General features: G+C 33.7%; 5 protein-coding genes across 7 annotated transcripts; 4 read left to right on the top strand and 1 right to left on the bottom strand.

Moving 5' to 3' along the window:
• The first annotated feature begins 11,169 nt into the window (after nucleotides 1-11,169).
• On the top strand, nucleotides 11,170-13,284 carry LOC137931975 (actin, cytoplasmic A3a). 2 transcript variants are annotated; one of them, XM_068775495.1, is made up of 3 exons: nucleotides 11,170-11,273; nucleotides 11,796-12,156; nucleotides 12,243-13,284. In XM_068775495.1, the coding sequence occupies exons 2-3, from the start codon at nucleotides 11,807-11,809 to the stop codon at nucleotides 13,021-13,023; spliced, it is 1,131 nt and encodes a 376-aa protein (XP_068631596.1). In that variant the 5' UTR covers nucleotides 11,170-11,273; nucleotides 11,796-11,806; the 3' UTR covers nucleotides 13,024-13,284. The 2 variants fall into 2 exon arrangements, with proteins under 2 accessions (XP_068631596.1, XP_068631597.1); XM_068775496.1 differs by lacking the exon at nucleotides 11,170-11,273 and adding an exon at nucleotides 11,504-11,520.
• A 10,618-nt stretch (nucleotides 13,285-23,902) lies between these two features.
• On the top strand, nucleotides 23,903-26,640 carry LOC137931959 (actin-5C). 2 transcript variants are annotated; one of them, XM_068775467.1, is made up of 3 exons: nucleotides 23,903-23,980; nucleotides 25,113-25,473; nucleotides 25,559-26,640. In XM_068775467.1, the coding sequence occupies exons 2-3, from the start codon at nucleotides 25,124-25,126 to the stop codon at nucleotides 26,337-26,339; spliced, it is 1,131 nt and encodes a 376-aa protein (XP_068631568.1). In that variant the 5' UTR covers nucleotides 23,903-23,980; nucleotides 25,113-25,123; the 3' UTR covers nucleotides 26,340-26,640. The 2 variants fall into 2 exon arrangements, with proteins under 2 accessions (XP_068631568.1, XP_068631567.1); XM_068775466.1 differs by lacking the exon at nucleotides 23,903-23,980 and adding an exon at nucleotides 24,494-24,602.
• A 1,079-nt stretch (nucleotides 26,641-27,719) lies between these two features.
• On the bottom strand, nucleotides 27,720-66,296 carry LOC137932059 (klaroid protein-like). The gene is made up of 12 exons (XM_068775618.1): nucleotides 65,777-66,296; nucleotides 59,160-59,346; nucleotides 49,743-49,855; nucleotides 45,628-45,783; nucleotides 40,021-40,228; nucleotides 39,188-39,377; nucleotides 37,908-38,014; nucleotides 37,042-37,168; nucleotides 33,149-33,748; nucleotides 32,087-32,257; nucleotides 31,028-31,140; nucleotides 27,720-29,860 (listed from the first exon to the last, which is right to left on the bottom strand). The coding sequence occupies exons 1-12, from the start codon at nucleotides 65,932-65,934 to the stop codon at nucleotides 29,582-29,584; spliced, it is 2,409 nt and encodes an 802-aa protein (XP_068631719.1). The 5' UTR covers nucleotides 65,935-66,296; the 3' UTR covers nucleotides 27,720-29,581.
• A 582-nt stretch (nucleotides 66,297-66,878) lies between these two features.
• On the top strand, nucleotides 66,879-88,130 carry FANCI (Fanconi anemia complementation group I). Its single transcript, XM_068775933.1, has 25 exons — nucleotides 66,879-67,039; nucleotides 67,126-67,233; nucleotides 67,358-67,530; nucleotides 68,065-68,232; nucleotides 69,034-69,144; nucleotides 70,397-70,527; nucleotides 71,092-71,291; nucleotides 71,972-72,099; nucleotides 73,131-73,345; nucleotides 74,056-74,260; nucleotides 74,971-75,144; nucleotides 75,424-75,527; nucleotides 76,377-76,534; nucleotides 76,749-76,928; nucleotides 77,775-77,963; nucleotides 78,815-79,026; nucleotides 80,466-80,642; nucleotides 81,226-81,353; nucleotides 82,535-82,731; nucleotides 83,209-83,364; nucleotides 83,983-84,181; nucleotides 85,315-85,504; nucleotides 86,610-86,808; nucleotides 87,167-87,284; nucleotides 88,021-88,130. The coding sequence occupies exons 1-25, from the start codon at nucleotides 66,941-66,943 to the stop codon at nucleotides 88,128-88,130; spliced, it is 4,029 nt and encodes a 1,342-aa protein (XP_068632034.1). The 5' UTR covers nucleotides 66,879-66,940.
• Nucleotides 88,131-118,145: 30,015 nt separating this feature from the next.
• LOC137932492 (uncharacterized) lies at nucleotides 118,146-119,757 on the top strand. Its single transcript, XM_068776126.1, has 3 exons — nucleotides 118,146-118,203; nucleotides 118,821-118,997; nucleotides 119,623-119,757. Exons 2-3 carry the CDS (start codon nucleotides 118,834-118,836, stop codon nucleotides 119,726-119,728), a joined length of 270 nt encoding a protein of 89 aa, XP_068632227.1. The 5' UTR covers nucleotides 118,146-118,203; nucleotides 118,821-118,833; the 3' UTR covers nucleotides 119,729-119,757.
• The last annotated feature ends 19,817 nt before the right edge of the window (nucleotides 119,758-139,574 follow it).

Genomic DNA, 139,574 nt, shown 5'->3' with positions numbered 1-139,574 from the left:
AAATAGTACTTTTACCTGCATAAAAAGCCACCACCAATGTTCGTTGTAATATTTCGCTTCTGCTAAAGCATACACGTCAGAATTTTTATGCATTCTCTTTTTATCCTTTTGTAACTAATGTATACAATAGATTTTTTCCGTGATATTACAGAAACCCAAGACCATTATTTATTTATATATGTCTCCTACCTTCATTTTATAACAATAATATAAGCTTCATATATAAGGAAATTTACCAGGTCAAGATAAAAAGTTATAGTTTCTCAATATGGAAGTTTCATTATGTATATTATATGTTTTATATGTGTATATCTTCCAACAGCCAATAGCAATCTGAACTAAACTTGGCATACCCACTTTAATTAATTAAATAATACTTCTTAATTTTTATTTACCGTTTGGTTCTTAACGAAATTTTAATTGTATTAGACAAAGATCACTCACGGTTATGACAAAATTTAAAATATATAACAATTTAATTGTACAGGATGATTGACTATAGGTGTTAAAGCTTTAAAGGGATTAATGTATAACTTTTTTGTCAGCAAAAAGCTTTAAAAATTGTACACCTGTTTTAAAACATCCTGTGTGTAAAGTGATCACTTTGAAATATGTTACGTTAATATGTTTTATTCTATTGGAATTCTACAGGTCAATAACTTCTAGCATTCATTTATCCGAATTTAGAAAACGCTGTTTCTTACTTTATTATCATTATGTTATTTATCATTAATAAAAACCAATGATACTAATACTAATGAGTGTACCTATACACCAATCGACAGCAAATGAGCTATACATTCATCACTTCATAGCTTTAACACCTATAACTACACACGCTGTATATTGTGAAACTACCTGAAGAAACGTACAAAATTAACGGTAGTGCTCAAGGTAAAAGTATAAAAAAATAGTAATCTACGTTCGTCCCGTAATGAGTCGTATCAGTTCTAACAAGCATGAGAATTAAACGTCCAACTCAAAAACTAACGTCCGTAAACACGTTATAATTACCGTGCGTCGCTTTCACACCGCCACATGTCTATTAAAAATACAGCAGACTCGATCGTAATGAACCCACGCGTTGGGTTCACTGACACAGTGATGTATTGGGATGCTGAAAAAAGTTTCTAGCCTTCTCCATTGTACAAAGAGTTTAATATCTTAGAATACATTAAATATTTTCAAATAGCTGGCCTAACGGAAATCTTCATGCATTTTACGTTACTATGATAAAAGCTTCTATAATATATATTCTTCTTGAATTGACGATCATGATTTATAAATTTTATTAGACTTATTATAAAAAAATATTAAATTTATTTAGGTATGTGTAATTTTTGGTATAATCTGTGGTGATTACGGATGACAAATTTCATTACAAATAATTGAAGAATTTGTACTTAGAGGTTATGAAAAACAATGTGCTGCGATGTTATTTATTGTAAAGATATCAAAAAGGAACAAGGAAACAAAAACATTTGATGTCGTTTGTACTGAGAACAATAATAATAATACAATTTTTATTTGGTTTAATTAATTTGTTGACCGTTAGAGTTTAAATTATCTTTGTAAAAAAAAATTAGTCTAGTCTGCCAAAATGTAAAAGTAACGAACCACGTTACCAATTCGTGTAATTCTTTTAAATTATCTTCTTTAAAGCACTAGAAAGGTTCTTATGGACTAAAAAAACTTGCTAGGAAAATATGTCATTTTAGGATGAAACATGTAGAGTTCGTTCGAGTGTCAAAGATTGACAATAGCGTATCAAAGATTAGACGTTTTAAAAAAATAAATATGTCATTTTAGGATGAAACGAATCAAAATGTCACATAAAGCATTGCAGTGAAAATTGAATTGAAATATTATTAGTGCTTCAGTGTACATAATAGTAAACTTATTTTAGTAAGTAACTAACGTTTATTATTAATTAAAAAAACATTGCGATCACTCTAAAACACGTGCAGGCTAACAATTTTTGTCAGAAAGAAGTCTGTCGAAGCAGTTATAAAGTTTGCCTTCATATCGATCATTCGTAAGTCATCACGTAAGTCAATTTGTTATCGTAATATTATCAGACAAATATTTAGGATCTGACGTAACTTCTTAATTTACGCAACTACGTCAACGATGTTGGTGTTCGTGATAGCAGATGGTAGGCAGAATACTGGAGTTGCATGATTAGCGAGAATGTTACATAATATATTATAGCTAAAGTGTAGATTACGTTGTACTTTAATATTGCCACTTTTTTTAATTACAACGTTGTTTTCCATTACATTTTTTTAGTGGCACGAACCGTGCGGCGACTTTTGTCATGTTTTTGAAAATGATAACAACAATATCTAAACACTTATCATTCGAATTAAGATATGCATTATGATTATTAACAATGAACAATCATAGTGATTAGTGTTCCACTCCAATAAATTAAGTTAAAATAAGATATTCTATTTTTGGCAATGATTCTGATGAGGTTTTTAATTATTTATACTCTGTGAAAACGAATATTCATTTATCGATTGTTATTATTATACATGATACTCAGCTAGAGCTTTTTGGATTTTTTTAACAATTTATAAACCCGAAGTAATATCTAATTATCGTTTTTTTTTAATTAAATACATAGTCATAGGTTATACATATATTTATCATTAAATATTACTCAATTTAAACACAATATTTAATCACTACGACAGCAATATTGAAACGATCGAGTGCCAGTGTAACGTTATTTCACAAATTGCATTTTGGTGAATAAGCCCAGAAATTAACCTACTTAGATCGCTTTCTTTTTATCATAAGATTGTGACTCATCTGGGCGTGTTTCCTTGAGTTATGGATAATCCTTGAAAGCAAATACAACGCTTTAGTACAAATAAATGGCTATTTTTATTTGACTTGGTTTATTTTGCCACACAAGAGACATTTGCAGATTCTGTGTGTTAGAGGTGAGGGCGCTGAGGGCTATTAGCCTTAACCTGTCAACTGCCTATGGACATATCTGTCCGAACGCCCCGGATGCGTACGGGTCAGATCTGCCCGTAAATAAAGTAAGCTACATTATATCGAATCACCTTAAAAATAAAGTTTAAAATCGTTTGCTCTGAATACAGACCACAGTATCATAAACAATAACATTTCATTTATCACTTAATAATAATCGTTCCCGATACTGACAGTCGCGTGTTGCGGTAAACGAAGGGTTAAATCTCCTTTAAGGTAGTGAAACTTGAAGGCTCCCTAGAAAGCCTTAGCTTATGCCGCTACATATTACAATTCCAATGATGTTCAGGAGACTGAGCTATTAGATTGCATAGGCAGACACTCCATCGAGGGACCATGTTGAAACGCCACCTCGAAGACACCAGAGCTCAGGTTATCACTCCTCGATAACTCCCACTTAACACTTCGACTTAAGGATGCCCGAGAAAGCCGAACTTCATCTTAGTTGGTTGCCTTTGCCCCTGGTTAACATTACAACTACTTCGAAAGCGTTAACGCTGGGAGATGTTGCAGAATAAATTCTAGCAACGCTTCTATCTGGATATGGAAGTGGGTGCACATGATTAATTAGGGGGGCTTTGACACTACTGCTCAGATAAATGTGTTTCATCAAATACCTTTACTACTAAACATCAGAAGAAAACGTAAACAGATTTGTATACTAAAAGCGTCATCAATTTTGATGAAGATAACCAAAATTGTCTTAATAATTGCATAAGCCCAGCAATATTGACTTTACTATACCGTTTAAGACGAAGATAATCAAATTATTTATAATTGAGCACTTAATAAATTGAAACGCAGCAATGGTATGTAAATATAATTCTAAAGAATAAGGAAAATAAATAATATTCCAATGGACGTGTCGACGACCGAGTGAGAAATAAAAATGATTCAGTTTCCGGTTGCGCTGCTTTTCCTGTAAACATGTGTTAGTCGTCATGTTTTATGTTACAAATAACAGACAGACAGACTAAAGTTTGTACTATTATTTGAATTTACTTGACTGTACTAGACTATATATTCGGAAAGCTAACAGTGATAGCGACGTATTTAAAGGCACCACGCACCATTTACATGTTGTCGCTCATATGTGGGTAATACTAAAAGTAATTACAATTCCAAAAATTATATAATTAAAAAATAGACACTTAATTTAAATATTGATTCCATTGTTCTATCTATTGTCGCATCCTGTAAAACCACTGAAAAGCAGAGGGCCCATTCTTCTTTGAGACATTCAGAAGTATTTTCTGCGCCTTTGCACCCGCGGAATATCTGCAAATGCCACTGGAGCAGCAGCACACTGCAAGTCAGCTAACAAAAAATGGATGCATCCTTTATTTAATTTTGAAAACCGGACGAAATTCTCTTTACAGACTTTTGTTATCTAGTTACAGAGTCTTTCTAATATAAAATCGTGACTAGACATGAATCTGTAGATGTCATTAGCCCAGTAACAACTGTTGCTAGTTACAACGCTCTCGAAATGGAACCGAGTAATACGCTTGCGTACTAATATTGGCGACAGAAGCAAAGGCGTGGCGGTGCTATTTACCCAGACAGACTATATAGAAAAGAGTATATACTTAAAAACAGATGGTAACAGAAATTTTTAAATTGGATTCATTTCATTTCAAATAAAGAAGCATGACAATGAAAGAAAAGGTAACCAAAAGAACAGGCACATAAATGAAAATCTAACTTAAATAAAATTTTTAATATATTAAATTAATAAATTACTAATTACAGAGTGTTCTATAAGTCAACCTTAAACCGAAAGTGGGTAATCGGAAGCTAGAATTTTGTTTTTCACTACGGCCAGTTATAGTTAAAAGAAATAACTACTAGTATATCGATTTGCTAAAATTGCTATTGATTTTTTTAAATCATGCTGTAGCAGTATGATTTTTTATCTGTCGTTTACAGAATAATTACGGTGAATGTGAAAATTGATTACAAAATCAAGGATTTATAAATGTAGTCAAAGAAATAACATGACAGTGTACCTAGCAATTATTTGTTTGATAATTTTAAAAATATATAACATAGATATATCAAGAAAATTGTACCTTGTAAAACAGTACAGTAACGTTACATCCATTATAATGTCAGAATTCCTTTCCTTTCTAGTTTAGAATAAAAAAGTTAGCAGAGAGAGCTCAACATGATCCAACGCTTAAAATCATCTGAAGCATGATGCGGCTTGATGGAATGCGTTCAAGTAACCGAGACAGATGTATGAAGAATTTAATATAACTTGATTATGATCTAGTCCAGAACAAGAGCAGTAATTTTTAACGAAGCTGATTCGTAATTTGCAAAAATTTTCTAAATATTCTTATCAAAAAGCGTATCGTTTATTTAATTCTACTTAATTCTTTTTAATTTTTAAAAATGATAGATCGGTATTCATAAAAAAATTAACGGACGATTAGTAATAAATTACATATATCTGATATTGTTTGATAAGCCGCACCCATAATGGCTCGATAACGCATACAAGTAAATTTGCGATATTATTTACGATACCATTCACTTTTAAAGCATTGATGCTTTGTTTTTGAAAAGGTATTTATAATATAATAGCTATAGGTTTTAAAATTCTTAATATTATAATATGTTATTGGTATTTAAATTTCTTAAGCTTGTTTCTTACGCCCAATATATATTTAAAAACATACTATTTATACACCAAAATTTAAATTCTTTTATACGTTGTATAATAATGACAGACACATGGTTCATAACTCCTAAATTTCGTCTTAAAAATAACCAAATCTTTCACGGGTCTGGTAAAATTCCTCGAGATGTATGACCTTCCATTTCTTAGTTTTAAATCTAAAATTAATAAAAGTTTATTATTAAATAAATCTTACTCAAGAAATTCTAGTTAAATGAAATACGTAGAACTTGGTTTGTTGACTTATTTACATGGTGATGTTATAATGATACATTAAGTATTACTTAAAAAAAAAAAACAGCAACTGTTGAATTTCTGTGCCGGTGGTAGATAACTTTTTATAACAATCGATGATTCAAAAAGTGCTTGTAAATGCCTGCATAAATAAAGATAATTTGACTTCTTTTTTAATATTTGAGAGTTAGATGAACGTAACTTACATTGTTGCGTAGTATCTGTGTGTTCGATGTTCTTTATTTGAATGAGTAATAAAGGGATACGCGTAAGGCGATTTTCGTCACCAATTTCAAAGATGACTCATGTACAAATGTAGTTGCGATGACTAATAACGGACCTTTATGGCCAGTGTTCACATAGAAAACATTGGACTTGTTTTTATATTAAATCGAGACTTATAATTATAGACACAATATTAATATATTATTGTGGTTAATTTGAAATATATAAATTTTTTTTTCATATTTTTAAAAGCCAAAAAAATTTTCTGATTTATAAATAAAACATGTCAATTTAATCAAATTAAATTTTGATGAAGGATAGTGGAAAACTATGTCAAAAAATGTTCGTTTTTGTTATTAAATATAAGAACAAGATACATGATAAGTATACCAAGACATAGCGGTATTATAAGAATATATAAAATAAATAAAAAGATAGCTCATAAAAACGTTTAGTCTGAATTTATTATAATAACGGTAAATCTGAATTTTAAATGATCAGCAAGGATAGCAAACTCGCCCGCAGTTTTTAAACGCGATTTTATTCGTTTTCGCATCGAAATTATATATATCGAGATATTTTAATGAACTGTCGAATAATTTTTCCTTATAAAATTTGCATGTCCGGTACTCCTGTACTATAATGGAGTTTAGAAGAGTTAGCGTTGTGTAGCATCATTCTGATACATATTTATATGATACTGATTTGTTTGGTAGCATTAACAATTGCCAAAGAACTAATTTAAATTATTAACGCTCAAGGGTTACTTAGAAACTTCGACTTGGGCTCTTACATAGTTATTTCACTGGATTGGGACTTTTAAATAGCTTGAGTGAACGCTCCATGGATACTCCTTTTGGTGAAAGGACATCGAAGAAGAATTTCGGCATGGACTGTCTCTCAAAACGTTTAATATTCACATTCGAGAATGCGCAAGAGTAAAGCTTGGTACGATAAAATTCAAGGTACGGCGGAATACATCTTTTATTAACTTGAATTTGAACCATTTCTGATGATAAATACCTCAGACCCGAGCAGACCAAGCGAATGAAACTCAGCGGAACGAACTATGTAAACATTTTTTGGCAATAATTTAAAATTACTTATTTAATATAAAATCATACCCAGTGTTGTATAATCTATTATTTACAGTGTAGTATAATCTATTATTTACAGTGTAGTAACCCCCAGCACACCAACGTTATTTGACATTTCTCTTACATTTAGCAATGAATGCTCATCATGCTCGAAGCAGAACCTAAGGTGCGTAAAATTTGTTTTTGTTGCTTTCCTGGCAATAACAGTAATGTTTTTGTGGACACAATATGGTTCATACACATATTGTGAAGTAACAGGAAATATTTTGTTTTTTTTTTTGGTTTTTTCTCTTACAGGATCGATTCTTATTATTTGTATTGTAAGACTAAACTATAATAGTACAGCATTTCAGACTTACATGATGTTTGGAAATATTTGGATACGTTTTTACTGTAACAGTGCCGTTTTACTTTGCATTTTATTAATACATATGTACTTTCTTTTCGAGTTGTAGTCGTGTGAAAGAGCCTTAAGGCGTGAAGTATGAGTCAAACGCACGACTCACCCCATGCGACGCTGCATTGCACAGGGGGCGAATAAAATCGATACTCTCAGACAAGAGCGGGCTTTATATAAACATTCTACATGTATACAGAATGTATTAATTTGGGTTCGCGGAGGGAGTCCGACATATTGATTTATTATGTCTGCCACCCAAAATGATTACTTTATCTGTGGTCATATTAAAATGGTGCATTCGAGTTTATCTACTACGCTAAAAAATATTAAATTCGATATTTCCAAATTTCAAGTATAAAAACTGTAATTATTGATTTATTACTTTAAGAGCTTATAAATAAATTGAACGGAAAGAGTTTCTAATACAAGTTAAGTAAGTTCTACAAAGTAATGTAATATCACACTTATTAAATTATTTAAAAAAATAAGTAGAGTAATTAGAAAAAAGTATATATATCTGAAAATATCATAACCTCAAACTCCATAACAATTAAATCCAATGAATTGCAATAATTTTGGTATCCCTAGTATTTTCGTAAGTTTTTATTGCGGTCATAAACTTACAAATATTCGAAGCTCCCACCGACATTACGGTTTATCAACCCTATGTACGAGTATATTTTCTTCTGCTTGAGTTTGAACTTTTCTCCAATCTAGAGAAAGTAGTAAAAGTAGAATTGCTGATTTAAGAAAATATAAAATGTAAATGGAAAAATACTATTGTTTCTTTTTATTTTTTTAAGTAATCACTTCATATATTTATTTATTGGCTAGTTCAATTATCCCGTTGTTAATCATCCCACCGTCATCCCGTAGTTAGTTGTTATTCGGATATCTCATAACAGTTTCTTTAACAATCTTTCTTGAAGACATTTTGAGTTTCAATAAATAACAGCAAATTGGTCGTAGTTCTAAATTCAATTTTAATTTTTTATCTCCGTACAAGTACTGCTAATGACCGTTGAAGTAGGAGGCTAGAGCCAAGCGTATTTCTTTCAGCAACATTACTGCATACCATTATCATCATCATTTTAACTATAGGGCTTCCATAGATAGACATAGGCTTCCCTCAAAGACTTTCAAGAGGAACGGTTGCGGTATACACTCCAGAATCATAAGACCCCAGCAACCATTTATTCTGCGCGCTATGTGGCCTGCCGACTACCATTTCAAGTCGTCAATTCCCTGAGCTATGATAACTACTTTTGATTGTCTACGAATCTCCCCTTTCCTGATTCGTTCTCTTTGAGAAATCCCAAGCATCACTTTCTCTCGTTGTGAGTCAGCTCATTGAGAGGCTGTAAGTCGTAATAAGGCTAATGTATAACGCAGTCATCAATTTGGAGTCATATTTTGAGACCTTAGAAAATTTATGACAATTATTCCGACTCGTAATAAAGTACAGTGTAAAAGATTCAAAGGGGTGAATGTACAGCTTATTTATCAGCAGATAACTTTGAAGCCTTTACGCCTATTTCCAATCACACTGTAGTGATAGTCTGAAATATTTAACATTTATTTAGTTGTTTTTTTTTAATGTGACTGGCTAGTAACATTTGGCTGTACAAAGTCAACACGTAAATATAGAAAACAATATCTATTTTTTATTAAAATTTATTTTTATTTACATATTTAATAATTCATTTAAATATTAACTAATTTAATAGTAATCCGAAATAACAGCAAAAGAGACACGATTACCCCTTTAAGTTTTTACACCTATAAACAATCACCCTGTGTAGATTTAAATGTCTTAAAACATTTTTAACGTCTTTGTAGTTTTGAAGGAAGATGATTTAGACCGTAATAACTAATTAGTTTAAAACTGCGAACTCATAGAGAAAGCACTGAGAAATTGCGGTGAAATGAATTCCAAACGCCTCCTATCACTGGCAAGAGAATACCGTTCACACTTTAATAAGACGTCATTTATACAGTTATAGCGTAGAAAATAAAGTGAATGTGTATGTTTGTTCTGTTACCCGCATAATTCTCGTTTTTTTTTTTTTTATGGTAGAACTACTCTAATTTATTGCTCTAAGCCGTGTAATGTTTGCGCTTCTGAAAGCCTTTAATAAAATAGAGAATATCTTTTGTTATTGTTTTTTATTATCTAAAGGTTAAGTTAAAATCAGATAAATCTAATTGATCAGGTAAACACAATAAGTTTTCATTGATCTAATTAATACGGTACTCCCATAACAATTTATTTATTTCAAGTAGGCACGGCAACAGCAATACATGCATGCATACACACGCATATCATTCATAGGCATACTTTACAACTGAACAAATCAGAAAACAATATTAAAATGCTCTCTAAAAATAGGAAAGAATTTCTTGTATTTTAAATTAAATATAGTCAGGATTTTATATTCTCGTTACAGTGATATTGTACAAAAAAAAAAAACGATGAATCTACACATGGTTATTATAGTAAAATAACATCATTATGCAAGATATGGATCGACTTATTACCTAATAATAATTACTACAACATTGTATCAAAAAACTGTATACACGACCGCAGTTAAATATATGTTTTTGTGACACACTTTTAGAACACATCTTTATAAATTTAAATTCAAATTCTCAAATTCTTTATTCAAATTAGGATCAAATCACTTATTAATGTCACGACGAGTCTACCACCTGTTCGAATGAAAGATGCTTCTAAGCTGAGAAGAACAGGCCAAAGAAACTCAGCTGGATTATGTATTTTTAAAAGAATAAAAAACTGCATATTTAATTAACAATAAAATAGCCAAACAAATTCCCCAGGAGTGCTATCTGTTGTCATTTACAATGTATAAAAGCACAAAAACGTTCAATGACAATTCTTTTTAATCTATGAAATTTCTGCAAATTCTCTGTGATTCTTCGGCAAAAGCGCGTATCTTGCCTATATAAATATTTAAACTAGATGAACTCCTGCCTTATCAACCGCTACATTTCTCAAAATAAGTCTCCAGTCACAAAAATGAATACAGTTCAGAAAGATTTATTTAGCTTTCAAGGTCGTATACATTAATTAATTGCTTTTCGTTGTAATAATAGTCCTTATTTTTTATACTCTGTATTAAGTTTATAGGAGGATTTAAAAAAAATATATTTTTAATCTGTTAGCCCGAAAATTTAATGACGATATTTGATCGATTGAAAACAACACTTCATTGTATGTATTTGGAGTCATTAGTTTGAGTAATCAGTACGTGGTATTTATGAAAATAAGAATTACTAGTAAGTACGTCCATATTACGTGGCCTCTCCGCATTGCGAGCGCAAGTGTAAGTCGGCCGCTTACATTGATAAGACGGTATTATCAACGTTTATCAAGGCATCACCTTATCATATCATAAGCATGTGAACACAGCACCTTTACCATATATGGTTATGAAATTTAAGCCGACCGAGTAATGGTGGGGGTTTTAATACATTCGATAGTACGTGAAATCTGATAAGACGCGTTTTATATACTTTATCCTCACGTACAGTTCCTCATTTCGTGTTGAGTGCTGGACGTAGCAGGCGGTCGTACTAGTTCTTATATTTATATTTTATATAATAAGTAAGTTTTACCTGTTTTGTAATAAAAATTAAATAGGGAAATTAATTAAAATAAAATCAATAGCAGTGTTGGAAAGTTTTTGCAACAATACGGTATCTAATTGTGATATTCACGGTGTTTACGTGATTCGGAACGGTTATGTAACGATTATTTAGTGAAGTGGAACATTTCTTTTTGCGGTTGCTTTGTTAGTCGCCCCGTACTTTTGTTCTTCAATTACATCTGTTTACAAAACAGTGGAAATATTGTATGAACGTTGTATTTATGTGCGAAAGGTTTACGATCTTCAACTGAAATACTTTTTTAATAAACTAAAATGATTAATCCTTAAATATGTCGGTTTTTTTAACAATGATAAGTTTTTTATTTTGAGCCAGAAAACATTATCTTTGAATATATTGGTCTGCGTATATGTATTTCAGTTATCTTCATGATAAGATAGTATGAAAAAGTTAGCCAAATTAATAGCAGTTAGTAAATTGTGATAAGTGGTTGGTACATCATAAATTATATTATTTTCAGACTAATTCACAATGTGCGACGAGGAAGTTGCCGCGTTGGTCGTGGACAATGGTTCCGGAATGTGCAAGGCTGGATTCGCGGGCGACGATGCGCCGCGCGCCGTATTCCCGTCGATTGTGGGCCGTCCTCGTCACCAGGGCGTCATGGTCGGCATGGGACAGAAGGACTCCTACGTAGGCGACGAGGCGCAGAGCAAGAGAGGCATCCTTACGCTCAAGTACCCCATCGAGCACGGCATCGTCACCAACTGGGATGACATGGAGAAGATCTGGCACCACACCTTCTACAATGAACTGCGTGTCGCGCCCGAGGAACACCCCGTGCTGCTCACAGAAGCTCCCCTCAACCCTAAGGCTAACAGGTAGGTCGACATCATGTCCCCGACGAAGTATTGATGCCATGTGGCCCCTTCTGATGAACTCTTTTGACCTTAAACTTCACTTGCAGAGAGAAGATGACACAGATCATGTTCGAGACCTTCAACACACCAGCCATGTACGTGGCCATCCAGGCTGTACTATCGCTGTACGCGTCCGGTCGTACCACCGGTATCGTGCTGGATTCCGGCGACGGTGTCTCCCACACGGTACCTATCTACGAAGGGTACGCCTTACCCCACGCCATCCTTCGTCTGGACTTGGCTGGTCGTGACCTTACCGACTATTTGATGAAGATCCTCACAGAGCGTGGTTACTCCTTCACCACCACCGCCGAGCGAGAAATCGTTCGTGATATCAAGGAGAAGCTCTGCTACGTAGCCCTCGACTTCGAGCAGGAAATGGCCACAGCTGCTTCCAGCAGCTCCCTCGAGAAGTCCTACGAACTTCCCGACGGACAGGTCATCACCATCGGAAACGAAAGATTCCGTTGCCCAGAAGCTCTCTTCCAACCCTCATTCCTGGGTATGGAAGCTAACGGAATCCACGAGACAACCTACAACTCGATCATGAAGTGCGACGTGGACATCCGTAAGGACTTGTACGCCAACACCGTACTGTCCGGCGGTACCACCATGTACCCGGGCATCGCTGACCGTATGCAGAAGGAGATCACCGCACTCGCTCCTTCCACCATGAAGATCAAGATTATCGCGCCCCCGGAGAGGAAGTACTCCGTATGGATCGGCGGGTCCATCCTCGCGTCACTGTCGACCTTCCAACAGATGTGGATCTCGAAGCAGGAGTACGACGAGTCCGGCCCCTCAATCGTGCACAGGAAGTGCTTCTAATTTCTAAATGCCAAGTGAGACTATTCCTAATTTATGATGCCCTACACCGAGATCTCGACCCGGAGGCTCAAGCTACGCTTGTAATGTGTTGTATAAGTGAAGTATTTAACTAGGTTGTAAGGTATCGTAATATGCATATTACGTAAATTGAAACGGATCGTTATTGCTTCCGTTGTTGACAAATGATTTTTATTAATTTATTGAATGTTACTAACCTTTAACATTTTTAATAAAAGAAAAAAAATTATGTACCGGTATAAATATGGAGTTTTCTTGTCGAATGCAGATTCCGTTTCATTGCCGCTTTCGAATGAGAGCCGATACCGTTTTAGCCGGACTGACACACAAACGAAGCACAAATCTCCGCATATTTTAACACGGAGTGTTTCTAAAGCGTGGCCGTGGATCGTGTCTTTTTTAATATCTTAATTATTCTTATACGGTAAGGTCTTTCAAAAGTAGGGCAGTGAGATAGAAGAATAAACATAAATCCTTGACGCCTAAATTTTGACTTTAAAAAGGTAACAAATCTTTCATCACTGTCCGAGTGCACGCATATCATAAAGTTCCACGACCAACTACGACAACGAAAATAAAGGTTATACCTTCCTTTTCTTAGTTCTAATTTTAAAATCAAAAGTATATTAAAATAAATCGTGTTAAAGCATTCGAAAGTTTGGTTAGTTTACCATTTACCTGTTTGATTCCGCTCCGTGAACTCAGTACCGATGAAACTGTAAAAGCCTTAGCGCTAACAACATTAACATTTTCAGAAACAATGCAATACACCTGGTTGATATTATAATATATCAACATCAAAAATTGTAAAATTTCTTTTAAAAAGAAGTTGTTGAGTTTCCGGCCTGCTCTTCTCAGCAGATCAAAATTACGAGTTGGTAATAGGTTACTTCTTATGATGTTAAAATTTTCGATGATTCAAAAGTCAATTTAAATGCCTACGAGGATAAATATTTTTTGAATTTGAATATCTGAGAAGTAAAAACAGGTCAGAATGACACATCGGTATAAAAAAACTACATTTTTATGATGGTATTGACATAACTAAAACTTTTATTGATAAGAATTTTAATAACTTATGTTACACAACATAATCATATGACTCTTCTTAAGAAACAAGCATGAATCATATCTTGCGGGTATTGACTGGTTGTCTTCTCAGTTTAGGTAAATACTGCTGTGATAATATCGATATATATCTTTTGACGTAATGTTATTTTATTAAACTTTTAAGATCAATTAGCAACAAAACACGGATGTGATATAGAGATTACTGCAAATGCTCACATTACGAGATAATAAATAGTTCAATCGAAGTATAATATATATAAAAAAATATATTTATGAACACAAATAATTGCGCGTTGTTAAGAATCTAACTTAAATATGTTGCATCTCAAAAAAGGTTTATAACCGTTAATATAAAAATACAATGTAAGAATATGTTTGTTATAAATAATATCACATCAAATGTAGACCTTCACTTCGCAGAACTCGAAACAGTGAATTTTTAAACAATGACGTGGCAAGTAAATCCCGCCTTGAATGCCATTTTGGAAAAAAATCTTCAAATACAATAAGAAGGCGATTTATTAGAGTAAACTATATATTTGAGATAAATTTGCATTAAATAGTCCATGTGCGATAGACAACCCAATATTTACTTTTTTACGTCACATCTCATAGAGATTACTGTCAACGTATTTTTTAAACGCGAGGTTAAGACTGATTTATTATCTGTGGCTGTAAGAACTATGTTCTTTTTATAGTCAAAAAAAATTTGCAGTCCAAGTACCAAGTATGTCAAAAACAAAATTTATTTTTCAACTTTTTTTTTAATAAATGTACAATTTACTTTAGAACACCTGTTAAAACTTGTTCAATAATTATACATTATCAACAATTGTTTAATTATAGTACAATTTATGCAATTAGTCACACGCAAGTGATATTACTTTTAATATTTATTTTCTTATAATAATTCTTATTTTCAATTAATCCTATAATTTAATACAGGTATAAGTGCATATATTGATACTTGAAAAGAAACAGTGGATTCACTGTATCCTTCAGATACAAAGTAATTACGAGTACGTCAATTAATAGTTAGTATGTAAACCATAAAGATAATTCAATTAAATCTAAATTTTACGCTAAACGTTGTAAATTTAGAACAAATAAAGGAAAACGATTTCATTTTCCTCCTGAATTTATTGTTCAACGCGTCTATTGTTTTTCCTGTACACATTTAATGTTATATAAATTAATTATTATTTATCAAAATACCAAAAGTAGCAAATCAATTATTTATTAACATGCTAAGAAATAATCTCTGAACATATTTTTAGAGAATTAAACGACGTAACAAGTAAGATGGTTGTCTAAAGTGACAGTAAACTTGGATTAATGAGGTCCAAAATCCGGTAAATATCCAATGAATAATAATCAGAAAATAGCCTCCGTTACCGCGGTGGTAAGGCCGTCTCAAATACCCTTACATTGTTGAAGACGTATAGACTGATAACCCATGTCTAAAACTCCTCTTTTTCAAGGACCTTGCACCTAATATATGAGTATTTCACATCATTATCTCCTGATAATGAATATTTATAGTTTACTTATGACTCAAAAATTATTGATTAACTCTCCCAATAAATCATAAAAGATACCGGAATAAAAAATCCATGGGAGTAAACTTATATCGTAACTATAGTGTTAATATACCATAAATTCCCCTGTAAACTTATTCATCCAATTCTACGCTCTATTAATTATTAATTAAATAGTTTCTAGCTCATTTGTCCATAAATTATGATTTTTTTAAATAAAATGTTATATGTTGTGTATAGACAAAATCTACTTTTTAATTCACATTCAGAAAAAGAAAGCACAGAATAATCCGCCAGATTTTTTCATTGTCGAGGTAGCAGTACGCATTTGTTTTCAAGCAAAACATTACGTAGTATTCCCGTTGTTACGGACTTGTATAGTACTAGCAACACCATGTTTTCACATTGAATGCATTTAATATCGCTAATGGATGTTCCTCAGTTATGCGCAGTAAGGGCCCTATTGAAGGCACAACAGAAAGGCAATATCACAGACATTTCCGCGGAAAAAACATCATGATTATTGTCTTTGGCTCTTTAAAATAGGTGTTTTGTAACATTAATTTAAAAAAAAAGTTTAAATGTTTCGTAACAAAAATAAGGAAAGAAAAAGAATAACGAATTAAGTTTTAAAATATAACGACTTTTATTCATTCTTGTTCACGCCGAACATTTGGAAATATCGTACTTTCTCCGTAAGCATATGAATGGGTCTAATTATGAATATTGCAGTGCAATATAGACTGTAGAATTTTTACGGCTGAGATCATATGAAATTTCTCCTTTTGCCAAAAGTTGTTTTAGAAATTTAATTGTATTAAGATAAGCTAGTAACAAAAAAATCTTAATATTAATGAAATTGATATTTCTCCCGCTTTCTTATTGTCAGTTATCTCTTGTAGAAAATATATATATTTGAAAATCATATTTGTAGTCATAAAACGTAGAACAGTTCAGAATAGTCTTTATTATATCTAATTGTTTTAGTAATTTAGTACATTTTTTGATATTTTTTTTTCAGGAGACGCTTATTCTCGGAAGTTCTAAGTTCATAATTATTTATACTTCCTTTCCATAAGGTCGCCAGCTGTTTTGAGGAAATAATGAAATTTAATATTTTTTTATTATTTAGAACCATAAAGTCTTTGAAAATAAACTAAAATTTAATCATATTATCCGATTCTAAGAAATACAAAAAAAATTGTAAAGCTGATTGTTCAAAATAACTTTTTAAAATTTTTGAATTTTTATTATTGCTAGAAATCTTTGAAAAAAAACTTTGTTTAAAAATTGTAATAACCTGTACCGCAAATTAAACTCTAAAGTTTTCAGTATCCAAACATGCCAAATAAAAATAGGTATAAGTGGTTATTTATACGCGGCCTGGACTAGGAATACGGGAGTTTTATAATTAGTAATAGACCACACCCACTTCGTCTGTCTTCCGTCTGCTTGCTCCACGTTACGTCACGTTCGCATTGCATCGATGCTATTTTCGTTTTGTAAATAGGTCGAGCGAAAACGTATAATCTGTATCATCAAAACAAACGATAAACACGTCAGTTAACACGTAACTCCTTACTGAGGTTGTTTAATTTATTAACATTATAAAACCTTTATTTACATAAAACATGTAATGCATTTCTGTTACGTTTATTATTTTTAATCTGTTATGTAATGAGTATAATTGGTGAATGCTGTGTTTACTTTTAATTATGTATTCTTTTTTCTTCTTAAATGTCTTTATATATGTCTATGTGAGTCTATATATATCTATGTGATTGAGTGTAGACAAAAAAAATAAAAAACAAACTTTAAAAATGAATTGTCTTTTTTCTTTTTTTCCAGTATTTACTTCACGATTCGGAATAAAACCATTAACTAAATGTTTAAATTACGTAAGAAACAAAATTTTGTGTAATTCTTAAAACGTGAATACAAATTGCATAATTAAATTTAAATTAATTTGAGAGAATTATTTAAATTATAACTAATTCAGTTAAAATTTTATCAACATTAAATTTAGCAGAGGTCAAAGAAATAGAGAATATAGCAAATTTCAATCTTATTACATGAACTTAATTTATAAAAAGGAACATTTTGGCCCTTTGAGAAATTTTTACGACAAAAATTTGTCCAATTACTTTGTTCTGAAAAAAATGTTTTAACACCTTGGTCGATAATATTCTAAAAAAGAATTATTTTTTTAGCTTTTTCCATAACCTTTACCGCCTGTTCATAGCTACGTGAGCATAACTGAAAGAGATTATAGGATTAAAGCCGAGGTCCTTTCTATGGCCTAGTAATGCACTATAAGTAAATAATATAGATGTTTATTAAACATTACTATATATTATATAGCTATAATGCAAGATTTGTAGATATAGAGTTTTTTGGAGAAAATATATACTAATATATATCATACATACTTAATGATTGTTTTGCCCTAGGCATACCAATTTAGAAATAAATTTATATAGATGTATACAAGTATACTTATAAATGAAATATCTTTTAATGTCGAATATTATTTTATTAAGCCCTTTTAATGGAATCAGGCGTTATTTTGCGGAAGTCTACCTTAAGTAAGAACAAGTACCACCGTTAAATCCCTCAACACGTGTTTCACCTTTCTCAGCGGGCTGGCGGGCGGTGCATTTTGTTGCACGACTACCACTGCATTTGCGGAAGTGGCTAAATATTGGTCCTTTTCTTATTTATTTATCCCCTTCAAAAAGAATAACATCAATCTAATATCTATCTCGCTAACTATAGCATTATTTGTGGGTAAAATTATTTTATTGATATACAGACCAAAAATATTAACACTAATTAAATTTGAAATGTTTCTAATGCATACAGCATATTTTTAACTTCCAGAGTTTATCTCTATTTTTTTAAATATTTCTCACTTACATAGCAGTATCTTTAAATAAATATTCGGATAATAGATGAGTTAAAATGTCGAAATCTCTATCGAAGTCGATTATTACTTAACGAAATTTAAATAAGTTTTATTTCCAAACCACATCAGAAATATAAAAAACCTTATTGTTCAACAAAACACTTATTACACAGCCAGTCTCATAGAATAAATTATGTTGAAATAACATTCTGGACTGGTGTGCAGTGTCAGACAGCTAAAAATATGACGATTAAAACAAAACGACAGCGATCTTTTAGTTACTAGATGCTCTTTATAAAATTTTCGGTGATAGACCATTCTTTAGTATTTTTAGCTTTGACTTTGCAATATAAATTTAACATTACAGACTGATTAGTTTTGTATGTATAACTTCTTTGGCAGCAAAATGCTTTAAAACTTTTATATCTACTTCCAATTACCCTGTATGAAGTACTCTGCAATAATTTATTTTTTTCTATTCAAATGTGATAATCCTGTAACTTCTGGCAATATCGTCTTCAGGGATAGATAGTGAACAACAATTAATTTTAATATGCATTAATATATATTTTGAAAACGCCTTTCTATTCATATGTTATTGTTAAATATTATTTCTGAAACCATTGATTATTAAATAAGGCCATAAATTAAATTTTCCAAACCATAAATTGAATGACTGCAAATGGACTATACATTTAACCCCTTTAAACCAGCCGCCCTGTAGTTACATGTTTATATACAATTTTCAATGAGTATATAGGACTAATTTATCTGTATTTTTATCTTTAACTTTGCATTATAAATCTAACTTATATAAATGATGAATAAAACGATTTGAGATTCTACAAACACGTCCCGCGACGTCGTATAGAATATACGTTGTCTATGTTCACGAGCGGCCACCCTAGCGACGCGAGACGGGTTGGCGAGGGTCAAGGGCGTCGGCGCGGGCGAGCGGTCGATTCCCCTCTCCCTCACAAGTCCCCTCTATCGTGTGTCTATCCCCACACCTACTCCACAGACGCGCTGCGCCAAAATGTGCCTGCATTTTTTTCTCTTCACTCTGCGCTATTTTGAGTCTCAGGTTAATGTTGATTTTATGGCCGACTCTTCTTAGGAGATCAACATTCCATCATGATAAGTTACTACTTATAATATTAAAATAGTTGAAATCTTGTCTTTTATATTAACTAATTGATATCTCTTTCTCTTCTTCGATGAGTCCTTTAACTGAATCAATATCGGAGATAGACAAACTGTTTTAGTGCCAGCGCTCTTTTTTCATATGTTCCTTCATTTTTGAAGATATCGGTCCTGAATAGATCTCATTCTAAATGTTGCCATTTTTACCTTATCATAAGAATGTTGGGTTGGTGGTCGTAGTTGATCACTGTACCTAGTTGTTGATAGGATAATAACTAAAAATTTTATTTTCTTACCCTCAAAACTCAACATTATATGAGAAACTAACATTGTAGTTTTTTTCAGAGAAACTGGTAAAAGGCTATCACGTCAAAACAACCATGTTTTATAAATTGATTTATTGTTTAGGATTTTAAATTGGCCGATATGAATCAGCCTATAACATTTAAACACATATTTTCGTAATTACAAGTATCAGAAAGTTTATAATAATGTTTACATTAGTGTCAAATGCAACCTTCCATCAATCATAATTGCCCACTGTTTTTACAACACGCAATAAAAGTAAACAAGTTACAAAAAAGTAACAAGAGCTTGTTTAAAAATGCAGTTGTCTGTTTTTTATCGACTCGCCAAGGGCAAAAGAATACAATGCATCAACGTCTCGACTACAAAATAAATGTTATGGCAAGTGTCGTCAAGGCGTCGCCGTGTCGCTAAGGTTTACCATAGATAATGCACATATCAATGACTCAGTCCAAGAGCTTGATATGTATTCTGTTGCCGAATACATTTTACAATACAATAGCCTTTATTATAATTCTACAAGCTTGTATAGTTTCCTCCGCTGACTCATTGCTTTATGTGTAATCTATCGCTTTTAAAACGGAAGGGTGTATTCTATAATTAGCCGTTTCGAAAATATTATAAAATCTTTTTTCGTAAATCTTTATTATTTTTATGCAAACTTTTGCCAAATGCTACGCTTCAACATATGCTTTTTTGCCTTTTTAAAAAATTAAAAAGAGGTATTTCATCTTGTGACTCACGTATAAACTTGTGTCATAATTGGAAAATTTAAAAAAAATCGTGTGTAAAATGTTAAGAATAATTTCTTATTTGTTAATTAACGAGTAAACACATATTTCAATCATATGACTGAAATATGTGTTCACTATCCACGAACTACATAGTTCAGGGGTTTCAATAATGGTCACATGAACGCCTTGGGGTCAAAAATGGTTTGCGAGGTGACGACATCAACGAAAATTGATATCGCCGACGATGTACTAACTAATTGTTCTTTTTTGTAACTGTTAAGATACTGTATAAGCTATATTACTTGTACAAAATTGTTATTAGAATTACTAATATTTTAGTAAAAAGTATAACAGTTGGCGTTCACGGGTGGATCATGTGGAACACTTCACTTCTTATCAAGAAGAGTCACGCAGCCTTACTCCACTAACTCCTTTCCCAGCCTACCCGTGGTGAAACTTGTAACGTCAAGTGACTTATAACGGAAATCGGTAACCAACTCCTTTGGTACCACAAAGTCACTCAGTCCAAATATCGGGTACTGGTTGAAAAATACTCCTATCACTTTGAAATCATCATTGCGATGCAGAAGGCAAGTAGTAAATCTGTGCAGTTCACGCTGAACGAAATTACTGTCATAGACAAAAATTGGAATAGACTGAATGAACCATTACTCGAATAAACGGGTTTCTGATGATCCAAAAAAACACAATTTTATCATGGCAGGCAATTAAATAGAGAAAGACCTAATAGTAGATAGGTGATTCGGTCAGAATCCAATTAGAAAAATTACAGCGTTTATGTCGCAAAGGATACGACAAAAATTACAAATCTATTTGCCAGGATATTGAAGATCACGAGCAAGAGGTCATTTTTCTACAGGTGAAGAGTATAACTGAAGAGATCATGCCTAAAAGCTGGGCGATTGAAGATAGTCAAGGAAAACTTCTAACAGAAATTGATCTTGTTGTTGATGTGGCAAAAATACTTCGAATACCTGTACAAAGACTTCAAAAGTACAGCCATATCATCAATCCAGGTGAGAGAGAAATACTAAAAGTTGGAAATAACTAAATCTGAAAGCTAAGGATGTCCTATAAAGGATAAAAACTCAGTTGTAAGGGACACTACTTGCAGAAGAATTAAGAATTTTAGGATATAAATGTATTAAATTCTTATTAAATCAGCTTTGGACGACAATGGTGTGAGCTAAATATTAGAAAGATTCACTCTAATACTGCTGCATAAATAGGATTTTACAAAATCATGTGCAAATTATCGGAGTTTGGCGAGCAAGTACGTGGTGGAAGTGATCGCGCCCAAATACGAAAACCAGGTAACTTCGACGAACTGGTATTTATAGAAAAGTAGAAGGTAAAACGCCTTGTGGAAGATCGCCTACACGATGGTTAAATAAAGTGAACTCAATAACAGGATTCCCTACGACCCTGAGGAAAGCTTGGTGTGGAAAGAGCATGTCATTGAATCCATTTAGTCGTTTCAAAGCGTACGCGATGGTTTTGGTTGATTACTAGCTAAATTCACATTTATTTTTTAATTATAGAATCAAAGGTACATCATGAAATAAACAAAGCAAATTTATGACGTTTAGCTCAAGATCAAACTATCCATTTTTCCAATACATGTGAATTTGTTTTTACTAAAAATACCCTCTTACTCGTTAGGTAAATGCTAGGTAGGTAGTTACATTATCCTTTCAGACAATTATTTATTATTACACATTCACAGATTTTTTTTTGATTTTCAAATAAGATTGGATCATCAACAATATCATCATCTTTTTTTTTTCATTCAAATCATCCCATTTTTCACTATTATTTACATAGCTAGCTTTTGATCTAATCTGTCCTTGACCTCCCACTGCGACCATAACATTAAGAATTGGAGGTCGGCGTAGTTTGTGGGTCCACGAGCCATCTATACTGAGGGTTATTTTGAGTCATAGCCGTAGTACGCATGCGCCAGTCAATCTATGAGTCAGACAATGCATGACTCGTCCCAGAGACAATTCCAGTTCAATCGTTAAATATCCGATAAATATAAATGCCTTGAGCTCTTATTCACATAATAGGAAGTATTACACACGCATAAACAATTATATTGACTTAAAAATGATTCGGTGTTTCCATCGGACGAGAGCGCTAGAAAATAAAAATATTTATTTTTTACAAACATTTTGCTAGATCCTAACCAAATTTATGCTATTGCAATAAGCTTATCTTATAAAATCAAATTCTCGAGTTCGGAATTAAACTCCAACCGTTATCTAGAAGCAATGAATTTTCGAAAGTCTGTTAAATAAATTATGTATTGTTCGGAGATTTGAGAGCCGGGTTTTTTTCTTGACTTGCATATCAATCCTTACATCGGTATAATAAAAATTTTCAAGTACCCTCAAAAGATCAGAATTTAGCACAGACATTTCTACCCACACATTAAATATGCATTTTATGTTTAAATAAAAAAAAACGTAAAGATTAAAGTTTTTAATTTTAAATACAAATTGTACCATACACCAGGTACATCTACAAACGGTAAAAGACGCGGCGAACCTACAACATAACCAATTCCAAGTATGCAAGTCTCACGTGATTACAATCAACTGCAGATAAGGAATGCGACAAATCTGTTACCCGCATAAAATAAAAAGTACGATAGATTGATCAATGTCCACGTAAGAGAGCGTTATCCATAATTTGTTTAAACAATACAACCTTGTTACAAACGAAAGATGAAATTGAATGAATCGTTGGAATACTAGAAAATAATACAGACGAAACTTTACTTATTTGTATATGTGTGAGTGCGCTACGTACGTACAGTGACCGATGTGGAGCTAGCCAATCAGAACTCAGGATTTCCCTATGCCCATATATGGTAAAACCGACGGTTGCGGCGAGTGGGGAGGTTGGACGAGTCGATTATATTATTCAGTAATGAAAAAAGCATTCTAATTTTAAAGGGCTAAGAATTGTATGACATACGTCAACAAAAGCCGTTAGTAGTAATATTTGGTAACTTCATTTTGAATTATCGATTTATAGCTTTTGTGAAATTTTAAAATTATTATCACCCACAGGGGGTCTGTTGGGCGAGTCGATTGTTTCGCGGCGTGCGGCGTTGAAGCAGATCGACCTCCGCAAATCGAGCGAGCGACAGCTACACAACCAGTCGGCATTTCATTTCGTTACAGAAGTATTGTTTTCTGTTATTAATACTATCAGTAAGTTCATTCAATAAATCTTTAGTAAAATATTAAAGCGACATTGCAAATTATATCATTTACTAAACGTTTCAATTTTGTCGTTTTTAAGCAGAAATTATCAGTCTTCATTGTGTAACCCAAAGAGGTATTGATTTTCTTTGAACGGATGCTCTGATTAATTTTTATAGTACTTATGTCGAGAATGCGTTATATATATAAAAAAAATCTATGTTTTATTGATAAATTTTGTAAAATAAATTAATGTGCCGAGGTGCGCAAATGCTGCTTGTCGAGCATCAGAGAGCTTAATATGAGTGAGTCTAAGCCGCCCCGGGATCTCGTTATCAAGTAGCACGCTATCGACGGCAAGAGGGCGAGGGTCGGGGGCCGCGGAGGGGACGCGCAGGCTCCCTGCGGCGCAATACCATATATGGTCACGAACACTCACGAATTCTGTGATTGGTGGAGAGCTTGCCGCGTCTGCGGGTAGGGGAGCCCCGATAACCGGCCTCATATATACTCAGCGTGCCTCGACCGCCGACATTCCACAAAGTGTGCTCGAGTTGAGGCGTTGTGCAGCAGAATCGAGGCTGTGCAATAACGATATTTATTTATATTTAATAGGACTATTTAATTAAAAGTAAGTCGTCGTTGCAATGTGCTATTCTTTGTGATGGTGAATTTTTGTGGATGTGATAAGGCGAATAGTGTAATAAGTGTGTGCGGTCAGTGACATGGGGCTAGGTCGAAGCGGGGTCGGTCGCACGCTGGCCCGGGACGCCGGTTGCGGTAGGGCGTGGTCCCGGTTCGCGTCTAGCTCGCCGTTGAAACTTCTAACCTTTGAAGTTCAATATAATCTCATTATTAAATTAACAGTAGTTCTTTTCACATGGCCAGGCCACCTTATAAATTTTGATGTCTGACACGCCACGTCCCCACGCCTCGTGACTTCTAGTTAGACCCGGCCATATTTGGTTTCAATTTGCGACTTCGCCCACTTAGCATGTCACTGTAAGGAAGCTTGCTCACCCACTACATTTCCAATTCGAATTCTCGTACAGCCAAGTATTCTTCTACGTGGACAATTTAGTCGATCATTTCTCATTGTTAATGAGATATTTACTCTACTAATTTCTTGCATTTATTTCAGACTAATTCACAATGTGCGACGAGGAAGTTGCCGCGTTGGTCGTGGACAATGGTTCCGGAATGTGCAAGGCTGGATTCGCGGGCGACGATGCGCCGCGCGCCGTATTCCCCTCGATTGTGGGCCGTCCTCGTCACCAGGGCGTCATGGTCGGCATGGGACAGAAGGACTCCTACGTAGGCGACGAGGCGCAGAGCAAGAGAGGCATCCTTACGCTCAAGTACCCCATCGAGCACGGCATCGTCACCAACTGGGATGACATGGAGAAGATCTGGCACCACACCTTCTACAATGAACTGCGTGTCGCGCCCGAGGAACACCCCGTGCTGCTCACGGAGGCTCCCCTGAACCCCAAGGCTAACAGGTAGGTCGTCATCACGTCCGTCGTTATAGTAATGCCATGTGGCCCTCTTCCGACGATCTCCGCTGACCTTAAACTTCGCTTGCAGAGAGAAGATGACGCAGATCATGTTCGAGACCTTCAACACACCAGCCATGTACGTGGCCATCCAGGCTGTGCTATCGCTGTACGCGTCCGGTCGTACCACCGGTATCGTGCTGGATTCCGGCGACGGTGTCTCCCACACGGTACCCATCTACGAAGGGTACGCCTTACCCCACGCCATCCTCCGTCTGGACTTGGCCGGTCGTGACCTCACCGACTATCTGATGAAGATCCTCACAGAGCGTGGTTATTCCTTCACCACCACCGCCGAGCGAGAAATCGTTCGTGATATCAAGGAGAAACTCTGCTACGTGGCCCTCGACTTCGAGCAGGAAATGGCCACAGCTGCTTCCAGCAGCTCCCTCGAGAAGTCCTACGAACTTCCCGACGGACAGGTCATCACCATCGGAAACGAAAGATTCCGTTGCCCAGAAGCTCTCTTCCAACCTTCGTTCCTGGGTATGGAAGCTTGTGGCATCCATGAGACAACCTACAACTCGATCATGAAGTGCGACGTGGACATCCGTAAGGACTTGTACGCCAACACCGTACTGTCTGGCGGTACCACCATGTACCCGGGCATCGCTGACCGTATGCAGAAGGAGATCACCGCACTCGCTCCTTCCACCATGAAGATCAAGATTATCGCGCCCCCGGAGAGGAAGTACTCCGTATGGATCGGCGGGTCCATCCTCGCGTCCCTGTCGACCTTCCAACAGATGTGGATCTCGAAGCAGGAGTATGACGAGTCTGGTCCCTCGATTGTGCACAGGAAGTGCTTCTAAGCGTGTCGCGCCACCACGGTAGCCCGCGGCCGGCTGCTCAACTCAGGCTTGTAATCTCCGTTAATTTAATTGTACGTAAGATATTATATGTAATTAAATCGTAATTGTGACGGCAGGACGGTGCGCGTCGCCGCGGGCGCGCCTCGACCGCCGGCCTCGGTACTGCACTCGCCAAAGGATCTTTTTGTAATCTCATGAATGATGATTGTATGTGCTGAAACGGATAAGACTACTTTCTTACTAGGTCATTTATAAATTAAAAAAGATAATGAAAATACACAAAAAAAATCCGTAAAATTAACCTGACGTTTTATTTACCCTCTCATGCATTATTGTTTAGTCTCTTAAGTTCAACGTACGCCATTGACCCACGTACGAAAATAGTACCCACATGGACTTGGAAACAAGCCGAAACGTAACGTAAACTAATAATATCGTCCCAAGAGTGCATTGGGAATCCACAAGTTTGTTGGGACAAAATGTTAAGTAAACATTGTAGTATCCTCTAGTTTTTATTCAATGAAATAGCCAAGTCAGATTTGGAATGCATTAGAAAATCGCACTATGAATTCATTGTGACTAACGGTAAAATGAAAAGTAAATTTTTGCTAGATGAAATTCCGTTTCTAAAATTATACGATTTTTACCTAAATATGCCAGTTAAGTGAGTGATGTGTATTTTGGCGTCTACAATAATAGATTGTGACTTTCGGTTAATTGGTTCGTTTTCAGACGTTCTAAAACGATATTCTTGCGAATTCATTTAATGGATATATTACAGGTTAGCTGTTTTTATGTCATTAAATAACGGAACGTCGAGTGGCGAATTTTAAGTAGTGGTGCACCCTGCTGAAAGTATTAATAATAGCAACTGTTACAGTTTCGTCGAGTTGAGCGCAGATGAAGTACTGTTGAATCATTTTTAACTCGCATAAATCGTCAATAAAAAGCCGAAAGTCGAGACAACTTTCTTTGTCAGAGAAAGTATTCTTACGCCCTGGCCAACTATCTCCGTCTACAAGCCGTCGGCGTATTGGACCTTATGTTTAAACTGCTAAGATGTTATATTTTCAGTCTTTAATAACTAAGCATATAGTTCGAAACACATTTTGTATTTTGAAATCTAGTTAAATATTTTTCAGTGTAGTATTGTATATCAATTCATTATTATAAGCTGTATTTAAGGGCGTTCATTAATATTGCCTATACAATATAGGTAATATTCAATTATTGGATAGAAGTTAAAAAATATCTATTTCACTTGTGTAGATAGATAATAAATCGAAGCGATAGATTCAATTATAGTATATATTTATTTTGGTGGTTTAAGTGTTAAAGGTAATAAATTAGTTTATGGCAAAGACAAACGAAAATATTTTGATAAAATTTATTGGAGACATCACAAACATCATCGCGCAAGTTAAGCCGATATTAAAATGTGTTAGTTAAAACCTTATTGTTCATTGTCGACCTATAAAATGACCTTAAAATTATATTATTTAAAAACAAGGAAAACAGCGTTCAAAACAGCCTGCTGCTCAAAATAGTTCATGATTTCATTACCCATACATTGATTTTGTTTACCTTTATGGCTTCAATTTGACACATAATATTTGATGTTTCTGTATTTAAAACTATATACACTTGACCTTTATTATAACTAGTTTATTTCAAAAGTGCATTCATGCATCGCATTTTATTAATAGCGCATGAATTAAATTTATAAACTTTAGTACAAAAGTAAATAATTTAACAATTGTTTATAGTCGCTACAGGTATGTCATTTCACTCAAACTTAGTACAACAGATACACGGTTAGTTACTGGTAACTTGGATTATATATATAAAATTGTAATTGGACGTTTTGTAGAAAAGTTGTATAGATAAAATATCGATAACTTATAAAGCTGCCGGGTGTCAGTCTCTGACAAATTTGCAATAAAATTTATTTTTTGTAAATATTTATATTACCGGCTTGTATATATAATTTATCTGTTATATGTTAGAAAAAGTATGATAATCTTATACAACATTTTATACTAATGTTAAGATGAAAACGAAATAATTATGAAGAGAGGATATGAAAGAAAAGTTGTTGCGTTTACGAAAATCGCAGGTGTAAATTAGGTTAAAGCAATATTTATTTACAACTAATACGATCTCAAGTTAGCCGCGTTGGGATCTTGCTACAGACTAAGTTAGTGTGAGACTGTATGTGAACAAAAAAACGCTTATTCTAAATTGGCATAAAATTTATTAACCTATATGGACTAGCTCCTCACTAAAATTACTAAAGTAAGCCTAGCCGGGGACTCGCACAGGGTACTCAGATCACGCTTATCATAAATTATACAACATTTCTCATCGAATTTACCCACCCGTCTGTGTGGTAGACTTTACTGAAACATTACATAATTATATGCAAACATTTGAATTTATACGCATCCATAAAACGATTGGAACGTCACGTTTACTAATCGTGACCGACGTTCAGACGTGACTAAACACGATGACGAGTTATATGTGATAATCGTTTTGTGTATATTAATATATAAATTCATCATTGATATAAGAGCCATGGTTAAAATAAATTTAATGTATTAATAAATATTCATTATAATTAATTGTACTTACAAGAATGTTAAAATATTAAATATATATATATTAATAATTTGTATAATTTAATAATTATTGACGAAACCAGGTTACTGAACCCTGCGCGAATTAAGAAAACATTTACGACGATTTTCTTTAAATAAACTTAAGTTATTACAATTCAAACCTTCATTATCATTGAAAATTTAAAACAGGATAAAAACTACAAAATAAAAATAAATACAGATAAAAAAATATTCAAAACTAAGCGTATTTCCATCGGCTTGTGCAGTTTACATCGAGATTAACCAAGACGATTACATTACTATAATCAGGTCATAGTTTTAAACAGGTTGCATATCATCTCTTAATAAACTTCGAGACATAATAACAACAATAGTTTTGTACTTAAAACCTGACATAACTTACTTAACTACGCTGAGTAAGGCCACAGAAACATCTTACAGCTAAAGTGTTTTAAGGAATGGTCACTCCAATATTAATGACACACATAATGGACGTACATCGACGATTGTTAGTTTAAAAGTTTGGTCAATATATAAGTCGCCGTAGTCACACGGGTCAATGTTCGTAAGAGTTCGAAATTCAAATTTTAAAGTTCATGCGGGTAATCGTTTTTGTTAGTATTAGGATTCACTGTCGATGAGACTGTCTTCGGTAGCGCGTCGGATGTCGGACAGTGGGTTGCCGTGTACACGGAAACGGTACACGCACGTGTACGTGGGGTTGCCATGATTGCTCTCCACTCTCAGCTCGATAATGTCGTATGCGACCGGGTACTCGACGCCGCCAATGTTGGTCGTCTTCGGATATTTCACAGGGAAGTACTGGATTGCAGTTCCGTTGGCGTCGTACATATAGTCGCCGAACAGGTGAGGCTCCGGATCTAGTTCTCCGTGCAGGCCCTTAAATGATTCAACATTAGTACAAGCACAATATTTTTTCTTACATGAGAACACACAGATTAGAATTATTAGGTATGGATTTTGCTAAAAGGTATTTTAATCTATTTCAGAGTATATTCATGACCAAGATGTTTAATGTTTTTCTTGTTAAAACAGTTATAAAAAAATGACAAACTTTGCATAGTTTGTTGTTAGTTCTTAATAGGTAGTTACGATCTAATCTAAACTAAGTTTTAAACTGACAATAAAAAATTACTGAAATGATCTCTGAAAGTTTGACTTGGAACATATGACATGTAATGGTTTGTAGAGCTTTTGAGTATATGATATAAGCTGTTAATATAATTATGTAAATAATAATAATATAAGTATCAATTTAGGTCCGTTGATAAAATCACTTATACAAGAGATGACAGAGACTAACAAAATGTGACAATCACAACAAAAAACAACAAATTGTTAAGATACTTATTTTTTGATTATACAAATCTCAATATACTTAAGAAATCCTTAGATATTTGAAAAATAAAGAAATTGTTTATTTATTTGAATTTCTTGATAAATTAAAAAATATGTTTTTTTAATTAATAATTAACATGAAAGGAAGTCGGAGTTCTTGTTGTTCCTGTTCGGAAGTTCAGCTTTTGGAGTGTAACATCTATAGAAGGAGTTTTACATGGTTCCTACTATGGTCACAAATATGTTTAGAAAAGTAAAATATCAGGTGACATATTTTATGAAAGATTTCTTTCTATTTATAATTTTTTTAAATATATTAATATATACAAACACATGCCAATGCTCAATGAATCAAAATAAAGAAACTGTACAGGCTTTTGTAGAGTAAGTTGAATTACTTTTGGTCCAGACTATCACTGCTGTGCAAATTGCCTTTGCAAATTCCAAAGATTTGAGATGACAGGGCGCAGAAGGCGCCTAGTCTAAAGCCTCTTTTAAGATAGCAAAGCTACTTCCTACTATTTTATTGGACTGAATTGAATTGGTGACACAACAATGTTATGTAATGGTTGTTTTTAGATTTTTTCGCTTAACACAACCCAAGATAGAATTGATTTTTATGTCAATACTAACCCTGAGATGATTGAAAACGATTAGGAAATGATTAAAATAAAAAACAAATAAGCGAATATATGTTGGCTGTCTTACAAAAACCGAGAAGTTCTTAGGCGCCGACTCGATCTTCCCATCCACAGCCAGCAGTCGCGACATGTGCTCCAGGGAGAAACCAGTCACTTCGATAATTGCATACGTTCTAATAACTGAAACAATAAATCAATTGTTAACTAGATATGCAGACGTGACGAAATTATGACGATGCGACCAATAATGCTCAATCTAGATCGATATATCTTAGTTCTACTATTTGGTGACAAAACAGGCTACTCGGAGTTTGTCGTTCAATCTCTTTTGCATCAATTATTCTTATAAAACAATTCTGGATGGTTCTATAGAATAAAAGTTATCACTTATTATTGGGAATACTTTCTAAGAAAAAGTAAGGACTCTTATCCTATTTATTTTATTTTAAAATTATAGGGAAGCTTTATAGCCTAAAAATAAATAATAAAAATTAAAACTCAAATAGGCTATAGGTTTACTGATAACATGAAGGCATGTTATTAAATATATAAGCATGTACTTACAAAAATAATAGGTATAAAAAATTTTCAGAATTTAATGAGACAATAAAAAATAGACTCTAAAATATAAAACAAATTAAAACAGATATCTATATGATTACATACAATTCATGTTTAAAATCGTGTTTTTAACTTGTTTAGTGTGGATCAAAAATATTTCACACATTTTAATCCTTTCTTCTAAATTACTAGTGTAAAGTAAATCAGTCTAAATGACATGAAACATCATTGAATTTACTTGCACTACATAGATTTGCCAATTCTGTCAAATTGTATTACATAGCTGCCCAAGCCGAGATTTCCCAGGAAGTCCTCGAACTTCTTTGTCTGAGGGGTTTTGGAATACGTGCCCTCAGCGTCCTACCCTCTCGCACCCACGGAATCTACATATGCCACTTGAGTAGTGTAAGTCAGATAAAAAATATAAATTTAAAGAATGCATCAATTAGAATATGTATATTAGAATTGATTCTGCAATCTGATTGTAAACATTCTTTATTCCCATGGTCGATGAGGCTTAACATAGTGAGAAGAAAAGTTGTTCTGATGGCAGTTGCTGACTCACCAAGATAACCAGGGAAGGCCTGGAATGCCCAGCACTCGGCGGGCATGGCGCCCGGCGTCAGCGCGTAACGCGGCGAGGTGTAAACCCACCACACCGGCAGTCCCAATACAGAGTACTGCTTTGTCTTGATCTGGTACAGTTCCGTGCACTTTGTTGATATCACTTGGCCGCCTGCATTCAGATATAAATTTAAAATTAGTTTATTTTACTAGGCGATTTTAATTAAAACATCATTTGTAGCTGTGAATTAACTTAAAGTTGATAGATCTTTGATAATGACAATATAAATCTCGTTTTAAGATGTTAGTGAGGTGATAGGTATCTTCCTCTGGAAACATTTCTATGGTTAGCATAGCGGCTTTGAATATTTCAGCAAAATATAATGCTCTGCTAATGAAATTACTGGCACAATAAATTCCAATGGCTGTCGGTTGACTTTAAAATATTAAGACGATATAGAAATAATTCAAAATATATTTGTAGTAATTTTGATGACTTTTAAGTCAAAAAATGTTTTTAAAATTCCGATTTTTACTACATATTAAAATGACTTATTGTTATCTTTCTGTAGACTTTTTTTATTATATTTCTGTAGATTTATTAGAATATTAGATATTTTAATAGATTAGATTGTATTGCCACAAATTATTACACTGTCTCATTCCAATAGAAAAATACAAATGAATGTAACATACTTCAGAGTAATTGAAAGTAGATATAAAAGCTTTAAAGCTCTTTGCTGACAAATGAGTTATACATCCACCCCTTTATTTACTTTATCTGCATTTAGCTACATCTATAACCAATCACCCTGTATAAACATTATTCTTGTTATCTATTAAGTATCAAGATCTTTATTAGAAGATCACTGATAGAAACCTATTATTTAATATTAAATGTTATATTGCATTAACATTTATTTTTAAACATTAACCTTTAAAGGTTGTATTCGCACAATCTTTGATCAATGCATTATGACTTTTAGCCTATCATCATAAAAATAACTATAAAATATTACCTGATGGATAGTTTATTTCTTATAATAAATAAAAAAAAACTTACCCGCAGACTCCAGTGCATAATCTACAAGTCCTGTCTTATCTGCATCATAAACATCTAACATTCCAGCGACAATCTTTTTTATCTCCATCACATTCAAGTCAACTCCACTTGGCCGCTCCATATCATTTACATACTCTTGTACTTTCTTCAATATTATTTCCAGCTGTTTCCTCTCGGTTGTAGAAAGGTATTCCTGAACAATTCCTCTTATAGTATCCTCAGACATTTCTGGCTTCCAAGAGTTGATTAATCTTTCATGTATCTCATGGCTCATTCTATCCATCTCTGTGTTTGATATGTAGTGTTTGTCCAAATAAGCTTTTAATCTTTCAGCTAATGCCTCACTGTTGTCCTTCGTACTCAATACACTCACGAGGTTTTGTTGTAAATGTCTTATTGAGTACTGTTCGATTTTGGTCTCCAGCTTGTCCAAATTGGATATTTTTTGGTCGACCGACTTCAGTTTTGTGTCGACGTTAACCGCCCAGGTTTCTAGAGCCGCGACGCGTTTAGTCAAGTCGGCGTCATTAAGTATAACAGGCGCGGAGTACGTGTCTACTAAAGCTGGCTGATCTGTAGTTGTCTCCCTGTAGTTGTAATCTGAAAAATATAATAAATTACTTTTAAACTTTTTGAGATATTACTCTGTCCTTCCCATGTGTTAAATGATTAAAGAATCGTATAACGAACTGTGAACGCAGAGCAGGGAAGGACAGAGTATTTATAAGACATAATATACGAATAATAACTCACCTAAAAGTGCGTGCCACAGTACGTCCACTTTGTATAGGTGATGTTCTCTACCTCTATCCTTCCCTGAACTCACAAATCTCGCACACAGGGAAGAACTCGGGAAAATAGGAAAAAGGGAAACGAAAGAGACATGTTTTATACAATTTGTAATTAATCAATACCCAGTATTATAAGCAACATAAATAATAAAATTATTACATTAAACAATTTTACAAGCTGTATTATTAACATGAAGAAACAATTAAACAAATCACCAGATATATATATAAAAGGGGGGACCATTTAACAATTAATTGGGTTACCATTAAAATTGTGACAAACATTATGACTTAATTTAACTAAAATTATAAATTAATTGAAAAAAATAACAAATTTTATAAATAAATATTAGTAAGAGATGACAGTTTTATGACTAGTGTTAATGTTTTTAATTGTACATAATTGTAAATTTTTAAATTAAAATTTGTTATAAAAATAACTAAACAAACGCGTCATGCTTTATTAGGTACATTGTTCATAATGACTAATTAAAAAAAATAAAGCTCTAAAATTTTAAAGTATTTTTTCAATGGCACATCCAAAAAATATTATCATTACACTTTGCTCAACAAAGTAAACTGTTTAGTAAAGTTCACAGGTATTTTTAAATGAGTAAATTAAAAATTACATTTCAATTTAAAATCAATATAAAAATATATTATACAATATTAAATCAGAAACAAATATAAATAGTTAAAAAAATAAATATAGTATATATAGTTTGTATTTCTACTTATCTTTACACAACCTATAATATAAATTCTATGCACTATATCACTGGACAGAGATAATACCAAAAACTACAGAACTTATGTCATTGGTTATTTAAGATGTGTTTACATTTGTGTTACACATTACAGTGAATGTCTGTTAAGGAAAAAAGTACTACTAGTGTTGTTTCATTGCCTAAAAATTATTATTGATAATGAAGGAAGTCTAGAAACAATCAATTGGGTTATATCTGATTTTCGGATAACCTTTAGAAAAAAAAAATTAACCTTTTAAAGTATCGATATGTAAACGCATCTTTACATTTTATTACAGTTGTTAATTAACAAAAGTGGAACTTAAAAAAAAATTAGTATATTATCTCTGTCTGGTGTAAACACTCAAATCTGTTTATGTTTGTTGAATAGGGATCACAAAAATCCCAAAAGATATTTCACGAGTAAGAATAAGAATCGCCAATAAGTGTCTTTAACCCTTTAGTTTAGTAGTAGTACCGAAATAAGTAGAATTTGTAATACGTAGTATGTATATTGTAGTATGTAATTTGACAATTTGCGAACTTTCTTGTGGTAAACTGAGTCAAAAAAGCTTTTTGTGACTTGTAGATACTATTTTGTTTAGAAACTTTGACTTTTTAGTAACCATGTAGTTGGAGATCAGTTTTTGCGAAGAGAGAAAAGAGAAGCATGTCTCGTTAGATACAAGAATGTAATAATTAACATTATTCATAATTTCGTTAATAATGTTTAGATTTGATCAAAAATGTCTATACCGCACAAAAACTGATTTGAGTGTACAATAGTAAAACTTAAGACATTAGAATTGAATATTGACAACAAAATTGAACTCTTATATTTAATAAAGTAATTATATTAAGATGTTAAAATATATAAAGATAATAACACAGGAGGATGATCACCTGATGGTAAGTAAAGTGGTCTGCTCATTAGTGTAACGGTTCAGGATCTAGTTCCTGAATTCATCATCATGTGACATGAGATGGATAAAGTCTCTCTTTCGTACAGTTCATTACATTTAAGACAGAAGTAAGGAAATTGTCTCTGGACATTAATCAAGAGGCTTCCTTAAGTAAATATTTCAAAGGAATGAAGTTATTCACAGACAAGCTTAAATATTTATAATTAAGTACAACAAACATAACAATGGGATACACTTTATAAAAATAAAATATTAATTATTATTCCCTATTTAAATTTATGAAAAATATAATTTATTTATTACTAACAATCATTGTTTTTTTTTAAACGCCAACCCTACGTCTCCAGTTACAAAATGACAATCATCCGACAAATCCGCGCCAAAACCGACGGATTTCTTCATAGCAGCTTCCCGCCACAACTGATAGATAATCTGATGCATCTGTCATCCTATTCTGCACTATGTCCTTGTATTCTCTATAAGTTTTTGTAACTTGCGGCAGATTCTCAGACACGTCTGGCATATCTGGTAATGTAATATTAATCTCTGGCAGCGTCAGATTAATGTGCGAAAACGGATTGAAATCGGACAGTGAAATTTTTGGTACCACCGGCAAAGATAATTTTGGAAAATCCACATAAAACTCTGTTAAATCTAATTGAAAATCTGTAAAGTTTGGCATAGCCAGATGCTCGTAGTTCTTGTATGTGTAGTTCACTGAAAGAAATTATTAAGATATTTTCATTAACCTAAACAGTGCAATTTTTTTTACAAAGGTGTAATTGAAGAATGATTTTTTTTACTATTGAATATATAACAATACATAATTCACTTCTTTCGGGAGGTAGTTGTGATTTGCAATAAAATGTATTTAAAATTAGATAACAATTAATTTTCATTTCTACTGTAATTGAAAAGTAATATAATAGTCAACTTCATGAAATATGATTAAGATCAATATTTCAAAATCATTTTTACGCTTTATATACAACTATAACAACAGGACTACACTCTTATTTATTATTACCATTGTCTATGAAACTGTTTAGTAACTAAATAAAATGGTTATGTTGAATTTAAAGATATACTTAAATTTCGATGGGGAATAAAATAATTTGTTTAGACTTCCATATGAAAGTATGTCGCCTTTATACTTCCATACATAATTGTACTCTATATGTATGTTTTTAATATATACTGCAGTAAAGTTGAGAAATATTATTATGAGTAAGTTAACACACTTAATAATTACTGAACAAATGTATTAAGTAATTGAATTTCCCTGTAATCCAGTTTTAATAAACCAACTGAATATAGTTTTACCTTTAAAGCTTTTTTATTACTATAGCACTTTATCACCGAACACAATGTTGCAATAAAATATCTATCCATTAACCATCTCAAGTTATTTCAATGAAAAAAAATATACTTACATCCATAACCCATAATCGGTAGTAGAAGAAGCAGTAGCCAAGGCCATTTGCGGGATTTAGAGGCAGACATCGCTTGATAATTCCGTGTTTTATACTTTTCATTTTCACCAACGTGATTAGGCGTTATCTGAAACATTTATTTATATATTATAAAGAACAGTAGTTATTTAAAGTTATCATATTCTTAGCAATGAAATTTGGGCTATAATCGCACGAAAAAGTTTTAAAACATGAACAAGTTATTCCAATAATTCATCATTATCAATTTCACTATCAGTTTCAGAGTTTCTAATCTTAATAAAAACATTTTAATTAATAAGCTTTTTGTTTTCAGAGACAGTCTGACATTTTGCTAAAAAACAATGATTTTTGTTGTTATGTTTGACCAAAATATGATTATATATTTATATATATTATTGACCATTTTCTGGTATTATCTCTATCTTCTCATTTTGGTTGTGGCAAATATTTACTATAAAAATGTACCATACAGAATTTTGGTTTACAAAATTTTGCACGATCTAGAGACAGTCCACAAGTCACATCAAATAAGAAATCATCACTGTTTAATACCATATAAAAATGCATGTGGTGATGGAAGTTAGAATTCTCTTTCAAAACAAAACTGACTTCCTCCCCATTTTGTTAGTTTTATTGTTCAAGTTTTATGTTTTGCTTGGTGAGAGTCAAATAAGATGTGATTATAACTATGCAGTACCTTGTTCGTTTATTATTAAGTCAACAGACCATATTATATCAGGAATTACTATAAGAACTTTAATGCTACTGTTAAAAATAGAAATTTAATTGTTAATTTACGTTCATAATCAGGTTTTCAATTGCAGATATGTTAAAAGTTTCCTTACAGTTTCAGTGACGGTGGTAACGGTGGTTGTGACGACAGACTTCATTATAGAGTAAATCAGGTAAAAAAGTGCGCTTAGAACAGACGCCGTTCTTGACAGGATGCTAGCTGTAAAGTGGAAATGGTCATTAATTATTAGCATACTATCATCGTCATCATATCAACTGGTAGACTTCCACTGCAAGGCATAAACCTTCTACAAAGACACGCTGACCGGTGTCTCCTTCCACGACCTTAGCTATGTCGGTCTACCTAGTGGGTGACCTACCCACGTTGTGTCTACCGACTCGTGGATGACTCGAAAACCTTTTGGCCTTTCGGTGGTTACGTTAGATTAATATTTTTAAGGTTATTTGAAGATGCTGGATACAGGCCGCTACCAATTGGTCAGTTGGATATCGATTGGGGAATTCTATGTCCAGCAGTCGACGTTCTATGGTTCGAATAATAACAAAGTGGATTAGTTTTTGCTTCTACATTATGTAAATTGCCTTTACATTTGAATTCAAGAAGTAATGGGCAAAACTAAAAATGTAGTGATTTTTTTTCAAATTTAACAGTCATTTTCACTTAGGCAAAATGAATTCAACAAAACAAGTAAAAATGCTTGTAATGCCGTTTTCCAGATGATTCTTCAGCAACTATAAGAGAAGACATCGCCATAAACTGGCAGATATAACAGAATGTATATAAATCAGTGATCATAAATTCCAAACACGAAAGTTTTATTTAGGGTGATGAGTGGTAGGTATAAAAGCTTGAAAGGGATAAATGTATTGCTCATTTGTCACCAAAAAGCTTTAATGCTTTTGCACTGACAGTACAAAGCCTGCAAATATGGATAGTAAAGAAAAATTAGTTTTAATATACAGTAATCAATAGTCTTTAAATGGCTTTTATCTTACTTTATTATTAGAACAATATTAAATATAATTGAAACTATTGATTTTTGGATAGGCTGTGTGATACATTAATTGTGTTATATATATATATATATATACATACATATATATATATATATATATATCTTGCACACTTGCTGTAACAATTAATGTGTATATATATACACACATTAATTGTTACAGCAAGTGTGCTATGAATTTACCCCATTAAAGCTTTTATACCTAAAATTAATCGACCTGTGTGGTACAGGCCTCCGTTATTTCAAAAACTGATGTAATTTTTTTGGGTTTTCTTTGAGGTTCACTGATATAAACACCATTTTTTTTTGGAAATTTAGAAAGAAAACAGTTCACTAAAGGATAGAGATTGATTTGATACCTTTAGGTGGTCTCCGCTCAGTGTAAGGGTATCTATGTGAAGGTCCAACAATCTTTCTATATGCATTGCTGGTGGTGGTGGTTATGCTGGTGATCATGGAGATGAGTAGTTGTGTGATCCACCAGCGTTTATTCGGGATGTGAGATACATTGCGGTCATAGTGCATTTCATCATCTGAACTTTCTATTCCCTGAAAAAAGTTTAACCAATTATATAATAATATACAATGTCAAGTTTTATTAACATTTACTACAATAATTTTGGATTTATTTATTTTAAAAAGTAATGAGTGAATGCTCAGCTACTACTATTGATAATGTTAAGAATTTTTCTCTATCCTGTGTATTTTTTTATTGATTTATGTAAAAGGTTGTGAGATCAGCAGTTCATTACTGTTCTTTTAGGGTTGCCAAACATTACATGTATCTATGCAGTGTTGTGCAGGATTTTCATGTAATAAAAAGGAAAAAAAAAAAACTAATGTAAAACTGCCGTTAAAAGAGTAACTACCTAGATTATTTCCAGATTTTTCTAGGTCATTCCGAACCTGGCAGTAGTATATGGGGAAAATTGGGTATAATACTATGTATAAATATATATATTATACCGATGTGTTGTTTTTTCGAAGGTGCTCCACAATCATTTCAAAGTAAGGTAAACGACCTCTGCAAAATATAGGTATCCCCAAAAGATCGCTAAAATGTCCGGTCTTGCGCTGCTTGAATCCAGAGACTATCCGCGACTTGAACTATGTCGACGTTCCAATTAGAGGGGGGCCTACCCATGGCGCTTGTACCGAGGTGAATGACACGGTTGAAATACATTGCACTCACCGTATACCGTTTCCGTACGGCCGCCGTGGTCCAAGCAGCAGTGGAGGCGACGCGTTCGCTAAAATCCGTGACGTCAGTATTGGGGCCTTGCACTCTGAACTGCGCCAGGGAACGTCTGGACATGTTCGGCACGGCCACCTGTCCCGGGGCGAGCTCCACCCGATCTCGGGACATGCGGGAGTACGTGTAGTCTGTTTTCGGGTACTTGCTAAAAACACGAATGTATATTATAGAATGAGTTGTTTATTTCAAACGAATTTTTAATTAATGTTACAGCTTAAGAATGAAGTTTATTAACTAATGCAATAAATAAATTTGTTAATTATATTAAAATTGTCTCAGGTTGTTAAGGGTTCTTTTTCTGATTATTTTTAGTCGAAGGACTCCACTATAAGCTCAGTTTGATACAATTTCTGCCAATTCGGATTTCTTTTGCATTCATCTTGTGATGAACAAAGTGATAAATAGTTGAAAATGTTATGATTGAATGGAACACTAAATATTTTATCATTAATGAATTATGCAAACATCAAATCTATTATACATTTAAAAATAAGAATAAAACCAAAATGAAAATCCTGTCTAGCAGTAACCATTGTTATTTTATTAGAGTCGCTAATAGCTATCAATAACAAAGATATATCACGCAATGAATACATCAGAAAAACAATTACGGCCTTCCACAGATCATAGAGTTATTTACAAATATATAAAAAAAAATTATTAGCTAAAACATTTCTCGCAAATGCAACGTTAGATTAAGTTAGACAAAATATAAAAATCAAGTTGCAAAATTCCAGCGATTAATAGATATTTAGAAAAAGATTGCATATGAACGAAATGAACATCTGCATAGTCTCGTAACATGCATACAAAATGAAGTAATATAAAATGTTCTATATAATATATACAAGTGCAATAACAAGTTAAGAGTTGCGAAAGGAGTTACAATATCTCAATAGGTAACATTCCGCTAAGCGAGTGTAGTGTACACTTGATACTTCTCAGCTCACGATTTCACTAAACCACAGGCCTACACACAATGTAACCATCACATAACCATATTGTATTAGATATGTTACCGTGAACAATCTTTATTAAGATATTCCATTTATGTTTTTGACATAAAATTAAAAAAATATATAAACAGTATATGAAAACACAGATAAAAGCGAGTGTGGGATAAAAATATTAGAACTGTACTAAGCGTCCTGTCCGGTGAGCCAGTTGACATTTGCAGCGCCGAGGTTCAAATTTAGAACAGCTCGAATACGTTTTTGGTTTTCGTTTAACTGTATATTATACAGTTTTATTGGCTATAGGTGTCAAAATCTTTAAGGGCTGTAACACATTTGTCAGCAAAATCCTTTTAAACTAATTCCAATCACCTGTATAAAGTAACTACTGAGAAATATGTACAATTAATTTATTTTTTCCATTGAAATGCAATACCCCAATAACTTTTGGCAGTATAGTCTACAGGCACAGATAGTAAATTAATTTTATTATGAAGCAATCAGAATTTTTTTTTAAAGGCTTTATATCATATAGAGTATAATATTAATGACAGCTAATAAGACACGTTCAAATTTTTATATAGTAATATATTAATTGGGTGATTAAACCGCGCTCCGTTGATATCAAGAATAATAATATAAACTAATAAAGTGTAAGAAGTGCTTGCACTGACTAATATTTAAAATAACATAAAAACATTTAATATAACACCATTGTAATTAATAAGTTAAAATGACCTATACTGTAAATTGTTAACAAGAACAAACTGAAAATATTTTGTGTATATCTTTTTTAAGTTGTCTCATTATAATTTTTAGATTTCTAATTAATACGATAATATGCCATTTTTGAAATATTATTTCCTTTTTAAGCCTTTCGTTACACTTTTTCCAATTTTTATTTCCTTTGTACTGTATTAAGTACAATGGAAGTTATTGTTTAAAAGTCACAATATTAGATTAAAAAAGGTAAATAACGTAAAATAATTATACAATAGAATTTAGTGTACCTAATTCAAAACAAGTTAAGAGTTTTAATTTTTTTTAAATAACTCCGCATACCTTAACGTTAAAACTTCTTCAACCATCTCCACCTTCTCAACTTTTATCACGTCCATGTTTATAAAGAATTCGTCAAAAATTAAATACGATAAATCAAAAAAAATAAACAAAGCTCAATATTATTTCATTATATTCACAACATGTCGATAGATTCTTAATTACAATTGAACGTCAGTGACAATTCATCCAGCTGATTTTTAGAGAGTGAATACCCACACATAGCTAAGTTGTTGTTTTTTAAAACGTTCGACTACCTTCCTAGTAAATCATCTCCTTTGGTATTTTTTTCAAAACAAGGTTTTAAAACTTTAAAGGGAGTAGAATAGCTGTATAACTCAACATAACGAGATTACTTCACAAGACTTATGTTAGCGTTATTAAAAAATAAATAATTTTGTATCACGAACTTTTTAAATATGACAACACTGTACGGACGGTATAAATGTTGTCCATGTTTTTGTTAATTCTGGTTACGGAGAAGCGAGGAATAGTAATGATAACTATGAACTGGCATTGAGTATAAATTAAAATATATTCAATACAACATCGATGATATCGATAATAAGTCGTAACTCAATCGAGTTAAAATCATATCGATATGGAACATTTTTGCAATTAAACACAAAATATTTGAATAATTTTATAAAAAAGTGTACAATTAACACGCTCTGTGTTACGGCAATTTTTAGGGATATTCCATTGAGGCCGCGTGGAGCGTGTATGTGGGTCATACACGCTCCACGCGGCCTTTAAAAATTGAAAAAAAGTCCTAAGACGTATGTTTTACACTTTTTCTATACTGCAAAACTATAATTCCCAGAAAAAGTTATACACTTTAATATGCATTACGTACTCACATACGTGATGTGAAGTTGTCGACCTTACAATTCATTTTTTAAGAATCCTTTGTTTTTCAATGATAACTGCAAAGGGTCTGGACGGAAAGTGCAACGGGAGTCGTATACGCCCCACATGGAACGTGTTAAGCAGAATCATGGCTGATAGATTTTCAGAATGATTATTTTTTTTTATAGTCTTATACAATCGCTTAGTTAGAGACGAGCACTCGTAATGGATATTAATATCGGTAGTAAAAATTACAACCATCTGCATATGGTCAACAAGCCATTATAAAGTCTTACGATGGATCACAAGGCCGTCTACAAACTTTACATTCGTAATGTATTAGGACTGGAATGTGCAATTGTATGATAAACGTAGTCGATTTTTTAAACAGCACACAAACACACTACGACTTCTCCAGACAAGTTGGTTAATTGATCATTAATTAAAGTATAACACAAAATAAATTGATTTCACTTTAAGTAAGTTACAGGTAGGTTGAGTGACATTATCTGCTGTTTTTGTGACATGTGACATAGTCAAGGTCGTAGGATACGGGTAGCGCAGGACCGCAAAATATACAACAAAGTAAATATTGTTAAAAGTAAATAAGCGAGCTCTTACCAATCGCTTATAAACCTTTTATTATTGTTCGGCTTTGTGTAATAATTTTTTTCATTTGCAAAAAAGACATTTCTATATTTTCTATACTATCTTATACTATATAATACACAAAGTATTTACTGGCATAAATGAGCTATGCTAGTCCAGCGCTTAAAGACAGTTTAAATCAAGGGATACAATCCAATATTATTCACACTGTGTGCATTAATTATATAGGATTGCCATTGCTCAAAAATAAGTTTTTATACTGCGATCGCCAACCCGTCTGCCAAGCGAGGCTATTTGAAGCCTTGAAGTGGACCTCTAAGGGCTGAGACGACATCGATTTCGAATAATTTTCTAATAAACATCGCGTCAATTCTGAGCCATATTAAATTTCCTATTGATCCATGACCATTGGGAAATAATTATGTAAATATAAATTTCGTTAGAGGTTTAAAGGGAAATAATACTGACTTGATTATTTAACTTTTCGTTATACAAAATAATGGGTTATTGGCCTAAAAGCATTAAAGCGGTGAATTTATTGCTCATTTGAGTGCAATTTTTCCTTTACACTTCTTTTTCCAGTCACCTTGTTATTAAATTATCACTCTGAAATTGCGCATTTTTTTTTGCGGTTGGAATGCGACAGACCAATAATTTCTGGCAAGACAAAGTCTGCAATGATAAATATATAACAATACATTTTAATATATTGTAAATGTGTAAATACTTATTTTGATATCACTTCGACTATCGATATTTAGATAAGGTGTACCATACATTAAATAACAGCAAATGGGCTATACATTTACCCCTCTAAAGCTTTTACACCTATAACCAATCACCCTGTATACACATTTTGCTCAGAGTTATGTACAAAATAACCGTATATTTTATTAGTGCACTTTTTATATTGTATTTGCTTTGAATATTAATAAAGTCCATTGTTACATTTATATTAGAAGTAGAAGTCGTGGGATTATAAATTATAATTGTAATTTATACATATCCTTGTTTATTATTGCCACAGAAATAGGAGTTCATTCAAGGGCACTCAAATGACGGCACGTAAAGGCTGTACGAGTTTTTTGTAATCTCGCTTTATTATTGTCAGTTTAACTGCATTAGCAAGTCAATTACTATGCAAAACACTAGTCGATTGTTTCAAAAGTTCAAAAATAAATGAGACCGAACACGAACTGGAGTGAGGTCAGCGAAAAGTCTCAATAAACTTAATTTACGATCTATTTATATACATTTTTCATACTTAATCTAGTTGTACTATGCTTTTTTTAATCTTTATAACGGGTACATTGAAGAGACAATTACATTTTTTGTATTACACGATGAACAAATGATTGGGGCGTTAAGTTTCGGGAATGTAGACCATGAACTGGCAAAAACAGTAAGGAGCGTCATCTCACAAGGATGGACAGATGACCTTGAGACGGTCGGAAATTTATTGGGGAGGTCTATATTCAGCAGTGGATGGGCTCATGACATTTAAGTAAGGATTATTTTACATTATACATAATAATCAACCACCAGCACAGAACGCTGATTTGTTGAGAAAAGCCGGCTAGAAACTCAAAAGTTGCGCTTTTTTAAATCAAATTTAATAATTTATTATTTGTTCATTATAATATCAATCATGTAAATGTGTCAATGAACCAACTTTCACACATTTCGAACAACTAAAAACTCTTTAATGCTATAATAAAATTTATTTAATTATAAACTTTTATTTTTAAATTAAAAATTACGAAATGGAATGTATGAGATACCTTGTGGATTAATATTCTATGGATATGGATTAACTTCAAAAACTGTCATTGTCATAGTCAAGGTTGCGGGATGTCGTTGGATGCAGGCAGTGCAAGACCGATCTTCATGACGATCTTTGGAGAAGGACTATGCCTTGCAGTGAGAGTCTATCGGCTGACATTATTATGATGATTGATACTGTAAATTTTCTTCCTCTTACTACTAAAAGAGAATACGAAAGAAAGGGGGGATGAGAAAGAGAGAAAAAGACGAAGAGAGCGGGTAGTAAGACAGTAGTTAGTAGATAACTTACTTCCAGTACTCGCCAGCCATCTTGTAGAGTCTGTATGGCAGATGTTCAGAACTGCGTTCGCGTTCCAGAAGCACGCTGGCGTCTGCAAGCGCTTGCTCGGCGAACGAACTGTCTGTGGAGCATGCACTGTACGCGGGGCTGCCGTAGCGCGTGGACCTGTACAGATAGTTACGAAAATATTACATTGACTTTCATATAGTCATCATAATTTAAGATCGTACTTTGGTTAATGAACACTGTATTATATAACATCGCCTCTGTTCATAACAACGAAAAGAAAAACCGGAAAAACCTAGTGGGGTCTTACGGTTTTGGCAAGTCAAATCCGACTAAGCTAATATAAATTGGATAATGTCATATACTTCAAATGTTTACACGATAGACAAGTCTGATTTAGGTGCAGTTCACTAATTTCTTTAAGATTAACTTCTTCCATATCAAAAACACATATAATTACTTAGAAAAGACAAGGCTGAGTTAACCAAAACGTGTCATTGCTAATCTGCTCTAGAATAAAATTACGGTCCGCGGTTTATTCTAAGCTTTTCTCTACTTCTCCACAACTATTACACCTTCCGAAGCAGAGTAGATTCAAAAATAGAATAGAATTAAAAAAGAGTTGAAGATTAATAGAAGAAAATAGACTTCGTTAAAAGTTCCAAAAGCCGCAAGTCATTTATAATACCTTTACTGGCAGAGAACTATTGTATAAAGTTTATAATAAGTTTTTCATTGGATTGTTTTTTTTACAATATTTGATTTAATTTCTAGTTTTTTCCTATATTTATGTCTAATCTTCTGGTACACTAGGTTCCCCTTATTACAAACATTTAATCTATTATTTGCAAAATCAAATTTTGTCTATTTTTTTTGTTTTAATTTGCTAAGTGCTTGCCTCGTGATTGAAACACATTTTAACATCTTACATTACTCTATCTTAATTGTATTTTATAGACTTTTAACTTAGTCTATTATTTAACATTAATATTTATTTCCTTTTTAGCGTGCGTGTCATTTTTTTGAACATTTTTACTGAACATCTCAAGGTTAAGTTTTATATATACATTGTAAACACAGGTTCAACAAATCATGAATGAACATTACAATTCTACAATTGTAGTGACATAACCAGTTAGTTTATAAAAATTGCTGCCGTGACAAACGTTTACCGTGTTTGTAAGCTCGAGTATGACGTGCGTTTTACTATTGTGTACGTTTACTTGAAGACGTGCCAATTACCCATTGGCACGGTTTCTATATGTAACACTTCTAAACTGTAACAATATTTATTTGTATTCTCCACTTGCGTTTATTTTGTCTGTTATGCCTGTCTCATCAGAAAGTTTTCACATCGTTCTCTCTTTAAAATCAACTCATCTTTTTTTCTTTATTTACATGTATGATCTTGACTTACTTTAACTCATTCATAAATTGTCACCAATAACATTTTTTATGAATTTATTAATTCAGAATGCGTCGTAATTGATTAACTAATATATAAATTATAAAGGGAACAATTTCCAAAGTTTTTATTTGTCGTCTCACTCGCACAGACGGGTGTAGTTATTCGTGTCACTCCACCATTCGCATACCGAGAGTTTTTAAATAAAGAAATACTTTACGTGACAAGCAAACACTAACGTTAATAAAAATGCACCCGAATGACGTTTTTCTGATTATCATACTTCATATTATATTCTAATTTTATTCCAAACTATTAATATGTTTCACTTCCCACGGAACTGAAAGTTCACAGCCAAGATAATCTGCAGATAAGCTGATAAAAGGGTGTGGTTGAACAGTGTACGTTACACTTCCTAATCTTGATTTATTACCGACTCCTTTATGTTACCAAACCGGTCTCTTTATGAAACCGCTTTTATACCGAACTATATAATATAGATTCTAAACTAACAAGCTTTGTTATGATGGCGTAATAAAGTACACTATTATAATTAATTTTTTTTGTTAATTTTCGCTCACTCTTATAAGTTCTTTGGACTTATCACCCGTAATGAGGAGCAAAGTGGAAGGAAAAGCGATCTCGTGGATGTTTTCCAACACGATATGCAGACCTGGTCAAACCTGCCTTTAAAAACTCAATAAATGAGTACTCTATCTCCGCTAAACATCGAGCTACTTGAAGACGTATAGGGAAAGCAGCACGGGCACCAGAACCGACCGAGGAATGACTACACCCTGACAAGAGTGTACGACTGAGAAATTACCAACACGGTGGATATGTCAGCTGCCGAAATATAAACGCATCATTGTTACCTTAATTACAACCATTACGACATGAACCACCTCGCGTTTCATGAGGTATGAGTGCAGGTTTAGATACCCAGAGGATGAAGAAGCCGTTGTAAAATTTTACAGGAACATACAGGTTATTGGTTATAAATGTTAATTTAAAGGGGTAAATTTATATTCGTAATGTTCATTTGTAAGCAACTTTAAAGCTTTTTAAACTATTTCCAATCAGCTTATATTAATGATTACTTTGAAATAAGTTACACTGATTTTTTTAAAATGAAATAAATGGTTTTCAAATAACTAGCAGTACAATGTTTGCAGTGATAGATAGTAAACAATAATCAATTTTAACATGTAATAACCCGAATAATTAAACGTTTTTATTATTATTCCGTTACCATTAATTTTTGAGCAGAGTGTATCATATATAGTAATCATAGTAATTTTTTACCACTTGTTAACAGTTTAACGAAACATCTACGAACGTAAATTACCATCCTTAATAACTTGGCTACCGCTGCTCATATATTATGCCGTGTATCCAAGCCGTATATCGCTAACTGTTTGTGAAATAAAAAAATATGGTAGATTTATGCCCCCTTTGCCCCACTAGTGATAAATTTAAAAATAGGGCGACGGTGACACGTGCCACCCCTCTGTGTTCCAACATGCGGGGTGAGCATTACTTTGAGCTTGAATAAATAATTAATGCAATTTGAGTTCGTTGGGGTTCGTTATGAAACAGGCTGGACTAAAGGTCAATTCAATATCGACGAGTAAGGGTGCGTAGACAGTGGTTGCTTCTAAGCAATCTCATTAGAAATCTATGGGGAACGTCTATGTCCAATAGTGGAGATCCTGTGGGTAAAATGATGATGAAGATGATTATGTATACGATTATTTTTCGCATTGTGTCGTCGGTTGATTTAAACCACTTTAATAAATAAATGAAGCAAATCAAGAATATGAATAGCAAATTTATCAATAAAATAAAACTGCTAAGTTGTTTTCGTTTGCAAATTTATAATTTTAACTAAATTCTTTATTTAACTTTTGTCTATGGGCGGTGCTGTATAGTTAGCAGTGTATTTGGTGCAAAATTTGTCAGAATATATCAGATAAACAAGGTATATTCAATTTTTTAATGGCGTGTAGAACCCGAATAAAGTTTATTCGATCAAAGTAACACTACCCATAATAATTTGATATTAGACAGGATTTATTAACGATAAATATTTAAGGGCATTTTCACTTTTCGTCTTCCTCATTTCTCCAATACAATCTTTGTGTCAAAACATGTTTGTTTTATTAGCCTAACCAATATCGTTTGGACACGAATCACTCAGAGAGGAGTATTACGCCTCTGGTAACAATAACGTACGTAACACGTGAAAAATAATGCTCGGCGGGTATAACCAAAGTTATATTTTTTATTATGGACTGGACTCTGCTGCTCATTGGCATTTGCAGATTCCATGGGTTCTAAGGGAGTAGGGCGCAAAGCGCGCTTAGCCTGTGATCTATGTAAAGATAGAAGATCTCGAAGGCTCTCACGGAAGCCTCGGCTCGGGCAGTTTCATATTTTACTATATATTATCTATATTTACCGAATAAAGTAGCCGTCGAATTCTCAGATAACTTTCATGATATCTATTCAAGAATTTTTTCAAAGAAAACACCAATTGCAACTACAAATAGATTTTCTAAATAAATGGATTATTTGATAACGAATTAGCAATGATAAGTTTATTTAACATCCTGAAACATTCATACTGTGATTACTGTTCTGTGAAGTCTGCAAATAAATAATAATTTTTTTTCGAGGAGAAATTGTTAAAAAAATATATGGTTGTACTAACCTATCTTGGGTCACATTATGCGTGGAGTGGATGGGGCTGAATGGTAGGTCTTCGAGGTTGTTGTACCGCTTCGAACTAGTCGACACGCGCTCATACTGGCTGTTGATCTCGTTCTGTTTAACGAAAATATTTAAACATTAATATTGTACATGGATTGAAATAAATATATACTATAAAATAGCTATGGAGCCAAAAGTTTTCCAAATGACGACCACAAGCCGACAAGGCGTTGGTTGGCCTCCCTGCGAGGTGGACTGTCTGAGTGTCAGTTAAGGTTGCGAGAGGTTGCTGCATGGGGGTACACAAGTATTGGTCATCGTGGCGATCTCTAAGGGAGCACTATGCCTTACAGTAGGCGCCTATTGGCTGAAAAGAAAAAGTTTTTAAATTATCTTTCGTATAAAATGTACAATATTCTAATTTTTTTTTTATTATGATGGACACTTCCCGGTTTTCATTTTTTGATTATTATTTTTAAAGTATCAATCAGAATTGCCATTTATTTTCCAAAACAGCAGAGTGGTAGCCGTCAATAATTAACCAAATTCTTACTTAATTCTTATATCATGTATATTATTTAAAGTAAATTATCGTTAAATATCGATCGTGGCATTATCCTATTTTTCAACACAAGGTGACTGAGAGGTAACAACGTAGACATGTATCTACACGGTACTCTACAAAAACGTTTTAATAAAGTCAACGCACCCTGTTCTTGATATACAGGTTGTTTGGTTATATTTGTAAGTGTAAAAGGTGGTGAAAGTATAGTTCATTTCCTGTCAATTAATCTACAGTATACTCTTTCTATAAATTATTCAGAATTTGTAGAAATTATTCAGAAATAATAACACAGTGATAATATGGTAAGAATAAGCGGCATCAAAATTCGGATTACAACATGTTAATATTAATTATTGTTTACTATCTGTCTCTGCAGACTTAGTTTTGTCAGAAGTTATTGGCTTGACGCATTCCAATAGAAAAAAAATTAATGTAACATATTTCAGGGAGGCCACTTTTTACAGCGAATTTGTAAATGGGTATAAAAGTTTAAAAACGTAATACTAAGCTATACATTCACCATATTAAAGCTTTCATATATATTACCAAACCTCCTGTATAATACACAAGTGCTAACAAAAACAGCCAACGCTGAAACTTCTTTAGTCCGAAATTCAATAAGCGATGACCGGTACAGCAATTGCGCGAGCGAATTGTATCGCAGGCGCAAGTCGGATTGCGGCGATCCATGAATCAGCGTTTACAGTTCTGCGGATCCAAGGACTTTGACACGCGGGCCATGAAAGCAGCGATTTACAAACTATATTTACTTTTATTAATATAAAAATTAAATCCCGTATTAATTTATCCTTTTTTATTTTAAAAAAGCACATCCGAAACTGATTCAATAAAATGGTACAATTAAGCGTTATAACAATAAAAATTCTTTTGTACACGGCAGTATCGGCATTGAATCCAACAGTGGATAAATGATGAAGAACCTATAGGCTCCGCCCTTTAATATATATATAATAAATGGGTTTTTTGACACAAACGCAAGCCGAGCTCTTGAGCCAACTCACTCTATGTAATCCAATGCAAAACTTAAAGAAAATACCTTATCAGAGGCAACGCGTTTCCAAGCTTAGCAACTGTAAAGAGTTCTAAGCTAAGCATTTTTATCGCTCTACCACATTTCAACTCTGTGGAAGTCAGTAGTAGTAGTCAAGTAGCGTATTTAGTGGCCCTACTCGATTGATGTCCATAACAAGTACGGAAATCGACAAAATATTCTCTACAAGGTGTGTACTGAATAGCGATTAATAGCTATCGCAATGGCCTCAGTAAAAAGCATACTCTACGTACATTTTAATGAACAATTAAAGGTATTTATAGTCAAAAATATACTTAAAAGTGGTTCATATGATTAATTTATATTTATTACGATATATTTAGCTCCCGCTCGCTTCGGGAACTTAATGAAGGCTGTTTTAACTCCCCTTGCGGGTGGCATCTCGTTCCGTTCGTACGTAATACCTCTACTTGGCGAAAGGAATATATTTCTACCAAATTTAAAGTCTCTAAGCTTTATAGTTAAGCGAACTAAATTGTCATACTAAAGTGCAGCGAATGAAAGAATAAAAAATAAGAGTATACAACGTAAAGAATATGTAGTAAAAGGCTTGTGAAGAATAAATAACAGAAGGGAACGCTAATAGAAATTTAAAAAAAAATAATTTGAAACATAACTTCCTGCCATAGATTTAATATAATTTTATTAAGATAATGGAACGTTAGGCCCCTAAAAAAGTGGATAGTCAAAAAATCCTGATAGTTCTAGATATCATCAGCACATACTGCTATGATAAAAAAGTAAGGTGAAATTGTCATTTGAAGCCGACGAGGGCTACGTCCACAAAATCAAAGATTTGTTGCTTGAAAATCGTCGAACGATAATTAGAGACTTCGATGGTAGTTTTGGAATATCATTTGGCTCATTCCAAACTAATTTCAAGAATATTTTGTTTCAAATACGTAAAGTCTCTATTGGTCGATGTCATATTGCATTAGGTCGAAAATTGAGGCGTAAATATCACCGTTTTTTTCCGTCGTCTAACATATAGCAAGTGTAAGTTTCCATTCACAATTAGCTTTAAAAAATAAAAACAAATATTTATGAAACAAAAAAAATTACTGCCAAGTAAAATTGTAGCTGATTATTTAAAATTCAAACTGCTAAAACTAGTCATTAATTCAATAGTGACGGGAGTATGTAAAGAAATAACGTCGTTATCGGGTAACTCCACGCTGTTTTAGTGTGAATCAATCGTGGCTTACGTAATGCGAGATAAAAAAAGTGTTTAAAATTCATCCGTTACTATGAAGGAATGCTAATAATGTGAATAAGTATACAGTACAGGGTGGTTGGTTATACATGCAAAAGCTATAAAGGCTATCAGGGTATAGTAAACTTTAATTAAAATCAATGTTTTCAGAAATAATAAATAACGTAATGATGATATAGTCAACAAAGACGCTTTCTGGACATGAATTATTACATATTAAAATTAATAGTTGTGTACTATTTGTCCCTGCAAACTTTGTATTGCCAGATGACGCCTGTCGCAAATCATTAGAAAAAAAATTAGAGTTATCAGTTTATACAGGATGATTGGAAATAGATGCAAACGCGTTTAACAGATAAGAGAAGCTTTACATTAAACACTTGAAATCTTTCACACCAGTAATAACCAATCACCTGTATTAAAATTTAATAGGCATAAAGGTAGTCTGGAAAAAAGGCGCGAAAGCGTTATATTAAAACTGACCTTATTCAATTGTAATTTCATTTTCAAACACTAAGATACTAACTTCGCGAATAGTATCCGCGTTGGTAGGAATACAGTAAACTTGTGTTTGTTACTAAGCAACTTAACATCGATACGTACCTCAATCCAGTGATCTAAATGCGGCCTACAACTAGGTCAAGATTCCACGCGGCTATAATAATTATTTACACACTTTGAAAATTTTAACTCCTAATATCTGAACGTACGACCGAAATGGTGCACATGTCCTGAAATAATAATGCCCATAACCAGAGAGCGCGGAGTTTTAAAAATAAACCGACGCGGGGGACGTTGGATCCATTTGTATTTCGAACGTAATATTTTCCTGTCAAGTACTGTTTACATTTTCCTGTTGAAAACCACTAATAACGGCTACTCTGTAACGGTAAGCTGACACTTAATTATATTAAAATTTTTTTTTTTTTTATTACTTATATTGGTTGCGCGCTGTAACAAAGGTATTGTTAAAATGACACTAGCTGCGAAAACATCGGTGTTAAGTGTTCGAGTTATTTTCTGATAACATACGAGTTTGCATAGTTTGTGATATCGATGTAAAACAAGTTAATTGTATAAACTTTTTTTTTCTTCATTGACAAAATGTTTTTTATTCGTTGATAATTAAAGCTTCCCGTTTGACTGGTGAGGGTTCCATATTAGATATTCCAAAGGATTGGGGAGCCGTCAGCTCTATGTGATGACTGGGCACAAGGACATTGTCATAACAACAGATCATGTTGAGGTTAAGTCCGGAGTCAAAGTTAAATCCGAAAAAAAAAACAATATCACGACACGAGACGAAACTTTTGAAGCTTCGAGGTTTAAATGCACAAATACAAGAATTATGCCTGACGGTCTTAGCGCTCTGTACTGTTCAGTAAAAAAATAACTGTTTCAAAAGTGAAGTTTCTAGAATCCATGTGTCTAGTGAGAAATATGTATTTGAAAATTAACATTTTCTGTTTTATCATCGTATTTATAAATTGCTTCGTTATGTTTATCAGGTTATTGAGTGGTTATATATCTAAAAAGATTTAAGTGCTATATTAGTTAAATGTGCAAGCAGGTAGAATAGTATACGAGCTGAATAACTGTTTTTAAAGTTTATTAGCTGTGATGAATATGAGAAAAAGCATCGGAACAGTATTTTAATGGTTAAAGATGATATACGGATGTGTTTATATGCAGTTGATGGGTTATATTATAGAAAGCACTTTCGTATAGCGAGTGAGATGACCAACAATTTCTGCTTGTCTGCATACACGAAGTTGATCGTAGGCTCAGAAAATACATATATTTTCATATATTAATCCTCTACGAAGCCCCCTCCACAATTTTTTAGACAAAAAATACTTTTGCGGACTTCATATGAATATCGAACTTGGGCTTCTAACCTACAGACGACATATTATGTTTAGATTTTAATTGGAATCAGGTTTCAAAGTCTATTGATATGGCATCTTTACTAAATACTTTTTCACCTTAATATATCTCTGTTCAACTTACCGGACCTCCTCAAGAAAAAATCCACAGTAGAATCTTTTGATGAAATGGCCCGGCACATTGTCCTATACCTTAAGACATTTAACGGTCTGTAGCGCTTGGGCAGCGACTTAAATAATTGTACCAATTAATGTATAATTGAGTAAAACTCACAAATTTTATTTTAATATGTGTAAATTTTAGTTGTGTTTACCCATAAGAAAAAATTGTGTAAGAAAAATTGTAAATAATTATAAAACGCTGTCGTGCCTCGGAGCTGGGAGAAGAAAGATCCGTATCAAATAGCGGCAATCTTCTCCCAACTGTCTGGATTTAGTAAAAGGGAAAAAAAGATATTGTAAAAAAAAAACACCAGCGATACAAATTAGAATTAATTAAAAAAAAATAAAGTGGAAATTTTTTTTAAATCGATATTGATAAGTATAAATTGCATAGACGTATGCTTACTAAAAAAAAATCGATGTAAAATATTATACGTTACGCATTTTTGTTTATATAAAAATTAAAACCACCCGAGAATCGAATTAAAGGCATTTTTGGGACTATATCAATTCAATTACTACACCAACTGCGAAACACAATTGTGGACATGGAACGGGTGAATGTGGCGAATGTACCCAGCGTCTTTCGATGAACTTAACACCACTTTGTGGATTCTACGCCTAGGACCTACCTGAGGTCCGAATGAGTCTCTGTTCTTTGCGCTATATGCTCTACCGATTGTCATTTATACTTTAGTTAGTTAACTTACTAATCCGCTAGGCGATGTCTGTTAATTTCGTTCGTCTACGGATCTTCACATTCCATATTCGATCTTCTAGATATATCCCGACTACAGCCTTCTCTATAAATACTGAATAGAACATATTTGTCGTTTTATTACATACTCGTACAGCTGAAATAGATCGGATGTTAAAACCGAACGGGTTCAATGAACTGGACGCTTTAATTGATACGCCCGTATAGTTACATATGATCAATTGAATGTTTTTCGTCTGGGGTACGTTACGATATCGCCTGTAACCGATGCTGTTATAACCTTGAGGCCATGTGGTTGGCATATTAGTTTTGTTTGTATGAAAGAAACATTGAAAGAGACGGCTTCAGTAAGAAAAATTATACTTATGGCTATAGTTCTACAAAAATATTAATGAGTTATTTTGAGCAACGGATAAAATGTTTGTGTGGCGGTTAATTCATTAATCCCTTGACATACAAATAAAATGTTCATCGACGCATTCGAAGGATACCATTTAATTTGGCTTACATGGCGCGCCGGTGATCATTCGTGGACAAGCTCAGAATCAGTGCGTTTTATGTTCAAACTTACATTGCTGTATAAAATTTAATAACGTTCATATGTTATATTGCTAGTTTACAATAAAAGTCTACAACGGCCCATGAAATGCGCGATGAGTCAGAGCCGTCATTCTATATCAAGGGGTTAATTAATCTGTGAACTAAAGTTTGAGAACCGCATTGTTATTTGGTTTCGTATCTTTCGTATCCTTATAATTTCTGTTGTAAGATGTAAACTAGATATAGACCTTCCTATAAGATTGCTAAAAAAACGGGTCATTATCAACAAAGCAGCATCTTCCAACATCCTTAACACAAACTTTTTTATTGGGCTTCATTTTTGGAAGTGTCTAACACATTCCCCCGTCTTGGTTACACAGGAACAATTATACCTAATAATTTTTTCACGTTCTTTTTTGTTTGCTCACTCTTTGTACACCCATCGTAATATCTTACACCAATTATTCTTTTTTCTCCCACAATATCTCTCAGTCCTATTCATTCCTTTACCTTTCATACATCTTCTCTTATTCCTTCACCATTCCTTTCGGACTGCTAGTTTACAATACTTATTTTGTTTTCGATACTTATTTAACATTTTAATTTTTTTTATTTTTCTTTTATTATTTATATCTTATATCTATATCACACCTTAACACGAGTATCTGTCCACTTTATGGTTGGAAGTTCTACGTTTGCGCTTCCGAGTCCGTGGTCTTCATTTCAGAAACTTAACACCCCAGCGGCTATCTGTTCTTAGCGCCATCTGGCAGTCTGAGCTCTGCCACTTTATCTTGCCAATCCTTTGGGTGTCACGTCAGATACTTTTGTGCATCGACATATCTCCTCAATCCCGAGCATAGCCCTGAGCATGGCTGGTTGAGCTTGTGAGTTTGCCATTGAGGCCCGAAGTGAGAGACCACGCGTCTATGCCATTAAGAATCACTGATAACACGCATCTTTTCTAAAACGTGTATTATTAGTGAATATATAGTAAAAACTAGTCGTTTTTATAATTGTCTGATTGTTTGTTAGAACCCAGTTTTATTTCTGCTTTAAGCGGAAGTTGCAAAGTGCTGCGTCATATCTCGAATCCGGAAATGAACACTTTGACAAGACGCTTCTTGTTATTTGCCTAAAGATAAGATAAATTTGATCTAGTTAGTTTTTCGTGTTCGGACTTTGTAACGACAGAATACGGTCTAATAGAATAATGAAATTTGATAATATAATAAAAATATCTACTTGATCGTTGTTTTAAAAAATATTTATAAATAAATTTGTTCAGTTGCGTCTTCTATGTTAAGCTTAGGTAAGGGTCTTCCGTAGATTTAAAATAAACACGTTAATAAAAAACAATACTAATAAAAATAATGTAACAGAAAAACAATTAGCAGCAAAGGAGCGTAGTTACTTTGAAGAGATTCAGACTTTAAATCCGAAAAAGTTGTAAATGCCAAAGGACAAACGTTATTTATAGGCCCTGATTAATTTTTCAAGTGAAGGCATATTAAATTTTTGTAGATTTCTTTTAATTTGATATAGCTATAGGGTTAGCTATCACCTTAAAAGTGGATGCACGCCAACCACGAGGTTGCAGCATTGATCAGATAAGTTCCGAATCCCGCACCATACCACAGTAGCCAAAGCAGACTCCATACACATCACTTAAGACTGGCACAGGCGTCGTAACATGGTTCGCGACATATTTTCTAAAAAAGGTTGGGATACCCAGTAATAAGGGATACAAAAAAGAGAATGAGATTAGGGCTGCAGTGTAGCCTTTCGGAACGCTTTAATTCTATTTTAATCACAAAGGAAACATAAAGATAGTTTTATGATAGTAGAAGTTATACACAAGAAGGCTTATAACAAGTTTTCACCTTGCGCAAGACTTAGATAGTGCGGACATACATAAGGATAAAATATTACATAGAGACGTAAAAAATCCTAAATATGACATAGGTTAACAGCAAAAATAGATTGCGTAACAAAGAAGAAACTAAACTAAAAAAATTAAAATTCGAGAACCAAAGAATTTATGTATTTGAGCCTTTATAGGAATGTATTTATTGTTTAACTCGATTTCAATTACTTTAAGTAAGTTATATTTAATACTTTAAGTAAATCGCGTTGCGAAGAACGATACGTGATGTATGTGCGAGTTTAATTAAAAGGATCTCATTCCGCTGCATTGTACCGAGTATGGAATGTCGTATGTATAATGTCGGTCTTGTTTCCGTCGTGATGGAATGCGTTATACGTGATGGTAATTATTTTAACTGCACTCATATTTGCTTGCTACGCGAAATTCTATATTATAAGGTGACCACATCTTGTTTTTCTTCGGCTGAAATTGTGTTACATATCGAGGATTTTAAAACAATGAATAATTTCCCTATTTTTCCCGTGTCTTCACGTATATTAAGGAGTTAAATAAATGAAAACCGTCACAGACACGTGTTTGTGCTCGTAGCCTGAACAGATAGATATAGCGTATGTTTCTAAAGCCTAGCATAGACTGTGGCTTCTTTCAAAACTAAAATAAGAAATAACATCGCTACTTGTTTGTCGTTAGAAATTAAAAATAATTTCAGTAATGGTACATATAAAGATTAAGTTAAGACATTTGTTACGAAAATGAACTAACACATCGCCAATATTCAGTAATCTTTACTGAAGGTGTATTTTTATACACGTCATTATTTATTGACATTACATATAGTCATTGTAAAAATGGCCCTTAACAGTTACGTAGAAACATCTCGTTCAAAGTACTGAAATGTCTGAAGACAAAATTCTTTGAATAGTGTTGGTTGACAGTGATGATATATGGATCTGATTACAATGGGTCTTATCAGAAAGCTAAGCTCAGAGAACAATGGAGAGGACTATGTTCGAAGCTTCGCTGCGATATCGAATTAAAAATAAGGACATCTGCAAAAGAACGAAAGCAATAGTAACTCGAGGAATTGCACGTCTAAAGTGCCAATGGGCGTGGCAAATCGCTTGTGTAGTCGCCGGCTGTTGGAGCAGAAAAATTCTGGAGTGGTGACCAGGAGTCGGTAGACGCGGCGCCTCTCCGCTAGGTGGACCGATAACATAATCAAGGTCGGGAAATAACTGAATGCGGGCAGTGCAAGACGGTCATTGCGGCGATGTTCGTTGGAGGCATATGCCTTGCAGTGAACATCTATAGTCTGACCTAAACGATCGAAGATTATTATTAAGCCAAGGTCAACTGTTATGTTCAAGCACTTACTTGTACAATTTCCTTCCGACGCCCTTTCAGTCTGTCTAGACTTTCTTCCGAGGAATAGTCGGAGGTCTTGACCAACTTCTCAGCAGTACGTGACGATTGTCGAGTGCGGTACGCGGGAGGGCTCACCATCTCCGTATCGTCTTCTATCAACTCCACGCTGTCACTTTTCGTCGATTGATGAATTTGTCTGCAAATATAATTCAGTTAATATTAATTTTATTTGACTTAATATTAAAAATTATTGTTGAACATTAAAAATCAATTAACCGAGTAATTAATATTAAATACACATCATATTTAGAATATAAACAACAAATTTAAACAGACAAACACATTTATTTATCTATCTAGTACTTTTATTTTGTGTTTTTAATTTACGTCCTAGTCAATCACCCCGATTGTATTTATTGATACCGAAACAATTCTTTATACATCTTTGTGAAAATAAAAAAAATATTTATGTACAAGAATCAACAATAATATCTAGAATAACTTACGGTCGACATAAAGTAATTGAATATAAACTTAAACATTACAAGTAACGCTCCAAATACCATTCTAAAACCCATGTTTGGACTGCGCTAAAAATTTATATAATACTTACAATGTAACAGAATAATAATCACATGTACCAGGGAAGGTCAACCTGTGGCTCTTGATGAATTTCCCTTTAAAAATTTATGTTTTGTAAATATATATAAAAAAAAACACTATCGTTATGTACTTGTTTATAAGTCTCTTCTATCTTATGACAAATAATTAATCATCAAAATTTCAAATAATTCCCAAGAAAAAATAAATGTATTTAAGTTTTTCATTTTTAAATTTAAAACACATGTTTTGTACTTTTATTTGTTTTCAATGTATATAATTTTGGTAAAAAAAATTAATAATTTATTGCATAACTTTTAAATACATAGTTAATTGCGACTCATAAAAAATTGGCTTCACTATCATGGAGCTTGGCCAACCCTGGTATATACATAAGTTAACAGTCAAGTTCATATCAAGAATATTAAAAAAAAATTGCGGCGAATTTAAAGTCCCGCTACAAATATCACTGTGATGATAAATGTAAATATGCCGCAGGTGTTTCGAAACGTTTTGTAAACTCGGAGCTAGTTGTAAATTCCGCGTGTAACCGTAGTACTCTCAAATGTAAACAAACAGCGTTTCCTTGGTCGTCAACGCCAACGTGAACACCAAATACGTAAATGTTTAACCGCTTGACATTGAGTAAATACGCCTTAATGTGCCTGTGAACTGACTCATTTCATCTACCTGATAATGAAATAGTATTAAGAGTCTTAACATGAAGGTTTTTTTTTTGTTAATAATAGGTATATAGGATTATTGGTTACATATATAAAATCTTTAAAGGTGGTTATAAATGTATAGCTAATTTGTCTGTAAAAAGCTTTTGCTTCTATTTCTAATCACTCAGTATAAAGTTATCACTTATATATGTTACATCAATTTAATATTTCTTTAGGAATGCGACAAGTCTATAACTTTCTGTCGGTACTAACTTGGTGACTAAGTCTGATGGAACAGATAGCAAACAATATTTAATTTAAATATACAGTAATCCGAATTTTGAAAACGCTCATTCTTACATTAAAATTAAATTAAATGATATATATATATATATATATATATATATATATATATATATATATATATAGATTTTTTTTTGGGATAGACTCTAACAATCGCTCTAAGATGGTCATCGTTTTAGCTGATTGATCCTCACTGCGGGGCATAGGCCATCTATGGTGGTATATAACAATCGCCACGCTTTTGTGAGGGGGTTGGCGATCGCGGTGTGGTATTTCGGTACGAAAGGGACCCTGCCCACTCTCGGAAACTTGCTTGTGAGTGGCAATGCACAAAGTGTGAATTATAAATAAGACTGTGCCCCTTGAATCGAACTCTCAACCTACGATCGCAAGTCTCAGTCCTCTACCACTGGGCTACCCACTGCACTTTACACCTATAATCAATCAAAATATATCTAACCTACTTTTTTTAAAATGTTATTTATTTTGGTATATCAATATTATACTTGATTTATTAATTTAATAGTCTTTTATTAACATTGACAAAATAATTACTTGGCAATGGGCCAATTAAAGAAATATAAGAGTTATTTTAATGAATTTGCTATTCATAAATCTTTCAAACAAGATTATAAAACGATTTACGATAAAAATGTAGTTTTATATTAAAGAAAACTTAAAGAATTAATCCAAAATAATTATGGTATTGCCTGGATCAAATGTTGGGAAACCTTTAAAAAAAATTCACTTCATATTTAACATAAAAATATAAAGAAATGGAGCAGTGATTTTAATTAATTTAATTTCAAGACAAAATTATTTAATTGCGTACAATATTAAACGTCATTATAGCCCTAGGATGTTCTCAGTTAGACAAAGTTCTCCTCAAAATGTTAATACTCTCCACTTTTCCCAAAACGATTTGCACTTTCACGGTAGGTTGCGCGACGCATGCACAATCAATGTTGGCAACCCAAATGCATGATGGTTAAAATTTATACATTTGAAACATATTGTGGCTATACATGCAGAAGTAAACTTTAAAAGTATGATATGATAACAGCATTATATATACCAGTGGTGGCCAAACAGCGGCCCGGAACACAGGCGCACAGGCGGCTATTTGATCTATTATTTTTGGCACTGATTGATTTTTGAATTATTTAAATATTTAAATTTATATAACCTTTGTCAGCTCCTGGGCAATCGAAATAAATTACCGGTGTGAACAACAATTATTATTATTCCAATATAAAATTAGTGAAATCCAAACACCGATCATAATTAACTAACTAGCATCTTAAGTATTATTAGGACAGCTGTCATATATGTGTGCGATTATATCTAACTTCAATATACATATTGTGTACTTTTGTCATATAATTTCAATAAATATAATTTTTGTGAAAAAAATATTCGTTTGCGTGTTTTAAATGCGTATTAAATTGCGGGTTGTAAAAAATTTTAAATTTCGAACAATGGCTCGAACTTTCAAGGATCTTAGCCACCCCTGGTATCTACTTTTCAAACAAGCAAAAAACATCAACAAACTTCTAACTAGAAAGGAAAATTGTTTCTAATTTTAAAATTTATTCTTACCAATTAAACAATATTGCCTACAGTTTACTTTAGAATAAAGATAAAGATACATGGTCATGTCATTTTATCACACAGGTCACTTATACATATTTACCTTGTGAAAGCAACATTGTGAACGATAAGAATTATGGTACCGTTTATAAAATATAATTTAACAAAATTTAATTATAAATTTGCTAGTTGCACAGGTTATTACACAGGTTTATTGGTTATAGGTGTATAAGCTTCAGAGGGGTTAATATAAAATAGATCATTTGTCAAAAAACGTTTTTACACCTATTTTGAATCACCCTGTATAAAGTGATCACTCTGAAATATGTAACACTAATTTAATTCTTTTTTGTTGGAATGCATAAGACAACAAATTTGACTGTACAAAGCCTACAGGGACTATATTAATTTTAAAATGTGGTAATCCAAGCTTTGAACACATTTTTTCTTGGTATATCATTATTATCATTCAATCAAATGATTTATATATTCACCCAGTAAAGTAACCAATCATCCTGGTTTTTGCAAGTTTATAATAAAATCTTTATTCTAATAATATAGCACGGACGAGAGCAAAATTTATATAATTGTAACTGCTTTAGTTGAGAAGGTGCAAATCAAAACAATAATTGCACTGATTAAAAAACATCTGGGTTGCTATAAACCATTGTCTTTACTATTTAGCAATATGTGTATTGAGATATATCTAAGTCTGGTGATGATCACTCCTAGTGGTGGTATCTCGTGGTTTACATGTGAACTATTCCTTAATATATGTTATATTTACAACAATTTGATTTATTATAATGACAAAAAAGTAACATGTTTTCCTGAGTTTTACCTAAGAGGTTCAAATTAAACTAATCAAAATAACTTCAAAATTAAACATGAAACTGAAAATTAATAACTTCTTGCTTTTATTCTTATCCTTAATGTTTAAACTTAAAGCTCTTATCATGTTGTTCAAAACAACCATGATCATCTTCATCATCCTTTGTATTGAAAAATATACAATGAGGATACCATTACTGCTTAGAGTAAAATGACTTGATTTTCAGTGGGTATAAAAAGATATTTTCATCATCAAAGATCGCCATGAGATGATTGACCGACCAAGACCTTGATATGTACAGCATATCCAGCAACTTCCCACAACTTAACTTTGTTTTCAAGATGAAATAAAATTATATTCAAAAACATATTAACAAACATAAAAATTGTGTGTAAAATATAATTGACAATAAAGATTTTGCTGTAAGTGATTTACATAAATTGTTATTCTTACTAACAAATACAAACCAGCAAGAAATATTCAAACAACATTTATATAAAGTCATTGATAACTCATGATTCATTTCAGGGTCAGAGAAATTCTCCGAGCTCCTTATCAACTCAGACAGGGAAGAGTTATATTTACTGTTTTGCACACAGAATATACTATGTATTTAAATGAATGATAACATGTTTATCACTAAAGCATACAACCTGACCTTCATTAATATTTAAATATAGAGTAATTAAAATTTGCATAAAAATTAACTAGAGAAATAAAATGTACTTTATAGTTTCGAAATTCTCATATAAGGAAATTTGAGAAAACATTCTTATAATAGAAAAACAGTATGATACTGAATGTAAAGCCAAAAAACAAGATGATGGATAAAACTATTATTAATTACAAGTTGTTAGTACTGGCACAAAAAATAAGATATATAATTGGTCTTTAAACAAAGAAACTAACAAGCAATTAATTATTAATTATTAGTAATAAAACATTAATGGAAACAAATTGAGGAGTAGGTATTAACAGTGGAAGTTACAATTGAATTAGATATCTATGTTAAGGTCATTTGAAGACTCGGTGACCTTACATTCATGGGCTTTTCGGTGTAAATGACATCATGTTGAAAATTTGATTATTTACCATTATGGCATTGTAAGTTCAAGGTATTCTAGAAATTAAGCAAGCTAAGAGAATAACATATTCAAGGATAAGACTAATAAATAATGAGAATTTGATAAAGGTTTAACAGAGATATTTAAAAATCCTAATTTATGTATAATAGCTTTAAAAGGATGTACAGAAAGGTTATTTTTTGCCATTAATGTAATAATAATAAAGCAAGAAAAAGTATTTTCGAAATTTGGTTTATTACATATAAAAATGATTATTGTCTACTAAAGGCAGCTGCCAGAAGTTATCTATTTGCCTGTTGCACTCTAATAAAAAATGTCACATATTTTAAAGTGATCATTTTATACAGGGTAAATGGAAATAGGTACATATGAAGCTTTAATCTCTTTAAAGCTTTAACAACATTACAAATCACTGTAGAAATATGAATTATCATAATGTGATTATTATATATTTTTTCATTAACACTTCTTTTCACCAGTTTCCTTAAAGAGGGCAGTCAAATTAAAAATATTTCTTGACTATGCAACATTTGTAGAAAGCTATATTTAAAAGAAAGGACTCTTTGTTTTTATTTGCTTGTACAATTTATACATTTTCATTAACTCCTTTTAATCTAGTTCGGGATGTAAGATGTAAGGAATTTAATTAATAATATATGTATGGATATTTTGTATATTCACTTTTCAGTTAACCCATCTACTTATTCATCACCACAAAAGCAATTGTGAATAATTGATTATTTTACATGTCCTAAGTAGATAATGCTATCTATAACATTTCTTATCTAAATTCTCAGCTAATGAAACATTAAGTGATATTTAGGATTGGTTAATTAATAAAACAAACATTACACACAAATTTCTTTGCTATAAATTTGTACACATTTGGCAGTGTGTTATATATATCCTAATTAGGATAATTAATATCTATAAAAGAGATAAATTTACATCATTATTATGTTAAAAAAAGTATGTTTTACAATCTAAGTGGCCTACTAGTACATATTTAAAAGACTTTTCATATATGCAGATGATTGATGAGAACAGATGATTTATAATTGTTAATAATAAAATTTAAACATTAATAAATGTTTATGTTTACTGTAAGTAAAATTGTATACAGGGTACATCTAATATTTATACAACAATAACTTTGTTGTCCATCTCAACCTATTTATACAAACATTTGTTAATTTGGACAGCTGAAGAATTGCACAGGTGGTGTTTAGCATCTTGATAGACTGCATTCAAGACAGCAGGTGTGGCATATTATACATGTAATGCTGACAAAATGGGAATATTTGCCTTTCATTTGATATATAAGTCATTTGAAATGATATGCAAATATATATCCAACAGAAAAAAATATTAAAACTAATTAACACATTTTATGTATTTATTAATATATATATATACTATATTTAAGAACAAAAAACATATCCTTATGTAAAACATATTTTAATAAAAAAGCGATAGATTATTAAGTTATTTATTATAAATTGTGTTGTTTTATTGTCTGTTTTATTAAATATAAGTAAATGTCGTGCTTACTTGATTGGGGTGCTTCTTTTTACCGGTGTTTTCCTGCCGGTCTTGTGATGTGTGTGATCATCGTCTTCAACACAACGCTCCCGGTCGCAGCTCGATCGCAGGAAGGGAGTCTTCGAACGTGATCGCGACCGCAGGCCGGCGACAGTTGGGTTCTCCATCGTTCGCAAAAAATATTTGTTTTTTTGTTTTAACTTCTCTTTACCATCTTCGCATGAATCACCTCATGGACCATGACCCATTTTCACAAACAGGTTTAAAATGAAAATTATCTCATGGAATTCAGCACGCGTCGATTATTGCACAAGGAAATCTATTTCTGTGACTTCGTGCAATGCCGCCAAAATGTAACGTTACGTATCGGTCACTCGCGTTATCTTGTTTTATCAAAAACAATATTTTTTCATTTTATTTTATTCACAATATACTAATAATTAGTATTAACAATGGAACATTGTAACGCATGTAAGTTATTCGAGTTAACTGTGAAATTCGTAAATTTCGTAACTTCTCTCATGCTAAACACAAACTGTGATGATGGTGACGTCACTATCAAAAAAGACGTTATCTGTGATACCATTTAAAATTTAAAATTTATCAGTTAGTTACTAGCAACAGATCAGCTGTAATTAACATATTGTAACTTTATTCAAATTAACCAGTTACTAATGTTATTAATGACTTTTTATTCATTACCATTTATACAAAAATTAAATGTAAATTACATCAATAATTTGCTGTTTTGAATTAAATTGATTTATGCCAATAAAATAAAATTTTGCAATATGAATGATTACTTTATTATTATTAATAAAAAAGAACAATATGAAAATAATAATAGTTTATGCCAATTTTACTAAAAATATTAGTAAATAGAGAGTGAAATAATTAGTAAATAGATAATAAAATTTTATATTTGCAATTCTGCAATTATTTTGTTGTGTTAAAAAATGTTTAATAAATTGATTCTAACTACGCGAAAAGTTAAATTAAAAATAAAAATTACCGTTTATTAACTTCGGCCTGTGGCATAGACTCTTTGCCATGGAGTAAAATAGTCTGTCATGTAATTGTCATTTTGCGAATTTGCGGTAATTTTGTAAAAACAAAAGATAAATTAGTAAATACGCACAATTTGACACGATTCTTAATTTAGTGATAACATCAATGGATTCAAATAAGATATTTTCTAAGATTAAAGAACTCGGTCATGCAAATACGAAACGTGAAGAATTACGAGAGTATTGTAAATTAAAAATTGATCAGGTATTGTATATTAGAACAAATAATTCAATGTAAAGATATAACAAAAGCCCAACAAATAATATTTATTTGTATATTTTATTCACTAGATTATCAAGTTTTTATCGCGGCGTATTTTAAATGACGATGGAGCTGATCTCTTGGACTGCATTTTTAACGGAATACCCGATAATAACACATCATGTACGAAGGTTAAAGTGAGCAATTAATAACATTTTAATCAATCTTATTTTTTTTATTTAACGCCTTTCTTAAAAATAAGCGAAATAATAACTTTAAGAAATTGAATACTGACAATAATTTGCGATTATGAAATTACAGGTAATAGATGTTGTACTAAAGACTATGAGGAAAGAGTCTGTTTCTCTTACCCATTGTGCAGAGGTTGTAAGCAGAACGTGCCTGGAGCTTCCTAGGCAGCCAGTAGTAGACTTGATCCGATGGTGTAATGATTCTGTACAATCTATTGTAGAGAACAGTGATGTTAATATGATGTAAGTCAAAAAATTCCTGCTTATTGTATGCATAATTATTTACATTACTTTTTTGCATCAATAAATCAATCTTTGAAAGATTGATTTAAAGATTTGATTGATGCAAAAAACCCATAAAACTAACATATTTTACAGGCTTTTTACCTCATAAATAAAATAATTTTAAAACTCGGAAACTAATTTAGATATAGAAATGTAGAACTTATAGTATCCTTATCAAATCCATTTTACTATAAATCTTTTCCTATACCATTATGTCCTTTTTTTCTAGAACCTTCAACAATAATGTCACTTTTTGTTAGTGCATAAATTTGTATTGTTATACTTTTTTTAAAGGGGTGTTGCTACAGAGTTTCTCCCTGCTTCTTTTCCACAACTATAACATCTTGACCTGAGTAGTCAATAATAAACAAAGGCTAAGAATATATTTAATGAAATTCTTCCTGCAAGGGACATAGGGGAGACATTCATTAAGTTAACTAAGCAGAAGGTGAAAGCTAGTTTAATATATAATATTCAGTTTGTTATCACCAGATGGAGAGATGTCCTGCCGGAATGCTTAAACACTGTTGTAAGCCATGACAGCATCAAGCATTGTGGAACTGACATGACTGGTGTTGAGTACAAAGTGCAATGTGTACATACATTGTGCCAATGCAACTGGAATGAAAAGCAACTTGTGCAACTTGCTGCAATGTTTAAGTATGAATACTCTTTTACTAATTTATTACACCTTTGCATCTGAACTAATGAGGCTTCCAAAGCATTTTCTTTAAGTCAACCACACTAAACACATATACTGTTTGTACTTAAGGTAAATTCAACTTTGAGAAGGATATTACTGATTGAATCCAACTTGATATGACAACATTCAGGTAGCTATGAAACATCTTGTCTAATATCTCTCAGTGCCTAAGGATTGAAAGTTTACAACCAATGTATATTACTACCATCCCAAACACAACAATGTTGATGGATGACCTTGTGGGTGGTAATAACACTAGTGCACTTCCAATAGTTATCTATTTAAAACATTAAGTTTTTATGGTAAATATTTGTTTTTTGTCGTCAAGTCAGCCCATAGACGCTACCTGTAAAGCATAGACCATATTTGCTATGTGTGGCAGGAGGGTTGGCGATTGCAGCCTTGTATTATAATATATATTATGGTAAGCAGAGGATGCTGCTGCCCATCCTCTAGAAATTTCTTTGACAGCTGAAATAGGCATATAATTCGCACTTTGTGCATTTATTATGCACAAAGTGTGAATTATGTTTTTATCCCAAAAACCGAATTCATTCAAGCGTCAGTCCTTACTGCTAGGCTACCACTGCTAATTGTTAAATCAGTAATAATTAGTAGTATATACTCTGCTGCTATACTGTTACATAGTTTAGTTATTGAAGAAAAAAAGTATATTCATTCTTATTGATATAAAGTAATACCTATATGATTAGAGAGATGTAATAATTTTCCATGCTTTAATGTTTGGTTTTCTTCAGAGACATGCAATTGGCAAAAAGTGATCACAAGCAAGTTGTAAACAAGATTTGTTCGCATCTTATTGAGGTTCCACCTGAAGCTCTTCCGCCACTCGTCCATCAATTGTTAAAGTAAGTTTAATTATTTTTTTATACTTTTAAATTTTATTTTATATCTAGAAGGCATGACTTTTTTATAGCAGTAAATAAAGTTGTTTTAATGTTTAATATGTTAAGGCACACATTTTCTAATATCATAATTAAAATAAATAGGGTTGATTGTTTATACTTGCTTGTTAATTAATATATGGTAATATAAGGGGCAAATATGTAGTTCATTTGCTGTCAATTGATGTATGGTACACTCTTCCAAAAAATCAATGGTTTCAGAAATATTAAATAATGTAATGATAATTTGGTAGGTAAAAGTGTTTTGAAAACTCTCTGTGTAATAAAGACATTAATATTATATATTACATCTATAACCAATCATTATGTATATTGTCACAAAGCAAGTAAATATTTCTGCACATGGGTTTAAATGTTTATTGGTTAGTGTTACACTGAATTTTGCCTAAAGATCTAAAGAGGTTTTTTAAAGAAATTAATTAAGTGCATAAATATCACATAACTCTAGGATTAAAGTTAAAGCCTTTGTAAAGCAGGGAATATTGACTGTTAAATGTTTCGTCGTTTGATCCCATACACACCCTCTGCAAGTCATATGCCTTCACCAAAGTATTTACATAAAGGAACACCAAAGTATGGTGTAATGTTATGCAGAGAACGCTGCTGCCAATCCCCTGGAATCTTGTTTCTGAGCACTCATAATACTATGTAAATAATGCACAAATTGTGGATTATATAAAACTGTATCCTGGGAAATGAACCCGCTACCTACCATCGCAAGTCACAGTCCTCAACCACTGTACTAACAGTACTCACTGTTAATTGTTTACCCAAAATCTTCAAGGCAGCTCATTAACATATAATGTGGTATTTTTAAATACATACTGGGCTTAATTTGTATGCTAGAAATTATTTTAGTGTAATTTTGGTTCTACTGCCAATTTGAAACTAATATTTGTAATATTGAATAGTTCAACAGTATACCTGTTGAAGCAATAAATAATAATATAATTATATCAATGGACATGTAAATAGTGGGGACTTTTACTGTTGGAATGCCACAACTATCAGAAACCCTTCACTAAATAGTGTCTAGAATATTGACAAATTAGGATTTTGAAATAGCAAAGAAGTTGTACATGATTGATTTTGTTGAAATGCACTTTTTGGCACTCCATCTTTGGACACATCCTTTGTAAAGAATTAATTTTATATTTCATCAAATATTTATTTTTTGTTTATCTATATTTTACAGATTGTGTAAGTTATATAATGTGGATATTGTGCTCGCTCAATTGAGTCATTACTTCAATATGCATTTGTACAATAAATTGGAACCTCCTGCACATGACTCGGAGTCTACAACTATGGATGTTGATGATATTGGTAATTAACTAATTAATTTTTATCTAAATATTGTAGTATTTAATAAACATATTTCTAGTAAATAACAAATATTTACAGTTCCTGATATATTATCATTATTTCAGCAATGTGTCAAATGTTGAACATAGGCTTCGCCATAGATTTCTATAGCACCTGCACCAAGCATCATATTCGTTGAAAGCAGATTGGTTGTGCTTGCCGGTGTGCTACTTCAGAACTTTAAAGCCTCCCTGGCGATCTGTTCTACGTGCTACGTGGCTTGCCCATTTCCACTCCTCATTTCTGATTGGATCTCATAGAGAAACCCCAAATATAGCCAATGAAGCTCAGAGACCATGTTTCTGTGTCATCACCTCTGATCGTTGACTTTTATTTTAAGAATGTTATAAGACGAGAAGATGTTCCATAGTATCCTGGATGCTGTCCAGGCGATTTGGATTCGACATTTGATCTCTTTCTCTGAGTTGGATTTACCTTGTTTGACTGTTTGATCCAGGTGCATGCACAATTGAACAACTTTAAGGGCATAATTTCTGAAATTTTAATATAATGTTTATGTTTTAGCTCAACACAGTCCAGTGGAACTGAGTCGTTGTTTATCGACGTGCATCTACCATATTACACAAGGGGCAGCCGAACCAGAACTTATCAGGAAACAAATTAAAATGTGGCCAAAGACGCAGCTGCTACGCGCGCCATTCATCATAGATTTAGCTCTGGCCGTTTCTGACAAGGGTGCTGATTTTAGATCTGTCTGCTTAGATGTAAGTGATATTTAATTGTTATACGCAGATGGTGGATAAAGCCTAGCACTAATTATACTGTCCAAATAACAACCTCCCCCATAGGTTTTAAATATTTTTTTTTTATCAAAAAATAAGCATCATATCCAAATATCCAATGTAATCACATCCATCTATTGAGTTTTACAGCTTGGCAATTTCCACCTTAAAATGGTATTAGAGGCAAGTAATTATGTTAATACAACACTGTGGTGATATTTAATCCTTTTGTTACCAACGCCAAAATTAGCCGGCATCCACCTTGTAATGTGGGCTTATGTGTAGATCTCTGTTATAACATTTATCACAGCCAAATAAATTACTAAGAATTATTATTAATTCTATTTTTAATTAATATATCTATAAAATCTTTAAATATATAAAACAAATGAGAAAATTCGAACATCAGCTTACCGCCATGCAATGAGCACACTTTGAGACGCATATGCCCGGTTCAGTAGCGTCACTTCGGCGGACCAGACTGCGGCAATGAAAGGTTTAAAAAGCCAAACTCACATTCATCCACTAACTATGATAAGATAGTATTTAAGAAGCTAAACTTACAAGAATCCTCCGACATTGTAATATTTATTTACAATAATGAATTTGATTTGTAAAGGGTTGACCAAATTTCAGTTTGTGTTTTAAATTTGTGTTCACAGGCAATAAAATCGGCGATAGAGCAGCGTGCGCTCGACGAGTTGCGTAGTAAGCAGTGTGCCTGGGTTCGTTCGGTATTGCCTCCGGACGTGGACGTTGCCGGAGTGCTCAAGGTCCTCACCACAGAGAGGTACAGCTGTTAAAATTCTAATATGTGACATAGACAGGGTTCATAGCTGCCTTTTCTTACAAGAATATACAGTTTGACAGAAAATTCTCAAAAAAATTAAATTACGGTGTGAAGAACTATATAAGTATTTGTTCAAAAAATAATACAGTGTATAAAGGTAATGCAACACTTGTATGAATGTAATTTTTTTTTATATCGGTGCCTTTCAAAATTTGGCCCCTTGGGCTGTCGTCCGGTTAGCATGTCAGTTTCGGCGCTTGATACATACATACAAAAGCTTTATCAATCTCGAATCAATTTTGTTTACCGAGCAGTATTAGACAAAACTTGCAATAATTTGTAAAAGTAAATTTACTTTTATACTGTCATAATGATAACTGTCATTTCATACATACGTTTACGCCCGTATAGTTCCTCTATGCATAAGTAAACTAGTATATACACCCACACACCTGACTTGAAAATTTACTTGAGTTCTAAAAGCTGGGTATTCCACAAAAACGAATATTTAAGATTAGAACGCTTAAAATTTAAATTTAAAAATGAATTTTCTACCAGATGTATGAAACTATCGTATGTTATAGATTCTATAACATAGAATATTTGATCCGCATCGTGGAAATTTTGATGATGATGATGATTTATTCCGACGTGCAGTAAGTTACTTACAGTTACGTGCAGTACAGTTACCTTAAGAAAAAAAATCTGTTAAAAAAGATAATTTTAAAATTGTTTTGGTATTATGTTTATCTAGAGGATGATGGGAAATAGGTCTAAAAGCTTCTAAGGTGTGTATAGATCATTCAGTGTCAATTTAAGTATAGTACACCCTATTCAAAAATAAAAGGTTTTGGAAATAATAAAAACAATGATTAATTTTGTAAGACAAGCGTTTTCAAAACTCGAATTGCTACATTAAAACTAATAATGTAATGTTTCAATGATAATTTTTGCTACCTATTTTCGATTATCGCTATAAGGTTTATTTTCAATTACTTGCTTGTATTATTGTACTCTTTTTTTGTTGACAGCGCAAACCACAGACAATTGACTGTTCTTGGTTTAATTAACCTGGCGTTTACTTTGCTGTCCGTGTCTCGTCTGAAGCCAGTGGCGCCGGTGTGTTGGTCGCACGGGAAGCTCATACTCGTGCGGCTGTGCAAGTCGCAGCCGGAGACCGCTGGACATATATTGAGTCAACTCGCTGATAAATTGGCTGGTGATGCCACTCAACGCCAATATTCGGGTATAACTGATAAATGTTATTTATTATTCATTATACTAATTGATACATTTTTCTGATAAATCAATGGTTCTAGAGCAAAATGTTGTAATAGTTCGATTGTGTTGAGTGAAATGAATCATCACCCCATAATTAACCAAATCCTTGAACACACTGTTGTGCGACAGTACTTAATTAAAACCAGTTTTGTAAAAATGATTTATTTGAAAACACTGTAAATAATATAGAGGGTAAAAAGAGATAGACTATATTCTAGCACGATGAGCAATTTGGATACCGACGTTGTTTGAAAAATTACTCGTATGAAGTTGCAGTAGGCGGGGCGAATCGCTCGTGCAGCTGACGGCCGATGAGAACCCATCGCAAGGCATAGGCCCCACGATGATCGGTCTTGTGGTGTCCGCATCCAGCGACTTTAACAATATCGTCCGACAACCCAGTGCGAGATTAGTGGGCGCTTGGCCCCAACGGCCTGGTACGGTTCTGGTAAAGTTTCGAGTTCACAAAAGCGATGCACAGGATATCAAACATCCCGAGACTGACCACGGTTATGCATTGTTATGGGAACTTTAGTATTCTACCGAAAGAGAAATGGTTTGTTTTTAATTGAATTGAAGAATACTTATCAACACTTCTCACTTCAAGTCATCATCGCCAAATTTCTTTATCCTTTAACTTTATGTCGTCTAAGCTATCTATTAATTTTTTTTCAGAGTGCTTTCATATTCTATGTAAGTTGACGCCAGTGTCGGTCGAGCGATGTACCCAGGTGGCTACCATTCTGGAATGCTGTCAGCCTTCACCTACTGAATATGAGTCCGCTGCCCAAGTGCTGGATGCAGTACATCCGCTCCTCAGCTTCAGTACTAGAACTAGAGATGCATTGGTAATGGTCTGCCGCAAGGGACTTTATTCCAGGTTAAACATATATTATAATGTACTCATATAAAAACGTTTATGTATACAAGATTGTTTAACATTAAATAACTAATCACAGTGAAAATTGGTATGTTTATAGGGTTATTGGTTATAGACGTGCGTTAAAGGGGTGAATGTGTAGTTATTTTCCTGTCAGATAATGTATGGTTCATCCTGTACAAAAATCAGTGGTTTCAGATATAATCAATCACGTGATGATAATACAGTAAGAAGCGTTTTCAAATTACAGATAAGAGGAACCACACATCGGCAAGCCAAGCGTAGGCATGCATCAGCAAGATGGAGAGACGATATAGTTAGGGTATTTAGAAGACGTTTATATGTATCTAGTAGAGGCCGCTTGGAACAGCTCCTATTGGAACTCTCTAGGGCCCAGGCCCAGCAGTTGATGTCCAAAGGCTGACATGATGATGATTTTAATTTTTACAATACAATTTAAACCTCATTGGAACGTGTGATATGATCAATCTTTGATCCTTGTTTAGTAATGTTTTTATTTGTTTTGTCATTGTTTGATTATAAATCATTAAATGTTCTTAGTGAGATAGTTATAAGGTAACAATTGTAATTAATTTTATATTTCTAAGTTTCTAAGTTTGTACTTTCTTACTGCCCTTTGTTACTTTTTATCTCCAATAAAGTATATAAATAAATAAATTTGGAAATAAAATAAATGTCTTTTGTTACAGAGACTCTCTGCATCGATGTCTTTCATTGTCCGGTCTACTGACGGTGTTACGCCACGTAAACGTTTCGGCCGGTTCACTGAGCAGCAGCCAAAACGCGGGCAGCGACTTTTACAGCGCGCACTCTTACCTCACGCAGCTGACCGTCGACATGCACGCCACTCAACAGGGTGCCTCGTCAGTATACACTCTGTTCTCTTCTTCATCTTTTAGTTCAAGTACACTCTGAAAGCAGTCGGAATAATGGCTATTTCCACACTCGTTCCATCTATCCCAAAGCTGGGCACTTTTAAGATATTCTCTCTATAATGTCCTTATCAATCTGGAAATTATAGTATTTGATGAGATGATGATGATGATAAGCTCGTATTACCCGATAGCGATTTGACGTTGCTTTATGGGACACCAACAGGTCTTACGGTCAATAGCACAATTAAGTATTAATTATATTTTCAGAGTGACATCACGCGTGCGTAATGAGGCAATGTGCTTGGAGGTGGTGTCCATGTTGCGTCGTTGTCTAGCTCAGGACGCCGCCGTCAAACAGCTGTTATACAGCCGTAAGTATTGATGAAAAATGATTTATCGTATATTGTCTAGCTATTTTTTTTGTCTATTACCAAGGAGGATTTTCATGGAACCAGTATCGGTTCCAACGGCAAATGTGGGGCGTTATGAAATACTACCATTTTCCTGAAAAAACATTATTTATAATTGTCTAAAATGTTTACCTTGTTATAATGACCTTAATACTTTGTAAGAGAATGCGTTTGAATTTTTTTCTTTTTAATTGGACAGTAGAAATACATAAAAAAGGTTTAGAACCTCTAGTCCAGTAGAAGAAGAAACCAGAATATTTTTTCATCTCATCATGTTTTCTACCTTCTTCCACTTTTATGAGCTAAAATCTTTTTTAACTTCTATTGTCAAAACTACAATTTTCGTTTTAACGGGGCTGACCTTGTGCATCAGCGACCTACGGTAGACCTGGAATTACCTAACTGACTAAAATATGCTTTCTGTAAAATACCACGAGTTTTCTATATATTATGGTAGTAGAAGGAAGACGTAATGTTATCTACTTGGATGTTCAGGTATTTAGATGAAGAGCTTTGATGAACCACATTCTTATTTTTAATGCTAAGCAGAGGCGTATTTATTATTAATATGGCTTAAGTGTGTTAGTGTAGTTAGTGTGAATAAATAAATACCATCTTAAACTTCAGTCATGAGAGAAGATTTAATGCTGCTCAGTGGCATAAAACGTCTGTTTTTAGACCATGATCTAATTGATCATGGTCTAGAAACATATATGTATAAATATATATTAGCGCCATCTATCGTCCGAAGTAATAAATTAGTGACATTTATATATATGTGTGTATGATATATTGAAAATAAATTTGCAGAACTGTACAACTGTGCGAAAGACAAGCCTGCGCTTCACGAGCCCGTGTTGGAACTCCTTTATGAACACCTAAGCAAGTACTTGCCCGATGAAGAGGACACCGGTTCACTACTACTGGATAAGTGTGTCCAGACCACTGCTATATCGGCTGTCCTCATTGTAAGAATTTTTCAAGTTTACCATTTTAAAAGTTAATTTTAAAACATAAACATGTTTTAAAGGTCATGGGTGTAACGGTTTTATAGGACGTAGAACTTATGGAAATGGTGACTTATAAAGTGCAAATACGATTTGTGAATGATGTAAAAAAACGAATAAACATTTAGAGATGTATATAAAAATACATTTCACAAATAACAGATTCTTATTCCAGGAACCAATATCAAGACTTCTATACGTAATAGCACAGTTTCTCCAAACAACTGAGGACGAGGATTTGGAGGACATTCTTGCCAGCCAGAACGTCGAGACGAGCAGTGCTCATCTGAAAAGTAAATTAAATAATATTATGGAGAAACTGATCAAAAGCGACAATTCTGCGGCTATAGATATGGTAATTTTGATGTTATTATATAAAATAGTAAATTTATTTACATGTATCAAAATCATGATTTCAATCTTATTGCGTCCACTGTTGGTGATATGCCACCTCCATAGATATTTAACCGGAAACAGAAGTTACTTTGATAATTATGATCAACCAAAAACTTTTTTTATTAATTGTAAATAGCTTATAATGTTACAGCTTAGGTCATATAATTTTGAATAATTTGATTCCAATTCATGTAATATGTATTTCATAAGTAAAATAGAAATCAAGAAATGGTTATTTATAAATAACTGGCAACATTGAACTTTAGTGTTTGGCATTTTGATGAGAAATGCCAAATTCGCAATTATTCAGTTTTTAAAATCAGTTACCTTATTTATTTTGAAACATATGAGTAGATCATAAATGTTACAAAATATAGATACAAAAAGTTTAGTTTATTTCTATTTTATGAGATTCCTGTTATTTGTGATAAAATATACACAATTTTTTTTTCTATATTTTACCCGATTCTTGTTATTTATGATAAAATATGGATGCAAAATAATTTTTTAAATAAATGAATTTGGTGCAAAATCTCTTTTTGTATCTATAATTTTATCAAAAATTTGTGATAAAATATAAGTTTTAAATATGTTTTTTGCAAAGGAATAAATGCCAATGCTATTGTTAACATTGATACATGTTGTCATAATGTGCATGTAATTTAGTATATTGTTTTTTTTTATTATTATGGTACGGAATGACTTGGAAATTTCTTATGTAAGTATTAAAAATGTTATTATATTTAGTGTATTACTGTAGCCTAAGGTTTATTAATGTTATGTAAAATTTGTTATTTTTATTCAGGATGAGCATGGACTTTCTGATCTTACTCCGGAGTCCAGAGCCAAGTGCATAAAGGTCCAACAGATGTTGCAGTGCCATGAGGCTCTGATAGCGCACCAGATCATGCAGTGGAACGCTCGCAGCGAAGATGTTGCTAGCGCTGTGTACAAGCAGTTTAAAGCTTGCAATGAGTTAATAGAACAAACAAAGGTTAGTTGATTTTACATACATTATAGTCACTGTATAATATATGTGTGTAGTGTAAATAATTTTATGCAATGCCTGTAATTTTTATTTCGGTTTTGGCTTTTAAAGCTTTTTTGGCTGATAAATGATAAAACTTAATTAATTAAATTAATTTATTCAACACCGGAACTTTTATTACTTATTACACCTAATGTAAAAAAACTATTAAAAGATAAGTAGTTGTTATATGACTGTTTAATAAGAACGTAAATTTTTATATGAACCAAAATTTTACAGGCTGATGCAATTTTCGTCGGAGATTTGTACTTTTCGTATTGTTACGTACTCTACTCTTAGATAAGTTACGAAAAACTTTATTCACCGTATTATTGTAAAAATTTTAAATTGTGGAGGTATAGTTTTATTGTTTGATTTATATCGTTGTTTCAGACCATAGACGGCCATTGCATGGCCTAGTCCTCCCCCTTCTATGAGGGGATATACCATTATCGCCGCGCTTGAATTTGACGTACGCAGTGTAGCCACCCTCTGGAAACTTGTTTATGAGCAGTGGCAATTCTATATAATTAATGCACAAAGTGTGAATATTTATATGATTGTATCCTGGTAATAGAACAAGAATCCTACGGTCGAAGGTCTTAAACCAAGCGAAAATTTGGGCTACAACTGCCCAAATGTTCGCTTGATATGCTGATGAGTTTTTATGGCGATAGGTTTATGTATATGTATGTATGTGTGTGTATGTGTATATATATATATAAATATACTAGATAGACCACATTATTTACATAAAGAGATACCAACTTTAATTAATAAATTGAATAGTATAATTAAAACGATGTTAATTGTTTTAGACACCATCAAAATTAAGTAAAAAGTCCAAAATAAATCTTAACGAAACCAAGGAAACTGTGAAGTCACAAAAAAGTCAAAAGTCACAAAAAGAAAAAGGAAAGGGCCAGAACAAATTGTCAAATATGGTGAAGGAGAGGGCTGGTCCGTTCAAACCATTGCCATGTATATGGGACCTTAGCTTTTGTTTAAGAGTGCTGGGCTTACTGTATAGGTAAGACTGTTGTCTTTTAACCTTGCATTACTCATTATGAACAATCGGACACTGTAACGTTCAATTGAACATAAATACTACAGATTATGTGTAGATAAAAAGAAAACATGAAAAGTATACATAGATCATGTCAGAACGAAACATTTCAATATTAGAGGCTTTAGCGAAGTCATCAAACTATTCCATACAAAAACCCATTATAATGGGTACATATACGACCATTAATTAAATCGCCTCCGGAAAATCTTGTCGGAATATGGCGATCTAAAATACCTATTTAAAACTCAAAATGAAATAATTAAAATATTAAATAACCACTACTATTGCACACAGACAACAAAATGATATGAAAAACTCAATTATTAAAGTTAAAGCAACATTACACTTAAATATATAATATGTGTATTAAATATATAATAAATTTTACAACAGCATAGTTATAATTATGTAAAGAAAACTATAAAGTTGTACAATAGCCATACCAATGATTTGAATAAATGTAAAGATATTGTATTATTTAAAAACAAACTTAACATGTGTGTATGCTTAAGTTTAAAGCAGTGATAAGTAACATGCGACCCAACAAGAATTTCTATAATTGTATTTATTTCATTGACTGTCTCCCATCAATGTATTGGTATATAATTAATTTGTTCCAGAAGGTTTTTAAATGTATTTTTTTATTGATTAACATTCAGAATAATAACAATTTAAAAATGTATTTTTAAAACACTTATTGCCTTGAAAAATCTCTGCTTTTGTCGAAAAAATAATATCTTTGTTAGGAATATGAATGCTTTCAAAAATTTTTTCTTCCACCGTGAAATTAATCTAAAATGACCACCTATCGACACTGAGTGACGTGTAGCTACCTCAGTTCCAGCTAATAATGATCATTTTGTTTCGAAAATAAGGTGCCAATTTCTGATTAAGAATTTCAAGTAATTTCGTTTTTCTGTTATTTTCTTGCGTTTTTATTTTGCATTAAATTTGATGTATTCAATATTTGTTTAATTTTGCATAGTAACATTTTGTAAATTGTTAATAAATGTTACTTCATGTGGGGACCGCCAAAAAAATTAAAATTTAAATTGTCCCGTTGATTAAAAAGGTTGCTCACCCCTGGTTTAACCCCTTCGTCCCAGAATACTAAAACATAAAATTGATCAAAAAATTTATGCACCAAAACCACGTGCAGACAATGGAAATTAGCGCTAGACTAGCTAGAGTCATGCAGACAGCGTGCAATTTTTGTACATAACCTCAAAGCCAATCGCATAAACAACAGTCTGGTACAAATTCCACTGAAAACGAGCGATCATTTTAGGTTCCAGGGGTTTTCACACATTTGTGGTACATATATGTACCATCCGGGACGAAGGTTAAAAAAAGAAAATTAGAATATTTAAACCCAAAACCAAATAACTTAATAATTTCAGCGAGGAGGTGTCGTGGTCGTCTGTGGAACAACGCAATCAACTCCGAGCTCGCAGAGACTTCCACCGTTGGGCACTGCGCTGTGCCTTGAGCGTGTTGAGCGAACGCGTAGACAAGAAGATTGTTTCCTCTACTGTAGTCAACATAGCTTCCTTGATGTACAAGAGATGCCTTTGTCGGTATGTACAGTTCCACGTCTAATGACTTTTTAAACTCATGATTCAAAGTCACACATCTCTTAGTGACGTTATATCTTTAGTTTACTATCTGTTCCTATAATAAATACTTCAGACTTGAGAACAAGTAAAAAAAAACTGCGTAGCTATGTATCTTTAAATTATATGAATTGGCTAAATATTAAAATATCTAAGAGGCAAACTCAACGTTTCGAAGGTGTGCTATCTTAAATTATAATGTAAAGTACCCGGCGATAAATATTGCACATCGACCTTTGGAAAGAGATAATGGGCTAATTTCGGCTTCGTAGAGCGTTGTCTCTGTCTGATGTTTGAAAAAACAGACAGACAGGACAAAAATGAAAAAAATGTTATTTTGGTATATGTATATATATATATATATATATATAGTTAAATGTAGCATTAAAAGCGGTTATTGTATTATTATTATTATAAACAGACTCTTCGACTTTATTTATCTGTGTATATGTATAAATAATGTATAAGAATATTTTATCAACTTGCAGGTGCAGTCCTATAAAAATTACTTTTTACTACGCCTATTTATAATAAACATTTCTTTTAGGTTTCAAGATTTATGCGACTTCGACGATCAAACTGCACTGGGTTGTTTGGAAGTGTTCAAAAGCTGTCTCAAATTGATATTATCAAATAATTATTCGCTGAAAATTGAAACTCTACTCCCTAACATAAGTATGTATTTCATTTCATTACCAGTTAAGTTATTAAATGCATTTGAACAAAGTTACCACATTTTCTGGATGTCTACTACAGCTATAAATAATCGGCAGGTTAAGCTATCAGCATACGTTTAAACAAGTTACATGAGAAAATAACCGAAAGATTATTATTAACTTATTTCTTTTATTTTTTAGCCTCTCCCAAAGATTGCCATGATGATTATTCTGGCGCTGCCCACATCCAGGAACTAATCCGCGACCTTCACTATGTCGTCGGTCCATCTAGTGGGGGAGCATAAAAAAATATTTCCATGATAATAACCTTTTGATCTCCATGTCCATCAGTTGTACAAACGATGTGCCCCGCCAAGTGCTACTGCAGACGAGCAATTCTTCGAGCTACGTCGGTAATCTTGGTTCTTCAGCGGATCTCATTTCTGATTTGATCTCACAGCGAAGCACCAAGAATAGCTCTCTCCATTGGTCTTTTGGGTCACCTTAAGCCTTCTAATAAGGTTTACCATAAGCGACCACGCCTCGGACTCGACAACACCCACTGGTAAAAGACCTTCGTCTTTAGGCATTGAAATATTTTTGACTAGATGTTTCCGAGTTTCCTGAACTTTTGAATTTGTCCATTCGAATTGGATTCGGTGAGTGATCTCTTTCTAGAAGTTGGACTTAACAAGCTGAACTATTAAGTTAGTGAAGTCAAATTAATAGTCTGTAAAAGCCATAAATTTTCTCATTTATTGGTTCGTCCTCTGTGAATTATAATACCCTACCGATCGCGATTATGATATTTTCCCTATAGATATATTTGCCTACTGCTACTTCAACTTGTCTCGTTCGTCCTTCGATTTCCGCCATTGGCGTTTCTAGTAAGGACTCTAATGAGCGTTGAGAGAGATAGAGTCACAAGCCTATTTCACGAACTCTTGTCACAGCTTATCTTAGTAGTGCCCATGTTTCCACAATTTGTATATGAATATATTTGTGGGATTATTTCTAGGGTTGATAGGTCTTGAGGTAGTAACAGCACAAAGTCCTAGAAGTGTGTTTTTCATTCGAGCTTCTCCCGTATTTATACCGACGCAATTGAACAATTTTGTTCTTGTGGAATTCCCCTTTTCGATGCGCCGCTGACGATGACGTAATGTTGCCCCTGTAGATTAAACGAAGGTTAACTTTCAGCGGGCGATGTGGAGACTACTGCGGCTGCCAGCGTAGCGGCCATATTGGAAAAGACACACACCGTTCTCGCACAGCTGGAGTTGGACAGTGCGGAGGAAGATGCAGACGCTACCGCCAAGAAGATTCTAGCAGCTCTGTGCCAACTGGCTACTCTCTTGCTAGAAACACCCCTGAACTCCAGTGTTGAGATGAATCATGTTAGTATCTTATCTAAATTGTATTACCTATATAGTGCACAAAACAAATGACTTCTTGCACATCAAGGCTGCAAGTGGACAGACAAAAGTTTCGCACATTGCGTGTTGAACTTTGTTTGTGACCTTTTTACATATGTATAATATATATTTAAAAAGGATTATGCATTTCATGAATACATAACTTTTTAATTGTAGAATCGCAAAGAAAACATAGTACTACTAATAAAGAAGCAGCTAAGTGGTGATAATTCCAAAAAGTTTAGATCACTGGACTGGATGGACGGTTATCAAAACGCTGGCCCGATCAGGTCCGAACCACGCTCGTTACCATGGTAGCCAAAGCAATAGACACCATTATAACACCGGCACAGATGGTTTAACATAGTGCGTAACAAACTTTTCAACAAGGACCAACACCATCAGTTGCTGGGGATAAGACGCTGATAGATGGATATGATAATTTGGTTACTTTCACAGGTGATGATAAATCTTGAGGAGTACATGCGCAGGAGTAAGCAAGATTGCTTGCAGCTGCTCGCGCCGCTTCTAGATGCCTCGTGTCGTGAGCAGCAAGAGGCCCAACTCCTAGACGACGTGCTTCTGAAGCTTGCCTCCGCTTTGGGCAGGATCGATGTGAGATTTGCCTCTTTTACGTAGTGATAAGAACTTCTAACAACAATACTAGATTAAATTCCAGTGTGACGTTTCAAAATATGACATTGCTACTGTTTAGAAAGGTATAGATTTCTTTAGCCATCATCATATGACATAATCTTATGACAATGTATCAAGAAAAATTGTATTGTCAGAAGTTATTGGCCTGTCGCGTTCAAATATTAAAATAAATTAATGAAATATATTTCATAGTGATCACTTTATACAGAATGATTGGAAGTTTGTATAAAATCGTTACGCTTTTTGCTGACACGAGCTATACATTCATCTCTTTGTTTTGGGGTTGATATTACCCCATGTAGAACATGTTCTTTATTTGGCAAAATTAACAGATTGACAAATAATGTTGTCATTAATATAAAATATGCCAAAATTTTTAGAAGCACACTAAGACTAAGGCCAGGCAGCTAAACATGGTCTTTTACTTTAACCCTCATTATCCCTTGTTGTGCTATGATGATTTTATAAAGCCATTCTGAAATTATTTTTATTCATTCTCAATTTTAAGTTACATTTTATGTGCATGAGTTAAATATGTAGTTAGTGCTTATTAATACCAAGTACTAATTTCTCCAGGAAGAAGACACATCATCGATCGAAGAGTCCGACAGCTTCCCCTATATAGATTCACGGACGGGTCACGTGGCGCTGAACCACGTGTGCTCCCATCTTGGTCACAGGTTCAAGTCCATCGAGCATTTATTGGCCAGAGCGAGAGATTTATCGGCTGCGATGGACAATGCAGCTCCGTGCCACCAGCAAAGGATAGATAGAGGTAATTTATTTCACTTTAATTCTCCCTTGATTTCTAAAATGATATAATTTAAAAACTTGATGACAAGGCTATTGAATGTAACTGATTTTTTTGTTATGAAAAATGTTTTTTTTTAATTATTTAACCCGTGCAGATAGATTGTTTATAATTTTTTACTGTGTCCACCCCAAATACCCAGTTCAGTAAAAGTATTTTATTCCTACAGACCGTTTCGGCAGAGAGTATTTTTAGCCCAAAAGGTTAATATCACGGCAATAAAAAAATCCCTGTCCCGCAAATCTAGACTTTTTGCTGCCAGCAATAGCAGCAGTATGAACTGTAAAAAAAAATTAAGACCAATCTTAGTATTCTTCTGTGAAAGCGTCATGGTGAACTAGACTGTCGGGGTCGTAAGAAAACTGATTCTGGTCACAATTGGAAATGGCGGCTATGAAAGCATCGTTATATGTTAGATATCCTCTATCAGTAATAGAAAAGGGACTAAAAAGAGCTTGATGCTGGGCGTACAAGACTACACTCAAAACGAATCCGGGCAACTTCTCGCCTGGATATGTCTTTGCGCGATATCGGCGATCACCGCCTCGTGCCTTAGGTGATCTTTGTGCCCCTTCACAGTACTGAGGACGACTAATGATGGAATTTTAGAGAGGATAGCTTCATGCTTATGGGGAGCCATAATATTATCTTCTCCGCAGAGAATTGAGTATCTTGTACGGACCCACAACATTATTCTCCGACAAAGTGATACATCTACGTTGTTATCTTGAATCATCTTGCGATAAAATGGTGCATCTTGTTTGTGTAATCTACAAGTCATTGCCATCATCATCACGTTGGTCGATTTAAGATTATTACAAGGAATAAGCTTTTCCCAAAGATTGCCATAAAAATTTGCACGACCACCTAGACTATGTCGTCGTCGGACCACTCAATGGAATCTCATGGTTGCTATTGGATAATCTTTCTGCCTCAACCATCCACGGCCAATCCAGACGAGAAATTTTCGAGGTGCGTCGGCGACCTTGGTTCTTCGGGAGATAGGCAATCTCCGCATTTCTGGTTTGATTTCGCAACGAAGCTCCCAGCAAATAGTCATTAATAAAATCAAATTGAAATATGTATTAATATTACAGAATTGACGGAGTTATACAAGTGCGTGATTGTCCAGCTGTGTCAGGTGTGCCGGTGGGTGGGAGCGGCGTCGCGTTTGCGCTGCGTTGTGGGCGTGGGGAGCGACCGCGTGCTGGGCGTGGGTGTGCACATGTACTCGCTGCTGGCTGCGCTCGTTAAGCAGCTGCCGCCAGCTCTGGCAGTAGCCTTGAGGTACGTTTGCATGTTTAGTGATCAGAACTTTACTACGGTAACAAATAAAGCAAATTTGTGCGATTCGTATAGATAAAACTAGTCTGCCTAAACCACACAACTTAGAAATAAAGACGATCAGCGTATTCATTTTAGCTGTCCGTCCTAAAATATTAGTTTAAATCAGATTTTGAAACATAAAATCTCGCGAAGCACTGTCTATGCATAATGAGAGAAGACATAATGAGACGGTAAATTTTTAAAAGAACCCTTTTTGATTTTGTTGCGAGATTAAAACAGTTGTAGTTTTTATTGTCCAGGCAAGATTATTAACAGAATATTTACAAAAACTAATGCGTTACATTATTACTCGTAGTGAAAAGAGACTTCAGATTCTTAGAGTTTCCAATATTCAAAGCTAACCTTGAGAGCGTCGACACCTATAAATCAGTTTTTAGGGTTTCATGTACTTCCCCAATAATGGGTGGGTAACCAAGGACTATTTTTGTTAATAATTTTTTCACATAAGAATTTTTATTTTCACTCATTTTTTATCATTCTCAATATTACATCTTACTTCCTCTATTATCCATCATAAGTTCTTCTATTCCTTTTCATACTTCATTTCCTCTTCATACATCGCAATCTTCCATACTTCCATCGTCTTCTTTCCATGTTACATTTTTGTTTTCATTTCTTTTGCTTTTAACTTTGAATTGTCTGGCTATCTTTATTTCTTATTTTACTTGTTAACCCTATATCACAATTCTGATCACTATTCAATATTCAATTACATTTTCATTTACTTCCTGTTTCTACTTTATTTAATCTTACTGGTAATTTCCTCTATAACCTCCCTGTAGAACTCCGAAGGTCGTGACGCTTCTCTTTGTTCACCAGCAAGCCTTTGCTTCCACTGAAACTGATAATCGGTTCTCTTCGAGAATACAAGACAGCCGATGATTAGGTGGACAGCGGTTTGGTCCGCAAAAGATACTCTAACAGTTTCACGTACCACTCGTGGTATTTTGATGAAAGGTATATGATGTCTATAATAATGATAACTAAGGTGTTTTAGGGACTACACTTGGTACAGAGTTGTAAAACTATGGTGACTTTGTTATAGACTAGAGCGGCTGTTGAAGCTGTGCGGCAAGAAGCTGTCGTCGGTGGTGGACTGTCTCATTACGTACGTGGAGCAGTCGCAACAGACGCAGGCGCGGACCGCTAGCAAAGTGTTACGCGAATGTCGCCTAGTGCCTCGCCTTGTGCTAGAAGCTGAGCAGTTCACTAAACACGTCACAATACTCTCTACTAAAGCTAAGGTTGTCATATATAAAAAAAACACAAAATAATTTATCGATTGAAAACGCGGTAAGGATGTGTTTACATGCATTTATAATTTTGACGGATCAGATGAGTCCTTTTGCTTTTGTACCGATTGTTCCTAGTTATTCTACGACTAGGCAAATTGGGCGAAATGACTTATATCAAATCTGTGATTTGATGTACATTGAGTCTTTTCCAATTTGTGACATGGTACGACTTTCACACAATCGGAAGTAAGTCAGAGACGGCATTTGTTGTTGAGTAGACGGTTATAAAAAATAAGTTAAACCTCTACATTATTACGCGTACTTTGTTTATTAACATTACAAGGTATGGTTTCAATTCATATTGCAGGTGAACTATCAGCAGTACCTTTCCTTGGGCACTGCAAGAGACTTCAGGATCAAAGCACCCGTGCTGCAAGAAATGCTTAACGCTATGGAGCAGCCGGCCGATGAAACTCGACACTCTGGTACGATTTTTTTATTGCGATATATCAAAACGCAATTTACAAAGTTGTATAACCAAAAAGCGTATCATAAATTAAGTTTTTCTGCGCTTCCACGAACGTTAGCATTATAGTTACTATTACTACTACTGTACTAACCTTTGTATAGAGTATCTGTGCCCGCGATTTCGTCCGCTTGGAATTTAAGTAAAAATTGTTTCGTTTAGTTTTTTTTTTTCATTTAAGAATTTTTATAAAATAAAAGTTACTACTTATTACATCAGCTACCTGCCGTTACAAGTTTCGTCAAAATCAGTCCAGCCATTTCAGAGATTAGCCGAAACAAAAAGACAGACATTAGTAACAAAAATAGGAATTCCGGTATATAATTTTCATATATAGCTAAAGCAGTTGTAATCCATGGTAGAGAAGCGGCCTTGTGATCGTAGGTTTAATTTCCAGGATACAATCTTGTATAATCCACACTGTATCAATTATATAGGGTTGCCACTGCTCACTAACAAGTTTTCAGAAGAGCAGCGGCGTCCTCTGCGTACCATACTATCGCACTGCGACCGTCAAGCGTGGTGATTATGTTATATCCCCTCATAGTTATTTTTGGGGTAGCCCTTTGCCTTGTAGTGAGCGTCTAATAACTGAAACGACGATATATTCATACGCATGTAGATAAAATCGGCTATTTTAATATTACCAACAGACACTACAATTTTATTTATTTGTATTTTCATTATTTTAACAGACGAACAAGATATAAATGACGCAGCTACAGAAGTTATATCTGCTTGCGATAATGAAGAGGTCCGGAGCGACGATGAGGCGTCTCTATCAAAACGAAGAAGAGTCTCCTAGTGAGACGTAGATAATCCTTGTAAATACAAAATAAAAAAAACAAAAATTCTCTGTAGTTTAATTAAAAATTAACCTACCCTTTAACTTTAAACATTAATTTATCTGTGCAGTTGACATCGTCATACTGTAAAAGTATATTGCCGATTTGATTCATTATCTCTATGAACAATTCCTTTTAATAATTTATACATAGTTTCATAATAATAAAGAAAAAGTGCAATGGGCGTTCTTATCACACGAGGCAATTTTCTTCCAGACAACCAAAGTATAGAAACAGTAGAGGAATAAATAACGGTTAGTTAAAGACATGTATACATACACACAGTATAATACATAATAAATATTAATAAATAAACATAATAAAAACTTATAAATAAAAACATCACACTAATTTGCATCGCGTTTGTCTCAGAAAGAATAAAGAAACGGAGAAAAAAAATCTTTATTATTCTGATTTAATCATACTTTTTATTGAAAACTAGAGTATCTCTAGCACAGGTTAATTAAAATTTCTTATTACACTATTGCATTTGAGAAAATTATGTGACTATAAATAGACATTGGCAAAAGTCAGATACAAGTCAGTACAAGTACAGATAGTTTTACATAATAAGATAATGAGATGTTATGTTTAACTAGATATGTTAATAACTCATAACAATGTAATGCTGTCAAGTACAAAATATACCAAATCCATAATAAAACTGTACTATTAGACCAGACAGAGTATATAGCACTTTTCACCAGCACTTTTGTTAGCAAGCGAAAGGGACAGAAGATCTTGGTGTGTGTTATCTATTGTAAGGAAAGCTAAGCATGCGTTTACACAACTACTATTTTAAAGTGTTACGTAACTAATATTTTTCTCTACAGAGTGATTGTTAACAGGTGTAAAAGTTTTCAAGAGGTGAATGTATTGCACCCTGACTCTTAATGAATAAAAAAATTATTTATAATTTAAATTATTTTTCGTTTTCTATTTATACATTGCGCTGTCAGAAGTAATTAGCCTGTCAATAATTGGAAATAGGTGTAAAAGCTTTAAAGTTTTTTGTTGGCAAATGCGCTATACATTCACCCCTTTAAAACTTTTACGCCTATAACCAATCATCCTGTATATCATATAACGCTTAATAGTAAAATTTTAATTATATATTAACAGTTTTATCTTCAGCAATGAAACAACAATGCGTTTCTTCTTGACATATTAAGATTGAAATTTTGTTTCCACGTAAATGCATCCTTAGCTCTGTATTACTAATTGCATTTTCTGGGTACTCTATCTCAGTGAGTTGTACTTTAGTTGCTTTTCACGCACGATTTTATGGTCTATTCGCTTAAAGTATGAAACATAATGATGTTTTAAAATGGCAATGGCCATTTATGTAATTAGAAAGTTAAGTTCACAGGAATCATACGAAGGTATACTTTCAACGCAACTTCTACTTAGGAACGTTTTGATTGGTTACTTGAAACAGACAATCACTACATTCTTAACACAAACAGAAGTTACAGCGGTCATTTACATCAAGCTGTACCTGTCGCACAAGCGTTACGTTGTCAGCCCAGATTGACGGCGCGCTTTGTTAGATGTCGACTTCCTTTAAAGGATTGCCTTGTTTGATATGCTATTGGTATGCAAAAACGTTCTGGTAGGAGACATTTTTATAGAAACGCCGCTGCAAAGGAGACCCTGTTTTGACGAAACGCCAAAATAACGGCATGCTATAAGATATGTCAGGCTTCGGAATCCTTGTGTTGTTTTTTTTAAGCGGGTGTATAAAAAGCCAAGTAATTTTTAACACAAGCCATCCTCCTGGAACAACCATTTGATTCACTTTGCATAACAGATAGGAAAACACTACTGAACACAGGTCTTTGAACGCATTTTAGCTAGATGGCGCTTTACAGTAATATTGAAGCGTCAGCGGTAAATCCATTAAGTTTTTGGTTATCAGACAAATTCTTAAATTAGCTTTATTCAGAGAAAAAGCATACGCTATTTGATATATTTAAATACTTTTCCGTATGATCTATGCTACGAAAAATGCAATAAACAAATCCGTACCAGCCGTGAGAATGTTTACAAATCTAAAATGCAAACTCTTTACAGTTTGATCATTTTTAATTAAAATGTTTATATCTGTTAGTTCTGGTTCTTCGTAGTGTAAATATTTTTTTTCGTGTTATTTTTTTTGGGAATGTTTCAGTCATGAGCACTGCAATTCTAATACCAATTTTGATTAAAAAAATATCTATGCAATTTTAACCAATATGATGCATATTATTCAACTATTCCCGCCCGCATTTTACGGAAATATTTCACAGATTATATTACTTTTACACAGCTTTAGACTAGCTACGCTAGTATATTTCCTATATCAGACTAGTAACAACTTGTTTTCTTATAGATATTAAAACATGTGCATTCCGTTAAAGTCGATACATGGTGTCGCCGCCATACATCTTACACTGTATAACACACTACACTAAGACTACTGTCATAAATAGTGTAATCTACAATCAATCTGCTTCGCATTTATACTTTAGGTTCAAATAGAAAATCAGTTTGGCGACAAAGGCACATTGATGTATACCGAGAAATCGAGACCCAACACATGTAAACACATGTAACTGAACCCGCACTGACACACGAAACGCACCCGGGAGTCACCAAACGGTGCACGGCCCCCACAGGACGGGCACGCCTGCTGCCAACTACACTCCAGCTACTGTTGTCTACCAATTCACATCACTACAGAGTAACACCGATAGCGAAACACGGTCTCAAGCATATCGGCCTCTACCTAGGACACCCAGTCCTACCCAGGAGTCCCAGAAACCCAGGCACGGCTCCCGTGTAAATCAGGTAGGCCCGTCGTCCTAGGCTATCATCAAACACGGCCGGATCACTGATCCGGAAGGGTCCTCCACACTCGCCCCTACAGACCCGCCAGAACCACCATCATCTCAACACGGTCTTTAATCTATCTCTCGATATACATCATCTCATAATACAATTCAATCTACCAATAGTTTGTGCAACTTACCCGGGCGATAGGTAAGTACTAACCAACCGTCATCGTGTGCAAGAATCTTACCACGTGAGGCCTGTGACCGTATTACCAATCGGTCACAGCACAACACGGCTCCACCTATGCACTTCTCAAGCGCGCACTCCGTGCGCCAACACATCCTCTACCAACACATGTTGGTTACTCCTTCACACGCGCACACTCCGTGCGCCAACACATGCCTTACCAGCGCATGTCGTATTCTCCTTTGCACGTGCGCACTTCGTGCGCCCACACATGCCTCACCAACGCATGTCGTATTTATCCTGAAAAATACTCCCTCCGTCTTCCCGAATATAAATTCGGTCTTTCCAATAACATTTCCTCCTCCCGAATATTAATTCGGTCCTTCCCGAATAAAATTCGGTCTTCATCCCTTTTTCCTTCTTGACAATTCTCTCTATTCTAAAAGAAGTAAAAATCGCACGGCGTTTACACATTGCCAGCATGACAAAAGAGGTTTATTACATTTAATTACACTAACCACGCGTCCGAAAAATCGCGTATTTCGCGACACATGGTGCCATAAATATACGAAATTAGTACATAATTTGATATTATAATATTTACGTTAATCATAGTTACAAATATATGATGTTCCTTGCGGTTACATTAGACAGATACTATAAAAATGGGAAGAATGATGACAAAGATGAAAAAAAGGACACGCACGCCTGGCCATATATACTGTTATAATTAAAAATTAACAAAATATTATTTTTGAATTTGGAATCTGTCATTTTAATTAAAATCAATATTTTGTGATATTAAAATGGAGTGGGGTGATAAAGAGAACCAAATCGCTGTGATTACATTAGATAAAGTAGTTATAGTGCTAAAATATATAAAATTGCGCTTGGTATAAGTCGTCAAATGTTTGTGTTCTGGGCTATTGATAAATACAATGAAACCTCCACTGTTTTTGACAGGAAAAGATTCACGTAGTGTTCGTACGTAAAAGGTGAACAAAGCAGCAAGGGAAAGAATTTGAAGAAATCCTGTCCGAAAGCAAAACTTTTCATCTCGGAAGATGATGATAGCACCTAGAACCATGTCACGTATTTTAAAAGATAACTTAGTGCTTGCAGCCTATACGAGACGCGCTTGTTATTTCTTAACTTTTAAAAAGAATAGAGTTGTAATGTCAAAATAATTACTTAAGCGGTACGCAAAAGGTGTCACAGAATAATTTTGTTAACGGATGAGAAAACTTTACAATTGAGTAATATTTTAACCAACAAAATGTTATCATTTATGCTGAAAGCAGAGTACTAGGTAGGCATTATTCGACTCCATTGATGGTTTTGTCAACACATCGCCGTAAGTGGATCAAGACACTATTCCTGAGAAGGCAATTAAGCCTCTTAATACCACCATGTTCAACAGCCAATAGTCCTTTCAGGAAGATTCGGCGCTGGATCATAAAGCTTAATCCACCCAATTTTGGTTAGATGCCAAATTTCTGGACTTCATCATAGCAGAAGATTGGCAGTCCTGGACAGTTTTAGAGAGTAAGACTTGCTCTAAACAACATTATAATTTAGAGTCCCTCAAACAATCCATACGATTGGCAGTGAAAAATTTTCGAGCTGGTCTCATTGTTTAAAGATCTGTATTGCAGCCAATGGAGAACACTTGGAATAAGATTTTGTAATAACTTATAGACTAACACACTGTGATAATAATAAATGTTACGTACGATAAAAAATGTTGTTTTTCTTTGTAACAATATTTATGTCAAAACTAAGTCATATACAGAATTATTTAAAAAAGCAAATAATAAAAGCTAGCAGTTATGAATTTATAGTCGCCAAAATCGCAGCTGTCAAAAGCTGGCTTAATATTTATTGAAACATTTATTTATTTTGTCACATAGCGCGGCCTTTGTGCTAGCAGATTGCCGACACCATTTTATTGGAAATAGCGATAGCGTCAACATAAATTGTTATTTCTAATTATTCCTGGTATAAAATATAACCTGTCAATTAATTCTGTTAAATAACGTACAAATTTATTAAACAAATATTTGTAAGAAATCGAGAAAATACCGTTGAAAATACAATAACATATATTAGATAAGCTACTAAAAAGAAGTCTTACATTGCTTTGTTTATTTATATTATATTTGCAATAAAGTTGAGAAGTATGCAGCTCAACGAAATCTAGAAGTAATTATATATGTAATCTCACATATCCCGAAAGCTATTTGCCCGACAGACAATTAGCCGACATCGCTGAAGTGATTATTTATTGACGGAATTTACGTAAACAGGTTTTAGTTGGTTGTGTATGTCTTTATTATAATAACTATTATTTAATTAAGTGTCAAAATTCATTCTTGTATTAATTTTAGAGAAAGTACATTATTTCTTCACAATATTCTGAAAGGTTACTTTGTGAGTATATCGACGAAATGTCTACCGAAGTAATGCTAGATTTTCCTGTTCATTAAATAACTTTATTTGTAAAGAACAATTTTCGTATATTTGTTTTCGCATAAGACACGTATCCTCGATGTTCTAACACAACATGTATAAGCATGTCCTATCATCCATTTTTTTTCTGTTTCTTTCTTTGAAGCCGATAGACGCCTTCTGCAAGGCTCCGATAAAGATCGCCGTGATGACCAATGTTGCACTGTCTACATCCAGGGATTTCCTGCGACCTTAACGACATTGTTGGTCCGGCTAGTGGAGGGGCTTACCCACGCCGCGTCTACCGGCTTGTGGTCGCCACTCGAAATCCTTTCGTCTTCAACGGCCATCGATACGAGCGATTTGTTCCACCCACTGCCACTTCTAGCGACGAATTCTTCGATCTCCCCTATTCTGATTTGATCTCGTGATGGAACTCGAGCCTAGCCCTCTCCATTTCCTGGGTGACCTTGAGTCTACTTATGAAGCCTGTGATGAAGTCATCTGTGGCAACACCAATATAGCCAACTTTATGACAATGTATTTCAAGAAGTACCTATTCTTCATGAAATTGTCTTGTCATGAGGTACAGGTACTCTTTTTTGGTTCTTGGATATGAATGTGTTGACCTAACATTCATTCGTAGATGTTACTAATTATAACTTGTTATGTAGGACAGTCAAAAACGGCCGAGAGTTTTCCAATAGGAAGATATTTCAAATTACTTTAAATTGTAAATTTATAACTGTGGTTGGAGGAAGGTGACAAAATAAATTGATGTTTTGTTATTTACTGTCTTTTAAACTACAAATCGTTATAAAATTATATTTCAATGAAAATCAGAGTTAATTAAGTGCAGAAAAATTCTGGTTTAATTAAGAATACCACATGATAAACAAGATATACTCGTACATGCTATAAATTATTGTGAGATTTTTTTTATTCCAGTTATGTATCATAGGCTGAAAACTTCTTTTAAGTGTCTAACAAACAATACAAACAGTATATTTTAAACTTTATAATAGTAGATAATTGAGCTCGCTATGTCAGTGTAATTTTCGTCCGTAAATAAATTTTAATTACCGAATCGGTTTCCGAGAATCTCGTTACAAATAGTTTGGATTCATTCCAGAATGTACACAACAATATTAGAAAACACTAGCTCTGTTTTCGTTGCGCGGGGCAATTATTGCGTAAACTATTTATGCTTCCAAACTGTTTGCGGTATTTTTAGTGATATTTGAAATACAGATAGCGCTGTTTACATAGAAATCCTTTTAAATAAAACCAATTACGTCGATGTATTCTCGGTAAAATGTTATAAATGTATACCTCAATTAAAATAATTGACTTTTTTACGGTTTTAGTTGTTAAAATGACTTTTCGCAGTACATATTTTTATCTATTTAATGTATCGCCGTTTTAATTATAAGACGGTTTGTTCACGGGTCGTTGGGTCGCCATTGCATTAGGATTTCTAGGCGGACACCACTAAGAAGACCTTTTTTACTGTAATTATTTTTTAAAGTATCAAATATACTACTTTTTAGAGACATGACCGAAATATTTGTTATTCCTACCATCTAAATTCACGAGGCTCGTCTTAATTATTAAAGTATTTAAAACCTTCCCTCGTGATCTCGTGAGCATGGAGCACAAATGCTATCAATAACTACGTTACAGAGGATGTCTGAACCTCTCTTATCACCTCTACTGCTTTTCAATTTAAGAACAGTGCTACCGAAAGATGTTACCGCTGTACCGCGTCTTATGAGCGCAGCGAGACAAGGAATATAGTCCGCTCCTTACCGTTGTCATATTCTGTTTTCTTCCGCCTCCACCTCGCCGCGCTTACCTAGGGCGCGGTACGTCGGTTTCGGTAGCACAATCGTCGACAGAGCCTGAATGCAGAATCTTTTATTCTGATCCCAAGTAGCTTCATTTCTCGTCTATTATACTTAACTCATAACAACTTGTAATTTGAGTTTCGTCGCAATATTTGCTTTAAGCTAACTGATATAATGACCTATTGCCTATTCTTAAAAACCTTTGACTAATGGGTCGTTGGTAGATGACGTCCGTCGCCACTGTCTTGTGACTTTTCAAACTTATTGGACTATCGATACCTATCATTTCCCGCTTCAAGGTGTTGACCACGAGTCAGTGTTAAGCAGAATTTTTGTAGTCCCAACTGTTAAATTAAAAAGTATTTAATAGGCAGTTTTTATTATTATCCACCCTGCGAACACTCTACTTGTCTGTGATCATGTTTCCTTTTCGAATTCCGCAATACGATATGATTAACGAAAGATAGTCAAAGTCAATGACGTCATCATTATTATCATCTCGGCCGAAAGACGCCCACTGCAAGCGTAGGACTGATCCAAAGGTCGCCACGATGACCGTTTTTGCGCTGCCCGCATTCAACGACTTCCCGCGACTTTTACTGTGTCGTTGGTCTACCGTTTCGTGGTCACCGCTAGAGAATATTTTGACTCTAACATAATAACACAAATTAACAAGGTGTTGAAATCGATATCCTGGAAACTAACTGATACCGAAAAATTGTAATATATTTAGACATGAGAAGCCGATTTCATCAGGTCTTATTTAAGATATGTATGAGAGGCCAATGTCTATTAGTGAAAGTGTTACAGCTGAAATAATGATGATAGAAATGATATTGGTAAATGATAAGGCGACGAACAGCATTTGTCCATAACGAAAGAAGGTTGTACTCTAGGTTGCTACGGGTTAAATAAGTTAAAGGTTCCGAGATCTCGAAATTACAATTGTTTCGCAATATAACGTAACGACAATTAACGATATTTTTGCTTGCGTTAGTCATACTTCGTGGAGATTAGTTACAACAGTCCGCCATCGCGAGATGGAATGTCCGTTGCATTTAAATTTCCCGGTAAAATTGTCTACGGAATGTCAGTTGCTTTAAGAGGTTCGCGGTAAAATGCCTCATTCTTATTTCCAATCTTAGTGAAAAAATGTAGGCGGATGCGGTTCAAACGATCTAAATAATTCTGAACAGATTTAGTCAAAAGTAATTAAACATGAATGTTGTTGATACAAAAATCAATAATGGTTTCAAAAACAATAATTAACTTAATGAAAACATAGTACATATTTAAATATAATAGATTACTACACTCACGTGTATTCGAATCGACCCATGCAAAATAGAAAAAAATGTGTTTTTATTTCAAAAATTTAAACAAAGGATATGAACAGTATTTTTATTTATTAATGCTTATTCTTTTAGGTTTAAATTAACACATGTATCATTTTAATCCAATCACCATTTTTGAAAATATCGTGGTATGAACGTAGCATACAAACGTAACGTAAAATCGAACTAATTAGAACGTAAAATAGCATACAATACAAAGAGTACAATTTACTCATTCCAGCACTAAGGAGCTATGCTATTCAACCCGCTAATTATAGCCTAATATCTGTCATTGTAGACTTTGTACAGCAAAAATTTTCTGGCCTTTATCTCATCGCAATAAAAAAATAAATTAATGTATATCAGAATGGTCACTTTATACAGGGTGATTAATATTAGTAAAAGCTTTAAAACTCTTCTCTGCTATACCTTCACCCCTTTGAAGTTTTTACACTAGTCAGTCCTGTGTATATCTTTACATAATATATTAGTCTCAATTTTCATATTTCTAAACATAATGATTTAATTTTCTTTGCACCTTATATATAGATGCCACAAGCCTTAATTCCTTTCCTCCTTTTTGTACTCTTAAAATAAAGGAAAATAATTACCAAATAAGATATTATTACTAAATAAATAAACATTATTAATTATTACAAGTAACTTAATTTTAATACAATGCAATCACTCATAAATAAAATTGGTCAACTATCCTCAGAATGAAATAACGTGCAATTACGAACTGATAAAATAATAATTAAGACTAAATTAGTTTTGTCTCCTGGGGCTTGAAATAAATAGTGTTTGATTGTAATTAAAATAATTACCAAGCGCAACTTGTAATCGATTTGGTCGATTAGTGGTTTCAAGTATATTTTAGTTTTAGAAAAATCTTGTGATTTATATACCTTCCAAAGATCGTGTCACGTATTCGAATTTTCGGACGACGCAAAAGCTAGGCAAACTACACGCTGTCATTATCGACATTCCTACTGGTTTCAAGATCGGCTATCATAATCATGGGCACACCGATATTTAGATATTACCGTTGCTGAAGTCTCTTCTGCTTCTTATTCTTCCAGCACTAACTCTGTCCGAAGCGATAGTTGTGTTATTAGTCAAGAAATAGTAACCGATCAAGTCAAAGTTTGGACTTCTCAGGCGCTCCTATATCGGAATAGTAAGCGAGTAATACGGACGAGCGGCAGCCCAGGCCGCGGTCCCCTTGTGGGGGGGTATTTGGGCCTTTGTCATTCCATTGAGAAGTGATTTTTAATCTCGGCAGCTTTCCAATCCTGTCAAATAATAGTATGTAGCGGTCTGAGCCGAGGTCCGAGTCCCCCTGACAGCCTTCAAGCTTCACTAATTTAAGGTTTTAGCGCCCTCCGCGCCCTGCCTCCTTGAACCCGCGTATTTTAAAAGAGTTGCAATTTAAACCAGGTTCTAAAAGTGGAAGGAATAGGGTCCAAAACCAAATGAAGAGTGTTAACAATACTTCTATTTTTTTAGAAAATATCTAGTCGTCTAAATTGCTTATTTTATTATATAACACAATTGTTTTCGTGTTATAACTAAGAATTACACGAAGAGGAAATGCATCATTTAAAATGCATTGGCTTTTTTCACATTAAGACGAGATGTTTATCACCATATTTGTCGATGTTAGTTGACACTTACTTCGGATTTCTGAAAACAATTAACATTTGTTTTTGATATTAAAACCCAGTCGTAAAGTTGGTAATAAAGCGATGTTTTTCAGGTTGTAATTTTCTGTCGCAAGCAATGAATGGTGTAATTTAGATTTATTGTCTATTCTATTACAGATAATGTCGTCTCGCAACTCAACAAGTAATGGGTGGGTACCTTCCTTGTTGTGAATATTTCATTTAATTTATTATTTGATTTGTCGTGCATAGTCGAATACAAAGGTCATATGTACGAGGTCTGTAGATGAACGAAAGTATCCGCATAAACTAGCGGATTGGCAACTTGAATTCGCAGTAGGCAAGCCACATAGCGGGCAGAACAGAAGGCCTCCATGGCCATTAAGTTCTAAAAACCTGACTGAGTGACTCTGTGACTAGAAGTGGAGACTCACAAGGAGGACAGACGACCTTGTTAAGATTGTCGGAAGAGGCTAGACTGGCCGCTTTCAAACGGTTCAGTTGGAAATATTTGAGTGAGGACAATCTCCAACTGTGAACTATGTGGACTTGTGCCTGAAATGTTGTTATGGCTGAAATGATGATAATATACATAGAATATTAAACGAGGCTCGAGTCTTTAGAGCTATTGATAGCCTTTTAAACTATTTTACCGCTCTTAGGCTTTTTAGAAGACCCATGACAGGGCGGTCTGAAGGCGACTGGCTGCATAGATTATTGCGCGCTACAAAACTAGGAGCGTTCGTATATATATATATATATATATATATTCCTGTTAGTTGATTGTATAATTTGTTAATCCAGTTTTACTGTTTTGTATAGTCTAGAATTTCGTTAAAAAAATTCATTTTGTTTTCTGCACTAATGTTTACTCTTAACTCCAAGACTTCTCTCCTAAACATTGTATGAATAAAGCGAGTCTGCACGTATGCGTAATAATCGCTTTTCTGGTTTATAATACAAGAAATGTATGAAATAAAAAAAAATTGTATTTGTGACAAAACTTTGGTTAGTTGGCATATTTATTTTCTTTAGAACGTAAAGGGAAACGACACGAATTCTTAGCATGCAATTTGGCTTATGCGACCATTCCTTGTTATCTTCGTCAGAACTGTAAACTTCGTTAAAATGAAAGATAAACAACATAGTTAAGAAGGTAGTCGCTGGCCAGCTGTTCCCGGTAGGCACCCAGTGAGTCACTACCCAGAATCATAATCAAACGTACGTTCAACGAATCGCTCGTTCTCGGAAAAGTCAAATTTCACGCCATCTTGGAACTATAAACGAATATTAAATATGATCGTTGGAAATTCGCAACACATCGATGTGTTACCGCGAAAAAGCAATCTACGAGACGGTAACCGTAAACCAGACTTTCAAAGGGTTTGTAATAAAGGTTATAAGGTATCTTCCAAGATTTAAAAACACGTTTTTTTTTTTAAATGATTGGCTTGGATTATGATACTAAATTTTAGGAAATTTCAGCAAAAAATCAATACAGATTCTAAATAATGATACGTTGAGAATCATATTTTATTAACCTTTCCTAAATTATCGTAAAATAGATGTAACATCTCGTCTACCTCGTCTTTTATATTCTGACCTCGAGATGTAATATTCTATTGTGGACTCCTAATGATCAGAGACCAATAGGATACCCTTCTAAGCGAGATATATGTAGTCTATTACGGCTATTTATATGGACCAGAATACCAGACATAGCCTGGTGTATTAGCTAGTGGTATTGACCCTGTCACATGGCGTACAGAAAGGATAGGCGCTGGAGCCTTAAGGTTCTGGAGACCATGAATCGGTAGGCACAGCGTAGGAAGTCCACCCAAATGTCGGACAGACGATTTTATTACTTTGAGAATTCAAATAAGTATTCTTTAACAATTAAATGTTAATACGTATATTGTATGTACGTATACTCCTCAATTTTTTTTTGTTTTGTTTTGTACTGGTTTTTGTAAAATATGCTATTATTTTTCAGTTGCATATAAAATAGGCGTTCTCATTTTATCTTTGTGTCTGTTTCAAGTGATTTTGATGATACAAAGGATATATTATTTTAGCTTTGGTATATGTAAGTCCGTATAGGGATTTTGTATTTTAGGTTTTCATAGAGAACTACTTTGCGTTGCCTGAGTGCCTTTATATTTACTGAGAAAATAAATAAATAAATATATGTTAAAGAAATAATGAACAAATAGTTTGAAACGTCCAATTTACTGTCATTTATGTCGGCGGATATCGTCTGTTTCACCACAAAATAAACAGCAATAATACGAGTAATGATGGTGTTTATTCTGTGGTGAAACAATTTTTTTGTGATCAGTAGCAACGAGCGTGTCGCGTGGGATGTTTTTGTGCGCTAGTTTTTGACGTGGGTTTCGAATTCGAAGCCGCCTGACGGTTGACAGCTGGCGCGTCCGCCGCTTCTCGGAAGCAGGGGTGGTTGAGAACAAGATGATGGATGTTCTCGTAACACTGAGGAAAAAACAAATCAACCGGATTTTATTAACCGAAATGTTATTATTCATATTTTCACGAATTCCTGTTATCGCTGTCATCTGTGCGACCTTTACGATCGTTTCGATAGTTTAATAAATGTTCCTTTGCACATCTTTCCATTGTTAGTGTGAAACAATAGAAAAAAATTAGAACAAATTCATTTAAATCTCTTAAAGATTTTAGTGGGAATGGCAGAAATACATCCACTGTATAATATATTTATAGTCTTTAAATCATACAGCAAGCGTGAATAAGTTAACAAATCGAAAATACATATTTTAAGGATTTGTGGTTTAAAGTTATTTAAATAATTTCTATATATCATTAATTTGCCTAGAATTTTAGTAAGAACTGTAGAATATTTCATAAATGAAAGAAAATGTGCTAAATACAAGTTTCCAACAAATTTACGTCAAGCTAAATTCCGATGGCACAGCAGAGAGTTGATTTGTCCAGAAATTTATTAAAAGTCTATACCGTGTTCAAAAATGCTTAACGGTTAAAACTGTTAGCGTTGAATGTAGAAATATTTTTAGTACATATTTATGGTTTACAAAAAATTATAGTTTATCAAATTCAGATAATTGCAGTACGAATTTTTGACTGTCGTTTACAGAAGAGTTAATCACGGCAGTGTAAAAGTTCAAAAAATTTACAAAACTAAAGTTTTGTAGACATCGTAATAGAAAAAAAAATATCACACGGTGCGTTAAATTTATTTACTTTTAAAATGGAAATCATTTTAAACATTCATCATGTGTATCTATTTTATTAATTTAATTTTTCTGTTGTTAACCACTATCTGCATTATTAATCGAAATCAACTTGTCGTTAATTTATGGGATGCATGTGAATGCAACAGAGTTTTCAACATATTAACGCTTGGTACGGAACTAAATAGCCCAACATAAGATGTTCACTCGCAAGATGGATAGATGGTCTAGCTGAGGTCGTTGGAAGACGCTGAATTCAGGCCGCGACCAGTCGGTCCGGGTGTACGACTAACAGCTGAAACGAAGCTAAGAGCCTAGAAAGAGGCCTTCGCTTGAACTGTCACTCTTAATGCGCTTGACATGGCGATTGAAAGTTGCCTCAGAAGGCCATACTTGATCTCGACCAGATGCTATTGTAGTACCGATTATAAATCTTACGTCTTAGCTCTTACATATAATCTAGACATTACCTTCACACAGCAATTGACAAATGTATGTAAGTTTTAAAGCCACTATGGAAACGCTTTTATATTTTATCTTTGGAATAAAAACTTCTATAAACATTATTCTAGGTCATCACGTAGTTTTACAGATAATTATTTGGTCTCATACTAGCAACAACAATACCATTGCTAATATGAGACAACGGTGCTCCAATTGGATTTAATAAAAAATAGTAATAAACAATTGCTTCAGTACGAGAAAGTTGTAGATGACTTAACAGTCTTCTCTCTAAGTGTTTGGTGTATTCATTATTAACGGATTTGTATGTTTATATATATTACGGGTTCATTTATATACGGGCCCATTCGAAATAAGTATGCAATAATTGTGTTTAATTTTTACTTTGCTGCTAATATGGTCTACATAAATGTATGTTTGTCTGTCCTTATAGGATCATACTCGGAAACGTTAATGTCTAATTATCAAAGAGAAGATGATTTATGCATACAAAAGAAGTACAGCATAAATAGCATCGTAAAAATAAAATAAAATGCAAGCGAACTCCGCGTTGATAATATAGTGAAGTGCTTAAATAGAAATTCAATTGAAAATATGATTAGCTATTCAATTGCAGGCAATTTAAACCCAATGCCGTTTCGACATAATAGGTAATGGAGCCGGCTCAAAGGAAACGCCGGGGACCGGGCCCGGTTTTAGGAATCGCTCGCACGTCCGCCGGTGCGTGCTCTAACCTAATAAAGTGTCCGGAAATAGCGCGCGTTCCCGCTTTGATTGCATGTTCCGTGAAATCAGCAAATCACACCCCCGGCTAACGATACGGAAAATTGGGTCCTCTACCTGCGCAGGGGCGACAATGGCGACGTAATAGTAATTGATTTTATCATTATATTTGTTAATTATTTTGAACTAATTGTAGATTTCGACGTGTTACCTTATGTTACTAGTTTACAAATAATCTTATTCCTCGTATATAGAGGCTACTGACTTTAAGGATTACATAGTTTAGTATTTTAAGTTTTATTTAAGTAATCATAAATATTTCTCTTCTGAAGTACATGATAAATATTTTAGTTTTTAAGAAAATTTATGAATGATGTAGTTTTTTAAATATTTTTTTGCAAACAGTTGCTATTGGTAATACAAAGACTTTATGACTAATTTGGTTTAATATATGAACATATTATACGTTATGAACACTTGCTGGTATATGTTTTATAGTTAAAAAAACACGTAGATGATTAGTATGAAATTTTAATGAAGGACAAATTCAGTTATAAAAATTACGTTGCAATTAATGTATAATAACACGGGTGCCTGTACTACCCGTATTATGTAATTTTTTTCTGTGTACATCTGTCATAAAAGAATAAAGAAGAATTGTTGCGAATTTACTTCTTACTTTCAATATTGCCGACGAAATAGGAGGTTTAAACTAGTTAACATTTTGTTTTTATATAACATATTATCGATTGTCGATCTGATCAAGCACAGACCAAAAAACTTTAAAATGCTAGGATTTAAAATTATAAATTCAAAATGTCTATTCAAATAGGCATTTACAAGGGCATTAGAATCTCATCAAAGCTACCACCAGCTTGGAACGCTGAACTGCCGAGAAGAGCCTGCTAGAAACTTAACATTTGCACTTTCAAAATAAAATTTAACATTGTTTGATGTATACATTATTATAACAACCATGTGAATAAGTCAACAACCAGAGTTCCACACATTTTGATAAAGTAAAAACTTGTAATTGCTGTTATAAGATTTACTTAATAATATACTTTTTGTTTTATATTTAAAAGTAACGAAAAGTTCTAAGATATTTTGTGGAACTTTAACATATATGCGTACACACAGACCCATGAAGGATTTGTTGAGTATTGGAGGCGAAATTTAGGCGTTACGAGTTTATTTTCATTTCTTGTATTTATCACGTGGCTTTAACATTTTATATACAATTATAAGTTAATATGTGAATAAACGATGATTCACGGATTAATTTATGAATAGGATTAATATTATTAATTCTATATTTATATATATTTTTACTTAACATATTTACAAAGTAAGAAATTAATTTAAACGAATAATGGTATGCAGCCCTGAACTGCATACGAACATATTTTTTTTTGTAATTCGCGCCAACTGATTATGTAAATTTTCGCTTTAGAAACAAACACGCTGCCTTCGACGGTTTCGTGCAATAGATCCGAGCGATTGCTCATACCGGTTTTTGTTAAACGCATTTTCTATAATTCCTTTTAAAGATTATATAAATCGTTTTCGCTGATAGTAATGTTATACTGCTATTTACGTTTTTACGATGATAAAATGCAATGAATTACGAACTATGTAATGTGTAGCTAATACATAGTAATATTTAAAATATTTGAAAGCGCCTATAAATTAAGTTCATACAAAATACGTGAAGAGTAAATTTGTTTTAGTGCTTCGGTTGTCTTTGTGGCCATCTTATGAACATATAATAGCTACATAGCTACTTATATAAGTACGTTGCGAGTTTTATAATACTTATGGCAGAATTTCCATTTGTAGGCATTTACATCCACGGCAGATATTATCTTAAAGTGTCCAACAGTCGGAAGTTTGTTCATATACAAAAAAACAAATATGTAAAGGTTTATCTAGTAATATTTTTCAGCATATCAAATCAAATCGAGAAATATAGCGCCGTAACCGTGCGCTGTTTCATACATAAGGTACAACGGACATATAAGAACCACTTTTATTTAAATGCAAAAATCTTTTGGTACAATTAAGTGAATAAGAAAAACGTATGCCACGTCAATTCTTTAATTGTTACCTTTTATTGAAATACATACCAATGTAGTAAATAGTAACAAAAATTAGTACTTTTCAGACATTTTAAAAACGACGACTTGACAGCACAAGAATTATATATTTTGAGTGAAAAAAGACGTTTTTAATATTTTTAAAATTAGGTATAATCATAATTGCATCTTTGGAAAGTTTGCAGCAGTAATATCAACTTAAATTTTACAAGAATAAGTCCATGGGCTTTATTAAACTAAACAAACTTAAAAACTTAATATTTTCTTCAAAATACAAAACCTTCTTTATACAGAATTTCATTACCAACATAAACTTTTTATCAAAAAATTAATTAAGTTTCTCATAAAATCTAAAATTATTTGGGCCTTACTTACACTTAAGGCTTTTACAAAAAAAAAGAACTTAATTCAAATAAGTACTAAAAATAAACGATTGTTTCTCACTTTTTTACTTATCTATATACATCGGGCAGTGGCAGTCCATCGGTAAAGAACTGAGACTTGCCATCGCAGGTTGCGGGTTCGATTTCTGAGATATATTTTATATAATTCACACTTTGTGCATTAATTACATAGGATTTTCACTGTTCACAAACAAGTTTCCAGAGGATGTACAGCAGCATCTGCGTGCCAATCCTGATTATGATATATCCTGCCATAGTTCAATGTTTCGGGATGTGCTATGCTTTGCAGTGAGCATCTATGGGCTAAAACGACGATATGTATATATTACTTACTGTTCCTAATATTCTATCAGTACCTAAGTATTAAATAAAAACATATATCATATAAAGTATTATAAGAATATATTTTCTTTTCTTTACAGGTGTAAATAGAAATACAAAAGCTATTTTAGATAAAGGTGTGCTTCACCTTTATCCTATCGGACCATAAAAAATTGCTCTGTTTTATCCCTGAAATGGCATCACAGTAAAGGTCTTTATAAACTGGTTGTAAGATACAAGGGTATAATTTTCTAAGAACGAGCGAGTTGATATTGTTTTGTGCTAGATATTATCTTTTTTGTTATCTCCTATAGTTATGGACGAGCCATCAGGTGAGCGCTCTATCAGTGCCGTCGTCCTTTACAATAGTATAAAAATATCTATTGATCATTCAGATATAGCTTATGCGTAACAAGCTTATACTAGATAAGAGATAAACATAATGTAATATCTGTTTAAATATAATTAATTGCTTAACATTATTCGCAAAATTTGATAATGGTTCTTCTGATTACATTTATCAAATCTTCACTAAAGAACAAAATTAAAAATTCTTGAGTAGAATAGCAAAAACGACGTCTTTTTTCCACGTAAAAACAACAATTCTCCTAGCTGTCAAAGATTTGACGTTAATGAAAATTAAAAAGAAATACTTTAAGGGCAGTTATCGTGAGTAACATAATAATTGTCGTATATAATAAAGTATTAAAATTGAAATATAATATTACTAAAATATTTGACAGTAACCGTTGTATATCATAAGACAATAAATTAAATCAATAAGTATGACATACGTTATTTTAATATTACACCAGGCCAATCAATTGCTTTTGTCAGTATGAAGTTGGTACGAAAAAAAAAAATTAAACACGGTATTCAATTAGAATAAGAAAAAATTTAATCATTGTACAATCATCCTAAATATTTATTCATCTTCTTTTCATTAGATAGATACCCACAGTAAGGCATATGCCCACGACGACGAAGATTACCACGACGATCGGACCTTAACTACGCCGTCGCTCCCACAAGTGGGGGCCCACGCTGTGTCTATCAGCTTGTGGTCACCACTTGAGAACTTGTCAGCCTCAACAGCCATTGGTTGCACGAACGATATGCACCAGCCATTGCTACTTGGTGTTACTTCTGCGGATCGAAAATGAGGAATTTCTGATTCCACCCTTGTGTGAGACTACGAGTATCTCTTTTCATTGCTCTTTAGGTGATCTCGATTCTCCTTATAAGACCCTTCGTAAGCGAACATGCATCCGTAAGTTATCACCGGCAAAACACAAGCATTGTGGTGTTTTGGACGAGAAGATGTTTCGGAGTGTCTCGAACTCTGCCCATCCGTGTTGGATGCAGCGAAGTTGAACTTATCTTCCAATATCTCAGGTATTACAAGTTATATAGAGAACACTATAAAATAATTAGCGAAAATATTGTCTGCCTGATGTTAATTATTTGGTTCCATAAAAATATAATATTACACTTCTGCCAAAATCTTCAGAAGTTTCCAAATCATAAAATATCTTAAATCTATCTTAAAACATTTGAACGGCGACTCATTTGACTGTCTTCGGAGAGATCATAATCTGATATGATATCACGCTACAAGATCTACAATATAAAAAATCAACGGAAGTATATACATTCCATTAATGTGCGCGCTTGGACCCCCTTAGTTTTCAGTTGAAATAGGTTTTGATATGAAAGCATAATTTGATTCTAATTTATATAAAATAAGGCTTTTCAGGCATTCTTCTCATGACGCTAGTACTCACTGTGAATAATCCTAATTAGATAGTAATATTAATAAGCTATTAAATAATTTGGAACCATTTTTGGAAAAATTCCTCTTTCATAACGGAAAAGAATGTATACTGCTGATAAATTGTCAATTTAACTTATGCTTTTACGTATTATAACTATTAAAAATCCTTTGTAACAAATAACCTTGCAGCTACTTGAAGTTTTACAAGGGTGAATATATGAATAACAGAATAAATTCTTAGAAATTTGTTTTCGAGTAGACCACGTTGCTGTTTGGTTCTGAGAAATGTCGTTTTAACAATGAAAAGCTCTAAATCGGGCGAAATCGAATGCTAACAGCGCTTCCGAGAACTTCCTGTATACAGTACATAAGCTCTTAATGCAAAAATGATCATGTGAATTGATTTTTGTAGCTTATATTTTTTCAAAGTAATGTATACGCTACAGAATGACATGAAAAACATTTTTCTTAATTTAAATTGGAGCTCTCCATGAAAAGTTTTAAGAGTGGTCAAGGGAAAACTATTTCCTACAACACCCCAACTGTTTTTGTAAAATGTAGAAAAGAGTAAGACAAAAGTTAATTAGTCACAGATGGACGTCCATCTATAAAAGGATTCGATCCTGTTTAGATCGTCGAGAGACACCGGATGTCGACAGCTTTCAACAGGCCCTGTTGGAAATCTTCAGGAGGGGGAGAGAGAAAATTCAAGCGTCCGACGTGGTTTTTATCAATCGCAAATTCGCAAGCACTCGTGCAGCTGTGGGTATTCAAATTCAATGAAATTACTAATTTAAATTCAATACAACAAAACAAATATCCAAATATATAAGTAGGAATATACATAAACTATTAACTACTAAAAAACAAAACTATTTGAATTACTAGAATAAGTGAGTAAATAAGTAACGAGAAATATTTACAAAGGTTAAAAGGAGCGACGTTCGTTAAAAGTACGAAATAAATTCCATTATTATAAAAAAGTACTCTATTAGTAGTTCAAAGTTTTTTTTCTAATAAACTTTAAATTGGAAAACTTCCAGAGTTTCTTCAGCTTGTTTTATTAATGCTCTGGTATATTTCTAGTATAAAAAAGCAATAGGCTTATTAAAGAGAAGTCTGTCGTTGACGCAAATAAGTATTCTTGAAGTAGTTAGATTAAAGAAACCTTTCATTGAATTCTTTGTTACGATAATTTGTATTTCAAATACGAAAATAAACACAATTTCTTAAAGTATTTCTACCGGTTGATATTTTGCATATAAACTTGTATAGAACCTTATTTGTCTGAAACTGTGTAAGTGTCAGAAATATTTGTAAATATTTTGAAAATTGAATTTTATACGTTCCAATAATGGAACAATGTGCCTTCTGCGAGGTTTCCTTATAAAGACGAAATCAATATTGGGCATAACAAAATCAAACTTCAAACCTTCAACATATCAGTAAATAAGTAATAAAAATATATTGAAATTATTCCAGCTCCAATAGACTACAATAAAACTCTGCGGTGTTTTGCTACACTGAAGTGAGACGTAAGAAACGTTGAAGATGCCTTGCTACCCTTGCTACTCTCGCTGCAGTCCTTGCGGGCCCTGCTACTCGTGCTGTTCTCCCTGCTGTTCTCCATGCTGCGGGTATTACTGCTGCTGATGGAGTCATGGTATAAGAAGCCGACCAAACTAACGTCGCCCGGGTGGACGATTCCGCACGTTCCACCAGGTTTCTCGGTGGAGACGGCAAAATGCTGGACCTTCGGCGACTAGTGGCATCTTTTGACGTGACGTCAGACAGTGCAAGTCTCGCGTACAAGCCGTTAACGACCAATATTGTTGTGCCTATCCGATCAATAAAGCGAACTTCAAAAGTGACCCCTGGCTTTCATTTTAAAACAGATATAGCGTATAAGTATAGTAGTGGTATGGCGCAGGACACTACATACACTTCTAGCTTTTGTTCATGCGAGTTTATCGTGTTTTGAAATGCTAAAGCAGTCTTAGCCCGCCTAAACGTACACGCCTAAATGTACAATAAGTTATATGCCAAAAAGTTATTCTGGGGGAGGTTCGGCAGTATACGCCAGGACAGCTCCTATTTAATAGCACTGTCGGTATAGAATACTGTAGTCGTCTGTAGGATGAATCAGTAAAAAGTACCAGCTCCGAAGCTTTTGACTACGTACAAGACGAGCCAAGAGGAAGCTTGGAGTATCGGCCGAAAAGTGCTAGTTATTTTAATCCCTTTCTTTCGTCGGAATAAGATCCACAATAAAAATTTTTTCAACCCGCACCAAGCATTTTGTAGTACTTTAAATGGTGCGTATAAATAAAAGCACCTGGAGGTTTCTGTAGTCGATAGTGTACCCTGGTCCAAAGATACTGTCACTGCCTCATATCACATCGCTCAGCCTCAAGCCTTACGAGCCAAGGTTCCGTCCTTAACGGGAACTATCGGGATGCTCAGGTCTGCCGTTGCCAGGAACTTGCACACACGAGTTAACGGGTGCAACTTGACATATTGGAATGCGTCATATTTCAAATCTTAGTTCGGTCTTTCCTATATAGCGCTATAATAGCGATTTCGAGAACCTAGACTCGCAGAAGAGCTTGGATTTCCCAATCCGGTGTGTAAAGGAGCGTGAGTCCTGACGAGCCCTCTAATAGTTACCGAAGGCGCAACGTACGTAACCTAGCATCTGCCACTTCAAAACCTGATGTTAATTGCCAGCGGGCAAATATTACCTCAGTGTGCACCACTGGACATGCCGGTTGGAACAGGTTTGTTCCACCTGAAGGCTGTTCCACCTGAATGGCATCGATCCATGTTCTGCACATCAGAACTTAGGCCACAAAAAATAGCTTTAATAGAAACTAAAATAATTATAATTCAACAAAATTTACTTTATTGGACAGTTTTATTTATAGTAATAGGAATTTATACACCAAGAAATCATTGTCACGTTCCATTCTGCCTCGATGTTTTTCCAACGAGTATCACCTGAAATAAAATCAAAGTCTAAGTTACCTTAAACAGAATTATACCAGCCACATTTTTACGTTCTACGAAAGGACGTTCATATTACCAAACGTTCATTTACAAACGAAATATAACGCCATAAAAAGTACGTATTAAAGTGACATTTTTCCTAGAAGTGATTAAATTTTGTTTCATATCACCAAGGCGGTCGGCAGACGCTGAATGCATCCATTTTGAAATTTTAATGCGAGCTCTATACCCAGCAGACAGTCCTATGGCTGAAATGTTTAATATTTTTTGTCCTTTGGATTTATACTATGCATTAATAATACATAAATATAAAAAATGTGTAAAATTGGCGGCAAGGTACATCTGATATTTTTGATCTCATGCCATATATATTTCTAAATATGATACAAATGTCTCGAATAAGTATATTTTTATTCATGTTTTAATGTAACAACTGACTAAAGGTGCGTGTACTTATATGAAGCATCTAAAAATCCTGTGCAAAGTTGCGCATTTTGTATTACAAAATCATAGACAACATAATACAGGGTTAAAGACGAGTCATTACATATGCTATGAGAGGGTGTGGCCTATGTCTACCAGTTCTATGACTGAAATGATAGGCATTATCATCATTTTCATTTAGTGATTGACCTGCTTTCCATTCTCTATTATTATACAAAAAAATCTATAATACCTGAGAAGAATTTAACACGATGGCGGGCAGCAAGGTCCTGGCAGAGGACAGCAGGGACCACAGCCTCCGGTGCTCGGCTGGCAAGGACTTGATGAAAAAAGGCAGTAGCCACCAGCATGTGGCCCTCCCACAAATCCTCCGTAGTAAACAGGCATTATAATTATTTGTCACAGAAAAATTTTACAAAAATTTTTGGTTATTTCGAAAGGACAAAAATGCTATTGTCTATCTGTCAAAAAATACTAATGAGCTGTTCGTAGTTCAAAAAAATTCCATTACTTCTTCTTCAAGCTAATGGCATTTCGATTGTATTCTATTCTATTTTCGACACAAAACTAGGTTGCTTATAAATAAAATTGTTATAAGTTTGGATTTAAGTACATTACATTATTCATACATGTTGTTAAAAAAGAGGATAAAATAAATAATTAAAATATATTCTTTATTTAATAATACAGGCAGTCAGAACATATATGAATGTGCAAGGACGTGTTTGAATCGAGAAGTAAAAATTAAATGTCAAATTAGAATATGTCAAAATTACAATGTCGAGAAAACTAATAATTAATGTGAATACATAATAAAACCTCAAAATTATCGTTCACGACCATTAATTTGTTACAATTTGAGTTTAAAGTTTTAATATTAACGATATGCCGTACCAGTTCGGCTGCTATCGGGACTTCAACATTGGTGGATTCGCCCGATGTCCTGGAGGCTGCGACCGCCCCATGCCGCCGAGATGCCAGCCCTGCGTGCAGGGTTGCTGCTGTTCACCTATAGGGCCATGTTACTATTGTCATTAAATCTGTTTTGATAAATGAACGACTCTTAATTTACGTATTTTCATTAATTTCTTGCATGATCTTGCTTGAGTTTTTTCTCTCTTCCATTCGCTAAAATTTACGGCTTCCTTTGCTGTCTCTCTCTCCTGGGGCTTAAATACTTAACAGTATTATAGTTCCAGGAAAACATAACAGTAAGATTTATAATTTTAAATAGATATTAGGAACATATTTTACTTTAACATAATACAGTTTTAATTTTGATAACATAATTGTTCAAAGTAATAATTAGGAGTAAAGCAAAATATTAATAAATAGCAAGAAGTTTGTAAATTGTCACTCTGATCTCTTCCTCTGCATATTTGCGTGAGATGTCAGCACAACAAGATTTGTCTTGTCGTACAAAAGAAATCAAGCTGTGTAGATCGCTTCACGAAATCTTCGTTAGGCTTGTAAAGTCCCGGATAAGAACCCTTATCGGTTTAATTTGTGGGGAAAAAATCACTTTCGCTAAATTGTGAAAATTCATTACGATTAGTTGTTAACTTAGTTGTCATACAGCCACCATAGGAATCCTTGTGAAACTCTCCGACATAACTAAACAGCGTAAAACATGCAACGCTACTGCTAAGCGGGCACGGGTACTGCAAGTTGTACCTGTACAGTTTTAAACTAATCGACAACGATAATTGCGCATGTGTGCAGACACTGTTTCTGATTTGAATCCAACAGACGCAACCACGTGACCTTTTGCGAAATCCTTGATATACCACCGTTTAACTTACCGGATCTTCTCAAGTAAGAATTTTCTGCAGAATCCTGTGATAAGCTGGCCCGGCATATTATTTTACACCTTAAGTCTGAAGTGCTTGGGCAGCGACTTCAAATAAAATATAAAAGGTTTAATGTAGAAATGAATATATAATTTAATAATAGTCGTAAATTATGTTTCTATACATGTATATATAAATTTAAACTACATTTATCCATACCGTTATATATAATAAAAGGCAGTCGTGTGACTCGCAGCTGGGAGAATTAACATCTGCATTAATAATAGCGGCAAAACCTCTCCCAACTGTCTTCGCTCGAAACTGAATCGTCGAGGGGAACGTTTTCGCGGAAGATACACCCTGGGTTTTCACCGAGGTTGTTCTTTGAAATTCCTACCCTTGTATCATTAGAACCAGTATAAAAGACCGTTATTATGATGCCTATTGATTAAGAAAGAAAGGACAACTCAAACAAAAGATAGAGGAGATTTTTTTATTTAAACTAGCTTTTACATTATATCACGACTATAATAAGGCTTGTAAAAAGATTTTCTATATAAATTTTTAATGTAACAACTTTTAATAATAACACTAAGTAAGAAATCGAGTTAAGATTTTAGAGAAGAGGCCACGGAGCGGCAATTCACTCTGTTGAAAAATGAACAGATGTTCTTGGCAATATAATTGAAAGACGCCGAATATAGATCGCTTACCGGTTCTTTTTGTCTATATACATCTTAGGCTGAAATAATAATGATGAAGAAAGAGTTACATTCTGAGAAGGTAACTAACTGTTTACTTCCTGATTCCATGGACATGAAGGGACACAGCGCAAACATATATTTCCTTTTAGGTAGTAAGGTTCGTGGATTCCTCCCTCGTGCGCCACGGCGCGGTCCACTATATTTTATTTAGGTTACCGGAGTGAGAGATTGCCAAGCTCTTCGCTTGAGCAGACGCTCCATAGCGCAAGAGCCACTAAGAGGGGGCCTTGGATTGCCAATCCAGGGTCAAGGAAATCTTGCTACGCCATATATACGTTCGATATCTTGGGATCATCATGATCATCATATCAGCCGATCGAGATCACCACGATGACCGGTTCTGCGCTGCTATCATTTCGCGACTTCTCGCAACCATCACTATATAGTAAATCTGTGCACATCGTCGGTCATAGAGGACCCTTACGATATACACATTGGAAAACTTTGTTTTTTTTTTATTAACCTAGGAATTTTACTAGCAGCGGTGCCTTCAAACTTTGTTGATGTTTCCAAACACTGTTCGTCTACGTGTTGAGCTTCTAGGTTTAAGATGACATGGCTGAACAGAGCAAGTACAACATAATAACGTAGGTCTAGGCCAGGGGTATTACTTTATATATCCTTACTATCCCAAAATTGAGATTGTTAACATAGTTCGTTGCCATTGTCGGATTATCAGGAGCTGTACAGTATAAATATAGAATAAATAAAGTTTGTAAATAGATATAGATATTAAGAACTATAGAGAGGAACTGTGTGTCACAATGCCAAAAAAACAGGAATAAGTGTACTAGCTCACGTTGATCACACAGATAAACATAAATAAAAAAGTAGTAAATGAAATGAGTAAATGTAAAATAAAAGCTAAATAAGAAAATTATATTTACTCTTCATGTCCTTTGGCGTCAGAGAATTTCAGGTGACTTAATAATAAAAAAAAACTGGGTCTGATCTAAAACTAAAATACGACAATGGTTACATATTATTATCATATTCCTTCATAGTTCATCAATACACTTAAACTTTCATATAGACTGTGTAACATGGTTACAAAAAGTTTAATGAACACCGCGGTGTACATTTTTGTCTCTATAAAGGTCATACAGTGGAGAATGTAAGCAAGCACGGGGACGCATTACGCGTAATTTTAGACGATGATTTAGTAAGATTGAAGAGAAATCTCCAGCGCCGTGAATGTGAGCTCAACGGTCTATGAGAAAAGAGACCACCAAACCATACTAAGTGAATTACAAGCAAATGATTTTGGTACTAAAGACTACTAGTAGATAGTTTTATCTTGTTGTTATAGAATAATAAGATAAAATTATCTTCATTATAATAATTGAAATACTTAATAAAATAAAGTTACAAACAGTACATGTTAAGAAGAGATATATAAAATAGGCTGATTTTATGTAGTGTTTTAATATATTATATTTTTTATAATAATTGCTTTAAAGTTTGTTTGGTAAAGATGGCCTCGAGCGATAAGACCGCGTCTTGTACGATATGAATTGTTTTTTGTTTCCACTGTTTAATGTCTATGGAGTACAAAAAAGTGTTAATAAATAAAATACTTTTAATTACAGAGCCGATATTTATTTATGCATAACAATATATTGTTATTAAATAACTGGAAATTTAAAGTGAAGGTTAAAAATAACGCATAAAAGCGACGACGCGAAAGAAATATCAAAAACAATTTCACGTAATGTCGCCAAGGTGTGGAGAGCGGAAGTGACGCTCTGTTAGGACGTCACGATCTGATAGGACCGGAAATGACGGTGCGGTGCGCGCGATAAACGATCGTGTCTCGCTTAATTTATATATTTTTTTATGGATTGTTTGTCTTAATATAACTGTACAATGGCCATTCAACGTCGACGACCGCTTGTATACAATTACTTAAAAAAAACTTGCAAATGACTAATGTTCATTTAAATTTGTAAGTTAACAATAGGTGCACGAAAAGTAAATGTTTGTGTCGAAACACTACACGGCATCCATACTTGACAAAAACGAGTACCTACCCTTTTGTAATGATAGTTAAGTAAATAGCAAACGGTCACTTTGCCATTGGTTATCTGCTATTAGGAAGAGTAGATTCAACTCCAGCACATACTTCGTACATTTGTCAGATCAATGCAATCAAAATAATCATATTAATCATTTTAAGATAAATGGTAAAGAAAATCATCTGAAAACAGGCGTTCATTTACGGCCATATACGAAAGTTTATATGACAACCTAAATAGGATATTACAGAAATTAATTTTATTTGTTCACTATACCTCAAGGGCTGAGATTTGCGATTGTAGGTCGCGGGTTCGATTCCTGGAATACATTTTTAAATAATTCACATTGTCCATTAATTATATAGGATTGCCACTCCTCATGAACATGCTTACAAAGGATGAGCAGCATCGTTCTCAGCGTACACTGCGATGGCCAACCCCCCTGCCAAGCGTGGCGGTACACCCCCCTATAGATATCTTTGAGGGAAGCATATGCCTCGCAATAGGCATCTATAGGCTAAAACGAACGCCCTCCAAAGACGTGAAATACACGCTCACCTATATTAAGATTATTTTCAAGACAACCGTAACAACTTAACTATTTCATTTGCATTGAAAACACTTATTTCAAATGTTATTTTTAACACGTTGACTCCAATATGGAGTCTAAGATATATATATATATATATATATATATATATAAAAGGTTGTCAAATATCTCCCTTCCGCCTTTTTGTCTTTTGAATTTCGCGGCTATGTACAAAGCGCTACAGAGCTCGTATCTGGCAATACTATACATAATTTGAAAGGTCTTGACATAACCTACAAAACGACGCTATGCATGATTAGTTTGGATATTGCGTTCAACAGTTATAGACGTGTAAACATGGAGTTCACTAACGCCGAAATTCGCGCTATTTTAAAGTTTTCCTTCGTTAAAGACAAATCCGCTAGAGAAACGTTCCGTGAGATTAATGGTGTTTTGGGGGATGGTACTCTATCACTTCGAACCGCGGAGGAATGGTTTCGACGATTCAGAGCCGGCGAAAACGACACTATGGATAAGCCAGCCCGCGGAAGACCTGTGACGACAAATACCGATCAACTCATGGACTACATCGGGTTAGACCGGCATGTGGCATCTCGTGACATCGCCCAGGAGATGGGAGTTAGTCACCAAACCATTTTAAACCATCTGCAGAAGGCTGGATACAAAAAAAGCTTGATGTTTGGGTGCCGCATGATTTGACGCAAAAAAACCTTCTGGACCGAATCAACGCCTGCGATATGCTGCTGAAACGGAACGAACTCGACCCATTCTTGAAGCGGATGGTGACTGGCGACGAAAAATGGATCACATACGATAATATCAAGCGAAAACAGTGGCCAAGTCGGGATTGACGGCCAGGAAGGTTTTGCTGTGTGTTTGGTGGGATTGGAAGGGAATCATCCACTATGAGCTGCTCCCATATGGTCAGACGCTTAATTCTACCATCTACTGCGAACAACTGGACCGCTTGAAGCAGGCGATCGACCAGAAGCGTCCAGAATTGGCCAACAGGAAGAGTGTAGTGTTCCACCAGGACAACGCCAGACCACACACTTCGTTGATGACTCGTCAGAAGCTACGGGAGCTCGGATGGGAGGTTTTATCACATCCACCATATAGCCCGGACATAGCGCCAAGTGATTACCACCTGTTCCTGTCCATGGCGAACGCCCTTGGTGGTGTAAAGTTGAACTCAAAAGAGGTTTGTGAAAAGTGGCTGTCCGAGTTCTTTGCAAATAAGGAGGGGGGCTTCTACGAGGGAGGTATTATGAACTTGCCGTCTAGATGGAAACAGATTATCGAACAAAACGGCGCATATTTAAACTAAATCCGATCACTGTAACACTTTTTATAAAGCATTGAATAAAGAGCAAAAAAGCGGAAGGGAGATATTTGACAACCTGTTATATATATATATATATATATATAATATATATATATATATATATATATCTTACATTTAGTGTAATTAATTGCCGTCAGGCCTATGTAAAACATAACTTAGGATTTGTTCTACGTTAATAAAAGATAGTCTGTGATGCACGCCTACCTTAAAGAAACCCCTCTCGATGTAAGCCACGTCATGAAAGAAAGGTATATTCATATAATAAAAAAGCAGATAGGGTTTAAGACGGTAAAAAAGAAAAATAAATAGCGTTGAAAAGTTTCATTTATTCTTTAACAAAAAATAGCAATAAATGAAATAGGTTAAGCTGATGGTCGGAATCGCCAGCTATAAGTTCCGAATGGTTTTCCACACGGTCCGATGCACACACATCCACATGGACCGGAAAATGGAGCCGGGTATGATAAACCAGATACTTGACCACAACACGGTACGCCACACGTAGGAGACGACATTTTTATGTTAGTTATTTTTGGTGTTTTTTCTAAAAAATATGAATCTGTAATGAAATTTTATTTTATCGACTCTGACACATAACGTCAGTTTATTTTTTCATTTATACACCTAAACATATATTAAAAAAGGTTATTTCAAATAAAGATAAAAACTCTTTGACAACACTTTCGTTTATTTTTTTAAACAAAATTAGTGACAGGGTTATCAGTCGTATTTTATTTTTGAGTTTATTTCAGTTCCGCAATCCGACATCGTTATTTTTCTCGACTTCAATTTATTCAACTACATTTTTTTATATAAAAGGTAATGTTTTTATTATTTTCTTATTCAGGTAAATATACTAAGTTATGCCTAGTGATGTGACTGTTGTTTTGCCCGTACGTTTTTATCCTCACGCAAATTGGATTCCGTATTTCCATTGCAATCGCCTGGAAGTACCATAATCGTGTCTGTAAAATTTCGCAACTAAACCGCCCTTAAATAAAACTCGGTGCCATGTACAATCCTTGGTGCCGTGCACAATCCTTGATGCCATGCACAATCCTTGGTGCCATGCACAAATCACGTTTACAAGGAAATAAATTTCAACATGCTATACAGGGTAATACATTATAGGTGAAGCTAATTACACACTTTCTATTCTGTTTAGTTAAAAAAAACGATCCATCATTCTCCTCGTATTACTTACATTTTTGATCTTTCTACCGTAAATAAAAATAATAATTATTCATTTTAATTACTTTCAATTAAAACTCATGACTTTTTCATCATTTGCTTTTCATAACGAATGAATCGGAACACAACGGATTCCTTTTATGCCGTCGCCATTCATTAACATCCTTTTGTGTCCATGCTATGTAACGTTTTCAATCCTGAAATAATTAAATTAGCTCTCAGGATTCTTTTTAATTAAATTTCAGGTAAAAAACCAATATGCCAGTGCGAAATTGCTGCCTCGGTTGCCAGGGACCTATGGCAGGGCCGTGTGGTGCCCTCGCGGCACGGTTCGAATCGCCCTGCCAAGTTGGACCTTGCTGCGTCCACGCAATTGGTGCAAACTGCAGCAGCCCGTGCGGAGAAATAGGATGCATTCATGGGTACGACAATGATAACCAGTGATTATCATAGTAGTATGTCAAGGAAAACAATGTCTATATTTATGTGGACATGCCTATGAATTATGGTAATTAAGTTGAAATACATAAAATTGTCTATTTTATGTATCGATTGCCAAAAAATTGATATAAAAAGTACGAAATTGGGACGTTATTTCAGGAACTAAAGGATCCACTATATGTAATTTTTTCCACCGGATAGACACATACGTCCACTGCAAAGTGTAGAGCCCGATCTCACAGCGATGTTTCGAACATAACCCTCCATTCTTTTGGGTGACCTTGAGCCTTATCAAAGCCCATCGTGAAAAACGGACCCCAACGGACGATGGTTTCACAAGCAATATAATGTTATGACTTTATAGCAAGTCAAACAGCAAGCTAAACAACCAAATCGATCCCTCCACGATTTCACTGTTTAGTTATTCGATTCCTTTATTTTTACAATACCTTTTTTTTACTTATTGAATATTTATTCCAGACATTTACAAAAAATTACAGTTAATACTTTTTACTCTGTCTTAAATTTTGTTTTAGGTTAGGAAATAATACTAACATAGCAAAGAAATTGTATTAAAATGGTAAGTTTGAATGTGAACTCCACCAGGGCGCGTTGCGGCGTGGCCGGCTCGTACTTCAGCTGCGGCCACGGCTGCATCGGCGGCTGCACGGGCGGGCTGTGCGCGTCGTGCTGCGGCCCTCAGTGCGGCTAAGCGCCAGTGACGACGATTGACGCCTTGATTCCTGGCTCTGAACCAAATCGTTCGTGTTTTAGTCGGATGTAAAAATTGTCGAGTCAGTGATTAAAAATTGTCTCAATTTTACCTGTTTTTTATTGGGCTGTGGTCACGCAACCAAAGACGATAAGTAGTAGCTAAGGTTATAGTTGCTAAGTCTGGGCACCTCATTTTCTTTCATGCTTTGACCGACATAGCCGTCGCAACTACAGGATTGTAGAGATAGTCAACTAGCCCTCACGACTAGATAGGATGGATGGAAAAGTATATGGAGGCATTGCTTGACCATGTGACAAGGATATGGAGCTTTGCTTGTTGACCATGTGACAAGGATATGGAGTATTCCTTAACCATGTGAATATGGGGCATTGCTTGACCAATGTGACAGGATATGCAGCATTGCTTGACCTTGTGACAGGATATGCAGCATTGCTTGACCTTGTGACAGGATATGCAGCATTGCTTGACCTTGTGACAGGATATGCAGCATTGCTTGACCTTGTGACAGGATATACAGCATTGCTTGACTTTGTGGCAACGATATGGAGCATTGCTTGACCATGTGACAAGGATATGGAGCATTGCTTGACCATGTGAATATGGGGCATTACTTGACCAATGTGACAGGATATGCAGCATTGCTTGACCTTGTGACAGGATATACAGCATTGCTTGACTTTGTGACAAGGATATGGAGCATTGCTTGACCATGTGACAAGGATATGGAGCATTGCTTGACCATATGACAATAATATGGAGCATTGACCATGTGACACCATGAGACAAGGATATGGTACATTGACCATGTGACAAGGATATGGTGCATTGACCATGTGACACCATGTGACAAGGATATAGAGCATTGACTATGTGACAAGGATATGAAGCATTGCTTGACCATGTGACAAGGATATGTAGCATTGCTTGACCAACCATGTCAACCCCTAGGGTGTTCTGTTCATTCGACCCCTTGCCTTTGAAACTTAGAATAGCTTATTATGTGATACGTATTTTTAATAATCAGAATTGAGGGCCTTTACATCCCACCACAGGGGATGGTTTCGGATACACAAACAATGTTTCTAAGGTCTGACCTTAGTGGTATTTACGAGACTAAAATGCATAACTTTCCACCCATTTAAAATCAAAAATCATATGTTTGCCCGGTGTATTTTTGTAAGTCAGCTATTCAGTAATACTTGTAAACGAAAAGTATACCCCATTCCATAATTCCCAATGTAGTACATTGAGATTGGTGGTAACATGCTTGATTACTGAAATCCATAGCATCGTGTAACTAATAATGACATTTCAGTTAAATGTATAGGAAAAATGAATAATAAACAGTACTTTTTCGAACAAACTTTATTCTTACAACATACACTTTCAACACGCGAAACAATTCCATTTACGATTTTAGTACACTGTTACATCACCAGCAGACGCACTGACAAAGCGAGCTTAACACGGCCTGCAGGGTCCACAAGGTCCGAATCCGCAGCACGGGAACGGTCCACAGCACGGGAAGCACGGCCTGCATGGTCCGCAGCAAGGCCTGCAAGGTCCACACGGTGGCGGGCTGGGTCCGCACGGCGGGGGGCTTGGTCCACACGGCGGCGGGCAGGGGTCATACGAAGGAACACATGGCCCACACGGAGGAGGGCTTGGACAGCAAGGAGGGGGAGGACTCGGGCAGCACGATGGTGGCGGACACGGTGGTCCACAGGACGGCGGAGGGCAGGGTGGCCCACAGGACGGAGGAGGGCACGGAGGTCCACATGGAGGGCACGGTCCACAGCAAGGACCACAGGGTCCAAAGCAAGGGCCGCAACATGGCCCACAGGGGCCGCACGGACCGCAGCACGCCATTATATTAACTTGAAATCAAGGTAAAATCCACTTGGAAATTTTGTAAAATTAAGAGATTTTAAATTTTATATTTTTTATAAAATTTTTCTGTTTTAATGTGTCTTGAATAAAATCTTGTATACAACTAACATTTTGTCTTCTTTTATGTTGACAAGAAGTCTTTTGATTTAAATTTTGGTTCCGAATTGAAATTTAACCGAACGTTCTCAATAAAGAAAATAATTATTTAGCGAGAAGTTTCAATTACACTTCTTGTGAAAGAAGTTTTATTTAAAAATTATATTTGTTTCGACGAACTCTTCGCATTTCAATGAACTATAAAATACATGAATGTTAAAATAACCTTTTGCTGTTACAGAATATAATATTTTCAATTACAATAGCTATTTCTCGTGAATATTCATGTTTTCGTGGAAATTTGCGTTGCTTTATATATAACAAATTATTATTAATTATTAATATACGGCTTAATCAAGAAGACCGTTCGATTGTAGGGCTTAGCTTTTACGGAATACAATCGGAGTACAATCGGAGTACTTACTGCTTCTGTACATATATGAGATGAACTTATTGTTTATTATTATATTTTCATGTGTTAAATAAATAAATGATGTATACCATAAAACATATTAAAACATTAATCTTTATTTGATACGTTTTAAGATTATTATAGCCTATTTAATTTCATTTTTCACTTTAAATTTTTAATCTAGTTTACTAATGCTTACGAAATATAAAAAATACAATTTGGCTTGCATATGCAATGTAGAGAACATTGCAACAATGAAAAATTGCAAAGGCAGTCATTGTGTGTGTCATCTACATCTATAGATGGGGATATATCTTAATCGCCACGCTTGGCAAGCAGGTTGGCGATCGCAGTGCTGTACGCAGAGGACGCTGCTGCCCATCCTCTGGAAACTTGTATGCAATCCTATATAATCTGTGCATAAAGTGAGAATATCCGAGAAATCGAACCCGCGGTTGTCGATAGCGGAGATACAGTCTTTGTTATTAAATCACACTAACTTATTAACATATACAAAGTGGTTATTTAAAAAAAAACAATGGTTTCAGAAATAATAACTGACCTTCATCGTAAGAAACGTTTTCATCAATTCTGCTTAGCAGATATTAAAATTAATTATTGTTTACTATCTGCTCTAGCAGACTTCGTACTCCAGAAGCTCATAATACATAATTAACATAACATTAACATAATTCAGAGGTACAATTTTACTCCAGATGATTGGAAAAAGGTGTAAAAGCTTGCAAAAAGAATCCCATCAAAGCTTTTACATCTAAAACAAATAACTCCGCATAATTTTGAGGACCCTAGCTACTATCTTTCGTAACCGTTCCCTCCATAGCGACAATTAATTGAATTTCATGTGCTTGCATGAGAGACTGTAAACTTAAAATTACAAGTGTTTGCAATACACGCGCTCATTGACTATTAGTAAGCAAATATGTATATAAAATAAAACTAAAAACCATTTAAAATAATAAACACGAATGCATATTTACATCTAATATTACTCATCAAACATATTTTCCTTGTAATTAAACTTGAATTTTTCACAGCCGTGCTCATCGTGTTGTTTTTTTTTTTGTTTTTCTCGCTAGCCATACTAATTGGCGGTCATTTTCCATTCCTAGTATTGTTTACTTGTACGCAATACGTCGTACGCAATATGGAGAGCACGTTAGTAGCCGTTAGCTTAATACTTGATATAACAGAGGAAAGGCAATTGTGTACGAGTGCTATAAGCGAATTGCTACAGGGCTGTATTCGGATCATACAAATAAAAAAAAAAACATTAATGAAAAACATCAAACAATAATAAAAGCTAATGAACGGATTGTTTAAGCTCGTTTTTACATATATGTAGTACGTATATACTTTATTCAATATGTGACCATTAAAATCATTAATGAAACACACACTTTTGCACATTCCGTAGACACTGATGATACTAGTGTCAATTCATATGCATTATGGCGCAAATACAAGAACGATTTCTTTGGTTCTCGAATTCAAAATAACATTTTTTTTATTTTTTTTGTACATTGTAAGCGTATGTGTATGTGCATGCACATACACATATTTATACATGCATGTGTATATGAGTATATGTTTGTATGTACTTTGTAAGACTTTTTTCCTTATCACATACAGCTATAGAGTTTATTGAGTAACTTTTGTGTATGTAGGATTATGATCCTTTTGCACGTCCTCACAATGTATGTAATAATGCTAAAGGCGAAAACTTGTAATGACTCCTTGATGTATAAGTCGCCTGTTAAAATATAGCTAGTTTTTAAGTTTCCTGAATGAGTAAAAATAAAATAAAGAATAAAATACCCCATCTTCTGTTTCGTTTTTCTTTTCTTGTAAGTTTACTGTCATAATGAAAAATTGATAATAGCATTAATATTTATATTTGGTTACATGTGAATTGCCAGCTATAGAGAACCTCAGAATAAATAGATATGGAAACTTTAGCTAAAAAAAACGCATTTGTAGAAATTTCAAGTATTTATTGTACGCAATGTGGTAAATATCTTCATCATTAAACAATAATTTTAATTTTTATTGTTTAAATTATCGTAAAAATAAAACAACGTCAAAACCAGTTATTTTAATAGCAAAATATATTTAATAAAATCAATTAACAAATACATTAGGACAAAAGACGACAACGTATTACAGTCCCAGCAGATGGACCCTCGTGGAGGCTTTTGACCTCGTTTTTTCTTGAAGTGTCCACTGAAGAGAAATGTAGAATAAAATAGCAGTATATGACGCCCCGAGCCGACAATTCGTCGAAAGGGCTCAGGAGGCGCACGAGGGGCGCCCCACTACCGTACCACCTCGAAGCGAAAACCGCAAAATGTCACTTGGGCATTAGTGAAAGGTCCTAAAAAGACGAAAAATTCCAACAAAATATGTAGCATACTTAAACAGTTGTGTTACTAAATACTTTTGGCCTCGTTGTCAAAAATTTCATTTTAAATTTAATAAAGCTTTGATACGTTACACCTTGTACATATTTTTGCGGTTTTATAGTAAATAATATAAATAGATAGAGATATGAGAGCAATTTCTTTTATATTATTATATAATATATATTAATATTAAGTAAATACTGTCCGGCCCTGAATAATTGTGATATTTATGCAAAGATACAGAGTCGAGCTCGATGTTGCCCAGTTTCTAACTTTCGAAATTCAAATTGGAAAGTTGATTACGTAAGTCAACTTTCTATGCAGCCAGGCTGTTGTTACCTCGCAAATGGCGTCTGGTTTAAGGAAATTGGAAGTTATTACAGTTTTGTTTTAGATTGTAATCTGTAGAGGAATGATAACCGTTATTAGAACTCTAGTTTTGTGCCTGACGCAATAGGAAAAAAGATATACTTAGGATAAAGTTTCTATATAATCCGAGCTTTATAATTAGCCTTAATAACTTAGTTACTGACCATTATCTCTCTCTCGGGACGTTCGTTTCTTCATTCTGTCATGTAATATCGCCATTCTCAAATCGATAAATTACTGTTTTCAGTTTTTAATCCATCAGTTTTTAGGCATTAGTTGCAATTTCGGTAATAGTGGTAATGTACATTTGGTTAAAGTTATTATTCACTAAACATACATAAGTATTTAACTGAAAATACACTTTTACTGTAAGCAGTTAGTTATTTCAAATTGACAATAAGAACTATTTTGTAAGGCACTGTTTAAACCTCTGTTGGAAATATTTATTATCGAAGTAAAAATGTTATCGATAATCCATATTTTTTTAAAAATATAATTAATAAAATAAAGTATATTCTAAAATAATTGAAATCTAAACATAATACATTAAATTTATTTATTGGGAAATTGAAATTAATCAATCTTGAAATCCCCGTGCTTCCCATATAAAAGTGCTTTCCATAATAAGCCCATAATTCACGTGCAGTTATCTGCACATGAAATATGGGCTATGGGCAGTAAGTAGTAGTACTTCCTTGGTGAGACTACTGTTTCTCAACGAACCATGGAGAGGGCTATGATTGAGGTTTTACTAAGAAATCTAATCAGGAATGAGGAGATCCGTAGACCAACGAAAGTAGTCCAACGGAAGTTGATGTGGCAGTTGGCACATAGCGTGATGAACTGATGGCCGTTGGGAAGGTGGAAAACGACCTTGTTAAGTTCTTCAGCTGCGAGGCACGACAGCGTTTTATGATTTTTACAATTTTTCTTACACAATTTTCTCTTTTGGGTAAATACAGCTAAAATTTATACATATTTACAATAAAATTTGTAAGTTTTACTCAATTATATATTAGTTGGTACATTATTTTATTTCAAGTCGCTGCCCAAGCGCTACAGACCGTTAAATGATTTGAGCATTAGGACAATGTGCCGGGCAACTCATCAAAAGATTCTGCAGTACATTTTTTCTTGAGAAGGTCCGGTAAGTTGAACGGAGGTATATTCAGGTTTTCACATAAGGTCACGTGGTTACGACTTTTGTATTCGGATCGGGAGCAGTGTCTGAGTAATTGATGAAAAGTCTGTACTGTGGAGTCGTCACTTGTGCAAGTCTCATTATCGATTATTTTAAAACGGTGCAGGTACTGCTTGCAGTACCCGTGCCCGCTTAGTAGTTGTGTGAGATGGAAAGATGTCTTGATGAGTTTTCGCAGTTTGTTTATGTCGGTGAGTTTCGAAAGGTGTCCTATGGCATGTCGACCCTGAGCTGAGCTCTCGTAACTAGCCTGCCAAATGCAGTTGTGTTCAGAGCGGATTGCGCTCTTCACGAAACTCATTGGGAAGTAAACATAAGCTAGTGTAGAGTGCATTGCGGCGGGAGACGCAGGGTGCAAGCCGTTTTCAAGCGGTTCTATTGGACATCTATTGTGGAGATCCATGTCCAGCAGTGGCTTATATACTGATGATGATCATTTGCCAAAATATATTTAAGCGGTGTGGTATAGTTAGTAGAAGTACATATTCAGAGCGAACAAACAGACACTTGTTAAACTATCTCATAGATACTCTTTAAAAATTTATCGAACTCTAATCTCTGTCTATTTATCACATTAATTCTTTGCATTGTTGTCGTAAAAATTGTGACACTCTAGTGGATTGTCGGGCTTATGCGTGTTTAGTTACGGTGTAATGCGAGGTCGCAGTTACATATGCACATTAGGCGCGTAATGCGGGCAATTGGAAGGCGGGCAAATTGCTCGGCTTCCGGCCCGCTTCCACGGAACCCTCCCGCATGTTGCGCTGCGTGCACGCACTTAACTCGACTTGGTCAGAGGTTGCAAACATTTTACATAAGCGCAGTTTTTTTTTGATGAATATTTTAATTGAAAACTTATTCAATATTTGAAGCATTTGAGCATATTGTACTTTTTAAAAATGATATATTGTTTCTGACAAAGTTTTATTTTTAACCTAAAAATTTGATTAAACCATAGAAACCATATTTAAAGTTTTAAACAGGATTCGATAAGCACTTTTGTAAAGTCAAGACATTGATATATGTAAATTTAAATATGTATTTATACATTAAAAAATTCTAAATTAATTTGAAGCAACTCTCATTGTTTTGAGAAATAAAAATCCTTAAAGGAAGTTATCAAAAATCGTTTTATTCAGAGAAATTAGTTTACAAATACCGACTTAGTTGTTGAAGATCGTAACGTACGAGGTCCTTAAAGACTGTACTACCAGAGATTATTAGTATGACACACACATTCCGATAAAAAAGATTATTTTATTTCTTGATTAAATGTGAAATCAATAAATTAGTTCTCTGCTAGATAAATACTGATCGATGCAATGTTAAAACCGTAAAATTTAACGCGAACTATCAAAAGCAGGATATTCTAATCGTGATTATATTTTCTAAAATTTTCAAATTACTTCGTTCCTACAAAATATTACGAAAGAAAGGATAAATAGAACCTTTAAAGTCATTTCTAAGGTAAACAGGGAGTATTCTTTTTGTCGGGATAGATATATACATACCTTAGGATCTAAATAAAGTTTAAAACATACTTTATTATAGGAAAAACTATCTCGGGGACTTGCATCTCGACAGAATACAAACTTAAAAAAAAACAACAGCAACATTTCTTTTTAATTAGAAAACAGTCATAAATATTTGAAATAAGAATACAAAAATAATAACATACTTCTTCCAGGAATAGAATATTAAGTACCTATGTTTGCGCGAAAGTTAAAATGTTTATTCGTGTTATTGTCGGGCGGCATACTGACATAGATTGTAGTTCGAAGAAAATGAACAGCCATTGCATATTTTGTTTTTAATTTTATTTTCGAAATTATGCGGATATTATCATATTTAGAAAATGAACTATTTTAATTAGGTTCTTATCAGAAAAGTTCGAAATATTTCCGATATGTCATGCTATAGGAACTCAAAATTCTCGAACCTCTTTTTTGATGACCGCCGTCCAGGTTAATTCTATCATGACGCTTGCAGCCGTTATAATTCTGTTAAACATGAATATATATCGTTTTATTACTGGTCGATATATTATATCTATTTAGGATGACCTAGAAGATCAATAGAATGATCTAGAAGGATGGACGCATTTGAAGGATGTTTACATAGTATGTCGTATTGGAACCTCTTATTAACCGCTTTGTTAATAAAGTCCAAATAAGCCAAGACGTCCATATCAACGTGTATTGGTAAAAATTAATATAGGCTGCAACAAAATTTATGGCGAGGAAATTCTTTACTGAATATTCCCATTTGTTAGTGTATTTTGACGGGCTTTTACTGAAGAAACTACATCATGTGTTTTTGAAACACTCTTAGTCGGAATTATGGGGAAGACTTGGTACGTAATTTACGCCTTAACAAACTTGATATATTTATATTTTAACCGTTAAAAATAATTATTTACTATTTGGCCAAAATGTGCATTAGCTCTGATGTACGCTGGTCACATCCGTCGTTCCCTTCCCACGACAAAACGTAGGAAGTGCGTTCCAAATACCCAAAACCACTGTCACGGTGTTTCTACGAAGTTTTTAAAAGCCTCGACATTCGTAGGGTGCTCACTGAAACGATATTTCGAAACTTTCTTGATACTTGCCCATGAGGATAATATTTTTTGATTATTTTATTTTTAATCTCTGCACTTTTCAAATAGTTAACTGCTCGTTCTAAATACTGGGTGATTGGTTAAAGGTGTAAAAGCTTTAAAAGAGTGAATCTATAATTTATTTTTTCAGCTGAATGCGACAAGCCAGTAACTTCTGGCAGTACAGTCTGCAGAGGCAGTTGGTAAATGATAATTAATTTCTAACAATATTAATTTATAATAAATTGTTATAATATTAATTTCTAAAATATAATTTAAACAGAATTTTGAAAATGTTTTTCTCACTTTACTATCATTACGTAATTTATTATTTCCGAAAGCATAATATGATTACTTTAATTTCAAGCGAATGAGCAATTATACTTCCTCCTTCGATGCTTTTACATCTCTAAGCAATAGTGTATATTCTGTGTAAACAAAGAATCCTGTACATTGCAACAATGAGTCGCAATATTGCAATAATAACATTATTTAACGCTATAGATTTTCACGTGAAAGGAAATATGTATGTACTAATTTTCTAGAATTCTATTTTTCTGGTATGTTCAGCACTGCACTCGATAAACTTTGCTTTCCTAGAAACACATACATAACGTAGGTCGATACGTCGTTGCATCTTCCATAATTATGCACTTGTGTATCATGCACTGATTTAAATGTTAGTAGTAATGTCTATTGCAATCTAAGCAATATTATTGTAATTGTATTTTATCGAACTAAATAAGTCTCTCTATTCTATGAAGTACCTAGAGTGTGTGGATCATGGTATGTTTGATGGCATCACATCTTCGCAATGTTAACCTTTACAAATATCATGCCAGGAATCAAATTTTAAAAGATTGAAAACTTTGTACAACAATATTCTATGAAAATATAATAGTCATTCAAAAAAGTGTAGCAGTGGACATCATACAACTAAAAATGTAGTGATCAAGATCTAAACATAAAGAATTGTAAGTTAGAAAGGTAACATGTTACTGAAGGTTACAATAATCGCTGAGAAGAACACTTCGTCGTCGTCGGCGTTGTTTCAACCCATAGTCCGATGAAGCTGTAAAAGCCAAAACGCCTAACAGCGCCGATCAACTTTCGAATATAGCCTAGTCAACCCATAGACGTGTACTTAAGGCATACGACTCTCCTAAAAATATCTATAGGGGGATATACCATAATTGCCACACTTGGATGGCGGGTTGGTGATTGCAGTTTCGTATAATGGTACGTAGAGAACGCTGCTGCCCATATTCTAGAAACCTGTTTATTGGCAGTAGCAATTTCACATAATTCATGTACAAAATGAGATTTACATAAAATTTTATCTTGCGGATCGAACCAGTCCTCTTCTATGGGTGCGCTACCACCGCTCTTACGAAGAAATATCCGATAGAAGAAATCGTGAATCCAAAATGAAAACAAAAACAAACCGCGTGTCTGAACACGAACTTGATGTACATTTTTCAAAAACAGGTAATCTTATCATTAAAACAAAATAACATTTTAATTTAAATCGATATTACACTGATCGATTTATGTAATAGATAAAATAATACGATTTTTACGAACGTTTTATTCCATTTTCAATTGCTATACCTTCTCTTGCTAACAGTAAATCCCAAATAGAAATTCTTTATCATTTTGTTGTTTAGTTACATTCGCTGGACAACTAAATACTAGTAGAAAGTCTGTATTTAGCTTAAATTTTTTTATTTATTTATTTACTTTTCACATTATAGTGATCACTTATGTACGTCAAGCCAAGGAAGACAGAAGAACTTAATCTCTAAGAAATAAGAATCATTTCGAATTCGTCCTTAATAACATTTCTTAATATAAAACTAAGAGGATTGCAAACGCGTTCTGATCTGCGAGGAGTCAAAATAAAGTAGTTTTATTTCTGTGATCACTTGTTTAAACTTCTTACTATATTCAATTGGCATAATGTTTATTCCCATACCGTTTTATCATTTCAAGAAATTACACTATAGAAGTTTGGTATTTGCCTAATTTCGTTGGAAAAAGTATATAAATGTATTCTATGATATTTATGAGGAATTGCGTGGGCGTTTATTATAAAGACGTACGCAGTAGGTGGAACCTAACCAAAGGTAAACATGTTTGTCTTTACTTCTTTTAGTACTAACTTTAGATGTAGTATTCGTATGAACATATACATATAACATATATGTAAGTAATAATATAATATATATACATATGTATAACATATTGTCATAATAATTCCTCTCTCTCTCTATTTAAGTCCCTCCTTACATTTTCTTGGCTTTTTCATGCATTTAATTATTTGCGTACTTGAGAAAGCGTGGAAAGTAAACTTAACTTGAAAGCTCCCAGGGAACCTAGGCCAAGGTGTGACCAGATATTACAAATACCACTTACTAACGCGGCGTCTGTTCTGTCAAATAAAATTATCTAATCATTACCAGGTTCAGGTCTAAAGGAGCTATGAGTAATAAGATTGAACATCATGTTTGCTCCTATATTGTGTGATAAATTAGACAGTACACCGATTAGATTATCATAAATTAGAACGCCACGCTCGCAACTGAAATACTGATGTCTTTTATCAATTTTAAAAATGAATACTTCGTCTATCGATCAAGTAACTAAGCCATGATATAACCATGAGAAACTTTTAAATATTTTATCTTAAAAATATATAATAAAATATGAAAAATAAAATAGATATTAGTTACGCATGACTTGCTTCGGTTCTGTAATTATAATCAAGAATGCAATACGTCAATTGGCGTATTTCGGTATATCCTGGCGTTCGTCCAAATAGTGTACACAATGCACGTGATGGCGCGTAAGGCCCGTCTATAACCTGTCTGTCATTTCATTCATTGTTTTTTCCTTTTAGCCGAACGAATAACGGAACGGTGCGTTGTACAATCGAATTTAGTTTATTTCTTCGAAAAGTTGTGATCGAAATTTAAATTTTTCAATCTATTATTATTCACTTCTGTTTATATTTAGTATCGTGTCAATACAATATCTGACACATTTAAAGCTATTTATAACTTTGTTTGGTTTCAAAAATGAGTTTCTTGATTGATAAACTATCACATGCCCTTCATTGCAAGTTAAAGCTCACATTTGCTCGTCGAGCCTTAAATAATATAATATAATATAGTAGAATGATATATTTATATATATATATATATATAAATATATCATTCTACATTTCATACTATAATATATATATATATATATATATATATATATATATATATATATATATATATATATATATATATATATATATATATATATTATAGGAGATTCGTAAACGAAAGAAAGTAACCGATATTGCCAAGTAAATTGATAGTGGGCAGGCCATATAGTGAAGAACAGATGGGAGTTGGGGTCCTAGGCTAGTGCAGCCTAGGATGTCTGCTTACAAGATGGATTAATGACATTGTTAAGGTCATCGGAAGACGATGAATGAAGGCCGCTTCTAATGGGTCCACTTGGAAGTTTATAGGAAAGATCTACATCCAGGAGTAGACGTCTTGCTGCTAAAATGTTGATGATGATTATGAAAATATCTCATCACTTTACGATGATATTTTACGTAGTCTTTTTTATAAGTTTTGGTACTTATAATATCCTTACTTTTCCTGAAGAAAAAGTTTATTACTCATACTGTGATTTAGCTAGAAATTGCAACTAGCTATAATAATGTAATGACATAGTATTACTTCCATAGAAATTCCTACACGGACGAAGTTTACAGAAATTTAGTTTCTAGAATTCATGCACATTCTTCTATACGACCCGTCTCTAGGGAGAGAAGTAAAATGTGTTTGGTAAGTAAGCGTAAAAAAGTAAATAGCAAGTGTAACATAAATTTTAAATTACCTTAGAGAGCCCAGCAAAATATTACATAAGTAAATTAACGTACATAATTACGAGTCCCATAGTATTTATCATATCTTGATTTCAGTGATGGTTTATTTACGCAAAATATTATACATCAACGCACAAAATTCTCTCTTTTTTCCATTGCTTTTAATGGCTGTCAAACACAAATCAAAAAACGCAGCTCGCTTAAAATTTGATATTAGTCTATTTAAAGACAGTGGTCGGCGAGAGCAATGTTGCATTAAAAGTTACTGCAAATTCAACAAGTCGCGGAGATATCAAACAGCCCCCGTATGTCTGTTTATCTTATATTTCTTTTAATAATCAAGCCTAAGTATTCTTAAAAATGTTTTGTAATACATTATTTAAAATGTGCTGCCTATATACATTAATAAATATTTAAAGAACATAATATTTGCACAATAACGCTACAAAATTTACACGTTCCATCTTTGAAATATTCTACGTGTGATCTTAAATAACAAGTTTTTAATTTATGAGTTTTAAATAACTTTAAGGCGCCATTAATTAAAAATTTTAAACGAAACGTTGAAAATTCACTGAAAGATAAGATATTATCGTACTTAATATGTTTTTAAAAACAATAATCGGAAATGTTATGTGCGAAAAAAAGTAATGTTATCGATTCTTGGATGTTACAAACGATATTTGTTATCGATACTTGGAACTTTTTTGTTTATCGTCACTTCCGTAAATATATAACTGCGCGATTTCATTCAGTTTGTATGAAGAAAGTTCTAATGAATTCAGGCTATACTTAACTTTTTATTTGCGTAGTATTTTCATACTTTAATGCCTTTGTTAATATTTATGTCAATGGGAACCGAAGTGGTCCTGGCGACATTTTGTCAAAATTTATTACTCTTTTTTAATGAATAGAAAAAATCTAATCTTTTGGCTACATCGGTACAAATGTATAAATAATTACTCATTACTTCAGTATCTCAATTTTCTTTAAAACTGTATCCGAGTATTTCACGAAGCTTTATTTTTTAAAAGATGAAAAGTCACCCGAATTGCCACGAAAAGAAGTATAGTTGTTAAAATCTCTGCAGCTTTCGAATCTCTAAAGACATTACGCTGTTTTTCGAATATGAGATTTCCTTAAAAGTCTGGGACGTCGAAAGTGGGTTGTTTATCACGAAAGCTATTTTAGTGATGTCAAAGCTAACATCGCACATTTAAAACATGTCATTGAGGCTATTTCTAAGGCTAAAAGATGCTAAAATATTTGCTATAAAGCATATGATGCCGTTATATCTGAATAGAGAGGCGAGATTATTCTATTTGAAATTGTCTCTACACATCAAGTACGATGCTAAAATTATCGTCATGTATTCTGAGATTTTCGAGAATTTTTTTGGATCGAGATACAAAGAGATCCTCCGGTGCTCGCTTCGAATTAATCTTTAGCGATAAATCCGGCGCCGGCTGTACATGACCGGCTTCCTTTGACCTTCACAAGACCGATCTCGATGTTTTCATTTCGCCGTGACGTTCCTCAAACGTCATGTCGCTTCGGAAATAGCACCGCAGACGCAGAACCGCCATCTTTGTTGAAAAAATGGCGGGACATTTATATTTAATTTCAGAAAAATTAAAGATTTATGTTAATAATATTTAAAAAATAAAACGTAGATAGTAATTTGCGATAATTTTTCTTGTTAACATTTAAGCATCAGTTGGTCGTTAATTACAATAAATTGAATAAAGTGATCGTTAAATATCATATACAGTTCGGAGAAAGTCTTATTTTTTAAACAAGCTGAAGTACCCTCAATTTTTTTTCTTTTTTAATATTTTGTATTAGCTACCTTTTATCCAACCAGATCTTTTGTTTTTATACAAAAATGTGTCGAAATGAGCCCAATTCTACTTGATGCGGTTCTATTTATTTACTGTGTTGAAACAAAGTGATTAAAATAAATGTAAAAATAAATTACTATACACTAATTATATGTTCTCACCTACAGAATCCTCCATAACCTTGCATTGATATACTAGACTAGTAATTTCAATATCTACAGTGTCGGACTTTTTATATGACAGCGGATATAGACACTTACATGTACTTTGCTATACTTTAACAGGACATGTCCATATTATCAGATGAACATTTTAAAAGATCTGTAAGTTTACGGTGTAAAAATATTTTAGGAAAAAAATCTTTACAACTTGCTACTGCTGATTGTTCTAAATATTATTATCGACGAGTGACAGTTTAAGTCGAGTTTCCCCTGGGAGCTCTCGATCTTCGTTACCTTAAATGAGGTGTTAGGCTAGGCGTCCTCTGCACCTTGCCAGATCAGCGGAATCTACAAATGTTTCCTGGGCAGCAGTGAAGGTGCGGTCCTCATCAAATAAATCCAAACATAACATGTAGTATAGGAATAATCAGTAATACGTATGATTACATAATGTACATATAAGTAGCGGCGTTGTAAAGAAATGTCCTTGTCTTATCCTATCGCATGGCGACACCAGGCCGACGGCAAACAATTGGTGACAGGTTGTTTATTTAACGCTAATGATTCAGCGTCGAGCGAATGAAAAACTTACGCAAAAGTGAACAGCCACGCGCGACTCGCCGCCTCTCCCGGCGCCAAGGTCCACCGCATAAACATACCAATTGTACTTCCGAGAATATCTATTTACGTGTAAAACGTTTATAACTGCTTAGAATCACGAGCCTTGGCGTCCGGATATATTGCTCGCAGCGTTCCTTTAGTGAAACAAGCGTCTGATATCTCAACGCAATTCTGACTTGTTATGATACGTTTTCAACGTGAACCGGCTAATAAAAGCGTGAATTAAAAAGAAATAAATTACACATCGTTACACCATATATTTTTCAACACGACGGTTAATCGATGGCAATTGAAATAGAGCATAAATATCTTTAAAAGTATTGAAAAATTTGTTCAATCTTTTTATAAATATCGGTCTACCCAATAGTCGATGAAAATTATGACGTTATTTATTAGGAAAGCACACGTACATGAAATAAAAATGAGTTCATTAAATTTATTTAAAAATATATACTTATTTTAATGATTATTTTTTATTGTCTAATATCATATATTAATATTTATCATCCGAACGAAGACAGATTAAAAAAAAAAACTTTTTAGTTTTTTTTTAAAAATAATTGTACTACATTCACTATTAAGGATAATGTAAGTAATCTACGCATTACACAAAGCAACAGCACGCATGGTTGTGGAACACTTTTCCGCTCCATATACAATGTGAGGTCAGATAGAAAATGATAGACAGCTGTATAACTATAGAAAATCGCAGGAAAGTAGGTCGAAACAGAAATAGCAACTAGACAATCGCCTTGATAATATAACAACGTAAATGAAAAATATTTTCATAGCAATGGGACTTATAGATAACTAATTGGTAAAACTGTTTGAGTTTGGAATGGAAAATACCGTATTTATTGTATGTTTTACACTTTTACCGCGTACGTGTATACGTACGTTCGATTATATTTCAGATAAAATTAATTTTCCTAACAAATTAACTTTACACTTATTCATTTCATTTTAATTAAGATATTATCTGTAGATATTCCATCTTGTAAGATCATATACACGTATTGTAAGATGGTTACCCGATTTATATGCGAAAATGTGATAATATATTATATTCACTACACACCATTTCATAGATAATTCATACATTTATTTACTCTTAATTGTAAATCAAACAGACAACATAAAAATAATTCAGATTAAATAGGCAAATATAATGGGAAATAAATGGTTAAGAAGGAGAAAATAGACTGAGCGATCATCAAGTGATAGAAGTTATCAAATGTATATGGTAAAGAGTAGATAATACAGAGTGTACTTGTAATACAAATACATAGCAGTGGTAGAGAATTGAAACTTGCAATTGTAGGTCGCGGGTTCCATTCCTGAGGTACAGTCTTATATAACTCACACTGTGCATTAACTGCTAACAAACAAGTTTCCTGAATATGGATAGCAGCGTCCTCTGCGTACCATAATATCACACTGCGATCGCCAACCCGCCTGCTAAATGTGGCGATTACTTTATATCTCCCTATAGATATCTTGAATATGTATATATTCTATGGGTAGAAACGATGAGATCTCTTAAGTCTATGGAAAGGATGCTGCATAAAGTGAATAGATCTAAAGGTTTCTAGGAGATTCGGCATTTTTTTTGAATAGTCTATTACAGGCACCTCCGAATCGTCAATTCCTACGGTAAGCTACCACCGACTCGGAAGACAGTTCTGCAGAAAAGAGCCGGCAAGAAAATCAACAGTTGCTTTTCACAAATTTCTTTCATAACAAAATTCTTTAAAGAATGCTCGACAATAATTGACTTCCTGTATGAGCATCGACAACATCCGAGACTTTCCAAATGTTTCAAAACATGATTGACGATCGGTTGATAGTCGGACCATGTATCTTAGTTGGTTCGTTTATTTTTTCGTTATTTCGCAGGAAACTCAGATATAGCTATACCGGATTTGGTGACCCTTAAGTAATTGATTATACAAGGTGAATTACGGAATAATCTCTATTACAAAAACATGTAATCAAAAGTTGCTGAATATATTCGGAGAACGACCTGCTTGTTATGGTAGAAACATTGTTTATTAACAAAGAAACAAAATATTAAGCGTCAAAATGATTTAGCTTGACTCGGAGATATAGTGCTAAAAGTGCTGTCATGTAGAATGGTGGGGTTACAATATACAAAATTATTCAATAAAAAGAGATTATAACAAACAAACAGGTATTTTTATTAAAATTTCACTAAATTAAATTACATAATCAAATTAAAGTATATAACAAAATTACATAGAAATAAATAGTGCATTAATTATGTTTAAACGAACAAGATAATTTTTATTAAATTAAAGCATAATTATGATAATTATCTAATCTATTTCTAGGCACAAGGCGAATTCGTTTCGCATCGACGTCTTAGGAATTAGCAACCATAATTAATAAAATTAAATAAACACTTCGAGATTGTGTCCTGTTTACAAATTGTTAACGAAACCAAACAGATGCTCGACTTTGTTAAGGTTTCATTATTTTGCCTCGGCGTGTTATAATAGATATAATCCGATGCTATCTGCAGTCATAATTTGCAAATTTTTATCTGTGTACGTTTTTACTGAATATACGCGCAGAATCTCAATTTTGACACAATAAAAATTTATATCTAACACTCATATACCATCGATTAATATTGTACATTTAAATTTACATTTTATATACATTTAAAATTTTTTGCTAGATAAAAGGAAACCAAACTATAGTTATAAATTACTGAATCCACAGCAAGGAGAATTGTTTGATGATGATCTTAGGATTATAGCATCTAGATGTCGTTTTCATGAGAGCATTGATGTCATATTTAACTTATAATATATGTCTGAAATGCCATGAAAGACGCTGGAAGTAGGCAGCTTTCAACTGGTTCTATTGGACATCTGTGGTGAAAGCCTATGTTTGACAGTGGACATCATACGGCTGAAATGGTGATGGTATCCCTTATCGAGATCCTTTTGTAATTCTATGCCTATTAGCTTTATTTATTTATTCATTTTATTAACACTTTCATGTACACCATAGATAATAACTAAAAAAGAGATATGATTCATATAGAGGCACTTGAGGCGATCTTATCGCTCGAAGCGATCTCTACCAGACAACCTTTAATAAGCTATAATAAGAAACTTCCCTTCTGTTTTTAAAAGTATAGTGAAACACGTTTTCTTATAAAGTTTGTCTTAATTATTTATTTGTATATTCATTAAAATATATATATTTATACGTTTACAGGGTATCAACGTTAAACCCCAAATCGGGTGATAATGCTAGTATTGATTTATTCCAGATAATAAATCAATTCACATATTTTAAAAATAATTTCATTTCCGAAAAGTAAATAATTGTTTTGCACCTAGTGATGTTGTTTCTTTTCAGGCTAGCTTAATCTTTTATAAGCTTTGTATAAATGGTGCTACAATTATGGTATGCACAAGATTAATAATAAAAAGATGTTCATTATCGATTTATCGGAAGGAAGTTAGATGTTGAACGTTGGCCTCTTCCATAGACTTCCAATAGATTCGGTTGGAAGAGGCTTGTATCTAGAGTCTTACTATATTATAAAGGAGGCCCTGCGAGTGGACGTCCTAATCTCCGTTTGTCGGTCTGTGGTATCCATTCCAGAATCACAGAAGTCACATCGCGTTGAACAAATTCAGAACATTCCAGTAATTTACTTTAAACACATCGTTCCTTCACTACGGGTTATTTCCATGTTGGAAAGTAAGAGAATGTCTTGTGTAGACAAAGCAGTGTTTAAATATAGTAAAATCGTAAATTAAAAGTTAGAAACTACAATATATACAATTATAAATTATAATAACAAATGTATAGTGATGAAAATCAAGCACACGCCAGAAGCACGCGTTCCTTAATTATAAATTGTACAGTTAAATGGAAAACATACCGACGGCCGCCTCCGCTTCTGCGGCGCATTAATTTAAACCAAACAAACCCCGGAGCGCTCTGTTTGTGAAACATTTCTCCGAAAACGTTAATGTGATCAGAAGTTTAGGAATAGCGGGAAAGATTTAAAAAGAGTTGTTTAAATATTTAACATTCCTTTGTATTTTGTTTTCTATGAAAATGCACAGGTCACTTTTCTGACGCGAAAATTTTAAACACATTTAAAGAATTTAAGTTAAATTCATGAATATTTATTCATGTCACAGCACTCGTAATATGTTATTTAAAAACATGTAACTTCTCTACCAAGGAACGGGACGTGTAGAGAAATGTAGATGAATACTAAAAATGAATTTCTATATTCTTGAATAAGTTGTTTGTGTAGGTTTCTATGAAAAA

Source organism: Battus philenor, unplaced genomic scaffold (assembly GCF_028537555.1).
Source record: "Battus philenor isolate CCGP_79_NKW_IND1 unplaced genomic scaffold, ilBatPhil1.0.hap1 SCAF_9, whole genome shotgun sequence".
In the NCBI taxonomy this organism is placed as follows: domain Eukaryota; kingdom Metazoa; phylum Arthropoda; class Insecta; order Lepidoptera; family Papilionidae; genus Battus; species Battus philenor.
Note: the sequence above shows the minus strand (reverse complement) of the source record. Positions and strands in the feature narration are given on the sequence as shown.

Excerpts from the sequence above, each read along its gene's own strand:
- LOC137932059 (XM_068775618.1), bottom strand. The coding sequence starts at position 65,934 with ATGGAGAACCCAACTGTCGCCGGCCTGCGGTCGCGATCACGTTCGAAG. Across the intron at positions 31,141-32,086 it reads GGCCTTCCCTGGTTATCTTG|TTATTAGAACGTATGCAATT; the intron begins GTGAGTCAGCAA and ends TTATTGTTTCAG. Across the intron at positions 29,861-31,027 it reads CTAAGAACTTCTCGGTTTTT|GGCCTGCACGGAGAACTAGA; the intron begins GTAAGACAGCCA and ends GAATCATTTAAG.
- LOC137931959 (XM_068775467.1), top strand. The coding sequence starts at position 25,124 with ATGTGCGACGAGGAAGTTGCCGCGTTGGTCGTGGACAATGGTTCCGGA. Across the intron at positions 25,474-25,558 it reads CTGAACCCCAAGGCTAACAG|AGAGAAGATGACGCAGATCA; the intron begins GTAGGTCGTCAT and ends CTTCGCTTGCAG.
- LOC137932492 (XM_068776126.1), top strand. The coding sequence starts at position 118,834 with ATGCCAGTGCGAAATTGCTGCCTCGGTTGCCAGGGACCTATGGCAGGG. Across the intron at positions 118,998-119,622 it reads GAAATAGGATGCATTCATGG|GGCGCGTTGCGGCGTGGCCG; the intron begins GTACGACAATGA and ends GAACTCCACCAG.
- FANCI (XM_068775933.1), top strand. The coding sequence starts at position 66,941 with ATGGATTCAAATAAGATATTTTCTAAGATTAAAGAACTCGGTCATGCA. Across the intron at positions 80,643-81,225 it reads TACAAGAGATGCCTTTGTCG|GTTTCAAGATTTATGCGACT; the intron begins GTATGTACAGTT and ends CATTTCTTTTAG. Across the intron at positions 83,365-83,982 it reads CCGCTTTGGGCAGGATCGAT|GAAGAAGACACATCATCGAT; the intron begins GTGAGATTTGCC and ends TAATTTCTCCAG.
- LOC137931975 (XM_068775495.1), top strand. The coding sequence starts at position 11,807 with ATGTGCGACGAGGAAGTTGCCGCGTTGGTCGTGGACAATGGTTCCGGA. Across the intron at positions 12,157-12,242 it reads CTCAACCCTAAGGCTAACAG|AGAGAAGATGACACAGATCA; the intron begins GTAGGTCGACAT and ends CTTCACTTGCAG.